The sequence below is a fragment of the Schistocerca nitens genome, chromosome 1 (assembly GCF_023898315.1).
Source record: "Schistocerca nitens isolate TAMUIC-IGC-003100 chromosome 1, iqSchNite1.1, whole genome shotgun sequence".
Classification (NCBI taxonomy): domain Eukaryota; kingdom Metazoa; phylum Arthropoda; class Insecta; order Orthoptera; family Acrididae; genus Schistocerca; species Schistocerca nitens.
In genome coordinates, this window is record NC_064614.1 from 1,024,808,574 (window position 1) to 1,024,952,752 (window position 144,179).

Consider the following 144,179-nt stretch of genomic DNA (forward strand, 5'->3'; position numbering starts at 1 on the left):
CTCTCAATATACCTAAGTCGAGCATTCACCGTCCCTGCCATAGCCCTCACATTCTCGTTCCATCTCATACCACTTTGTAACATTACGCCCCAGATATTTAAACAACTTCACTGTGTCAAGCAGCACAATAGTATTACTGTACCCGAGCATTAGAAGTTTGGCCTTCCTACTCATCCGCATTAACTTACATTCTTCCACATTTAGGGCTAGCAGCCATTCACCACACCAACCGGAAATTTTGTCTAAGTCGTCTTTTATCTTCCTACAGTCACTCAACTTCGACACTTTACCGTACACCACGGCAAACGATAGCAGACTGCTGCCCACCCTGTCCGCCAAATCATTTCTGTATGTAGAGAACCAAAGCGAACCTATCACACTTCTCTAGGGCACTCCTGACGTTACCCTTGTCTCTGATGAACGCTCGCCGTCGAGGACAACATACAGGGTTCTATTATTTAAGAAGTCTTAGAGCCACTGACATATCTGTGAACTGTCACCATGTCAAATGCTTTCCGGAAATCTAGAAATATGGAATTTGTCTGTTGCCCTTCGTCCATAGTTCGCAGTAGATTATATGAGAAAAGGGCAAGCTGAGTTTCGCAAAAACGATGCTTTCTAGAACCATGTTCATTCGCCGACGTAAGCTTATCACTCTCAAGAACATTCTTTATATTCGAACTGACAATATGTTCAAGAAGTCTGCAGCAAACAGTGGTTGTGTTCGACAGTTGCCCTGCCCTTCGGCTGGCCTCTTTTCGTTTGTTCACCTTTAATTATGCAATTGGAGGGGAGCTAAATTCGTTTAAAGGGGCTCGTGATATGACACTGATTGCCTGAGCTAATTTCACTTCCTCTTTTTACCATTTTGTATTGTAACATGGTTCTGGGTACGTCACTTTGCTTTATGGGCTAGCTTTGGAAGTGAGGAGTACTGTGAATGATGTGAGGCAGGGAACGTGTAACGAGATGTTACGGGGAAAGAGGGGGGGGGGGGGGGGGTTGGGGGGAGCTGTCAGCACGTCGGCCGTCGCAGTATCAGTGGAAGAATTGGACATTATGTCGTCGATGTACTGTCAGGGATGAAAGTCGCTTTGCCGAACGAATGCTGAGGTAAAAAAAGCAATCGTTCCAGGAGACGGAATTCTGACAGAGAATGGTAGACGCTTGGAGTTTGTTAAGAGATACGAATATTACAAAACAGCTCTGATCAACGAAAAGTGCAGACACTGGGGAGTCAGCAACTAGCCTCGTTAAAAGTGTGTTAGAAGTGACGTCAGAAGCGATGCGTTTTTTGCTTTTTTTTAATAGAAAAGAGGGGAAGAATTTCAGTTCATTGGCTTGTAGACGTTTCGCCGTTTCTGGGTGCGATATATTGTCAAAGAAACAATTACGTCGTTGGTGGGATGTAGTAACTTTTTAGAAGATTGATGGACGCGTTTTGTTGAAGTGAAGACCGGAGTAAGCAGTTTTTTGAGACATAAAAAATATCACCGTGGGGAAGGTTCGGACTGAGGCAGATGAGGGAAAATCACAGACAGGACACGATGGAAAAAGTCGCGGCTGTTCTCTAAGGCCGTGACGCCATCTGGGATCCAATGTTCCAGTCCTCAGATAACCGATCGCAGCGCTGAATTTCAGCCCACTGAGTCCCTACTCTGCTCACATTGCATTGAAGGTCATGGTAAGCGTCGCTTGGGGCTCCGGCATATTGGGACAAGCAAGAGTACTATAGTTCACTTTAAAGATAGTTTTCACTGTCTCATATTCGTCGGTGCTCTCTCAGATCTTTGAAATTCTTGGGTGTCTGTTCCAGTCAGACAGTCATTGTAATCCTCATAATCAGGTTACAGAACAGTTCATAGAATTAGATGCGAGAGTTTTAAGCAACTCCACCTCAGTTGTCAATTGACAACTCAGAGCTTTGTTTGGAGTTCTCATAGCTCATTGTTAAGTTCGTGTTCACATTACTGTTTTTTTATAGCTTTATAATTCCAATTATCTTTTATAATAAACCATAGTCTACACATAAATCTTGAGTTTAATATCGCATCCATTCCGTTTCAGTGATAAATATTACGTCAATTACCCCACCTTTAGATTCATTGCTATAGCCTAAATAAATTAAAGCATTAATAAGTCTTCTGCGTAAATGAAATTCAGCACTCAGTCTTAAGGGTGTGTCTGATTCATGATTAATTCAGATTCAATTAATTTCACTTTCAGACAGCGGGGTTCTGCGAGATATCTCAACCATCTAAAACACGCTATGGGATGCCGAGAGACTGGAACACCACAGCTCGCCAGCCTCTATGATTAGTGACCCCTAGCACAGTTGAAGCAACATGGAGTCGTGTAGCCATATTTGTCATCCAGGGTCAGCTGGACTCGATGAATAGCTGAGCCATTTTTGCTGCTAGTTGTGTACTAAATTTCGCACAATCTCTCTCTCTCTCTCTCTCTCTCTCTCTCTCTCTCTCTGTGTGTGTGTGTGTGTGTGTGTGTGTGTGTGTGCGTGTGTGAAGGTGACCAGAAATTATATAGTGACCAAGTACTATGTTACAAACCCAACTTTTTTGTGCTAGTTATCGGCTAATTTCGACATCAATCATCTCTACAGATTTTTTTCAATCAATATTATGTTTTATCAAAGAATCAGTTGTCAGACTCAGCGTCTGGAGCTACGTCTGCGTTTATACTCGGCTGTTAACCATTAAACTAGTGGTAAAAGATTTTTTTTTTGTTGTACTATAGACCAAGGAGTATCTCATTGGATTCAAAGACGGAGTCTGCAGTATGGCGTGTTTCGTGAAACTCCTTGCAAACTCGTATTTTATACTCCAGGAAAAACACGTATGAGACATAAGAAAAGAATTAAGATTTCACAGTGACAACGGTTTTTAGGTTTGTTTCAAACATCATTTAGACGTGATATAGGGTATATCTTTTTGACAATATGCATGTTTGGATTTTGCACCGTTTTCATTACTGTTCATGGAGTCGAACAAATCTGTGACTATTCATTAAGTACTTATTGTGTATGCTCAAGGTCCACTGTTAATCGAAATTGAGAGATTAAAACCAAAGAGGTGTAACAAAATCACAGTTGTGCGGAAAAGAGCTTCAATGTTCTATGTTCATTTGTTATATTGTCTACAGAAACCATCGTATGCAGTAGTTATTAATGAATCTATACATACAGTATCATTGAATTAAATTAAGAATTTTGTGCTCAGTAATGTTTTTACCAATAATCTTCCACCCCATCTACCTCCAAGGACGTCACTTACATCGCTTTGACTCTCATTAATATCAGGCTTGGAATGATTCAGAATATTTTAATATAATATGTTGTCCCGTTTTTACGCTTTACATTGCAGTGAGGTGACGAAAGTCATTAGACACATAATATCGTGTCGGTCCTTTTTTGCCCAGGGTAGTGCAGCAACTCGACATGGCAGGGATTGATTCAACAAGTTGCTGGAAGTCCCTTGCAGAAATACTGAGCCATGTTGCCTTTATAGCCGTCTATAAATGCGGAAGTGTTGCCAACGCAGTATTTTGTGCACGAACTGACCTCTCGATTATGTCTCATAACTGTTCAATGGGATTAATGTCGGAAGGTCTAGGTGGCTAAACCATTCTTGTGAACTGTCCAAATGTCCAAATCAGTCGCGAACGACTGCGACCCGGTGGCATGGCGCATTGTCATCCATAGAAATTCCGTCGATTTTTTGGGAACATGAAGTCCATGAATGACTGCGAATTGTCTCCAAGAAGCCGAATATACAGATGACCCAGTCCATTCCATGTAAACACAGCCCACACCATTATGGAGCCACAACCAACTTGCACAGTGCAATATTGACAACTTGTCCACGGTTTCGTGAAGTCTGCGCCACACTCGAACCCCACCATCAGTTCTAACCGACTGAAATCGGGACAATATGACCAGACCACGGTTTTGCAGTAGTCGTGGGTCCAAACAAGACGGTCACGAGCCCAGGATAGGCACTGCAGGCGATGTCGTGCTGTTAACAAAGGCACTCGCGTCGGTCGTCAGCTGCCGTTGCCCATTAACGCCAGTCTCGCCGCACTGTGCTAGCGAATACGCTCGTCGGACGTCCCACATTGATTCTTGTTGTTACACGCGGTATTACTTAACTTTAAGCACTGACAACTCTACGCAATCGCCTCTGGTCTCGGACGTTAAAAGAAGGCCGTCGCGACTGCGTTGCCCTTGCTGACATGTACAGGGTGATCAAAAAGTCAGTATAAATTTTAAAACAATAAATCACGGAATAATGTAGATAGAGAGGTACAAACTGACACACATGCTTGGAATAACATGGGGTTTTATTAGAACCAAAAAAATACATAAGTTCAAAAAACGTCCGACAGATGGCGCTTCATCTGATCAGAATAGCAATAATTAGCATAACAAAGTAAGACACAGCCAAGATGATGTTCTTTACAGGAAATGCTCAGTACGTCCACCATCATTACTCAACAATAGCTGCAGTCGAGGAATAATGTTGTGAACAGCACTGTAAAGCATGTCCGGAGTTATCGCGAGGCATTGGCGTCGGATGTTGTCTTTCAGCATCGCTAGAGATGTCGGTCGATCACGATACACTTGCGACTTCAGGTAACCTCAAAGCCAATAATCGCACGGACTGAGGTATGGGGACCTGGGAGGCCAAGCACGACGAAAGTGGCGGCTGAGAACACGATCATCACCAAACGACGTGCGCAAGAGATCTTTCACGCGCCATCTGTCGGACATTTTGTGAACTTTGTTTTTTTTTTTTTTCCTAATAAAACCCCATGGCATTCCAAGCATGTGTGTCAATTTTTACCTCTCAATCTACATTATTCCGTGGTTTATTAAGTTTTCAAGTTTATACTGACTTTTTGATCACCCTGTAATGCCTGAAATTGGGTATTCTCGGCACACTCTTGACGTAATGGATCTCGGAATGTTCAATTCCCTAACGATTTCCGAAATGGAATATCTCAGTGCGTGGAGCTCCAACTACCGTTCTTCATTCAAGGTCGGCGGCCATAATCATGTCGGAAATTTTTCGCATCAATCCCTTAAATACAAATTACAGCTCCACTAACGCACTGCCCTTTTATACTTTCCCTGCGGGATACTACCGCCATCTGTATATGTGGATAACGCTATCCCCTCACTTTCGTCATCTCACTGTAATCCACACACAGAACTTATTGATTATTCAAACTGGTTCAGATGGCTCTAAGCACTATGGGACTTAACATCTGAGGTCATCAGTCCCTTAGACTTAAAACTACTTAAACCAAACTAACCTAAGGACATCACACACATCCATGCCCGAGGCAGGATTCGAACCTGCGACCGTAGCAGAAGCGCGGTCATGGACTGTGCGGCTGGTCCTGGCGGAGGTTCGAGTCCTCCCTCGGGCATGGGTGTGTGTGTTAGTCCATCGGATAATTTAGGTTAAGTAGTGTGTACGCTTAGGGACTGATGACCTTAGGAGTTTAAGTCCCATAAGATTTCACACACATTTGAACATTTTTTGAACAGAAGCGCGGTTCCGGACTGAAGCGCCTAGAACCGCTCGAAAACAACTATTGATCATTCATTTGCCTTATGCACTCCATTATACGCATAAACAATGTTACCTACCGAAACAAACTTTCAAGCCATCTCTTTACAACTACATGCACAAATACTCCCATTTCTTTTTATTACGAGAAATCTCTATTCCATATTCCACATAGTATCATCAGCAGGAACCACATCACTAGCAAAATGTGTGTTTGGCCCTCCCACTTGCCGATGATGTCATGTATTGTTTACAAACATGTTTTTGATTTGTATAGAATGAATGGTAAATTTGAGGCATAAATAGATGCAACCGCTACAGATTCTGGAAGCAGCGGAGTAAGCTACATACTGCGCAGGCAAATGTCTAATCCCTGCCAGCTCATCTCGACCAGTTCAGCCATATAATTCAAGACATAGAGATCCATAAGGCTTCTGTCGGAGACCTGGCTCAAACCATGTATTCCCACAGGTTCGGTAAATGCAGAAGACCATATGTGTGTAAGACATGAGAGATGTAACAGACGAGGGGGTGCGGTGGTCTAACGGTTCTAGGCGCGCAGTCCGGAACCGCGCGACTGCTACGGTCGCAGGTTCGAATCCTGCCTCGGGCATGGATGTGTGTGATGTCCTTAGGTTAGTTAGGTTTAAGTAGTTCTAAGTTCTAGGGGACTGATGACCACAGATGTTAAGTCCCATAGTGCTGTCATTTGAACCATACGCTCTAATTTATCATCAACTGTGCTCATAGCTCTTAAGATAAGCATTTAAGTTCATCAGACTATTTTTCTTGTCTTGATCCATACTATCATCTCTGCTACAAAGATGTGTACCCTACAATCACAACAAGAACAGTGCCGTTATAAGTATTCCACTGTCAGAGGTATGAGAACTGTTTTTCCTTATAGCTTTTGACTCGTCTTTCCCGGACTATGATCTCTTACCTCAGATTAATACATTTACCCTTCTTTATTGTCTTTAAAACTTCGTCATCATCCCGGAATCAGCCTGTATTTTATTCAAATGTGAGTGAATTCCTAAGGGACCAAACTGCTGAGGTCATCGGTTCCTAGACCTACACACTACTTAAACTCACTTATGCTAAGAACAATGCCCGAGGGAGGACTCGAACCTCCGGCGGGAGGGGCTGCGTAATCCGTGACATGACGCCTCGAACCATGCGGACACACCGTGCGGCGCTGTATTTTGATATCTGCTTTAACGGAATATTCCCTTAAAGGGAATCTTTTATAAGTTTATCCTAAAATGTACTAACTGCGTCTGGATTATAACCAGGGGTAGTTATAGATTTTTTTGTATCTACGAATTTTGTTAAACCTCTCCTATACTAAATTAAATGTAACGAAGATTAATATCCAATATTAGCAGAATTTTTTCTTTTGCCTAATTTTTTACAAATTATAAGAGCACTCTAGGAAATTAATGTTTCTATATTCGGTGGAAATTCTGCAGTGAACGTACAACATATTTCATAAACAGTTACGTATGTTAATGGAGTGTTAGTTACCTGAAGTTGACAAGGTCTTCTCAGACGGGGTGATGCTTATGTCGAAGAGTGAGGGTAGCGGAGATGTCTTTTCCTTGTCTTCCTTCTTCAGATCGTCCACAATGCGCCTCAGAGTTCCAACCATAACTTGCAGGACGTCTCGTAATTCACTCTCCACTCCAGTTTTGTCAGCTATGGAACAAAAACGGGGTAGTTACCGTTACAAAAGTAATTGTTTTATTTTTCTATTTAATGGGACAAATTTTTAAATAATTGTTTCAATCATAATCAAACGAGATAGCGTTTTTTATGTTTAAGGTTTATCTCGGACAGACGTTATAAGTGTAACACCTGTTTTGGGAAAGAATAAAAGTGTGCTAATACATAGACGATGTAGATTATTTGTACGTTGGGAATTAACTAAGCACTGTTATGAGTAGTATAAAATATTGCCCAGGATTAACATTTTTTGTAAATATATAAACTACAGAAGTGAGTTGTGCGTCATTCGCAAATAACAAGAAAGTAAGATGAAGCTAATCGGGATGAGATTTCTTACCGTTATACCAGAGCAGACAGATTAAGAAAAAGCGACATGGGGAAGAAACTAAACATATTTGAAGTAAGAAACAAAACCGAAGACAATAGAACAGACTAGGATGAACATCTCAACAGAATGTATGCGGCAGATTAGCATCCAAAGTAAGAAACTGTAATCCGGTAGGCACGAAGAAGTCAGGGAATTTAAAGGAAGAAACGGGAACTGTAAAACGCAAATACCTAATTCTTGAAGTGCAGGGGATGAAGTGTAATAATGTGACAGAAGCTTCTCATATATCAAAAATTTATACGTAAGATGCGTTGCCTTTCGGTCGGTTTTTCTTTGCATAATGTGCAAGTTCGAAACACAATAATAAACAAATGACTTGTGTATCATGAAAGTGAGTTGTTACAAAATGTGACAGTACTGTCTTATGCTCATCTACGTAAGTATGCAAACAAATATCCTGATTATCAGGCAGTGTTAAGGGAAAGCTGAGAGATGTAACACATACAACACTGGCTGACGTAAAAGGATGTAAGTGTTGCGTTCGGTAGTAAGAAGATATAACAGAAACTCTTTGCTTAGTTTTAACCCTCGGCGTACAACAACTGGAAAATGCAGCGTCCATCAAAAACGGTAACATAGTGTTGACAAACAGTGGCAATTCAAAATGAATATAGCGATTACAATCGACTATATTTAATACATAGAGACACATCGATAATAATTTAAAAGAAAATTCAATTTTTACAGACTTTATGGATGTTATATGTGACTCTCCTCGGTCACACGGACAACATCTAAGCGATAATTCATTTCACGACATACATTCTGTAACATGTGTGGAGTTAACGAGAAGATCGCATCATAAATCCGCGTTTTGAGTTCTGCAGTTGTTTTCGCCAGTGAAGGAACATACACGAGATCTTTCACGTATGGCCATAAAAAGAATCCATGGGTGTCAGGATCGGAAACCTAGGTGGAAAAGAGCAGAACGCAACACCATTTCAATACGGACGATCCAACGGTTTGGAAGACATTAACTTACAAATGTGCGCACAGCCCTACCGTAATGTGCATGTGCTCCACCTTGCTGAAAGCTGCAATCGGCTTAATCCGTATCAAATGGTTCAAATGGCTCTGAGCACTATGGGACTTAACATCGGAGGTCATCAGTCCCCTAGAACTTAGAACTACTTAAACCTAACTAACCTAAGGACATCAAACACATCCATGCCCAAGGCAGGATTCGAACATGCGACCGTAGCGGTCGCTCGGCTCCAGACTGTAGCGCCCAGAACCGCACGGCCACTCCGTAATCAGTATCAAGACGTGACATCAACCAAAGCTCATGTGTATCCAAGTATGACGACAAATGCCCTGTACAATCATTTTTGCTGAACGCATTCACTTTCGTTGAGCAGCGCTGATGTTCAATTATACACGAAGTCTTTTTCGTAACCCATATTCGAATACTGTATCGACCTGCCAGGTTAGCCGAGAGCGCTAATCCGCTGCTTCCTGGACTCGGGTGGCGCGCCGGCCCCAGATCGAATCCGCCTGGCGGCTTAACGACGGAGGCCGGTGTGCCGGCCAGCCTGGATGTGGTTTTGTTGTGTACAGTGTGTAAACTTTTAGATGGCAGACCTCTCCCTAGTCCTGAATCGGAAGAAGTCGGTAAACGTCGGGAGGCTTCGGTAGGCACGCAGTTTCGACTGCTGCCAACATTACGTAGCTGACTGTGTTGTACAAGGTAGCCATTGTCGTCTGCTTCGTTATTGTTTTGCGCTGTACTGTTCTGCGTGTTTTATCGTCCAGTTGTGCTAAACATTATCAAAATGAGTGAAGAGGTAGTTGCTGGCCTATCTCGGGAGTCGCCAACAACCCCTACCGGTAGGGCTACGGTTAGAAGGAAACCAGTATTACGTAGCGATGCTCGCAAAATTATATTGCGTATGATTGAAAGCTGCAAAAGGGAAAGGGAGCAGAAAAAATTGCTGCCATTACTCTTTTCGGGCGTTCGGAGAACAACTCACCAAAGTTTCATTGCAATCGGATGAATGGTTTGTGAGCGCATAGTAGATATATAGATTTTAATATACATGACGATTTCAGTTACGTTTACGAACAACATTTAAAGCGAGTTTTACTTCCAAGCCTTTCGTCTGCTTTCGTGTAAGCATGACGCGCAATTTGTAGTGCCAGCACTGCAACTGGTAGGCGTGCCTGTTCCCTTCCCAACGGCTCCTCTCCCCTCGCCAGCCAATGCTTGCTTCCTCCTCGCCTCGCACTCTCCTCACAACTCTGCCGTCTTACAGTTAACACACTGTACATTGTTCCGCGTAGTCAGCGCGTACACAACTTTCCCACTAGAACGCACCCCGCTAAGCACAACAGCGCAGGCGCAGCGCTCGTCCATCTCCGCATTACGAGATGGCGCTGCCTTAGAGACGGACCAAATTCTGCTTCCGCCGATCCGCGTATTAATATGTAACGCAGCCAATGAGATTGCTGCTAACATAGAACCTTTTCTCCTCAAGGATCAAACTCGCGCAGTGATACATGAACGCGCGAGGTATTATAACGAGTGTACAGACCTCTGATTAGTCAGTCTGCATTTATCTGCACCTGTCTGTACCAGTCTAGATTTGTCTGTACAAGTCTATAGTCAAGTTTCTGTCTGCACCTAATAAGATTACCATATTCCTGTACATAGCCATGAAGATAAATGTATAGACACTTTGTCAAGTATCAGAGATATGTGAGAATAAGATTAACGTACCAAGACCAAGGGAACTTCAGATTGTCAATTGTAAACAGCATCCAGAATCAAGTTACGTAAAGTCTATGCTTTTTATTATTTTAATAAATGTGTGTGAAAATTAATCAAGTTCTGTTTAAAGTTGGTCACCGTCAATCTGCTACTCTAAGCGTGCAAGTAGCATTTCTATCATCTGACCTAATGGCAGAAGATAAACACGCCACGATAAGACCATGAGACATATTGCTGACACTCGCCTACTTCATTAGAGCGACAAGTCAAATAATCTGATGGTGTGTGTACCGAAGGTCTTACAGTACGCATACCACAGGTTTTTAGGTGGTTTCCACATCCCACTAGGTGAACACCAGGCTGGTCCCCACGTCCCGCCTCAGTTACATGGCTCGCAGACATCTGAGCACATTCGCACTATTCCATTGATTACACTAGACACAGACGGTTGGGGTATACTAGTTCCGTCCTGGGGGGGGGGGGTATACAGGGTGGTGGCAGGAAGGGCATCCGGCCACCCCTTAACCTAACCTTGCCGAATCCGATTAACCATGCCGACCCTGCACCCTGCGTCATTGCAGGAACACAGCACAAGCAAAAAGAAAATTCGAATATTGTAGCGGTTGACCTTTTGACTTATGTGCAGTCCAATCACATTGTTGTGCCCATCTCCTATGTTCGACGCCAACGAGCAATAACCACCCACAGACAGCTGGTGGCAGCACTAGCAGTAGAGAGTATATAAAGCATGTCAGGGGGATGCGGAAAACAGTACAGTCGTCATCGTAAAGCGGAAACGGAGCGATTTATCTGATGTCCAAAAGGGCATATCATTGGCCTGAGGGCCAAGGGTGGAAGCATTTCCGAAACGGCTAAGTTTGTAATCTGTTCACCAGCCGCCGTGGTTAAAATATATCTTACGGCAAAATGGCGCTATCCAAACCGGCGCCGAGGCAACTGTGATGCACCACGAACCACAATGACAGGGATGAACGATGGGCGCGGAGATGTGTACGGGCGAGTAGACGTGCAACTGTTGAGCAGCCGACCGCCCATATGAACCATGAGTCCACCAACAGCGTCTCCTCAATGACCGTTCAGCGTTGCTGCGTGTAGGCCACCGCAGCAGGCGCCTGGTTCATACACCCATGCTGACTGTTGTTTATCGTAGACGAAGACAGGGATTTGCTGGCCAATATCGCAACTGGACGTCCCAGTGAGTGGCGACAGGTGGGCTTTCAGATGAATGACGTTTTATGCTCCATTGGAAGGATGGCCGTTGGCGTGTACGGCGTGAAACGTCGGACCAATCGTCGGAAGGATCCAGGCTGAAGGACATTCCCTGGGTGATCTCATCATTCTGGAAAGCACAATGGTTCAATCCTTGGGTACCGTGTTCAGCCCTACAAGCAGTTTGTTTTTCCACGACACTGTGGCATTTACCAGCAGGACAATGCAACGTGTCTCAGCTCGCAGATTAAGTGCGTGGTTCGAAGACCACCAGTATGAATTTGTCATACTGCTTGGCCATCAAACTCCCCGGATTTAAGTCCAATCAAGAATATGTGGACCACCTCTGTCGGGCTGTTCGTGCCATGATTCCTCAACCGAAAAACCTAGCGCTCCTGGATACGGCATCGGAATCGGCATGTCTCCACATCCCTGTCGGTACCTTCCATATCCTCATCGATTCCCTTCCTGCATGTCTCGCACCGGTCCACACTGCAAAACGTGTTTATTCAGACTTTTGACAGGTGACCACATTAATGTAACTGGACACAGTATGATAAAGATGAGACCTGGGCGAAGCAGTGGTAAAAGGGTAGTGATCTTATTAAGTTTAGCCGTTTAGATAGAAAACCATTTCGTCAAATACTCTGTAGGACTATGCCTCACAGCGAAATGTCGCGACACAATGGTTGGGAAAGCGGTGATGTGCTTTGTTGATGTCGGTGGACAACATGACAGCGCGAGAGGACTTCAGTGGCTTAAACATTAAAGGATGCACGAACACTTTCAAGAAATGCTTTGGAACTGCAATGGGCAACATAGAGATGAACTTTTCAAGCGGCCAATATAAAATGTTTGCGGAAGTCATGGGAAGGGCTGTCCCATTTGAAGATGTGTTGTGGCACGTATGAGACGTACGGCGTGTGTGTACACGTGATGTCTGAGCAGTCTGTGTGTGGTGAATACGGCAGCATGTCGCGAGTTAATCGATTTTGGAAGTGCGATAAAATCTCAGAAAGACGCCATGAGTTATGGCGTATGGAAGATTACACAAAAATTCTAATTTCCCAGGTTAACAGATGGACCCTCAGTTTCGGCGTGATAATGTTTCTACGCGCCGAATCCGCAGCGCAGGAAAACCACAAGTGTCTGACAAACCGACTTCACCCACGCAAGGCCCAATTAATCTTTCATCGGTCTGCTGTTACGCAAGTCACCGCCAATTTCAGAGTTCCAGGGCCCCACGGAACCCCTATCAGAAACTGACTTTGTGAATGAGGTAGCCCTCTTTTAACTACGATTGGCGTCCAGGATGTACGTTTCCCAATTTTGTATAAAAATTACACACAGTTTATCGCGTAGATATAATTTTATTGGCACTGTGCAATGCGCCTGTTACTTATCTACATAGTCGCCATGTTTTTCCAAGCACTATTGGTAGCTTGACACAACTTTGTCCAAATCAGTGTTTTACCAAGTGGTGTCCTATGCTCATAATCAGCTGTTTACTGTTGATGTGACTTCATAATCGTTGTTGAAGTGCATAACTCAAAGACGGTCTCTGAACTGAGAGAACATGTGAAAATCACTTGAGGACAAGATCTGGTGAATATGGAAGATGTGGGAACGCTTCCCAGTTGAATCTTCGTAGCTCCATCCGAATTGCATGAGGTCGAGCATCATCATAAATTAAGAGAGCTTTACGAGACAAAATCCAGAACGTTTTGTTTTTGATGGCAGATCACAGATTCCTCTCTGCATTAATTGTGGTGTTGCTAGTTAGGTAGTCAACCGGTAACAATCCCCTGATAGTTGCTATAACTTTCCCTGCGGAATGTGTGACCTTTGCCTTTTTTTTTGGCACTATCAGCCTGTTTCTTTCACACCATGCTCTGGCATTTTGTCTCAAAGGACGAATGATCGATCCAGGTCCCATCCTCATTTGAATTCTCATAGAGCCTTCTGCATAGACAGATGTTAACCCCTGATGCATATCGACAGCGGATAGTAGGTTTATTTGCGAAAAAACGAATGACAGAGCAGCTCACAAGCAGACACACTTTGTGGTGGTAACTCCGTGCTAATTAGGAGCATACTAGCAAGGTACTGCAGTATACATCATGAGCATTGTCAACACACAACTGTCGAACTCACCAGCCCTCACACGTCACGGACACAGTTTATTTTACAGGGAAATAAAATAGCGAAACTAACTTACTGGATAAGCCTCGTATAATCTATCGTGGACCCCTCGAACAAAAAGCTGTATCTACTAACTGAAGGAAAGAACGGATCACATCCACTTAGCCAGCCGTTGTGACCGAGCGGTTTTGGCGCTTCAGTCTGGAACCGCACTACCGCTACGGTCGCAGTTCGAATCCTGCCTCGGGCATGGATGTGTGTGATGTCCTTAGGTTAGTTAGAAGTAGTTCTGAGTTCTAGGGGACTGATGACCTCAGATGTTAAGTTCCATAGTGCTCAGAGCCATTTGAACCATTTGAACATCCACTTACAAGATATGTAGTAGAAGTCCGTCCAGTATCCTTGACTTCGATTTGTTGTACAATCTTAAAGTTGAAACTTGATGTGGTTATCTTGAACAGAAATGACATCGTCCATGCCAACCAGCACGGATTCCAAAAACATTGATCATGTGAAACCCAATAACGTACTAAAAACCTTGGGTCAAGTAAATGTAGTACATCTTCATTTCCGTAAAGCATTTGACTCAGTACCGCACCTACGCTTAATACCAAGCGAAATTTGTAATGGGATTGCAGATTTTTGTTAGTGAGGAGCAGTGCGGAGAAAGTTATCATGGATAGAAAGACATCGACAGATAACGAAGTAACTTTGGGTGTGCCCCAGGGAAGTCTGTTGGGACCTTTACTGTTCAAGATGCATAGAATGATCGAACATTACAAACAGTAACTTCAGCTATTCTGCACGTGATGCCGCTATCTATAAGGAATTACTGTCCGAAAGTAGATAAACAAATATTCAGCCAGATTTTGATAAGATTTCGAAGTGATGCGAAGATTGCACTTGCTGAAGTATTAAGAAATATAACAATTTGCACAGTACGAAACGAGGAACGTAATATCCCATGACTACAATATCCTTGAGTAAACAGCTGGAATTGATCAACTTATACGAATATCTGAGTGTAATTCATTGTAGAAATATGAAATGGAATGTAGAGATATTAAATAGAACAGTCACAAAATCGGGCATGTCCGAAAGAAGAGACACCACGCAGAATCCGAAGCTGTGAAAAATTATATTTAAATTGAAGGGTGATCAATGCTGTCAGCCGCAGTGGAACATTAAGCGAAATCAACGGTTCCAGATCGGGATTCGAACCCGGGATCTGCTGCTTGTCGCCGCTGATTGTGCTTAATGTCCCCCCCCCCCCCCCCCAGCTGACCAGCTGACATGTCCGAAAGAACAGACACCACACATTCATACAACTGGTAAGCGTAGCTGGGCAATAGATCAACCTTCTTCAGCGTGGATGCACAAATACGTCCGATCTCCTGTGGTAATCTCCGAGTAGCGAACGGGAGTATAATGGACACATTTTCGCCCGTCGCCGCTGATTCCGCTTAGTGTCCCGCTGCAGCTGGCAGCAGTGATCCCCCCTCAATTTATGTGAAATCCTAAAAGCTTTTGGTCTTTTGTTGCATCAATAGACGGCTCGAAGCTGTCTATCCAGAGGTTGTGTGGCCATAAAGGCACTGAAATGGAGGACGACACAGAAAAGGCCGAAATACCAAACATCTTTTTGTTCAAATGTGTGTGAATTCCTAAGGGACCAAACTGCTGAGGTCATCGGTCCCTAGACGTACACACTACTTTAACTTACGCTAAGGACAACACACATACTCATACCCGACGGAGGACTCGAACCTCTGGCGGGAGGAAACGTCTTTTTCCAAAACTGTTTAAAAGAAGATCGCGTTATAGTATTTCCTTTAAATCGTTGCCCGAACGACAAATCGCTGATATCGAATTAAGTGACTTTGGGACAGAAAGTGGCTCAACAGAGTGAAGGCCACTGGACCAGACGGGATCTCAATACGATTCTACATATACTTGACGAAACAACTAGCTCCTCTTCTAGCAGCAATGTACCGTAGGTCTCTGGAGGAGCGAAGTGTTCCGGATGACTGGAAAAAAAGCACAGGACATTCCCGTTTTCGAGAAGGGTTGTCGACCAAACTCATAAAACTATACCTCTATATATTTAACGTGGGTCTGTTATAGAATTCTGGAACATGTTTTGCACTTGCATACTATGAGATTTACAGAGACCGAAAGTCTCCTCCGTAGAAACCAACACTGGTTCTGTAAACACCTATCATGTGAAACCCAGCTTGCTCTGTTCGTCCACGAGACCTAGAAGGCGACAGATACAGGCGCGGGGGTAGATGCCGTGTTTCTTGACTTTCGGTACGTGCTGGATACAGTTGAGCAATTCCGCCTATTGAACAAAAGCGAGAATGCGAAATATCAGACCAACTGTGTAACTCGAATGGGGCGTTTCTAGCAAACAGAACAGTACGCCGTTCTCAACGGAGAGAAATATTGACTTAAAAGTAACTTCGGACGTACCCCAAGGGAGTGTTATAGGTCCTTATCTTTCTCCTTCGCCTATGTATAAATGACATAGTAGACAACAAAAGCTTTTCGCGGTTTGTTGTTTTTTTACACAGAGAAGTCGCAACACTAGAAAATTATAGCGAAAGCAGGAAAAGATCGACGATTGATGCAGGAAGTGTCAATTGATACTCAAACAAATGTGACGTACTGCGTAAACATAGATAGGACATAATTGTGTCATTACACGATTGCAGAACAACCACTACAAACACTTCTATAAACTATTTACGAGTATGCGTACGGAGCGATTTAAAGCAAAACGACCACATAAAACTAGTCACAGGAAAGGCAGATGCCAGACTGAGATTCATTGGAAGTACTATCGGGAAATGTAGTCTGTTTATAAAGAAGGTAGCCTGCAAAACCCTCGTTGTGCCATTACTTGAATATTAATTGTCAGTATGGGATCCGTGCTAGCCAGGATTGATAGAGGGAAAAGAGAAGACCCAAAGAAGCAGCGTGTTTTGTTACAGGTCCGTTTAGACAGCATGAAAGCGCCACGGACATGATCAGTCAACTCATGTGGCAGATACTGCATGACGGTGTGGTCCACTGTTTGAATTTCCAGAGCGTACGCTCCTAGAAAAGTCAACAAGTGTATATTGTTTCCTCCTACGTATTTTTAGCGAAAAGACCATGAGGACAAAATCAGAGAGATTCGAGCCCACACGGAAGCTTACCGGCAACCGCTTTTCTTCGAGCCCACACCGAAGCTTACCGGCAGTCGTTCCGCTACACACGGCACCGTGGCTTGAGGAATACTGGTGTAGACATAGAAGTGGAGCATAACTACAACAATCATAATTTTAGAGGGATTTTTAAGTCCGCTATAATACAGGATACAGTTCCTGTGCTACATTATTGTTGAGGTCGATCTCATTTGTTGTCTCGTGTGAGATTAAATAATTCAAAGTGAAGGGACTGAATGTGGTAAATTTGCAGCTGTCTGTTTTCAATGAAAAACTGTTTTTTAACATTTCAGGAATTTGAACAATAATATGTATACATATGATTAATTCACTCAAGAACAATATGAAAGGCAAGTTGAGTTTCACCTAATTATATGAATTACTTTTAAGTAACAAGTTTGTTTTCAGTCCTTGAGGACTGGTCCTTACTGCAGAGGACATGTCGGAATCTGAATAACATGAGGTTTAGAGTAGACAATTGCTCAAGTTGAGGGAGTGTAAGAAATAATTTATCTAAAAATATAATCTTCTAGACCACTACAATTTACTGGCCTGTGGGTGTTCGCTGACGTGTTAAAATTCCGAAACAGCGGTAAGTATGAAGCGTAACTTTATTTAAAACTCGACTAGACTGTAATTAAATGTCATTATTAGTATTTTGGAACAGTTATTATCTGCACTTTCACTAACATTGCAGTAGCAATACTGGCAAACTCACTCTGAGGTTTGAGAAGATGAAAGTGCTCTGCGAGAGACATATACTACAGGAAGTGAAACTTGTCAAAGCGAAATAAAATAAGAGTGTATAGTACAAAAACGACTGTCATGCAAGTAACGGCATTCCACCCCAATAATGTGGAGTGTAGATTACATTAAAAAGTATTTATAAAAAAAAGAAAATTTATTTTTATTTCCTTCCAGACAGGGAACAAACATTATTTCTATTCACTCTTAATTATTTTGTAAAACTGTCATTTTCTATCAACTACAACATTATGAAATCATTCCGTCGACCGCATGCAGCTGTACAAAATATCACTTATCCCCCCCCCCCCCCCCTCGCCTTAACGTGCACAAAACAAGGGAAATAAATTAGCATTTAACGTGTCACCGAAGAACGTAAATATCTGGAGATGTTATTGTATCACATACGCGTCATATGACACACCAGTCCTGAGTTACACCAACTGTGCTGGAAATATATAGTAAAAAAAAATATTGTAGTTTACGAGCAGTCGTAAAAAAAATTGTGAACCACAAGTCGCGACAGCCTTTATCGCTTACTACATTTTCGTTGTTCGTGCAGCGAGACGGCCGCATCAGATGTGGTGTTTTAATTTATTACATCTATATTACTAAATATATTCACGACATATTTTGCGGACAGTATCCACTTATGCCGCTGAATGTACCTACAAAATTATATCACTCTACGATACATAGTATAGGAGACATGACGTCATAATGATTGAACCGCGTAAAAAAGGAAACTGCAGGGCGAATTTCACTAGAAATACAGGTGAACTATGAGTACAAATATTTGCGCGACGATTTTACGTAATAGTTCGTGCTCGTTTTTGAGGAGCTTCTTGACCATTGTGACCCATACTTTTTAACACCCTGTGCATAGCCATTGTGCTAGCTGGATTTCTGATAGCATTCTGGAACTCACGAGAGATTCCTTCCTCTGATATAGAGTTATTATGTACGTCACACGCCTCAATTCTCGACAGATTCCACTTCAGTTGTCGACAGTTTCTACGTCACAATAACATTACAAACAGGCTGCTTTAGATCCCTGATGGATCTGTAGCTCATGTAACATGCACGTTCCAAGTCACTGAGTTCTTTCGACTGTGACAGATTGCTTCGTGACCAGGGAATGAGAATTACAGAAACGGTGAGGTCAGTCGGGTGTTCAAAGACTGCTATCACTAACATCTATATTAAATGAAACAGTTAAACGATATGAACTTTTAGAACCACACCTCAGCCAATGTATCTGACCTACCCATGAAACTTCGAGCGAACTCAGTCTTAACAGTTTCTTTGAGACAAGCGAGTTACACAAGGCACTTTGGAAGCTACAGATTGCCTCCATATTACTGCTGACCGTCTGCTTCCCTTGACGGCTGCTTTCCCCACGAAACATGGAATACTTCAGCAGGACAATACTCACCTTGCCATCAGGCTGCACTAGTACTTAAGTGATTCCGAGGACGCGGCGAGTTCGGGTAACTTCCTACTCTTACAGCCAGGTATCAGCTGTGTTGGGCAACAGCTAAGTGTATTCAAACTAATTCCTCCGGGAATCATATAATACGCTACGAAACATCTATCCCGACCACTAAGCACAACATCAGTTCTGCTTTGCAGTGACAGTTCAACACCCTATTAATTTGACGGTCACAATGTTTTGGGTGATCTGTCATTATAAATGATAATTTACCTGCATTTTCTTCAGTGTTGCTTTCATTTTGGTCCCCTTTTCCTGTTGAATCAGTTTCATTTCCTGAAATAACGAACAGTTCAGTAAGTCAAAACAGAGAATTGCACAGAATCTTTTATACTTCAAAATAACGAAACTACAAGTGATATAAGTCACCAGCTTATAATAAAATTACGAATGCAGTCACCAGAGAGTTTATGCGATACTACTACTCAAAGAGACCGTTTGCGTCACAAGTGCTTTGGCAGTAACTAAGTTTCCTAAATTCTTTAGTGATAAAATGGTTATTTATTGCAGATTATACTAAGATTAATCAAGGCACACAATGTATTCTTTGATTGTCACTAGTGCATTGGTGTTATATGATTGTTCTATGGTCTGGCATTGACGGTATGATTTATTGGACCCCATATAAGACGGCTGGTATTGAGAAAAATATCTGACACTCTTCTAAACAAATGACTATTTGTTGAACTAAGTACCAGGGCCTGCCACTGGATGAACTGTTTACACGAACCTATTTCATTGTAGAAATATGGTTATGTCGCCATCTGTGCATGTACTACAGTAGAATAGGCTGTGATGTGTTTGATGATCATGTAGTATCATTTCAGGGTTACTTACGGTCGCTACGAAAAAGTGAGAAATTGGTTAAATCGTTAACTTTTTGTGCATCAAGATGAACTAATTTCGCGTTCTTGTATCAGTCTGCGCGCCAACTTTCCATACATGCATGCCTCGGAATGAGATGAAGTCGAGTTAACATTTCTTAAGTAAATAGCACTGCAAGCTGAGTAGAAAATGTGAACCTGCCTTTTATTTTAAAATCATGTCTAGCTTCTAAAAGTAACTAAAGAAAAATCTTAGATGTCCAGCAGCGCTGAGGAATTTTTTATTTGTGTTATTAGTACTATACAAACCGTGAAAACAATTTGCATATTCCAACCAATTGTGATGGTTATATGTATTCCTTGTGGGCAATGAGGATGACCGGTATATTGTCGAACGTAACGTAGGTCTAATTGTAGAAGGCTGAAAAAAAAAAGAGGATGGTTTGCTCCTGTTGTGATTTTGTTGTACAATATGGGAAATTCGAGAAAAATAAGTGTATTTGGTCCAGCCAAAATACAGTCAAACACGTTTTCTGACGCTTCTGGAATGTGATTAAATGGTAATTTGTTTACAAGCTTAACCAAACTAAAAGGATTTAATAAATCGTCATAGACAGACTATGCATTGAAAGACCGGACACATTTATAAGGAAACCAGTGAGTGTTGAAGAAAGTTGATAGCTACTTCAAGATATATCGCAAGTGGCTGCCTCTGGTGTGAATCTTCGCATGTACTATTTCTATATCTTTTTGTATGGGCTTATAATGTCTTTGTACCCAACAAGTTTACAGAGCGCCTTTGGCTTCGCACACATTCAGTGCAGAGGCATTGTTATCAGTAGGATTGATCGTCTAACAGAGAAAGAGAGTTGTGATGTGAACACGGCAAGGATACAAACGAATATTTTCAGACGGTTTGAGCCATTGTTGCTACTTCTGATGACAGTTTGTTTTGTCGTAATGTGAACAATAAAAAACTGGAGTCGAAATTTAAGTTTGTTCTTTTTCACGTCTTGTCTAAGTATTTGAAGAACCGGGATAAAATTGCGAAAGGGAGTAAACTAGCTTTAGTATTAACCGGCTAGCTTACGTTGGCCAACGAAATGTTCTCTTTACATATGAAGTAATGTGCCGTTGTATAACTACAGTTGATGCCAACTGCAATTACACTAGAAATATGTGCAGCTATATACAAACACCTCCAGAAACATAAAAGGATTTATTTGGTTCCGTTTTTGGTCAGTTTTCAGACATTTCTCATTCAACTGCCCTTCAACCAATGAATTTCGAATTTATTTACTTTATAATGTATTTAGAGGTCACAGAAAATGAAATCTGAGTCCGGTATATTCCGTGATCCAAAGGCCTTGCCATAGTGGTAACTCCGGTTCTCGTCAGACCACCGAAGTTAAGCACCAGTCCGTTAACGAAAGAACGAGCATATGGAATAGGTTCACAGATATGTGAGTGGCTCGAAGACTAAATCAGTTCATCATCAGTTATCTGCTATATTAGCAGGTCCTTTGCCTCTCCATTTTCTGCGATCCATTGCTTCCTTCTTAAGGCTGCTGTATGTTGTACCGTCCATCATGTCATCCAGTATCTGGAATCTCTTCCTTCCTCGCTTCCTTTTCCCTTCTACATAACCTTCTAAAACTGTTTTTATCAATCCGTCATTCTTTCTTAATATATGCCCAATCCAATTTCTTTTTCTTCTCTATTACATCTAGTAACTGTCTTTTCTCTCCCACTCTTCTCAGTACCTCTTCATTTTTTACTCTGTCCATCCAACTTATTCTTTCCATTTTCCGCCATGTCCAGATCTCAAAAGCCTCCAGCCTTTCTCTGTCTTTTTTCCTCATAGTCCATGTTTCAGCGCCATATAGAAGAACACTCCATACAAGACATTTTATGAGTCTTTTTCTGAGTTCTCTGTCCAGACCGCTGCAGAAGATTCTCCTTTTCTTATAAAACGCCTCTTTTGCCATTGCTATCCTTGTTTTAATTTCTGTGGTGCACTTCCAGTCGGTGTCTATCCTGCTTCCAAGATACTTAAAATTTAGCACCTGTTCTAGTGTTTCTCCATTCAGCATAATTTTTATTTCCTTATTTCCTCCTAGTGCCAATACTTTTGTTTTATTTGTGTTAATTTTCATTCCACATTTTTTCCGTTAGTTGCAATGATGTCCACCAAATCCTGTAATTCTTTTTCCCCTGTGGCTAGAAGGGCCATGTCATCAGCAAATCTCAAACACCCTACTCTTCTTCCTCCAATTTCTACTCCTTTGTCATCTAATGAGCATTGGTCAATCATATTTTCCAAGTAGAGGTTGAAAAGAGTTGGTGATAAATAGCATCCTTGTCTTACTTCTTTTCCTAGTCTGATCCAGTTTGTACTTCCTTCTCTCACTTTGACTGAAACATTTTGATTAAGATATAATGAGTTTATAAGTCTTCTGGTTTTCCAGTCCGCTCTCTTTTCCCTCATTATAGTCGCCAGCTTGTCCCAAACCACATTGTCAAATGCCTTTTCTAGATCGTTGAAGCACATTTAGAGATCTCTTCCTTTTTCAATAAACCTTTCTCCCAAGATTCGTAGGAGCCCTATTGCATCTCTGGTGCCTGTATTCCGTCTAAAGCGAAACTGCTCGTCGCCAAGATTCTCCTCCATTATTTTGTCAAGTCTTTTATTAATTATTAGTTACAGAACACAGTACGTTGTCCCCGACGGCGAGTCTCCATCAGAGACAAAGGTATCGTCAGGAGTGCCTCTGGGAAGTGTGATAGGACCGCTGTTGTTCTCTATATATAGAAATGATTTGGCGAACAGGGTGAACAGCAGTCTACGGTAAGGTGTCGAAATCGAGTGGATGTGGGAGGATACAAGATGACTTAGACTAAATTTCTAGTTAGAGTGATGAATGGCAGCTAGCTCTAAATGTACAAAAATATAACTTAATGCCGAATTGTAGCAAAAACAAAACCGTAACTTTCGGATACAGCATTAGCAGTGTCCTGCTTGACGTAACGTTGCAAAGTGTATGTGGGTGGATCGAGCATGTGAAAACTGTGGTAGGGGAGGCCAATGGTCGACTTCTGTTTATTGGGAGAATTTTATGAACCAGTGGTTCATCTATAAAGAAGACTGCATATAGAATGATAGTGCGAACTGTCTATGAGCACTGCTCGTGTGTTTGGGATACGTACCGCATCAAATTAAAGGAAGACATACAGGAGAGCTGCAAGATTTGAAACCGAAAGGGTCGAATACGGAGATGCTTCAGGAATTCAAATGGGAATTCCTGGAGGGAACACTATTGAGAAAATTTAGAGAACCGGCATCTGAAGCTAACTGCCGAACGATTCTACTGCCGCCAACATGAGAGAAATAAGGCCTCATGTGGAGGCATACAGACAGTCGTTTTTCTCTCGCTCTATTTGCGATTGGAATAGGAAAGGAAATGACTAATAGTGGTACAGGGTACCCTCCGCTACGCACCGTACGGTGGATTGCGGAGTATCTATGTAGAAGTAGATGGTGTGCTTGGCTAGCAACGTGAATCAGTCACCGTCTGGGTCTGCCGAGCGCTGTTGGCAGACGGGGTGCACTCAGCCCTTGTGAGGCCAATTGAGGAGCTGCTTGACTGTGAAGTAGCGGCCCTGGTCACGAAAAGTGACAACGGCCGGGAGAGCGTTGTGCTTATCACATGCCCCTCCATATCCACATCCAGTGGCGCATATCGGCAGAGGATGACACGGATGTCGACCGGTACCGTTGGGCCTTACGAGGCCTGTTCGGACGGAGTTTAGTTTTAGATATTCAGTGAGTTATGACGTAATATATTTAGGGATCACAAAAACAGTAAAGATACCTTCGCTAGCTACTTCAATGCCTAGATCAGAGCGGTCCAACGTAGATCCCCCGGGCGCCACGGTGCCTGTGTATGTTCTTCTGGGCCCTTAACAAGCAAATATCTATACCGACGATTTCTAATATTAAATCAAATTTCAGAACAAATTTTTTAGACTCAAAGGCGTACTCATTACTTCCCTGAATAAATATCAGGCCTTCATTGTCGGGAATTAGAGACAGTCACTTTAACCACAACAAAACTTTGCCGCAAACACTAAGTTCGCTCTTTTTGAAGATTATTGTTTGTAGGAACAGCTTCAAGTGCAGTGTTTTTCGCACTATCCACTATCCAGTATAACTTCAGAGCTTGTGGGTATAGGTTCAGTTTTGAGTCTTGTGTGTGTTCGATTATTCTTAATACGGCCAAAAGTTTAATTTTAACACTGACTGGGAGAAGCAAAATTATTTTGTCGAATTGAGATTGAAACCTGTTTATTTATTGTATCTATTACCAATAAAAGTAATGTAGAACGTCATTTTTCGACAAATCACACAAACTTTAATAGCGGCTTTCATGTTAATTCTGAATTACGAAAACACAAACTTAAAGACTTAAAATCTAAACTAACAGCTCAGAGTGTTTACAAAGCCAACACATTACTGTTTTGCTGAATTGGCTTTGTAAACACTCTTCGCTGTAATGTTAATTTAGATTTTAAGTTATGTTTTAGCGGAAAGGAAATAAACCTTTTAGTGTCGGGGAAGAAGGTAAACAATCAATGCTCGGTGCTAGCGGAATCTTTACTCGATTCTCACTAAGATAGATCGGCACTTATGTCTTCTATAAAAAGACTTCCTTCGTCTCACCAAACACCTACATCTACATCTACATACATACTCCGCAATCCACCTTACGGTGCGTGGCGGAGGGTACCTCGTACCACAACTAGCATCTTCTCTCCCTGTTCCACTCCCAAACAGAACGAGGGAAAAATGACTGCTTATATGCCTCTGTACGAGCCCTAATCTCTCTTATCTTATCTTTGTGGTCTTTCTGCAAATGTAAGTTGGCGGCAGTAAAATTATACTGCAGTCAGCCTCAAATGCTGGTTCTCTAAATTTCCTCAGTAGCGATTCACGAAAAGAACGCCTCCTTTTCTCTAGAGACTCCCACCCGAGTTCCTGAAGCATTTCCGTAACACTCGCGTGATGATCAAACCTACCACTAACAAATCTAGCAGCCCGCCTCTGAATTGCTTCTATGTCCTCCCTCAATCCGACCTGATAGGGATCCCAAACGCTCGAGCAGTACTCAAGAATAGGTCGTTTTAGTGTTTTATAAGCGGTCTCCTTTACAGATGAACCACATGTTCCCAAAATTCTACCAATGAACCGAAGACGACTATCCGCCTTCCCCACAACTTCCATTACATGCTTGTCCCACTTCATATCGCTCTGCAATGTTACGCCCAAATATTTAATCGACGTGACTGTGTCAAGCGCTACACTACTAATGGAGTATTCAAACATTACGGGATTCTTTTTCCTATTCATCTGCATTAATTTACATTTATCTATATTTAGAGTTAGCTGCCATTCTTTACACAATGAACAGCCAGGTAATTCTCCAAATTTTCTGCAGACGTAGATTGGCGCTGATCAGAAAGATTGTTGTTGTAGGAGGCAAGTGACCTCTCCACATCGCAGGACGTTGATGGTGCAAGTTTTAGGAGATGGAATATTTCTGGAGAGATGTCAGCTGAAACGTCTACTTCTTCCCCATTGAGCATACTGTATGTAGTATCAAGTGTCAAGTACCATGAATTTCTTGCCGAAACAGTATTAAACTTATTCAGTAGTCTCTGCCCAATGTCATCTCTAATGTCAATCAACTTGCATCTGACAAGCTCAACATTTTCTAACGATTTCTGCAGAGACAGCCTGACAGATTCTATTTCTTTGTCGTTGCTGGCTAGGAAGCCAAAGTTGATATGAATGTACTGCAGATCACTTTCGATTTTAGGTTCAGTGTAAGCATTTTGTGCCTCTCTTACTGAAACGCTTGGAAATGATTCTAACACAGATTTCACGGCTTGAAAATGTTAGTTATAAAAACTGACAGTTACAGTCCATGTACTCCACCTTTATGCAGTCTCAAGTGACAACAGTTTCCTATGGAGTGACAGACGATGCGAGTCTTTGAGAAATCGTTCTTGTTGTGTGAAATTATTTTATTTAACAAGTTTGTTTGCTTGGTCATCGCTAGTTCTGGGTAGCTTCCGTGCACCTTCCTCGTCGATACGTTACAGTGCATGGACCAGAACGGTGAAGTAGAGGGAAAACGCGGACACAATATGCAAAGGGCAGTTGCAGCCTGCAGCATGAGGGCTGCTTCGTCCGAATAGATAGCAAGAATTTTCCCTTCTTGAATTCCCTCAGGCCACAGCATATTAAGATTGGCTGTTATAAAACGAGTTACTGTTGAATGATCTATGTGTTCCGACACTTTGCAGAAATCGATAATGGCTTTGAGGTTCCTCACACCTCGAGTTTACCAGCAGTGAGATTGCCAATGAAACGTCCAGATGCATCCGTTGTTTCATCGAGAGATCTCACTATATGTTGGTTACTTATGTACACTTCACAGATCCTGCTGGTGACAAGAAACTAAATAGTTTCACCCTAATATTAATTCATCAGGAATCTACTGTCCGCAGTACTTTTGTAGAAATGAGTGATATTCAGGCACTAAGTTTGTACCGAGGAATGTTCGCAGCAACCATAGACGAGCCCATATGAGCGAAAAATTCGTTTGAGCAGTTTGGAATCTTGTGCATCTGTGAAAATAACATTTGCGTCTTAAACTGTTGTTCTGCTTAGTTCTTTGTGCATCTCTACGTATATGTTGCTGAAGTTAGGACTTCAAAGAGTAACCGATCTTCTAATTGTACCCTATACGTTGAACTCTCACCATTCGTAGTGAAAGTGTCGTCCATTGCAATCAAAAGCTTAATTCAGAAGATTTCTTGCTGCAACAGGAGGCATCATGAACAGAAACTTTACTGAGCTCTTAGGAAGCACTTTTCTTGATGCTCACGCTATAATACTGAATAGGTGGATGTCGCTCGTAGCTGGGAAACTTCGGGCCAATAATCTTTAGCTAGCACCACTGCCAATCTCGAAAGCACACAGTTATCGTATCTGCTTTGTTAAAACAACTAAAAAATGAGATCGCAGAAAAATTAAGCAGAAACACGTCCATCTTAACACAACTCAAAGAGCAATTAACCACGTTTTATTTCAGTACACCGTGCTTTTCAGTCACGCTAGACATAGAATTTTTATGAGGGAATTGATGCAGATATTTTTCTAGGGGACGGCCTACTGAGGGTGAGGTGGAAGAAGCAATAATATGTAATTTCATGTAGCGTTAAGTTAAAATATGTGAAATCTCATAATTATAATGAAATATGTAAAATATATATCGATAAAATGAAATATATCGAGGCTGGCAACGTAATTCGTGAACATTTACATTTCACGTGTGTAGGAAGGAAGGAAAAAATAAAAATCTGGGATCTACTCATAAGTCCCACATTTCTGTAGACAATGCTAAACGACACTTAAAATGGTCCGAAGGGCGACACCACTGGACAGTAGATGACTGGAAACGAGTTTTTGGAGTTATGAACCACGTTGACCTTGTGGTATTCCTAGGGAAGGAAAGCGTTCCCAGCAGATTTCAAGCCGTCGTAAAAGCGCACTACATATTAGTGTCCACTTGTAGGTGTTTGTATGTTTTTGATCAAATAGTAGACAGGGTGAGTCACTAACTATTGCCATCTACAACTGCCTTCATGTGTAGGTCCTACAGTGAAGTATGGAGGATGTGTGTTACGGTATGGGGATTTTTTCGTCGTTACCATGTGGTTTCCTTATTTCACTTAAGAAACCGCTAATACAGAAGGATATGGACACATTTTTCAGCATTGTGTATTGCGTGGAGTAGAGGACCCGTCTGGAGACGATGACTGTATCAACGTCACCCTAACAGTGCACTCTGTCATAAAGCAGCATCTGCGAGACAATGGTTTGTGGACATTAACGTCCCTGAAATGGAGTGTCCTGCCCAGAGTCCCGACCTGAACGCAATAGAAAACCTTAGGGATACATCGCTACCTTCTTTAGATTCGGTTCTTGAGGAAGACTGGGCTTGCCAATCCTCCACAAACATTTAGACATCTCATTGAAAGCGTTCCCAGCAGATTTCAAGCCGTCGTAAAAGCGCACTAAATATTAGTGTCCACTTGTAGGTATTTGTACGTTTTTGACCAAATAGTATACAGGGTGAGTCACTAACTATTGCCACCTACAACAACTCCGAAAGTATGATAGGAGCTGAAAAGTTTGTGGGACAAATGTGTCGCTTCAGCGATATGAGGGTCAACTTTTTTTTTTTTTAATGGGACGCTATAGTGTGGTATTTATTTTCTGATAGCGGCTATCGAGACGAATCCAATGATGTCTAACAGTATGGTTTTTGAAGGTCAACGAAGGTCAGAAAGGTGACATGCACGTCTATTTACAGAAGGTGTTCGAAGTGATGACCATTTGTATCAACGCAGTGCTGCAATCTCCTTATCATGGATTGAGTGGTATTCCTTATCACTTCGCCACTATCGAAGCACATGCTCTGACAATTGTCTCTCGAATATTGTGAAAATAGTAAATATTCGCCGAATACGGCGTATCCATCTAACGTGGCACAGACATGTAAACACCATTCGACGGTTTCGCAACACAACACTAATAGGAACGGTAAGACTAGTATCGTCGAATCAGGCGAATGTGAATGATGGATTCCTTCGAAGAACAAGTCGATATCCTTCCCATTTACGGAGAAAACCAACGGAATTCAGTGGGAGCTAGAGACTTATACGTTGAAAGATATCCTCAACGTACTTACGCTACACGTCGTACATTTAAATATGCGTATGATAAATTGAGAACAAATGGATCCTTAACGATCGGAAACATATCCGGCAAAGAAAAGTTACTAACGAGGAAACGGAAATTAGTACTCTTGCCACTGGGCCGGCCGCGGTGGTCTCGCGGTTCTAGGCGCGCAGTCCGGAACCGTGCGACTGCTACGGTCGCAGGTTCGAATCCTGCCTCGGGCATGGATGTGTGTGATGTCCTTAGGTTAGTTAGGTTTAAGTAGTTCTAAGTTCTAGGGGACTGATGACCACAGCAGTTGAGTCCCATAGCGCTCAGAGCCATTTGCACTATTTTTTTTCTTGCCACTGAGGTTCGAGATCCGGTGTTGGTTCGCGTCAAATCGCAAGGGAATCTGGCATGAGCCAGAGTAGTGTTGTTCGTGTTCTGCATCGCCATAAATATCATCCTTACCATTGCAGTCTCCATCAAGAGTTAACTGGTACGGATTGTATGCGTCGCATTGAATTCTGCCGACGGGCTCAACTTCAGATCCAGAGGGATGACACATTTATTAATTATATTTTATTTACTGACGAGGCTACATTCACAAACTATGGAAAGGTTAATTTGCATAACATGCATTATTGGGCAATTGAAAATCCATGTTGGGTGCGGGAGGTTGCACACCAAAAACCGTGGTCGGTGAACGTGTGCTGTGGGATTCTGGAGGACAGAATTATAGACCCCTATTTCATCGAAGGAAAACTTAATGGTAGTAAGTACACCACATTCCTGTAAGAGGCATTAGATCTGTTATTGGAAGAAATACCTTTAGAAACAAGGAACAGAATGCGGTATCAGCACGGTGGGTGTCCGGCACATTTTTCACTGATGGCTGGAAATTAGTTGCAGAGTCAATTCCCAAATCGTTGGATTGGACATGGAGTAGATGCGCGGTGGCCGGCTTAATCGCCCGACTTGACGCCTCTCGATTTTTTTTCTTGTGAGACTTCGTAAAAGACATTGTTTATAAAGACGTTCCAACTACACCTGAAGATATGCGAGAGAGAATTGTCGGAGCATGTCCTTCAATAAGTGATACGGAGTACCACTCAATCCATGATAAGAAGATTGCAGCACTGCATTGATACCAGTGGTCATCACTTCGAACACCATCTGCAAAGGGACGTTCGTGCCACCTTTATGACCTTCACTGATCTTCAAAGACCTTACTGTTACACATCACTAGGTTTGTCTCGATAGCCGCTATCAGGAAATGGGTACCAAACTATAGCATCCCATTTAAAAAAAACAAAATGACCTTCATATCTCTGAAGCGGCTCCACCTAGCAACAAAGAACCAACGTCATATTATGGCCCCCGTTGTCCCATGCAACTTTTGTTCCACAAACTTTTCAGCTCCTATCATACTTTCGGAGCTATTCCTGGTGGCAATAGTTAGTGACTCACCGTATATATGTCGAGCAGATATGGGAACTTCTCAACAGATGAATCATTACCCACAGTAATTGACGAACAGGATTTTCTGAAAATTGAGGAGCAGCTCAGTTATCTTATGTGTATATGAAATGTCAATTGATATGTATTTTGCTAAGTACAAAATGGATTCTCAGAAAGCGATAAACAATGTAGCCCTGCCTCTCCAGTAAATCTGCCCGTGGAATATAAACACTGTTGAATGTCTTACGATATCTTTTCTACGCAGTGAACATTACTCTGATACTTTTGGTTCCGTCGAGCTAAATCTGTTTCTAAAACGGTCAGCCGCGCTAATATCAGATATAAGCCAAAAATATGTGAAGTTCTGATATGTATACCACTCAAACATCGCATCCTGGTGGATATTTCCGGTGGAGAAGGAATTTATGCTTCAAGTGGCATGCCATATTCTACCATTTGTCAATACAGACACATCAAAGTGATAACAAATAGTAATGCTACGGCCGTACAGTTAAGTTTTTGTTCTTTAAGGCTTCATTTGAAAAGTAAAGCAATTAATTCGTTCTTCTGAATTACAGTAGACTGCCTAAATTCTTCTAGTGTGTCTTGCCATTGTACTATTCTGCGCTGAAATCATCTTTTGGATAATAAGTACCGTGAATCTCCAGAGTACTCTATGGCAGAGAGATTTCGCTAGTCCTTAATTTCTTTTACAGTGAACCAAAACATCTACTGTGATTTCTGCAGGGTGAAGTTATGTAAGGGAGTTTGTTTTCTAATGAAAGCAAAAATGAAGAACACAGTTTAGTACACCGGATCACATCTGTGGATCTAAGTTCAGTACAAACTGCTTCTGCGTAATACTGCCATGTAAAAGAAGTCATTGCAATTAGCAAAGAGGAGACGACATGAATGTGGTGTACTTGCCCGTAGTATTGGTGGCCGTGTCTTTGGTCTGCATGGCGTCGGTACGCACGCAGCGCTCTAACAGTTCCAGGAGCCTGCGTACGCAGCGCAGCACGCCCACAGCAAGCTCGTCCAGGTTAGTCTGTTCAGAAGTGCAAACCTCACCTCATCACGTATATCTTTCACAAACAGAAAAAAAACAAGCCTCTCCTCATCATCTACGTATGTATTTCAGAAGCAGAAAAAAACTGAGTCACAAAACTGCAAAGAACAGACCGCTAAAATTACAAATCATAGAATACGTTTTTGAATCATGTCAAATACTCCTACCACATTCCGCTAACAGAAGTCTCAGTGTACAGTAAGAACTTACGATAAGGACACAGAATGTTAGAGATAGAGCAGTTCTGTATAGCTCCAAACGTATAGACATTATTTCATTAATCATTCCAGAACCACTCGGAACTACCTCCCACCCACCCCCCCACCCCACCCTCACGGAGATGTGTGCGTTAAAATGCTGCTTCCGTGATTCGGGGAGGCTCGTCGGTCCCAACCTGTGTCCAGGCAAGCCTGATGTGTTTTTTTCGTGTTCTCCCATCCGACAGGGTGAATATCGCGCTGGTATACACGCCCACCTCAGTTACCCAACTCGCCAAAATTTCTAGCACTTTCTCACTCTATCACATGAGATAACACTAAATACAGACGGATGAGGCACGTAAATTCCGTCCCCGCCGGCGAGAGGGATGGTGACAGGAGGGACACACGGCCACCATCTGTCACTAACGTTGCCGAATCACAAGATGCCACCCCGTGCAGATACCGAAAAAGCCAGGAAAGAAGTTTCCAGGACGACTCAGGCAATGGTCCGATAACGAACGCGGACATATTAGATACTAGTCACCAATAACTCAGATTGTTAGTGCATCTGATACGGAAATATGAAGAAACAATAAATGACGTACGACTTTTAATAGCTTCTAAGGCAATAACAGTCAAATTCTCACGGAAGTTCTTTAATGGCTACGTCTGTTCCAGCTGCATGCAGGCTCTTCTGTTAGGAGTCTGACGTAAATGTTGATTCATCACATGCTCTGATGCAGCAATCTGCCAAGAAATATTTAGAGATATTGAAAGTAACTGAATAATCGAACCAGGATAGCCATTAAAGAAATTGCGAGCTTCGACCGAAATACCATTAGCAAAAATATTTTTGCCAGCTGCTGCACCCTACAAATAAAATGGCTACCAATATGAATAATTTATTACCGCCATTCACAACTAAGGAAAAACTATTGTTTAGAAAACTAAATAGTTCATTTTTGTCCCCTTTGTCGAAAAAATTGTTAACCCGTTGAGGTGGTATACAGTAACGTGTCAAAGACTGATAGATTGCCGTGGCGAGTGGTGTCTCGATTCGACTCCAGGTCTTTCCGAGTCGGTACTGTTGATCATCCTCAGTATGGTTTCCAGGCGGTCACGTAGACTCATCTAAGCACTGATGAGCTGGATATGAAATTCCGTCTCATTTACAATTTACCCATATTTGAAAAAAACGCGTCTTTATTAGAATACTAATGAAGAAACAGATTTCAACACTTATGCTTGCATCCACCTGTAGATTTAACCTTCTGTTTAGGCAGAACACGCACAAAACGACGTTTATGCTTAAAAATGGAGAGAAGAATATGTTAGGCACAACATCAGCACATATATGAAAAAACTCGTCTATATTACAAAACTAATAAAAAGATAGATTTCAACACTCATACATCCACCTGTAGATTCAACCACTGGTCATTCTAGCGAAACACACAGAAAACTACCTTTATGTTTAAAAAATAAGAGAGCATAATATGTTAGTCTCTGCATTTCACCAATTTTTGCCACGTGTCTCAGTAGAGATTAGTCACACCCCCACACGAAATAAGACATTCTACCGCTGCTCCTCCAAAATCCTTTCTTGAAGTTTACGTTTAAAAGTTCAAAGCCATGTGTTGAACAACCTTCCGCATAGTCATGATAGTAAATGTGAGCCAGTGGTAGCGAACCTGGTCCCTACGGCCGGCTTTCATGATGGTAGATAGGCAGCTTGAGGTTAAAGATTTTTCATTACGTTTCCATAAAATTATGACAAAGTATTGGGTAAGTAATTTTTATTCTTTGCTTTCTAACTTGCTGCTGTTTCGATTTGCAAATTTTATAAAATAAATTAACTTCACTATTTTATAAATCTCACCGTTGCTGTGAAAATGGTGGGCAGTTGGAAAATTTTACTACTAACAAGATAAAAAAGTGGATGGTAGGTAAAAAAGCTTGACTATCCCTGGTGTAAACTAATGATGGTGACTCAAACAGTAGATTGTTAAACATTTGAGTTTGCACTAAAATGAAATGATCGTATGGCATTACTGGCCGGGAGACTGTCTGGCGTTGTTAGGCGGCCAGGTGCAATTCGTCCTACAAGGGCGCGGAGGGAGGGCTGGAGGGGGGGGGGAAGGGAGAAAAGTTATAGCTCCACATGGTTTAGCTAGCATCATGGAGTGGACGAAGATGGAAGGCACGCTTCGCTGTTGAGGCATATTTTTCTGACAATATTGTGCCGCTTGGTGATGTTCCTGGCCGTCGGTCGATTGTTTGATGTACGAGGTGCAGTCAAGTTCTAAGGCCTCCGATTTTTTTTCTAATTAACTACTCACCCGAAATCGATGAAACTGGCGTTACTTCTCGACGTAATCGCCCTACAGACGTACACATTTTTCACAACGCTGACGCCATGATTCCATGGCAGCGGCTAAGGCTTCTTTAGGAGTCTGTTTTGACCACTGGAAAACCGCTGAGGCAATAGCAGCACGGCTGGTGAATGTGCGGCCACGGGGAGTGTCTTTCATTGTTGGAAAAAGCCAAAAGTCACTAGGAGCCAGGTCAGGTGAGTAGGGAGCATGAGGAATCACTTCAAAGTTGTTATCACGAAGAAACTGTTGCGTAACGTAAGCTCGATGTGCGGGTGCGTTGTCTTGGTGAAACAGCACACGCGCAGCCCTTCCCGGACGTTTTTGTTGCAGTGCAGGAAGGAATTTGTTCTTCAAAACATTTTCGTAGGATGCACCTGTTACCGTAGTGCCCTTTGGAACGCAATAGGTAAGGATTACGCCCTCGCTGTCCCAGAACATGGACACCATCATTTTTTCAGCACTGGCGGTTACCTGAAATTTTTTTGGTGGTGGTGAATCTGTGTGCTTTCATTGAGCTGACTGGCGCTTTATTTCTGGATTGAAAAATGGTATCCACATCTCATCCATTGTCACAACCGACGAAAAGAAAGTCCCATTCATGCTGTCATTGCGCGTCAACATTGCTTGGCAACATGCCACACGGGCAGCCATGTGGTCGTCCGTCAGCATTCGTGGCACCCACCTGGATGACACTTTTCGCATTTTCAGGTCGTCATGCAGGATTGTGTGCACAGAACCCACAGAAATGCCAACTCTGGAGGCGATCTGTTCAACAGTCATTCGGCGATCCCCCAAAACAATTCTCTCCACTTTCTCGATCATGTCGTCAGACCGGCTTGTGCAAGCCCGAGGTTGTTTCGGTTTGTTGTCACAAGATGTTCTGCCTTCATTAAACTGTCGCACTCACGAACGCACTTTCAACACATCCATAACTCCATCACCACATGTCTCCTCCAACTGTCGATGAATTTCAATTGGTTTCACACCACGCAAATTCAGAAAACGAATGATTGCATGCTGTTCAAGTAAGGAAAACGTCGCCATTTTAAGTATTTAAAACAGTTCTCATTCTCGCCGCTGGCGGTAAAATTCCATCTGCCGTACGGTGCTGCCATCTCTGGGACGTATTGACAATGAATGCGGCCTCATTTTAAAACAATGCGCATGTTTCTATCTCTTTCCTGTCCAGAGAAAAAAATCGGAGGCCTTAGAACTTGAATGCACCTCGTACAAACAACTTCAGGGAAACTGGGAAAGGCAAAAAACTGGATTTTCTCGAGCATCAAGGTCACCTCAAAACACTGACATGGTAAGATGTCAAAGCATAAGATGCACCATTAGAGTCCTGAATCCCAGCCGATATCATCATTCACAACGGGCAACTGTTTGGTGTAAACTACTAACAGTTGCAGTAACTGGTCCACTTTTTTCTTTTAAGAAAGCGAATGGGCAGTTTCGGTGACTTCTGACCGTTATGAGCACATGATTTTTTTCTGTCAGCACTCACCGAGATGGATGTGGATGTATGGTTCCAGCAGGAAAGTGCAACAGCACACACAGCGCGTGTCTCAATGACTGTTTCGCGGCAACACTTCTCAGGACGCCTCATCTCCTTCAGGGGCGTTGTGCACTGGCCAGCACGTCGCCTATTTTAGGCCCCTGTGACTATTATCTAAAATCACATTTTTACAACGATCGTCGTAGGCCCGTGGTTCATCTGAAGAACAACCTTCGTCAAGTTGTTGCCAACGTACATATAGATACGCTGGAAAGAGTTGAACGAAACTTCTGAGTTCGATTAACGCAATGTTTTGGAAACAATGGACCCCACCTGGCTGATATCTTTAAAATTGTGTAAACGTACATATAACTCCGCATTACTTTTTTTAATTGAATTTCTAAATAAGCAAACTGCTCTGCCCCACCCTATACAGAATATACGTATTACAAAGTTAAATATCTTCAACATTTCGCGGCCCTGTCAGCAACTGTATAAATATTAATTCTAATTTTAATTATCAACAGCCTCAGTTGCACCGTTTACCTAGAATTTACCTAGGTTTCAGTCTGAATAACCCAACCTCCTTCAGAATAAGAGTAATTACCGTTTGTCCATAGTGGACATCGTCAAACTAAAACTACGAATCCATAAATTATCGTCAGACGGCAAAAACTTATCTGAAACTGCCTGGACCCCACTTCGCGACAGCGATGCGGCAGACACGAGTGCGGCTCATAGGAACTATCCATGATATTACACTACAACTCAGCTCATTTTTTTGTTTTCGTTTCTAAAAGAAAATTGGCAAAATGAATACCAGCGCAAGGCCGGGTTTGTCAGATGGTATTTGAGAAACAATGTAATGAAATTTATCAATAAATTCGGAACATGTATGTACAAATAGTTATTCTTAAACACAAGATCATTGACACCTGATCGGTAGCGATAGTGTCAGCCTATATAGGTCAACTGAAGCATGGGGTATAAATTTTATGTATGTCGATTTTTTTCGCCTTCGTGTAGATCAACTGAGATACAGGACGCCAGCGTTACGTACGTCGATACTAGGACTAAAAGAATCGATATGCATAACATTATGTTCGAAATATGAATGTATGTTATTTATGTATACCATCTGTTTTCTCTCTCCTAGTGCTAGCAAAGACCAAAAACGCGACATAAATAACAGTGGCATCCTGTACCTCAGATGAACTACAAAGATAATATCCCGTACTTGAGTTGACCTATATAGGCCCACTAAAGTAAGGGATACAAACGTTATATATGTCGCTATTTTTCGCCTTCACTAACACTAGTATCCTTTCAGTTGACCTATATAGGTCGACACAAATTTTAGGTGTGTCGTTTTTCGCCTTCGCTAACACTAGTATCTGTTCTTCAGCTGACGTACTAAGATCAATTGAAGTACGCAATACAAATTTTACTGGTCTAGGTTTTTTCGCTGTCGCTAGTATACAAGATAATTTCGAGTCAATACTATTAGTACCGAAGGCGAAAAAAATTTGTATCCCATACTTTAGTTGGCCTATATAGATCAACTGAGATACAGGAGGCCAACGTTACGTACGTAGATTTTTTCGTCTTCGCTAGCATTAGCATCCTATTCTTGACCTATAAAGGTCAACTGAAGTATGGGATACAAATTTTTACGTTAAATTTTTATCCCGTACAGTAGTTAACCTATACAGATCAGCTGAAATTTGTGATACAACTAACATATGCCAATTGAGGTATCTCATGAATGTTATTTCTTGCCTTTTTTTTGCACTGTTATCCCTTTCTTCAGTTGAGCTATATAGGTCAACTGAAGTTGAGCTATATATAGGTCAACTGACGAATAGTATACTGGGAAAGAACCGGTATACATAACATTATGTTCGAAATATGAATATATGTTATATATGCATACCATTCGTTCTCTCTGTCCTGTATTCCTTTGGTTCGCAATATTCGACTTTGCTGTTAAATCTGTGATTACTTCGGACATCGTTAGTCAAAGCTTACAGGTTGTATCCCATTCTTCAGTAATAACCATAGATACGTATGTACATGCATTTTTATAATATGATTATTGATGAACGGGATACAACCAGTCGGCTTTGACCAATAATGCCAAAAGTTTCAAAAGATGATGTATTGCACAGATTTAACAGCAAAGATGAAAGTTGAAAAACAAAGGAATGCAGGACACAGAAAACAGATGATAGTCATATATCACGTACATCAATATTTCTAACATAGTGTTAGGTCTATCGCTTATTTGAGTCCTTGTATTGTATTGTTCAGTTGACGTATAGCTCATCTGAAGAATGGGACACTAGTGCAACAAAGAAAGAAAAAAAAAAGGGACAGACGTAACGTTAACATCGACTGCCTCAGTTGACAGATATGAGTTGTATCACCAACTTCAGGTGATCCGTATTGGTTAACTGCAGTACGGGATACAAACTTAATATATGTCGACTTTTTCTCTTTAGCTAGCACTAGTGTACCATTCATCAGTTGACTTTTGTTGGTCAACTGAAGTACAGGATACAAATTTTACAGTTGTTGCTTTTTTCGCCTCCGCTACTACTGGCATCCTATTCTGGAGTTGATACTAGTAATAGCAAAAGGGAAATGTCCGAAATACGTAAAATTTGTATCCCATACTTCAGAGGAACTGTATACCTCAATTCAACTGAAGAATTGGATACTAATGCTAGCGAAGACGAAAAAATCGACATACATTGGCATACGTACGACATAGTACGTATGACATCCGCATCCTCTACCTCATTTGAAATAAGCAAAGGCGAAAAAAGCGACGTACATAAAATCTGTATTCCATACTTCAGTTGACTTACATAGGTCAACTGAAGTATGGGATAGGAATTTTACGTATGTCGAGTTTCTCGCCTTCGCTAGCACTGGCATCCTACATAGGTCTATCGGAATGTGGGATGCAATTTTTTTCACCTTCGATAGTAATAGTACAGACTGAAAAAGTTTCATAGTAGTACTAGCGACGGCGAAAAAACCTACGCAAAGGCGGAAAAAGGCGACATACATAAAATCTGTATTCCATGCTTCAGTTGACCTACATAAGGCAACTGAAGTACAGGATACAAATTTTGCCTATGTCGAGTTTTTCGCCTTCGCTAGCATTGGCAAGTCTATTGAAATGCGGGATGCAATTTTTTTCGCCTTCGATGGTAATAACATCGACTGAAAAGTATCATAGCAGTTCTAGCGACTGCGAAAAAGCCTAGAACAGTAAAATTTATATCCCGTATATAGGTCAACTTCAAAGAGAAGGCGAAAAATAGCGACATACATAACATTAGTGAAGATGAAAAATAGCGACATAGATAACATTGAATCTCGTAACAGAGGAAAAATAGAAAACTACACAACAAAATGTACAAATCCTTTCTCTGTTCTTTTATCAATCTAACTGTAAAGAAATTCGTTACCCACCAAGTTCAATCTGTCAAAAGTATAGTTTCGTTTTCTCTGAAACGGCATTTAGCTCAAGTGTAGCTTAGTTTGTACAAAAATCCATGATTAGTGTCACTGAATAAGATATGCTTTTATCAGAGATTTAGCAGTCACGAAACTGAGAGGAAAACTTCAATAGATGAGTGGGATGTAAATATTTTTATAAGTCAGTAGCTAAATGTAGTTAATTTGTAATAATAATCAATGCAGGAAGCTCATGTGTGTGTTGATCCTCATATACAGAACTTGATGTATGACGAACGATTGTTCTTATAGCTGGCTCACTTCAAAAGTTCGCTTAGCAATCACTATTTATCGTACTGGGTTATAAAACTCTAATAAAAACACGTATCTGGTGTAAAAAAATGAGACGTGACAGATAAAAGCGCATTTCATTTATATCAGCTCAAAAGAAATTTTACATGTGTTTTTGAGAATACGTCTGAAAACGAAATGCTCCCTGTTAAAGTGGTAACAGTTTTCCAATCCACTGATATCGGTTGAAGAGGAATTCACTGAAGATCCAATACGTGTTCCGCTTATTAAAAGCGAGACGAAGAGATACACCTTCACTTTTTATATTGCGCTTAGTAAGTGACTTGGCCTTGTTCCGACTATGACATAACAGATGTTGGTTTCACAGTTCATCTCGGCTTAGATAAGGGCGTGCATGATCTATTTGTATGTATTTTCTAAATGAGCAAAATTCGCTCCATATTTATTACACGACATTAAAACGACTTGTGATTCTGCTTTGGGATTAGTTCAACTCTTTCTAGTTACGGAAAGAACCCGTCGTTGCCAACTTTCGTTCTAAATTTGACATACTTTCCTTTCTGTATCACTAAAATTATGACCTAAATTCAGTAACGTTTCATAATAGAGTAACATCCGAAGAATATTTTGACTCACGTTATGAAAAATACAAAGCACGTGGAGGTGGCAACACGTAACTAAGGCTCTATTCCTACGACAAGCAAGATTCTCGCATGCGAATTGCTTCCGATGAAGGTATGTATTGCTGAAACAGACGAGTTACTTCCCTTTTTCTCGATTGAGGGTGAAATTTACGATTTGGTTTAGAAATGTTGAGGATGGACCATACGCCTTGCTTGCGTTTAGGTAAAACTTCACTTTTTCTCGTCTGAGGGTAAAATTTACGATTTGGTTTAGATATGTTAAGGATGGACCATACGCCTTGCTTGCATTTAAGTAATGCTTTTGGAACAAATTACGTGTTTTAGAGGAAACTAAGCGAGAGAGCAGACTAGTTACACGATATTTTAGTCACATACCTCTTTGGATTTGTCCATGGTTTTGATCTTTTCTGAGTTCATCAAGTAATATGGACCAGATTGTGAGGAGGAAAGCGGCTGGAGATGATAAAAACGGAGTTGTTAGTTGTAATAATTCATGACAGGGATCCGTCCACCAACGATGGATCTAGTGAACAAACGAATACATAAACGTCCTAACAAAGAAATGTAGTCTTTGCTTTGCATGTTCCTTGGAGAATCAAGTCAGAGAATAAAACAAGTTATGGTGATTAATTTTCTCGTACACTAATTAGTAGTGTTCTCATTAGGAAGTCCATTAAAAGGTCCTCATTTGTACAATACTGTTTACAGCCGTTACTAAATTCCTCTTGTATTCCCAGTTTTAGTTAGTAATCCCACGCCACCAGCAAATTTTACACACTTCATCTAAAGTCGCACGATTCTAGATGATGCAACGACTAAAACAGATATCACTGGTTCTGTTAGGCTTGAATCGATTTCCATCTTCCGAAAAACGAGTCACATGTGCCTAGCTTGACAACCTTCTAGCGTATTCCAATATTATAGGTTCTTTAGAATATTTTAGGCATCACGAACATTGCGGCAACAGAGAACGAGTCACCTAAATCCGTTAGATTATCACACGCAAAGGACATACTGATCTAAAGCTGCAGTCGTATCCGAACCAATATGCGAATTCAGGACCATTAGATTACCAGCTTTCACGCAACAGGATTCCCTGTCATTCTACACATTTAATCATTGCTATTGCTCTACTGGCATTGAGAGTGTGTTGTATAATGTTTTAACAAACAAATTTCCTTACACACTGGTTTAGCTAAGATGTGGAATACGTCGCCAGGAAAACGTTACCTGACACGCCTGACAGAGCCAATATTTCAAACGAGTATCCTAAGTCATTCGAATCGATTACTGAGTTAAAATTGATATATTTTCTGGTTTGTTACATCTTAAATATAGATCTAAACTGAAAGTGACGGCGAAGGAACGTCTTGCTGAAGACAAATTGTCAAAACATCTCTAAAATTCTGGTGCAGCAGTTATTTGGTCGAAGAACATCTGACGAAAATGAATGGTGACTGGCCGTTACGACATTTTGTTCTACACATCAGAGCAAACATCATGACGTCTCCTAATTTTAATTGCGAGTGATAAACTAAAAAGAGCCCGCATATAAAGCACCGCTTTACCATGCCCGAAACGATTATTATGTTTTTAATTTTTAAGCTACAGGGAAGAGATTATCCATTAAGTGAGTTAAACGGTGCACATTGTTTTACGTTACTACTACACTGATCAAAAGCAGTGTTTCTGATAAGTTGACGTACAATTTTACGTGAGTCGATGTAATTCACGTTAGCGGCCTGTGAACATGGTACAAAGTTACTGAAAAAAAATAAAAATTTTTACATCGAAAATTAGGCTGCTCAGATACCATTTCTTACAAAAGAACATAACAAGAGGATTTAGATATTCGTGATGCGCAAAAAACGACTACAATAACTTTTATATCTTGTTCGGTTATATCAGCTGAAAAGGGAAAAAGAGGAGAACAGCAATCAGATCTGAGACGACCGTGTTTACGGTTACGGAGTTTGACATGACGAAGGAAACAAAATTGTAGAAATAAGAATAAGAGTTAGAAAGGAAATTCCTTGGACTGAAAAATTAGTTTTTAGCTAAGGAAAATGTAAGTTAATGAAATGTTTTGTCGACGCTTTATGAGACTTGCAAATACGGCCATTACGAAAAGTGATGTTTTCGAAGCGTTATTCTGGAGGAAGATAAAATGATTCAGAAGGAAAGATAAAATAAAGAAAAGATGAAATGATATCAAAATGATTAATATAGAGAGAAAGAAAAAAAGAAATAACTATCAGAGGAAAGAACTGAGAGGAAAGAATGAATATAAAGATGAAGGGACTACGAGCACACAAGTGACAGAAAGAAAAGACGCCTGCTAATATGTGATGTAAATGTAAATTCAGCGTATACAAAAACATAAGTGGTGACGGGACGTAAGAAAAAATGCAGTCTGCTGAGTTGGCGGTTCGAGTTATCCTTGCAGTGCGCCAAAGAAATGCAAAAATGGTTTACCTCATTCCTAACTGGCACACCTTGCCTGTGGTATACTTTTCGGATGGTAACTGAGCTTGTACTTCCGTGAGTTTCACGACGCTGAAGAGACCTTTAAAAAAGCCCTGGAAAAATGCGGTATGGGACATTCATATTTTCAGTCATAGTAAATGTGTTACACATAGGATTTTTTTGTGGAGAAGTTAGTAATTATTGTCGGAGGAAGTGTACACAGCTTTGCAAAATCGTTACTATTTTAAATCTGGCTTATCGAATCATGTCAGTGAATTCTTCAGTGAACTCTCGTCCTGGAAATCCAGAGGGAATTATTTACGAGAGCCTGTTATGCGGTCAGAGCGACTCGTCCCTGTAAACAGCTGCAGGCACGTTTCTCCTATCTGTGCATATGGGAACGGTTCCCAAGCAGTCGACACAATTGACGAAGACAGAATTTCACAGCAGTCAGGTACGTCTTTAGTATACTGACGTGGTTTCCGAGTCGATCCATTGTGCGTTTACACGGCGTGGATTATGGGCAATGATGCAGGTCAGTGTTTGCTGGTATATTGGCCTCAATCAACTGATCTGTACGATACGGATCTTGAAAAGGATGTAGAGCACAAAACATGTTGACGATTGGAGGGAGGTATCCTTCGTTGGTAATTAAAGAAAATGTTGTAGAAATCTAGATGTATAATTGTAAATGTTCATTTCTGGTACAATGAGAGTAACGAATGGATAGGTTGTTCTGGCATTTGCAACCTAGGCGGCTGTGAAATACTTACATGTGCATGAATATGATTGTAGCCTTGAGGAATATCCTTGCTCCATTCTTTTGATCCATGAGTACTTGGATTTCAAAATGAGAACGTTTTCTTTGTCATATTACTTTGGTCAGTATAAATACATTTATCCAATTAATCTGTTATTCCAGTTTGAAACGTAAATGTATTTAACATAATGTCTAATTTCAACTCATTCATGTTTCATGTATTCTGGACAAGCATGGGAAGTACTCTTTACTGTTAAGAAATATAAATATACATTTACATAGAGATGAGCTCTTGTATGGAAGATATTAATATTGAAGCTTGATGTCCACTTCTGCTTCATTCAATGCTGTCTGCTGGAGAAACTATCTTATCTTTTGTCCTCTCTGAGTCTGCCCTTACCTACGCTACAGTTATTTCGTTGGAATCTTCGGCCTGTCAGTGGAGGGAGAAACTGGTCACTTTACTTGTTTCTGAGTCTTCCCTTGGTCTATAAATATTTATCTTCCTCCACAATTGTGATTATATAAAGGAATTAATAGCATATCCTCTTTAAAAACAATGTGAGCTGTATGTGACACTTGCGATTACTTAAACATTCCACCTCTCAGTGCATGTCGTTGTCCTATTTGTATTTCATCTCTTACTTTAGTAAGACACCTTAACTGTTTCTAAAGATATCAAACATTTTACTGTCAATAGTTGTGGGTTATTCAGAGTATTTCTTTGTCCGAGATGTATGATAACTTATTGTCATTCTGGACAAACATGGGAAGCGCTCTTTACTGCAGAGATACGTGCCTGCGTATTAAACTAAGAGAAGCTTTTGTATGGAACGTATTAATATTGAATCTTGATGTCCTCTTCTGCTTCATTCATTGGAGAACAAGAGACGCTTAGTTGGGCACCATGTCAAGTGCCCCGTTATGCAAACATTAGCAGAATGTGAGATCATTACTCGGTCTCACTGCCTGCCTTTTCAACTAAAATAGACTAGATGCGTGGCAGCTGTCTTGTAAGACTTGTCCCTCTTGATGTTCACCTTGCAATGTTGAAACAAGCATTACGTGCTGGGTGACATTTTTAATGTTCGTTCATACAACAGTGCTTCTATTTACTATTTGTGAACGAATTTCTTGAATGTTACTCGTTATAAGAGGAGTATACATCATGAGAAATGACAGTGTATTTGAAAAGTTTGACACTTTGAGCGCCTTTGGATGCTTAAACACATGAGTCATCCGTATTCTTTGGCTACCAAAGGTTGTATTATTAATAGAACGCCAGTGAGTGAGTGAATGAGTCGGCTGCAGATAGAGAGAGAGAGAGAGGGAAAGAGATTTTGTTTGCTGCAAGAGCTAGCTGAGTAATTATTGTAGAGTAAAGATTGCATTGCTTTTAACAATATTTGCACTTTTGGTATCCATGGCGAATTACCAGTCACGTGTTCAGAATCTAAACTCCTATTTTTCACCCTCAACCTTTAGTTAAAAGCGTATTTCATTAGGAAAGCAAAGAGTAAATTTTACGTAATTTAAATGTTATTTGTTTGAGTTAATTTTTACAGTGTACGAGAACGTTACAAAAAAATCATAGTTCATGTTGTGTTACTAAAAGGACTCAAAATACTCTGTCGTTCATCTGCAAATATTTCATTAAAATTTATCTTCACAGTTTGATCGCAATCATAACTTTACTGTACTGCCATGACTTACGCTACTGTGTGGACTGCTAGCTGCGGTTGGTTTGCAAAAGCAATCTAAAGTAAGATACAGCAAATAGCTGTGTAGTGATTCATTTCAGGTTCATGCACTTCGGTACTTCATATTCATGCAATACGTAGACCGAGCAGAACTGAGTTATTACTTACAAGGTAATAAACAATTGTAGAGCGTAAACGAACCTTTGCTGATGAAATTAGCAAATACTTTCATTTGCAAAACTTTCATATAGTTCAGTAGATGTGTTTTCCTAGTAGGGCATAATTTCAGTACACAACAGTTAGCCATTTTGTGAGACTGTTTCATCAGGAAGCCATTCTGTATATTACTGATGATCATTCTTTGTTTTCGGTTTCAGTTACAGACAGATTTGTTTTAATGTAATTGGTATCACGTATATAAAAGTAATTTACACAGCCAGTGTTGTTATGCAAATATAGGGTAGCTAAGGCTGTTCTAAATCAGAATACATGGACGACACTGTAATCCGAATTTAAAACTGCTTGCTTTCACATTGTTAGCTAGAGGTTTTGGCACACACAGTTTACTATTGCCAAGTTTAGGCCTTCAAAGTTTCCCTATGAATATTTACCAGTGGTCTGTGAGGTACTCGCCTTCAGAGCTAGTTTTGTGTTCGGCTGGCATTTCTCGTCTGTGGATTTAAACTTCTGACATCTTCTGATACGAAAAATGGTATGTGTAATTCACACTAACATTTCCTACATTATAGATTATAAAATAATTACTGGAGTTGTGTGCATACATATTTACAGCTAGATTTATTCCATGCCGTAGATGGAAGCAAGTGAATGTTTTGAATCAGTTTATAGTTACTTCCAGTTCCTGATTATATGCTGTGAAACGCTGCTTCTAATGAAGAATGAAGTTTAAAAATAATATTGTTTCATAAATTATATCGAAAAAGTTAGCCACTGAGATAATATAAATTGTATATCATGACATTGTACATGTAGAATGTTTTCTGAAACATGGTGAAAATAGTTTATGCATCACATGAATGTAATAGGCACATTATGCACTCATTTTTGGGTAATTTTTATGGTTAGAAGGCTCATACTGGCATTCGGGAATATTTCTTTTAGATCTATAATAATGACGTGATGGAGATGGCACAGATCCGTGGCAGATGAAGTGTTGGCTGGTCCTTCAATAAACTGTTGGAAAGAGGTTACAGACGTACAGAGGAAATTCAGAATTTGGAGGAGACTCTGATGCAGATGATTTAGCTAGTATCTGCAAGCAGACAGTAGAAGGCCGAAATCCCTCCGTGGCTGGCTGTATACCAGCTCTCCGCATCGGTGAGATTTTCTCAAGTCCAGCAGCCGCCAAGCCACAGATATGGCGCTCCTCGTCCCTGAATTCGATGAGTCAGTTAGCCACCAGGTTACCAGCCGATGTTCACCACCCAGTGACAGCCGTAGTTTATCCGAAACACAAAAGCCCGTCATTCTCTCCAGTTCAAAATACGGACAGAATGGCGCAACGACTGAAGGTATTGAGCCTCTATACTCGAACTTTGATACCATTATAGCTATGCTTCTGACGTAGTCCTACTGAAGTGGTATGGGTAGGTTCTGAGCTTACTCCGATCCCAGAATGGGGTGCTAGGCTGAGCTAAGTTTGCAACGTTTCAGTTTCTCGGTAGCACGTAAGTGCCCTGAGTTACAAAATGTTACTTCATCCTTGGTGACATTGTGTTGCGGCATTCGCAGTTCTACGAGCCTCGGCAGTGACCGATGTAGCATCCCCGTCTGGCCATAGTGTTTAGATGTAATGTCGACAATACTGTCCAGTGCTTACTCGATTACGACATCGATCGAGATGGCCTCTACTGTCTTGCTGCGGCTGGAATTAAACTTCAAAAATTTACAATTCGTGCGCCGAACTCTTTTGGATTGCAGCACATTGTTATGCTGGCTAAGCCATTTTGACACTTAAATGGTCAACTGTATGACATCACGTTCACCGACAGGTTTTCTATTGTGCCAAACATCTTTTTTCTGCAACTGTTTTAATGGCTGCATTATGTGGGGTGCTTGTGGGAGGAAGTTGAAATAATAATTCACCTTCACCAAAAAAAGCTTACACCTTTTGTTTTGGGAGCGGAGCCGATAGCTACTATGTCTGCAATCACTGTGATGGATCCCTTCTTTGTCTGGCATGTGTCCGAGATACTCCATTTTCTCCTGGAACAGCTTTGTTCAAGCGGCACTTTAGCCCTGGCAATGTAGTAAATAATGGGCAAAGATTTCGCTGGTGTTCCTGATACCTAGCATCCATGACAATTAAGCCATCTAAATGATTAGTGCAAGTGGGGACAGAATGTGTATAACTATTCAAGCTATGTCTCGAAGATTGGAGGAGCGGAAGATATCCCAAATGGCGAGCACTTGTGTTAATACTTTCTTTTTTCATTTTACAGTTGTAGAACTGTCAATTTATTAGTATTTTTTTCTGTTCCTACATCTACTCAATGTAACATGCAACATGTTGTAATAACCGGTAACACTGAATGCCTCAAGCAGCAGCAGCTATATTTTGGCTTTGGTGTGTTCCTCATAAGAAACATTTACGATTGGGTTCTCTCTGATATGTCTACATTTTGCTAATTATCAGTTATAACTGTGATTTCAAATTGGACATACAGGATACCTGTTTAGTGCTGTAAATGTTCAGCAGTTGTATGCATTGTCGTGTTGATTTGATGTGCTGTGACATGTGATTAATACTTGATCTTCTGTAAGAATTAATTGATGCTAGCTGTGTACAACTCACTGGAGTTTGTACCCTTCTGCTTGCTTCACGCTATGTTTTAATATGGACAGATTCCATGATGATGGTTTAAACAGAAACTGTAGTTACAATAACGGATAATCAAAAAGTTATGCTTCATGCATTTAAAAAATATTGAACTGCTGTTAACAATCGCTATAAAAACGTTCAGTAGTGTTGGTAGTAGTTTGTATCTTATCAATGACAGTATTTGGCGGTTCTGATACATTAACACTATTTCACTTTCTCCTCCTCGAAGTGATCAGTAATCTTTTTTTCCTTTCCATTATGAATAAAAGTCCTTTCCCTACCACACTATTTGTAAACGACACTATACATCTATATGTTTTCTTACAGGTAATCGAACAGTTATTTCTTCATTATCAAAATGGAGGAGATTTCCATTTTGATTTATGACTGGTGTACTTAATTCTAAAACATACCTTGCCACTACCGGCGCGTAAACTGGTTAATTTGGTGAGTCTGCAGTCTTATATCCGGGCGGAACTGCATGGCAGAACTGATGCCATGAATGTACAGGCTAGCCTTTATGGAATGGACATCCGCGAACGAGTCAATTGCAAACATAAATTCTGCTCCTGATTCCTTTCCGGAAACAAATCATACGTCTTCAAACAGCAGAGAAAGCAGCATCAATTTAGCTTGTTTGGGGCTACATGGCATTTTCTGTCGTGTTTCTGTTATGTTAATGTACAGTGACAAACATTCGATGCATTTTGACATTTATACGAGTATATCATTCCATTCAATGTACTTTCCAGAAAATATACACACATAAAAAAATTGTTGCATCACGCCGGTTCCGAAAACTCCTGAAAATGGACGTTGACTGTGGACATTGTATCACAGAACAGTCTCTTTGACTGCTCAGAAATGTCACTAAACCCGCCCAAAGATGTAAACAACCATGTATGAGCAGCGCCTTTTAGACGGAGGAGGTGCGACAACCGACTTCCAGTCATTCACCAGTAAGGAGGTACACGGCTCGTGTTGTCTGTAGTTCAACAATGCCCAGGCGATCAATACTGCGATTCGATCGCGTCCGCATCGTTACTTTGTACCAGGAAGGGCTCTCAATAAGGGAAGTGTCCAGGCATCTCGGTGTGAACCAAAGCGATGTTGTTCGTACATTGAGGAGATACAGAGAGACAGGAACTGTCGATGACTTGCTTTGCTCAGTCCGCCCAAAGACTACTACTGCAGTGGACGACTGCTACCTAGGCATTATGGGTCGGAGGAACCCTGACAGCTACGCCAACATGTTGAAAAATGCTTTTTGTGCAGCCACAGGACATCGTGCTACGACTCAAACTGTGCGCAATAGGATGCATGATGCACAACTTCACTCCCGACGCCCATGGCGAGGTCCATCTTTGCAACCACACCATGCAGCGCGGTACAGTTGGGCCCAACAACACGCCCAATGGAACGCTCAGGATTGGCATCACGTTCTCTTCACCGATGATTGTCGCATATGCCTTCCACCACACAATCATCGGAAAAGTGTTTGGAGGCAACCCGGTCAGGCTGAACGCCTTAGACGCACTGACCAGCGATGCAGCAAGGTAAAGGTTCCCTGCTGTTTTGGGGTGGCATTATGTGGGGCCGAGGTACGCCACTGGTGGTCGTGGAAGGCGTCGTAGCGGCTGTAAGATACGTTAATGCCATCCTCCGACCGATAGTGCAACCATATCGGCAGCATATTGGAGAGGTATTCGTCTTCATGGACGACAATTCGCGCCCCCATCGTGCACATCTTGTGAATGACTTCCTTCGGGATAATGACATCGCTCACCTAGAGTGGCCACATGTTCTCCAGACATGAACCCTATCGGACATGCCTGAGATAGATTGAAAAAGGCTGTTTATGGACAACGTGACCCACCAACCACTCTGAGGGATGTACACCGAATCGCCGTTGAGGAGTGGGACAATCTGGACCAACAGTGCCTTGATGAACTTGTGGATAGTATGCCACGACGAATACAGGCATGCATCAATGCAAGAGGACGTGCTACTGGGTATTAGAGGTACCGGTGTGTACAGCAATCTGGACCATTACCTCTGAAGGTCTCGCTGTATGGTGGTACAACATGCAATGTGTGGTTTTCATGAACAATAAAAAGGCGGAAATGACGTTTAGTTGATCTCTATTCCAATTTTCTGTGCAGGTTCCGGAACTCTAGGAAGCGAGGTGATTGAATACTTTTTTTGATTTGTGTAGTTAGACGTCCCCTTCAATATCTGTCGCATTCTGGAACCGAAACTACGCACGTACGTAACTGCTGCTGGTCGTTGTGATTTCAGAGCGCGCCCAGACGCAGCCCGCAGTGGGGGCTTACGGATGGAGCCGTGGGCACCTGCACGTTCTGAGCCCGGCAGCAAGGGCCGCCCCCACTGGCCGCAGCGAGGTGACGCCTCCGCACCCTGCCTCTGGGTACTCTGCTCCGCAGAACACTCTTCACTGCAGTGCTGAGGCCACACGTTTTCCCAGCGGTAGTTATGGCCTCCCAACCAGAAGAAAGAGTAACACATGTTCATTAGAACAGTGTGATTACAAAACATTTTGTAATCGTGAAACACGCAGAAAATGGTGAAGTTGCTCTGTCGTCTTCAGTCCGAATACTGGTTTCATGCATCTCTTTAATCTGGTCTATCTTATACAAGCATCCTCTGCATAACCACTGCAACCCGAATCAATGTATACCTGCTTCCTTCTTTTAGGCTTTGGTCTCCTTTCACATGTTTTACTCTCCAAATTTTCCTCCATTGCCAAACTGAAAATTTATTGATACCTCAGGATGTTCCCTCCCAATCGATCCATTCCTTTAGCGAAGTTGTGCCATAAATTTCTTTTTATTTTGGATTAACCACCTCCTCATCTGTTACTTGATCTACCCATCTAATCTTCAACATTCTTCTATCTAACCTCATTTCCTAAGTTTATATTCTCTTTTTGTGTGAACTGCTTATGTCCACGTTTCATTTATTTACATGGCTGGACCCCAGACAAATACTTTCAGAAAAAAACTTCCTATCATTTCAGTTAGTATTTGACTAGCGACCGGCCCTGACTTCTCATGGGTAGCACAATGTATCTACAACAGGAAGACTTGTTGGGCTTGGCAGTAAATTTGTTTGCGGGCACTGTGTAGAGTCTTGTATAAAATTCGGAGAAAAACAGCTATGTTAGGTACTTTGATATCATCCTTTTCATATAACTTAACTGATTTAAGCAGCACATGCCAGGAAAGTTTGCAAGGGTCATGAATGTTATCTGTTACACAATTGGCGTTTGGAGTGACGTCACGTGCCAGTGAGGGGAGCCCATTGTGATTTAATTAATACAGCACCGCTTCAGTTGGGAACCGCGTGACCGCTACGGTCGCATGTTCGAATCCTGCCTCAGGCATGGATGTGTGTGATGTCCTTAGGTTAGTTAGGTTTAAGTAGTTCTAAGTTCTAGGGGACTGATGACCTCAGATGTTAAGTCCCATAGTGCTCAGAGCCATTTGAACCATTTTAATACACCACCAAAACGATGATCCTCAACAATATTTCTGGGTGCATTACGTCCTTCATATGACGAAAGGTGGGAACACACAATGAACCGAGGAACATTCTCGAAAACTATCCTTTTGGTGGTCTAGGCGTTTAGGTGTGGGGAGGCATAATATTGCATGGACATACTGACCTCCAAATCTGTGAACACTTACACTCATTGGTCAACGTTATTATGACACAGTACTCCTTCTACATCTTTTCAGGGTTGCATTCGGCTGTGACCTCGCTTTTATGAATGACAATGCCCTACTGCATCGAACTGCGCAGGTGGAAGAGATTCTGGAACGAGAGGATATTCGGCAAACGGACTGGCCTGCTCATTCCCCTGACTTAAACCACACTGCGAACGTGCTGGATGCGTTGGGGAGATTACTGCAACATGTCCACATGCACCATCAGCCGTCCAGCAGTTGGCAACCGCGCTGGTGGAGGAACAGAACGCCCAATCACAAGAACTTCTTACCGGCCTTGTGGCCAGAATGGGAGCACATTGCACAGCTTGCGTTGCTGTTCGTCGTGATCATAATCCCTATTAATGACAATGTCCTACCTCTTGTTTTGCCCACGATGACAGTTTAATTAAATGATAATTAAATGGACAGCATAGCTGCAAACAGGCGTAGATATACTTAATTGGGGACATGTTGAAAATGTGTGCCCCGACTGGGACTCGAACCCGGGATCTCCTGCTTACATGGCAGACGCCCTCGGTGGCTCAGATAGATAGAGCACATTTTCAACATGTCCCCAATGAAGTATGTCAACGCCTGTTTGCAGCTAGGGTGTCCATTTAATTATCATTTCATTGTAGCAAAGCTGCATGGTCATCAACGGTAACTGTTCTTTCGGGAACAGATACTACCGTCATATATAATTAGTTTAATTATTGTCTCTGAATAAAAGCTCAATTTCTGTTCGTCTCATTGCGTATTTCTTAGTTATCTACTATACTATCCAGTAGCAGATCTTACGATGTGTATTTCATTTTTCATCGAGCTATGTTTGAAACGAATTCGTAATTATTTTAAAAGATGTATGGAAACATATGTGTGACGATCCGTCTCTGATAGTAACGAAACTCTGATTGAAAACAAAAAGAAAACCGAAATAAGTAATTACTCCTCCTACGAATTATGAAGAAATCAGTTCTCACCTATGTGCCTGCGACTTTTAAAATATTCTCTAAAGTCTCCTAGCAACTGTTTTGCGATACCCCTGCACGCAACAGACAACTTACCACGTCTTGCGGCTGGAACTGCGTGATCAGCAACATGCTAAAATATTTCAAAAGCAATACTGCGATCCATGCAGGGTACAACACATGGACTAATTGCAACAATTACTGCTATATTTTTATACACAGAAACTGAATGATCAGGAAACAGTTTGGTTAACTGAACTTAAACGGTGAAAAAAATGAAAGAAACCAATAAAGTCTATAGTATATTATATTTGCAATATATTATTTAAACACGGACAAACTTTACACAGACTTTTAATACCCAATAAACACGAACTGGCCACAACAAAGAAACGAATATGACTGAGTGTATTCATACATAAATCCGACAAAATCCAGCCAGTGCTCAAACAACCAACAACTACGTGCAGCGTAAAGAGAAATTACCAAAAATCCTCAATTAATGCCAAAGTCTCGTCCGGTGCTATTAGCACTGTCACGGCAGGCTGCGACCTCTCACGACGCGCGGCTTCTCTACATCACACGCTGCGTCTGACCACTTCCGACTCCCCTCGACAATTGCACGCTCGCTACTACTTGCGATAATATCAGACTCAGAGCATATATATCAGACACACAGCAGAATCATAGGCGTCCAACTTTCATAAAGCCCACCCTCACTTTTAAGAATTTTGAGGACTGAATCTTGCCTAACATGTTGGCAAGGAGCAAACGCAAAATATGCATATAAAAAATTTGAGAAGAATAGCGTCAGATTTTTTAGAATACATAAATATATCCATAATAGGAAACTGATAAGCTGTACAACATAGTCAAGAAAAAACGTACAAGTATAATCTTCTACATGTAAGCACTCATCTCCAGCAGACATTGATAGTATTTAATTTGACTGGATAACAGATTGTTATTTGTAGTTATCCAAGAAGGTAAAAAAATGTCTTTCAGTCCTGTAGATACAAATACTACACAGAATTGCAAATAGTGTAAAGAGAGAAAAAATATATACACCAGTATCATTGCGCTAGTGAGCACTCAAATCTGCCTGACGTTGGTGGTAGCTCACGTGACAAGACAAGTGTTATTTACAGATCTTTGACAGAGTAAAAATCATCTAGTAACAAAAAACCAGGTGAAGAAACACATTTTAGGTGCTGCAGACTCAGGGACAACTCACACTATGTCCACTGACAACCACACCAAAAATGTTAATATTTTCATTAGGCAACGCGCAAGTTTGTTTGTGTAAGCAGACTCAGGGACTCATTACATACATTATGTGCACTGACAACCACCCTAAAATGTTTTAGTGTGTCACTCCTTTTCATATTCAGATCAAGATACTGTGCAGAATCAGTAGTAATAGTATAAGGCACAAGTATACCTTGTTGAATACAAAAAAAATCATGATGGTCATAAAAGGAATGACGTCGTATTTCTTTGACAAACAGTTTCTCATAATTGACAGTTTCTCATAATTAACATAGGAGATCAAAAGTCTCGTATATGACACAGTAACAGCAACAGAAAGTGAATAAATGAATAATAGCAAGTTACATGCACGTCAATATAAAAATCAAAATTATTTGAATAGGCACGGAAGTTCAGTGCTCAGTAAATGACTCAAAATATGTATGACTACACGTAATTACACGAGTGTGGCAAGTTCCTTGAAATACAGTTGTAAATATGAAGTTTAGGCCAATCACATAGCGGCAAACTTGTTCTATAAAAATTCATTTTCTGAAGGTACAGTGCATAACGTAGCGCAAAATACGTGTCTTGATCCAGAACGTACAAAATATGTGATTATCGCATCGCTGAGTGAAATACAATTTGTCTGAAGACATTAATGGTGACATATCTAAAAAAATGTTACAATTAATTGTAGATCTCAGAGCTGATTATATATAGTAGTTACAAGTCATTTAAATTACCACACCATAGAAAAATAGCATTGCCCGAAGATACATTTACATACACAGTAAGAGTTACAGATAAACAATCAAAATTTGAAGTTCATATAATCCAATTTCTGCGGGAGATAATTAAGAACAAATATATGTAGGTATACATGCAATTCCTTCTTATACAGTGTAAGTGACTTGAGCTCAAGTCAACGAAGTTAGGAAAGAATGTCATTTCTTATCACTGAATATTCAGTTTAGTTCTCGTAACTTATTACACATTCAGTCATTGAGTAATAGGTCTATGATTATCACAAGTACTTCCTTATTATTACAATATAATTATTTTATTTCTCAAAAATCATACTAACGTTTACATGATGATCAGCGAACAGAAAATAGCAAGGAGCAATGCAAAGTCAGTATCTTCAGCTATCAAATGTCAACTTGTCTGTGTGTGGAGTCAGAATTGTATGGCCATATGCAGTTTGTCACAATAGCAAAATAAATACGACATTCAAAAGACAAATTTTATAAAGCAAGTAATAATTACATAACTTATTCTAAGCAGTACAAAAAAATATTCATCCGTGAACTGTTCAGTAGTAGCTGAAAGAAATGATTTGCTAGCCGAAAATGAAGCAAATAACTTCTCTTCAGCTTCAGTATTGCTTAGTGAGATGAGAAAAAAGTTATCGTCTTACTGTCATTAACTTAACCTCACAGAATCGGCATTGCATCACTGTTGTGGAAGAACCATAAGATAAAGACTGAAATAAAATTGTTTAAATAGAAAGACACTAAAGTACTGAAGTAACTTATTGTTGGACATGCATAAAAATATTGCTGATCAACTTGCATAAATGAGTAAAAATGCCACACGCAGAAAATAAAAGATTGTCAAAATGATCAACATATTTATGCACAAGTCATGGATCAATGTATTTTGCTCGATTGGGTACTTTTGGAATGTCTAGTTCTCCGTAACAGACCACTGCAACACTCGTATTGTTAGAATGTAGCTCGCTCGCTACTTACTTTATACTCCGATTTGAAAAATATTGTTAATTCCTACAAATGCTTAGATCTCTTTGTTCTTCTACTACTTGTGCAATAGAGAAAAATTCAATTATGATCGTAAGATACACATAAAGCACAAATTTTTTCTTTACTGAGGCTATTTCATTCCACAATTTCTCAAAGCCAGAAAATTCATTTCACACTTACCCTACATAATTAAAGAGAAGAGAAAAAATCTTTGTAAAACTATCCACGCTCATTACTCGACAGATACACATATGCACCCTCATCTCCAAATAGGTGAAAAGAAAATGTCTCATATGCAAGCGCTGCTGTTTCATACAGATAAAAGTTTTGTGTTTTCTAGAATCTACGATGTTCGTAGCAGGAAAGATTGATATTTCAAAATGTAATTCGTTTTATTTGTATAGTTGATAGCTCTTAACGTCATAGTACATCTCGTCAGTAGCAACAGAACTTCAATCTTACTGCCCTCTCAGAAATCGTTTCATGACAAAATAAATCTCTTTTAAAGATATCACTGTGATTCTACCTTCGAACAAAGTATGCACGAACAGAAGCTCCGTGTATCCAGTACAGCTGTGGGTTGCTTCGTTTAAAGAGTGTACATTCGTTACATTGTCTCGATCAATAAATAGCTACAAAAAATGCTTCCTCAGTAATGGTATGTAACGCCTCGTCTGTCTTCCTCAGAAAAACATATTTCATTAACCTCCAGCAATAATATCGTGCGAATCATAAACCACTTCACATAATATGCCATAATTCCACCATAATATACAATAATTGCACCATAATAATCCATAATAGCATCATAAGCCGCACATGGCAAACCTAAAGCAAAATTCCTCATCATATTCCACACTACAGTGAAGAACCAAGGAAAGCGATACACCTACATAATACCATGTAAGGCCCCCGCGACCACGCAAAAGTGCAGCAACATGACGTGGCATGGACTCGACTAATGTCTGAAGTAATGCTGGAGGGAATTCACTCTACGAATCCTGCAGGGCTGTCCATAAATCTGTAAGAGTACGAGGGATTGGAGATCTCTTCTGAAAAGCGCGTTGCAAGGCATCCTAGATATGCCCAGTAATGTTCATGTCTGGTGACCAGTGGAAGTGTTCAGACTCTGGAGGGTGTTCCTGGAGCCACTCTGTAGCAATGCTGACGTGTGGGGTGTCGCATTGTCCTGCTGGAATTGCGCAAGCCCGTCGGAATTTACAATGGACATGAATGGATGCAGGTGATCAGACAGGATGCTTACGTACGTGTCACCTGTCAGAGTCGTATCCTGACACATCAGGGGTCCCCACATCACTCCAACTGCACACGTCCCACACCACTACAGAGCCTCCACCAACTTTTAACAGTTCCCTGCTGACTGCAGGGTTCATGGGTTCATGAAGCTGTCCCCATACCTCTACACGTCTATCCGCTCGATACAATTTGAAACGAGACTCGTCAGATCAGGCAAAATGTTTCCAGTCATCATCAGTATAATGTCGGTGTTGACAATTCCAAGCGAGGCGTAAAGCTACGTGTCATGCAGTCACCAAGGGTACACGATTGGGTTTTGGCTCCGAAAGCCCAAATCGATGTTGTTTCGCATACTGACACTTGTTGATGGCCCAGCACTGAAATCTGAGGCAGTTTTCGGAAGGGTTGTACTTCCGTCACGTTGAACTTCAAATGGTTCAGATGGCTCTGAGCACTATGGGACTCAACTGCTGTGGTTATCAGTCCCCTAGAACTTAGAACTACTTAAACCTAACTAACCTAAGGACATCACACACATCCATGCCCGAGGCAGGATTCGAACCTGCGACCGTAGCAGTCCCACGGTTCCGGACTGCGCGCCTAGAACCGCGAGACCACCGCGGCCGGCACACGTTGAACTATTCTCTTCAGTCATCATTGGTCCCCTTCTTCCAGGATCTTTTTCCGGCCGCCGCGATGTCGGAGGTTTGATGTTTTATCGGATTCATGACATTCACGGTTCACTCGTGAAATAGTAGTACAGAAAAGTACCCTCTTCATGGCTATCTCGATGATGCAGTGTCCCATCGCTCCTGCGCCGATTATAATACGACGTAAAAACTCATTTAAATCTTGATAACCTCTCATTGCAGCAGCAGCATCCGATCTAACAACTGCGCCAGACACTTGTTGCTTTATTTAGGAGTTGCCGACCGCAGCGCCGTAGTCTGCTGTTTACATATCTCTGAATTTGAATACGCATGCCTATACCAGTTTCTTTGACTCTTCTGTATATATCGCACAGTATTTCCTAGATTCATCATGTGCACGCATACAATTCTGAAATTATCACTCTTCAAAATACTTCAGAAATAGCAGAACAAGCATCAGTAGGAAATGTTCTTAGGTAAACTACTGCTCACCAGAAAGACCTTTCTCAATACAGAACAGTCCCTCATTCAAAATTAAGTCAGTTATACCTCTACAACTCATAACCTACTTCACAAAATATGTATCTACAGAAAAAGTCATCTCATGCACCTATCTCAAAAATAACACAATATTCTGTCTCGTAAAGGTAAAGCAAAATATACATCACAAGTTACCACAAGACAGAAGAAATTTTATTATATTTGCAAACTATCTTCCTGAAAGTAATGAGTATCTTAGAACCTCAAAACCAAGTCTACCCTGCTATACCAACATCTCAAGAGAAAGAATTCCAAACTCATGAAATGAGATCACAATATTACATTTCAATCAGATACTTCATCGGTAAACTCACAATAATACCAGCTGAACTCAAATAGTTCACAGATGGCTTATTTTGAATTGTGAGTTGTGGTTTATTTGTCTAATAACGTACATAATCTAAACCATTTGATTCAAGTACAGGAGACACGACACATTTTGGTAAAATTTCACCATGAACAGAGCACAGCTGTTGTTAAAAAACAGCATAATAATAATAATAATAATAATAATAATAATAATGATAATACACTTTTCTTATCTATACAGACAATAAAATATAACACTTAATTACCCCGTTCTCAAATTATCATTTCATCCTCTATGAACTCATATTACAGCAGCGTATCTCCCACAGAATCTGCTGTAGCCTCGTTTTTAAAATTTCTGGCTTCATATTATATACACTCCTGGAAATTGAAATAAGAACACCGTGAATTCATTGTCCCAGGAAGGGGAAACTTTATTGACACATTCCTGGGGTCAGATACATCACATGATCACACTGACAGAACCACAGGCACATAGACACAGGCAACAGAGCATGCACAATGTCGGCACTAGTACAGTGTATATCCACCTTTCGCAGCAATGCAGGCTGCTATTCTCCCATGGAGACGATCGTAGAGATGCTGGGTGTAGTCCTGTGGAACGGCTTGCCATGCCATTTCCACCTGGCGCCTCAGTTGGAGCAGCGTTCGTGTTGGACGTGCAGACCGCGTGAGACGACGCTTCATCCAGTCCCAAACATGCTCAATGGGGGACAGATCCGGAGATCTTGCTGGCCAGGGTAGTTGACTTACACCTTCTAGAGCACGTTGGGTGGCACGGGATACATGCGGACGTGCATTGTCCTGTTGGAACAGCAAGTTCCCTTGCCGGTCTAGGAATGGTAGAACGATGGGTTCGATGACGGTTTGGATGTACCGTGCACTATTCAGTGTCCCCTCGACGATCACCAGTGGTGTACGGCCAGTGTAGGAGATCGCTCCCCACACCATGATGCCGGGTGTTGGCCCTGTGTGCCTCGGTCGTATGCAGTCCTGATTGTGGCGCTCACCTGCACGGCGCCAAACACGCATACGACCATCATTGGCACCAAGGCAGAAGCGACTCTCACCGCTGAAGACGACGCGTCTCCATTCGTCCCTCCATTCACGCCTGTCGCGACACCACTGGAGGCGGGCTGCACGATGTTGGGGCGTGAGCGGAAGACGGCCTAACGGTGTGCGGGACCGTAGCCCAGCTTCATGGAGACGGTTGCGAATGGTCCTCGCCGATACCCCAGGAGCAACAGTGTCCCTAATTTGCTGGGAAGTGGCGGTGCGGTCCCCTACGGCACTGCGTAGGATCCTACGGTCTTGGCGTGCATCCGTGCGTCGCTGCGGTCCGGTCCCAGGTCGACGGGCACGTGCACCTTCCGCCGACCACTGGCGACAACATCGATGTACTGTGGAGACCTCACGCCCCACGTGTTGAGTAATTCGGCGGTACGTCCACCCGGCCTCCCGCATGCCCACTATACGCCCTCGCTCAAAGTCCGTCAACTGCACATACGGTTCACGTCCACGCTGTCGCGGCATGCTACCAGTGTTAAAGACTGCGATGGAGCTCCGTATGCCACGGCAAACTGGCTGACACTGACGGCGGCGGTGCACAAATGCTGCGCAGCTAGCGTCATTCGACGGCCAACACCGCGGTTCCTGGTGTGTCCGCTGTGCCGTGCGTGTGATCATTGCTTGTACAGCCCTCTCGCAGTGTCCGGAGCAAGTATGGTGGGTCTGACACACCGGTGTCAATGTGTTCTTTTTTCCATTTCCAGGAGTGTATGTTTTTGCTCCTTGTTATATATTGTCATCCCCATATACTGGGGAGTCCGTGCACATAATTTCAAATGGTGTGTGGATAGCATAAAATGATTTTTATTTCTTGTGTTATATGTATACTTAAAATGATTCTCCTCAAATAATTTTTTTCTTCTGTGTGGGAAGATAATTTCATAAATGTATATGGAGGGAAGAGTTAGGATTTGTAGTTTCCGAAATAATGGGTGACAAGACGCTATTTTCTGTGTAGTACACATGTATCACACAGTTTTCTTTTGCAGTTTCAGTATTCGAGACACACTACGAGATCCTCTGCTATACCCGCAGGTCAGGACACACAGTTTAACCTGTTGAAAGCGGTCAAAGTGAGTGGCTGTCAGTTTCACTCGAACATACTACTTTATTCATTTGACAAACATTACAAGAGTAAAGAAAACATTAAAAACAGAGCAAGCCAAACATTAATTTTTAGAATTTAATTCCCGGCTAAATGCGCCATTCAATCTCACGCCTTCATGGCAAAACAACTTTAATTTAAAACCGGCTGAAGGCCAATCACATAAGTCTCGAAAACAAGAATTTGAATTTTAAAAGGCAAAAGGCCTTATCTTAAAACATTTGTCTAAATTAGGCTGAAAGAACAAACAATCTCACGCCTTAAGGGCAAAACAGCTTTAATTTAAAATCGGCTAGAAGCCATACATAAACAACAGGGACCAATAAGAAAAGGCAATACTTCAAACGGCGCTCAAAAGTTTCCAAGGGTCGGCTTGGAATTGAAACACTAACGCTCGCTTAGGTGAGACAGGCAGTCGGCCCAACAATTCTCAATTCGATGGCAACCCAGCCGACAGACAGTCAACAGACGAAGCGACAGGGTAACTTACGCTCCACCCGACCAGCATACAACAGGGAGTTCAATGGAACAACGCAGAAGGTATTGGCGGCCACAACGAATTACACATTCAGCTGTCAAACTACACGCCATGCTGGACAGCCACGACACGACGAGGAAAACACACTGCCTGAATTTACGTCAACGGGCAGGGCAGGTCGTTAGCGGCCACAAGGCAGAAGATTCTGCTGGTGCACTTCAATTCAAAAATAATCAAGTCAAGTTAAACTTCACAGGAGGGCGGCTAGAATTTCGGCAACTTGAAAACACACGTTCTTGCTAGCGGGAATGTCCCAACAACCCACAACGAAATTCATACGACACAATGTGAATAGTTGGGGCTGGCTGGTAGACTACGTAAAGACTCAACTTACGTGTCCGGGATCGGTGGGCCACAGACCTCGTAGCAATGGGAACAGCCCCTCACATCCGACCGCGCATGGACGCCGCCAGCGGCCTCGGCCAGACACGCGCCACGGAGACCTCCTCGCTGCTCCACGCCAACCGACCGACTGCCCAGGCCCGGAAACGGTGAAAGGACCAAATATACGTCGTCCAATGAGACGACCAACCAACGGTCGTCCCGCTCCAATCTCCCTCCGTCGGACACTTCATGTGTGTCGCCAGCGGTCGGCGAGCACTGGCTGGCCGCGCCTCACCGGCGCTCCGTCCCCGACTTCACTGCTGCTGCGTCCCGACTGCACTGCTGGTCTGTCCCGAACTGACTGCCAGACACACGACGAAAATGTGTCATCGGTCGCTCCAGAGATGGTACGACAGTGCACCTATCGATACGCGCTGCTGCTGCCGCTCACGGGCAAGTAAGGCAGGAAGTTAGTGACGCCAGTAAATGGAATAAGATAACGAGGCGGCAGTACCGTAATAGAAGATCAACGTGGGATAAACGCGAGCCGTGCACGGCTCACACTACTTCCCCAGAAAATTATCCCATCTCTAAAGACAAATGCAAAACAACTATGATAAACAATTTTTCGTGTACTCAAGTCAGTGGAATTTGTTAGTATTTGCATTGCAAACGCAAAATTGCTTAGTTTATTTGATAGGAAGTCAAGTTCTTGTCCACATTTAGTCCCAGGAATCTGACTGCGTCAACTTCTTTCATAGATTAATTGTTACGTTGTATTTTAAGTTCCATACAATTTGAATGTTTGGTTTTGAAATATACCATACAGGTTTTCGCAATGTTCAGTTTCAATCCAATTAACTGGAGGCTGTTTTGTAAGGTATTCAGTGAGCTTACGATGGAGCTCGGAATTTTTTCTGCATCGTCATCTTCAATTAAAACCGAATTATCGGCTGCAAGCAGAACGGATGGGGAATTTGTATTGATGGGTAAGTCATTTACGTAGAACAGGAACACGACTGTCCCCAAAATGAATCCTTGAGGCACACCTAGTGACACTGTACTCCATTTAGAATAATAATTCACTGCATCTGAGGTGATAGTTACCATTCCATATTGTCATAGTGCAAAAAAAAAACCTGTCTGTTTTAACGGTATTATCAACTTGTCAGACTACGCTTTACAAATTCAAAATACTTTTCTTCACACAAAACAAATTATAGATCATCACTATTCTTTAAAATTCTGTAATAAGTAGATTGACAGTAAGAGATAAACTAACAGATACACAGATTAGTTGAAGAGTATAAAACAGTGCTCAAAACAAAAGTAAGAAAATTCTCTTCAACAGCTGGGGCACCTATGCTCGCCACCGCATATGTTTACCAAAGTACAGTAAACCCCCTAGGGCACTATTCTTTGTACACTTTAATGTTCGATACATGATGAAGACCTCGTGATTTCTGTGTGGGTGCGGTTTCCAGTTCCACAGTATTTGCATGTGCTGTTCGCTGTATGCGAAAATGACCTTCATAAACCAAGAAAAACTTGCTACTTAAAGACTTTTCCTTACGAGGTAAACGATGCGATCTGAGCAACACTTTCTGACCTACCTGTAAACTCTTGATGTTCACTCGTGGATTCTGTAGCTTCTTCCTTTTCTGTGTGCCTTTCTTGATGTTTTCCAGTGTTAAATTAATTAATTCACGATATCTTAAACGTTGTTGTGTCGGGAAGGCTACTAACTGTTTTATACGACCTGGTTGGTGGTTTATTCTTTAGTATAAGGAGTGTAGGTAAAGTTGTAGAATCATTCGGTAGTCCGGTAATGATATTTCGAAAATCCGATAGGTGTGTTGACGACAGCAATATAATCTGCAAAGCTGACCCAGTCCATTCATAACGCTTTCTGAACCGTTACAAGATGGCATAAAATGTGGTCTAATTATTCTACGTTTCAAAGCTTTTAGCCATTTACCAGAAATTACTTTGTCAACATGCCTCACTTCTTTCAGAATTTTTTTTACGAATGCTATAGAAACAGATTCTGCAGTAGCTTCTACAAAGGTGCAAATGACCCAAATTTAGAGGTAACCTCAACAACTACAACATGTTCAGAGCTCGTAACAGGACCGAAAATGTCAGCAGCAGCTAATTCTCTTAGTTTCACAGGAACGACCGGAAATAGTGGTGTTCTGTGCGTAACGGTAAGTGGGTTGCCTTTTGGCACAGTTTGCATTTTTCCAAGTCGGTACGAATTCGCTTTTCCATATTGTTGAATTAACATGTATCCCGTAATTTCTGAAAATATTTCTTAGTACCAAAGTGTGCATGACTAAGATGTGTGTAACATATGAGTTTGTTAACGAGTTCGTCTGGAATGCACAGTACCCAAATAGGACTGTTAGGAAATCAACGTGTGGATAAAATGTTGTTACGTACAAGGTAAAACTGTCTTACAGCACTATTTGATTTGTTTTGCCATTTCTCTTTTTACCTCTTTCCAGATTGGACCTTTCTCCTGTACATGAGCAGTTCACATAACGAGGATGAAATAAAGTTTTCAAAAGCTACTTTTGACATATATAACAAACTAAAATTATTTTATTTGCAATCTTCTTCATTACTTTGGACTAAACCAACAGGTGCACGTGAAATGCATCGGCAATAATGTTTTCTGAACCCGGAATGTAAATCACAGTGAAATTGAATTCCTGAACAAACAAAACCCAACGCCTTAAACCATCATGATTCAGTTGTACTGTGATAAGAAACTGAAGTGCCCGATGATTGGTATGTACCTTAGTGCGTTTACCATGTAGAGAGTAACTAAATTTATCAAAGGCCCAAACTACGGCTAATGTTTCGAGCTGAGTGACAGGAGAGTTACGTTCGGCTTTGGTTAACATTCGACCGGCAAAAGTTATACTTTCCGGTGTAAGAATTCCATTTTCTACAATTACTTGAAACAAGTGTATAAAAAGACCAGATTTTGAACTATCCGTCGAGAGGCAACAATCAAGAGATTCATTGGGATATGATAGTAGGGGTGCATTAAGCAGTGCAGTTTGCAGATCATCATATTGGTTCTGGGTGACGTCATCTCAGTCTCAAACTTTATTCTTTTCTGTGAGTTGATGTAGTCTAGGTGTACATAAGCTCTCTAAACTGATGAAACGTCGATAAAAATTCGCAAGACCTAAGAATCATCTAAGTTGTTATTTGTTTATAGGTGCAGGCATTCCTTCAATTGCTTTCAGTTTTTCTGGATCGGGTGATCTATCCTTTGTAGAGACAATGTGACCAAGAAATTTAATTTGCGTTTTACCAAATTCTGATATTTCTAAATTGACTGTAATGCCATCCTCAAGAAATGTCTATAATAGTTCGTTCAGTACTTGGTTGTGTTCTGTTCACGAATTTTCCGCAGCCAAAATGTCGTCAACATAGTTGATAATCCTGTTTTTTAAATGCTTAGGTACGATAGTAATCAGACCTCGGATAAATGAAGCAGATGAAACATTGAAACGAAATGGTAGTTTTAGACATTGGTAGCAGGTTTCATAACAGAGAAAGGCAGTCTATTTCCCACATTCAGGGTGTAATTCTAAGTGCCGAAAACTGGATCGTAAATAAAGAGAAGACATTACCTTTACATCAAGAAATTTCTGCAATAATTGAAAAATTTCTGAAATTTGCGGTAAGAGCCTAAGGGACCAAACTGCTGAGGTCATCGGTCCCTAAGCTTACACACTACGTAACATAACTAACGGTAAGGACAACACACACACTCATGCCCAATGGAGCACACGAACCTCCGACGGGGGGAGCCGCACGAACCGTGACAAGGTGCCTCACACCACGCGGTTTGTAAAAATTCGTCTAGTGTTTGTGGTCGATCTGTTTCTGGTTGTATTATAATGTTGATCTGTGTGGAATCGAGAACAAGTCTAATAGAATCGTCTTTCTTCTTAACAATGTGTATCAGGTTTTTGTATGAACCCACAGAAAGCTCATTAATTCCCTGATCTAGCATAGATTGTATTTCCGGCTTTATCTTTTCTCTGTATGCCAATGTAATAACATAATGTGGTTCAAAAAATTTATTATGTTCCTTAACCTATAATTCGTTAAGAAAATTTCTTATAGTTCCTGTCATGTGAGAAAAAGCTTCAGAATGTGACTAAAATTTCTAATAATTCACGCGTGTCTACATCAGAATCTTCTTCATCTATGAGTACTTTCTTTTTAATTAACTGTTCTGTGGTGATAGATTTTTCAGCTTCACAATGTAATGTTGTTACGTCGTCCATGCAGTTGTCAGACAAATTCAGCGAGTGTTGTGCCTCGAGCGGAAAGAGAAAATGCAGACAGTTCACATCTTCTTCTTCCTTAGTTAATCAACCTTGAAATTTAAGCGTTAAAGGCACCTTAGTTACTTGTAATATTACTTCAGCATCGAAAAAGCTTAACGTCGCTTTTCATTCACTTAGAAATTCTACACCCAAAATTACTTCTGTTGACAAAAGAGGAACTTTCGGAAAATTCGCAGAAAGCTTGTTGACACATGGAAATTAACGAAGTTTGATTAAGTACACCTACATTCTTTCCTTGAATCACTCCCTTCAAATTGGTTCTTAATAGAGACAGAATTCAACAAACAGATGACTGAGCACATGTACTAAACAGTTCCACTAATCACATTAAGTGGACTACCAGAATCAAGTATAGGAGAAAGTGAAGAGTTTCCTATGGAAAGGTTTATAATAGGATGTACAAATGTATTTTCACAGTCCTCGTTTTCGTGTAACAATGTGTCCCTAATGTCATCAAAACCTACAAAATTAATATGATTCATGTGCAGACTGTCGGCAACACCAAACGGTTCGTTTGCAGGCGTGGCTGCTATAGTTCAATTCTTTTATCTTGGCGGTTCGCGCATTCCCGCCCAGACGAGGGAGATTGCTGCGTTGCCAGTTGCACGCGCCAAGAGAAGCAGCGCCATAGTATAGTTTAGTTCGCAAACTTACGTTTAGGGAGGAGCGCGCAGTTTATGAAGTAAAGCCACCACGGCCGCATTAACCCTTTCGCTGCTACAGAGGCGTGCTCCCCGCATTCCGCGCTGTGCGAGATTTGGTCATCACTGTTAACAAATCTTTCACAATACTGAAACAAGGTTTTTTTGCAAATGATAGCATGCAAATATGTACATATGTTGTGTGATAAATAATCAAAACTTTTTTATTCACTGCGATATGCCTGTTTCTTTCTGCTCGCCTGTGCAGACACATGGTGTTTCGACTGCTTTGACACACTTTATCATTCGATTTCACAAAAACTATTAGGCCCAAAAAATTGATTTTTACACATCTTCCCTTTCACTCACCTTCACCCATAACTGCCATCTGCTTTCTGTACAAGTGCTATGAAATGAAACGTCGTGTGACCAGGGCCTCCCGTCAGGTATGACATGATGTAACATGACATGCTTGTCATTAAATTTTGAGGAAACTACTACATGAAAAAATTTGATTCTTGTGCATCTTACATCAACAACCATATGATTCACGATGGGCAGGGACAGAAATGGGAGCATTGCACATGACCATCCTTTGGATATAAAAATCAATAACTCAAGAACAAAATGAGGTATCATTTTGCTCTAAATTTTAAATAAAATTTTGATATCTTATCTACATTTCATACACTGCAATTATATAAGCTAAAATCAGCCATACCTGAAGTTTATGCCCGCATCTCGTGGTCGTGTGGTAGCGTTCTTGCTTCCCACGCCCGGGTTCCCGGATTCGATTCCCGGCGGGGTCAGGGATTTTCTCTGCCTCGTGATGGCTGGGTGTTGTGTGTGATGTCCTTACGTTAGTTAGGTTTAAGTAGTTCTAAGTTCTAGGGGACTGATGACCATAGATGTTAAGTCCCATAGTGCTCAGAGCCATTTTTGAACCGAAGTTTATGCAATGCAAACTCTTTCGTGCAAGGTTTTATTTAATTTGATGCAGTGCAGTAACTGTGACACAACATGAAAAGAAATTCAGTCCTTTGTCGAGCAAAGGTGACACATCTGATACATTACCCCCCATAAATGACTTAATTTTGTTTCGATGTTCAACGCAGTTATTGTGCAGCATTAGATGTAGTAAACCATTGCACGAAATTTTGAAGAGTTTTCAGAGGTAAAAGTCCATAGTGTATACTTTCCGTATGGTCCATTTTAGTTGACACTAGAAATTTCAAAAAATTACATTCAAACGAATAAAATTCATGAAGTAAGACACTTCGATATTGTTTTTAAATAAAGAAAATATTAAGCACTGAACAAGATTTGAACTCTGAACCTTTCATTTAGCAGTCATATGCTTTAAACATTACGCTAACGCAGCTCACCATCGAATAGATTTACTGGAGGACTTTAAAATAGCACGCAAAATACCGACAATCACTGTTGGTATGACTATGAATTATTCATGTTTCGTTGAAGTACAATAGGAAATAAACAATTACCGCTGTTCTTTATTGCGAAAAAGCGGTTAGTGAGAATGATACAAACACCTTTCCTTGCTATCGCCTGAATTAGGAGGCTTATTGCTTGTTTGGTTTAATTAATTAATGGAATATGAAGCAACTGGTATAAAGAATGCTTTTTCCAAACTTTCTATAAAAGAAAGTCTGCTATCAAGATATTGCTTTTGTTCAATTACTTTATTTATGACTGAATGTTTCTAAAACTGAAGACACTCGTCCGTGCTCTGCACTGCAGTCGAGCTCTGGCAACGTCGTTCTCTGTTCATTGGCTGAGTGTGTTTTGTGACGTCAGATGCGCAGAACGAACCTAAACTCGGCCGCCGTCGTAAATGACGCGCACTTTAGTCATTGTCGTGTCGGCTCGTTTTGCCTAGAGTTGTTGCGTGGGTTGGGCGGTCTGATTTCTACAGTTGCTCCACGCTCAGAATTTGAATTTCTACCATCACGTCTATTTTGATTTGATCTGTCATCATAATTATTTCGTCTTGCGTAACTGTAATTAATATTATTGTCCCGTGCACTCGATGTCCTTATGCTGAGCACCGCGTTCGGATTCAAAGTTTGTCCGGTCACACCAATCTATTTACTATTTCATTACCATTGCGTCTAAATTTGTCTTCATTGCCATAACGTCTCTGTTCATGCGATCCTCTATCTCTGTTCCTGTACTGAAAATTCCTATGGTCGCCGGAATCGTTTCTCGAGCGCCTGTAGCCTAGGGCTGATGTCTCGTATCATGCCTTTTTTCGTCGCGTCTCTCATCATATCATTCAAGCGAATTCCATCTGCGTTTTCGGTTACGCTGCTGACGGTAATTTTCCCAATACTGATTATTGTTATTTCTTTGTGTTTCACCATTATTATTAGATTCAAGTTCTTGCAAAAGAGCTTGAAAAGCTTCTAAGTCGTCCTTACAACGTCCTGCTAAAAGTATATGGCGTACTCCGATAGGTAATTTAGTCAGACAAATGAGGATTAATTCCGACGGACTGTACGAAAAAAAATATGTTTTCGAAGTACCGCACAGGAGTTGGAAAATTCGGTTGTTCATAATTTTGCATTCTGAGAATGTTATGTTTCACGCGATCTTGAGTTGTTCCGGACCAAGAATGTGTGATAAAAAATCACCGCACGTGTGACAATCACGTGCAATCGATCTCATTCTTGTCGCAGGTTCTCCTTCGAGGTAACTGTAAATGAATTATAGTTTGTGGACAATTGGCGATGTTGGCGGTAAAGGACAGTCAAAGTGTTGTAACCACTCCGTTGGGTGAATTTCATTGCTAGCATTGCGAAAAATTTTAAATTTCTTAACTGTGGGAAAATGTTTGTAATCAAAACCCTCATTTTTCTGAACAGATGAGTGCTCTCTCATAGCGTAACTCGCATTCCACTCATTGTGTCCTGCAAACACACCACGTTCACGAGAGAAGTTATTAGCATTGCCAAAATTGGTGAGTTCACCGTGATTTACAATGTGATGATCATTGAACCTACTGGTATCGTTATCACGACCGATCCTTTCTTCGGTATTGGCAAGCTGTTTCTGTACCTTACGTCACGTTTATTTTGCTGATTAATCGTCATCTCTCCCCTTCTTTAAAATGTTGCAGAAACTGAAATTCTTCGGTATCATTTAACGGAGCCGGCTGAGTATCGTGTGACCTTTCGTCTGAATTACTGTTCGTTTGCCTCACTCTCTCGAATAATTCTTTGACATATTTTGCCAGTCATCAACTGATTTTGAGACTTTGAATTTCAGCTTTAGTTTGTAACTGTAATAACTCGAACTTTTGTGCTAATTCCTCTACTTGCAATTATTGTGACGTCTGTTGTCTCAATTTAACAATATCAACAGATTATAATGATCAAGTCTGGACTCAAGATTAGTAACATTTGACTTAAGTTCCTCATGTACTTGAACTTTCAACCGTTCTGACATTTTCTCAGATTTACGATTTAAAATGTAATAATCTCATCCCGAAAAAGCTTGAAATTTTGTTCCATTTGGTTATAATAAATTTGAACTCTGAGCTTTATTATTGTGGTTTAGCTGAAGGATGAGTAATTTAGCGAAGACAAACATGATTGCACCTCAATGGTTATCATTACAAGTGATCGCCAATGTAAGCTGATATGAACAGCGGTCGGCCGTAGTGGCCGAGCGGTTCTAGGCGCTACAGTCTGGAACTGCGCGACCACTACGGTCGCAGATTCTAATCCTGCCTCGGGCACGGATGTGTGTGATATCCTTAGGTTAGTTAGGTTTAAGTAGTTCTAAGTTCTAGGAGGCTGATGACCTAAGAAGTTAAGTCCCATAGTGCTCAGAGCCATTTGTACATTTATTTATTTTTTTTTTTTGAACAGCGAAATTGGTACGTATGGATCTTCCTCATAGCTTATTGTGCCATCGTGGTAATAGTACCATGAACTGCAAGGTACTTAATCAATCAGTATAGTTCTCCTCTCCCAGGAACGAGCTTTGAATGATTGTAGCAAATGGTATTGTGTGCAAGAGAAATTAGATTATGTTATCACCTTGTCACTTATACAAATCTTTTCATAGCTCTAAAAGAAATTTAACACTGTTATCTCCTTTTTCCAGCAAGGAGCACAAGGAGGCGATGCAGACAATGCAGCACAGGAAAGCAACACATAAGAACTAATTTCATACGTAGCTACTGCAAAGTAGGACTAATGTATTCATCCATGTTTTGAAAAATTTCATGAAAAAAAAAAACTTGGAGTGTATGTCCCACAGAACTTAAGGGAGAATAAATTTAGGGAACCGTTTACTCTTCTTTGAGTCCAACAGGACGTATACGTCTCACTTAAAATAACTATAAGTAACAATCGATGTTTAGAAACGTGGAATTACTCATTATCCATCCCAAAAGCAGAGAATTAATTTTTACAGTAACATGCAACATTTTAATTAATTCTGTCACGAAAGGGTTAAATTACGTCGCTGCTGTAAACGTGATCACCTAGCTTTTTAGTTGAAAAAGGACAAAGTAGAATTATAATTTAACGCTCCGCCTATGACAAGTTGATTATAGACAGAGCATTATCTCTGTTTGGGTAGGATACTCTATTAATCTGGAGCTCTGTGTAATTGATTTAGGGAAACTATGATAAAACCAAATGTGAACGACCAGAGGGGATTTGAACTCTGGCCGTCTCGAATGTGAATCCAGTGCCTCAACTAGTAAGTCACTTCTACCGGTTGCTTGGTCGAGAAAATCTGTATTAATCTGAGCAGTTTCATTTCTAATTACTAAAAGTCGATGAGTATTGTTGAAGAAGAATGGTGCTGCATTTTTAAATTACATTTTAGTGGCATTGTAACATCCTTTAATGTAAAATAACTACTGTATGTCATGTGTCAGAAAATAATACAATGAAAGAGAAACTAGAATAATTTGAATGTTATCCAATAAATCCTGCAAACAACTGCAATCATAATATTGTTTTGTTATTGCGTGGTGCGATACAATTTGTGATTACTTCGGGTGACTTGGAGCAGGAATTTCTTGCAGTAGACCTGACCTGCTTTCCTTACGCAACATCCTGGGAGCCGTCTCCAGACGTCAGGTTAGCCAACAAGTCGATGCGTGGACAAAGCATGTGCATTATTTAGCGCTGTACTTAGAGGCGGTGTCAGCATAAAGAATAAGGCGAGAGAAGACGCGCACGCACAGCCTTCTTTTCATTAGCGGCTGTTTAAGTCAAATTATCGTGCAGGCTTGTATTTCGTCTCTAATTGTGTAAAGCCGTTTTGCAGACATAAAGGGCGGATCACGAAAGACATTCTACTCACAAGAGCACGAATAGTATTCCAAAAGAAACGAGGCGGCTTCATGTATTTCAAAACAGCCTATCTTTTGTACAGCAGCCGGTGGGAACATAGTTTACTGCGACCATCATTTTGTTATTTACTGCTGTTTGTTAGAAATGTTCCACATCTATGATAAGATCGGATATGTCCAGCATCTTGGCTGTATTTTTACTTAACACTAATTTTTTCTCCATATCCTTCCCACTTTCATCCTTGCGATTCTGGAACAGGCTACCTTGTAACATTCACCTTATCCAAAGCGACGTTGCATGCAAAGGAAGATTGAAGCTTCGGCCGATAACATTGGCGTTGGTTCCCTCCCGGCGTATCTCTGCTGTTTTCCTTCAGTCTTACAGTGACTTCCAACCGCATATAAGCGCACAGCATCACCCGTACAAAAGGGTGTGAAAAAATAGAGATGGTAAGACCTCAGCTATATCAGGCACTGCATCCATGGCGGAGTACACAGCTGTAAAGAGACTGGTTCGACCAGCAGAGAAGAAGATATGCTATTGGCAGTAGATCACTCAGGTGGGGGCATTATCTTTTTTGTTTTGTACGTTGCGATAGTAAACAATTTCATCATGAGGAACTATAATAATGGAGGAAAAGTTGACCATCTTTTTTTCTACCTTGTTCTTGTAAGGCAGGTTTCAACTGGGAGGGACATGAGGGCGAAGGAAAGGAAAGCGATAATCACAAAAAACGAACGAGGACTTTGTGGAGCTTTCCGTTTCGTTTAAAACCAAGGGAAATAAAATAAGATTACAGCGCCGAATAAAATATGTAAATGTAAAATGTTAGACACAAATATGAACAAAAGGCACAAAGAGAAATTTTCTACATACACTGGCCATAAAGGAAACCTATACCTTTTCTGAAATGACCTATTGAAGGCAAGGAAAAAAAGTTACATACCATCGCAAAACACAAGGCACACGATGCACAACTAAAACAATTAAGTAATATTTCGCTCATTAGATACCAAACATGGCACTGGTCGCTCCAAACAGTTGATACATTCAATAATATATCGCAACACCATACCTGTGTATATTATGGAACGCCGGTCACGAAGGGGTTAAATAATAAACTTAAGTAATTCACTTTCCTGTGTGCAGAAGGCGAAAATGTTAACTTCTAATAAAAGCTGGCTTTGCAGGACGGCGCATAGAAGCGCTTCACACGGCACCGGACTTGCCCAGTGAATACAGGTGCAGATTTTGTCGCTGTGAGCAGCTTCGATGCCGCCGCTACCGCTATGCTGATCGCTGCGCCGCCGTGTTTGTCTCGTCGTGGGGTCTGATGAGGAGGACATTCTGCGTGCATCCATTTCTAGAAGGAAAAAGCGTTAAATGTTTGCTTCACACACTGTATGAAATTCAACAGGATGACGAATAGTTTCTTCCGCATTTCGAAATGTCATGTGGATCCCTCAATGACCTTTTTTCTCTACTATAGAGTGAACAAGTATCAACATGAGAGAAATGAGACGCTTACTCTTGGATTAAGGTAAGAACAATTTGTACTCATATCCAAATCAAACATTTTCTTGCAAATTACACATCTACTTATTATACAAATTATTCTAAATTTATTTCTGATGATATACACTCCTGGAAATTGAAATAAGAACACCGTGAATTCATTGTCCCAGGAAGAGGAAACTTTATTGACACATTCCTGGGGTCAGATACATCACATGATCACACTGACAGAACCACAGGCACATAGACACAGGCAACAGAGCATGCACAATGTCGGCACTAGTACAGTGTATATCCACCTTTCGCAGCAATGCAGGCTGCTATTCTCCCATGGAGACGATCGTAGAGATGCTGGATGTAGTCCTGTGGAACGGCTTGCCATGCCATTTCCACCTGGCGCCTCAGTTGGACCAGCGTTCGTGCTGGACGTGCAGACCGCGTGAGACGACGCTTCATCCAGTCCCAAACATGCTCAATGGGGGACAGATCCGGATATCTTGCTGGCCAGGGTAGTTGACTTACACCTTCTAGAGCACGTTGGGTGGCACGGGATACATGCGGACGTGCATTGTCCTGTTGGAACAGCAAGTTCCCTTGCCGGTCTAGGAATGGTAGAACGATGGGTTCGTTGACGGTTTGGATGTACCGTGCACTATTCAGTGTCCCCTCGACGATCACCAGTGGTGTACGGCCAGTGTAGGAGACCGCTCCCCACACCATGATGCCGGGTGTTGGCCCTGTGTGCCTCGGTCGTATGCAGTCCTGATTGTGGCGCTCACCTGCACGGCGCCAAACACGCATACGACCATCATTGGCACCAAGGCAGAAGCGACTCTCATCGCTGAAGACGACACGTCTCCATTCGTCCCTCCATTCACGCCTGTCGCGACACCACTGGAGGCGGGCTGCACGATGTTGGGGCGTGAGCGGAAGACGGCCTAACGGTGTGCGGGACCGTAGCCCAGCTTCATGGAGACGGTTGCGAATGGTCCTCGCCGATACCCCAGGAGCAACAGTGTCCCTAATTTGCTGGGAAGTGGCGGTGCGGTCCCCTACGGCACTGCGTAGGATCCTACGGTCTTGGCGTGCATCCGTGCGTCGCTGCGGTCCGGTCCCAGGTCGACGGGCACGTGCACCTTCCGCCGACCACTGGCGACAACATCGATGTACTGTGGAGACCTCACGCCCCACGTGTTGAGCAATTCGGCGGTACGTCCACCCGGCCTCCCGCATGCCCACTATACGCCCTCGCTCAAAGTCCGTCAACTGCACATACGGTTCACGTCCACGCTGTCGCGGCGTGCTACCAGTGTTAAAGACTGCGATGGAGCTCCGTATGCCACGGCAAACTGGCTGACACTGACGGCGGCGGTGCACAAATGCTGCGCAGCTAGCGCCATTCGACGGCCAACACCGCGGTTCCTGGTGTGTCCGCTGTGCCGTGCGTGTGATCATTGCTTGTACAGCCCTCTCGCAGTGTCCGGAGCAAGTATGGTGGGTCTGACACACCGGTGTCAATGTGTTCTTTTTTCCATTTCCAGGAGTGTACTTGAAGCAAATCTATTAGATGTCAGTTTGTAATGATGCTGACTTCCAGTGCGCTGTGAAGAGCGACTGAATTCGTATGAAGATAGAGTGGGAAATTTCGATGTCGTGCATGACGTTCTATGTGATATGTTTTAGGCTGAAAATATGGAACTGGGCAATGTGTTTGACGTAGATCAGAGGTCACCAACATTTTTCACAACGAGCCGTGTAACTGACAAAATGGCGAAAGCTGGCCCCACCATCATTCTATACTATCTTTAGATACAATAATTTAAAACTGAAAATGGCGTGCTTAAGGAACATAGAGCCAGGAGGTCTCCTACTATTCTAAAAATAAGATTTAAGATCTCCTAAAAATAATATTTAAGATCTCCTTTTCTTCAGAAAATAATATTTAAATTTAAGTTGTATCACAACGTCTCGTGTTCTACTCGTTTTACGAATCACATTTAAATAAAGTCGGCGGACCGGATGAACTGACGTCGCAGGCGGGATACTGCCAGCAGGCCGTAGTTTGGCGACCCCTGAATTGTAGAGCTACAGATTACTGTGACACTTTTGGGTCCGTGACTTTCCTAAAACATTCAAAATTTCCACCTTTATATATAATTTCACAAATTCACTTTTTTAAGTTTAGTCACTGAAGGTAACGTGAAGAGTTTATCTTCGTCTTTGTGTTCATTCGATGTTTGACGGTTGAAGAATATAGCTTTAAGAGTTTCAATAAGGTCGTCTGTTTCCTTCGTGACTTTCTTCTTTTTACTCCGTGTAGGACCCACATGCTCTTCGATCCCATAGACTCGTGATGCATAGTGGTGGAAGTTATACTGAATATCTCCTACAGTACTGTCAGATGTAGCCTGAACTGACATTTCAAGAAATCGTAAATTGTCAAAGGATTTTTTTACCCAGAAGCTGCCGAACCAGACTTCTTTTTCTTCTTTTGGTGTGAGAATCCCTTAAAGTTTTCCACTTTCATTGAAATGTGTGTAAGGTTTCTGACAGGTTTTAAATGCGGATTATCTACGTAAGTCTCGATATGCCATGAACTGAAGAGAAATGCCTTATTAAATGTAATGTATAGACCCATGAATCAAGTTAGTAACATGGACTGACAGAAAAGAGTTTGTTGCAAATTTTCTACGCAGTGAACACTTATTTTTTTGTGCAGCGATTTAGAATGTGCATAGAAAAAGGAAAACTGAATTTAATTGAGCGTTAGCATTCGCACCAAATATCTCACCTTCCATAAAGATGTGTAAAGGAACGTAGCTTATAGCCCCACGCAGAGCAGTGGCTTGTGGAACCAATGTGCTATAATACCTCACAGATACAAGAATCAAACAAACGCGTTTTATAGAATCAAGTACTGCCCCTTTTCTAGCTGCGTCAAGACCAACACTTATCTTCCCTGCTCAAACATTCACAAAGAAATGCGAAATATAATATTGGTAGAGACTGCAGCTATTAAGATTGACTTCAGTAAGAAATCCTTAAACACTACCAATTGCGGAAGGCAAAGAGCACGTTTCACATCAACTTATAATATACCAACTTCTGAGTGCAAATCGGCATAATTATCGGCATAATAATATACCAAAATGAGTGCCAATGAAAATTAATTTGAACAAATATTTGAATCTAAAACAATATCACTTACTCCTGTACTAGTGCTCAGAAAACACGTCACACAGAACCCCAATACGTAGGAAAATCAAAGTATAATACTTGTACTTACAAGTCGCGAGGCATTGACAAAGGTTCGCTGGTAGGGAGTTTGACAAAATTGACTCTACTACCATCTTGATGAATGAATAGCAAACATTCTGTACCAGCCCTCGAAACGTAGTCTCACAGAAGGACCTAAGGCAAATAATCTGTTTTGGTCGATAACTAAGTACAAAAAAGTATCATTGCAGATAACCTGCGGTAACTAACACACAAAGTAATTGAACGATAAAAGCATTAAACTTAATATTGAGAGCTGCAATGAAAGATCCAGCTTTCAAATGGCTCCTGAAAAGAAGACGAAAAAATTACCAGTATCTCTAAGAACTGTATTCTGAATACGGCAATAGACTTGAGAAAGCAACTAAAATGCTTTTTGCATTTAACTGGCATTCGTCATTTTCAGGTATCGTGGTGCCGGAAATATGACAGACAGACCTTCATCTACAGATCAAACTGGTTCATCAACAATATCTGGTGTAATTCGAGTAGTGTCTCAGACTACATTGCACAACTTGAGACCTGTCTTCCTTCCCCTTCTGACAGTAATCTAACTTCTGGAGTCTGGCACAGTCTTTGAAAAGATAGCCAGTTTCCCCATCTGTCTGGTGACTATAATATGTAAACACGTGTCATCTAGCGAGGGTGAAACATTCCTGTTCCTCAGCTCATATTCTCACAGTATATTTTACCTTTTTTGTTAACCACAATAATTGTTTTGCTATAATCAACGAGATCTTACTGTAACAAGTTACAATGTAATATTTCCAACTCTGTAGCGACCTCTTTGCTAAGTCGCTAAGTCAACGTTTAGTCTTTGACGATTCGGTTTTGTTCTCAGCAAATCCGGATGTGGCAGATGTGTTCTTCCTCCGTTTGAATGTAGTTCGCCGTTGTTCTGACCCTTGTCCATATTTTGTCAGGATTTGGCATCGTATAAACGGAGAGACAGCTCGTGTTGTGTTTCTTAAGATGGGACCGAAGCCGTTTCTGTGTGGCCCCGCTATTAAGCAGATACAGCAACTCAGAAGGATCGATTTTTCTTTAAGGAAGGTTAGTTTCCTTGGTGAATTTAGTTTGGGAGTGCTTACGTGTGTTACTCCTCCCACAGGCAGCCGATTCCTCTTAGAGCAATAGGCGCACAAATGTTTGGAAGCTGGTTATTGCATCACTAATTACTTCATTTAATTATGTGCTGTTCTGAATTCATCGATGTTATCTGTTGATAGGGCGTGAGGTTAATTTGTGTTGATGATACTGGATTAAGTATCCCAGCGATGCTGTTTTGGTTTTTAAAATTTGGCACAGATTGGAATTACTCCTAGGGGGTTGTAAAATTCTACCTTGTCTTTAAAGTCTCCATAGATTGTTTGTTATACCCACAAACCCACGTACTACGAACTTACATGCCAAAGACATATTGTTCCTCGTGTTTGATCTATTCAAATGTGCCATAGTGGTGGGCTGCCATCTTGTGTTACGAAAGTTAATTATGCTAGTCACAGTCAATCTAACGCAGGGTTCCGCGGGATGTAGATAAACGCTCGGCGAAACACTGTTAATAACATGGCGGCATTTTTCGACATTTTGCGAAATCCAGTTATTTCTTCAGTAGTTTATTATGTTTCATTAGTTAGATTTAAAATGGTATTAACCACTGAATAAAACACGTTTTTTTCATTTTAAAATTTTTTTAACCTTCAGGATAAAGGTGTTCCATCAAAGTATCAGGATTCTCAAAGTCTTCCGTCAGAAGAAAAGTTTGAAAACACTGCTCTAATGAATTGACACAACTGCGGAGCAGGCAATAATTAAATAGGTTGACCGTCGTATGTACTGCTGGCTGCTGCAGTGAGGCATTGTGTTCTGTCCCCGCATTCATTGAATACTGCGTTACGTACAAAACGAATTATGATTCAATGATTCAAGTGATCATACTGATAACTATTATAATAATTTTCTGCGCTCTGAATTTATGTACACACACAAAAGGAGAGTGTCCCGCAGCGTAGCTGGTCTACACTCCTGGAAATGGAAAAAAGAATACATTGACACCGGTGTGTCAGACCCACCATACTTGCTCCGGACACTGCGAGAGGGCTGTACAAGCAATGATCACACGCACGGCACAGTGGACACACCAGGAACCGCGGTGTTGGCCGTCGAATGGCGCTAGCTGCGCAGCATTTGTGCACCGCCGCCGTCAGTGTCAGCCAGTTTGCCGTGGCATACGGAGCTCCATCGCAGTCTTTAACACTGGTAGCATGCCGCGACAGCGTGGACGTGAACCGTATGTGCAGTTGACGGACTTTGAGCGAGGGCGTATAGTGGGCATGCGGGAGGCCGGGTGGACGTACCGCCGAATTGTTCAACACGTGGGGCGTGAGGTCTCCACAGTACATCGATGTTGTCGCCAGTGGTCGGCGGAAGGTGCACGTGCCTGTCGACCTGGGACCGGACCGCAGCGACGCACGGATGCACGCCAAGACCGTAGGATCCTACGCAGTGCCGTAGGGGACCGCACCGCCACTTCCCAGCAAATTAGGGACACTGTTGCTCCTGGGGTATCGGCGAGGACCATTCGCAACCGTCTCCATGAAGCTGGGCTACGGTCCCGCACACCGTTAGGCCGTCTTCCGCTCACGCCCCAACATCGTGCAGCCCGCCTCCAGTGGTGTCGCGACAGGCGTGAATGGAGGGACGAATGGAGACGTGTCGTCTTCAGCGATGAGAGTCGCTTCTGCCTTGGTGCCAATGATGGTCGTATGCGTGTTTGGCGCCGTGCAGACGAGCGCCACAATCAGGACTGCATACGACCGAGGCACACAGGGCCAACACCCGGCATCATGGTGTGGGGAGCGATCTCCTACACTGGCCGTACACCACTGGTGATCGTCGAGGGGACACTGAATAGTGCACGGTACATCCAAACCGTCATCGAACCCATCGTTCTACCATTCCTAGACCGGAAAGGGAACTTGCTGTTCCAACAGGTCAATGCACGTCCGCATGTATCCCGTGCCACCCAACGTGCTCTAGAAGGTGTAAGTCAACTACCCTGGCCAGCAAGATATCCGGATCTGTCCCCCATTGAGCATGTTTGGGACTGGATGAAGCGTCGTCTCACGCGGTCTGCACGTCCAGCACGAACGCTGGTCCAACTGAGGCGCCAGGTGGAAATGGCATGGCAAGCTGTTCCACAGGACTACATCCAGCATCTCTACAATCGTCTCCATGGGAGAATAGCAGCCTGCATTGCTGCGAAAGGTGGATATACACTGTACTAGTGCCGACATTGTGCATGCTCTGTTGCCTGTGTCTATGTGCCTGTGGTTCTGTCAGTGTGATCATGTGATGTATCTGACCCCAGGAATGTGTCAATAAAGTTTCCCCTTCCTGGGACAATGAATTCACGGTGTTCTTATTTCAATTTCCAGGAGTTTGTATATTGACTGGAAAGCTAGCACGTATTTGAAGTAATGTTGCTTTTACGAACCTATTATTTACGTACTGAAATTTCCACGTCTCATTTCTTTTCATTGCGCTGAAGTTAAGGAAGCGTCTGATAAACTGTTGTACAGTTTTTGTGTCACATCGCTTTGCTAACTTTATTCTCTTGGGCATTACATACTTACATCTGCAGATCTTCGAAAGCATCAGGGCTTATTGGTGACTACCCATGAGAGTAGTCAATGCCTTTTTAGCCATAGACTACTAAACCATCGTAAAATCTACGACTGCAGTTGGTACGACTTCGCTGTTCACGCCACGTCAGTGTAGGGTGTCGAACAGGACATTATTGTACTTGTGTGTGACATACCACTGGATACCTTACAACTGTAGTTAACTAGTGCATAAACTATAAATTATGACTTCATTCGAAAATAATACGGAGTAGTAAGATTCACAATGGTTTAGTAGCGAAGTAAAGTCCCCCACCCCCCGTCCACCCCACTCCACCTTTTAGTGTTCTAGAGTTAAACGCAAACATAAACAACTTTCAAGTGGGTCGCTTTATTACTACTAAAAACGTTTTTTCTCCATTTTCGTGCGAGATTCCCGCTACAGATTGATATTTACTGACGTTTGTGCGTAGAGATTTAGCAGTGTTCAAGAGTTCATTGCTTCATAAGAAATTAATTTAGGCTGAAGTGAAATTTCCTCAAAGCAAGCAGTTGTATCAAGGCTCTGATTACTTTCCGCTCGTAATGGTTAGTGATCATGGTTTCGGTAGATCATCATTCTTACTGCGTCCAGGTGGAAACAATTTCTTATTAGTTAAAAAGAGAGTTTTCAATTACCGCCTCTGTAGGGCTAGAAAATAAATTGAGTGTGCGTTCAGTATTCTTGCTAACAAGTGGAGAATTTTTCTTAAACCTATGAATGTATCTTTAGGACTTGCTGTTGTGTATTGCACTGAGAGACAACTGCCATGACAGTCTGAAAAAATGTGAGGTCACCTTGCTTAGTATCTTACTGTAAATGTAGAATGTTTTGTATGCTTAACCGTATAATAAAAATGAAAACATGATACGTATCCAGTTTGTTAATAATTACTTTTATGACATCCACCAATCTTCTTATATGAAACACTTTTGCCTCTAATGCTCTATTAAGACTTAAAATGACTGCCTCTCATGCTTCAATCTTCTTCAGTTCATTTGAATATTCTTCGCACTCCACTTTCCATATTGACGGAAGTTTTTCCAACTTCAGAGATGAAATCTTCTATCTTGACTTCGTTCTCTAACCAACAACGAGAACTACACTATCATACTACAAAATAACAATGAACAGCGATTCCACTACATCACATGCCGGCTGTTAATATGCGGCAAACTGCGCGTCGTGCGAAGGCCGCTATGGGAAGCTTTTTTCCGTTATAAGGCACAGGGGGAGCTTCTCCGCTGCCGGTGGCTGTAGTCAGCTACTGAGTGCCACAAAAGCGCGGTGACCCGGCTCATTTGAAGGTGCCCATTCAATCCAAGTTACAAAAGGGAAATTCTGAAGTTTAGGTAGTTTTCTTCGTCACAGATATGCAGTGCTGAAGCTGAATGCATCACTGATGACTTCAAGGATTTTCTTCATCGTGTAGTTTATTTCAGTATTTGAAACCGCCAAACATGCAACAGAAGGAAATGCAGCTGTGTCTTCTAAATTTAACACTGTGAGCAGTTTTATTAACATAATTACGATACGAATGGTGACGTCACATGGGCTGGACTGCTGTTCAAATCGCTCGCCAACATTTTATGAAGTTTTAGACTTCAGATACTTATTTTAAAGCTTATTGGTGTTAATATTTGCTGTAAAAGTAACTTATTAGTGGATTTTCATTCATCTAAATCTTAATTTTCATGTTACTGATTCGAGTGGCCTGTTATTTGTGAACGTGCTGACGTCGTACATCGAAGTCACAGCAGTGCGTTTACATTTCGCGGCGTGTCATTGTTGGTGTAGCAGTTCTAAAGCTAAGTAGTGACAAAGTTGTTTGTGTACTGTACTCAGATATCAAATTTAGTAGTTTTCAATCGTTTATCCAAATATTAGCAGTGTGCTTACATTTCGCGGCGTGCAGCAGTTCTCAAGTTCACAAGGTTGTTGGTGCACTGTTATGCAGTTATTAAATTTAGTAGTTTTCAGCTGTGCCTCGTGCTGTTTCTGGTGAAATAACTGTTTAATAATCTTTCGGAAACTCTCACCCACTGTGTTTTATAGAGTTGTTTGTGCCTCAAAGTCATTTATTAAATTTTTCAGCTGACGCTTCTTATTGTTTGTGGTGAAATATTTCAGTAAACTTTCGTTCACTGTGTTTAATTTCATTGAATGTTTCAGTGGTCACTTGCTGTTTTGGTTTTAGATAATAAATTGTGTGTTTCTGTGGTATTGGTATTATTTATGGCTTAATAATATTAATAAAAGTAGTTGCTTTCTTAGCAGAGAGCGAAATCGAAGTTGTTTAAATAGTTCTACTGTTGTAATTGAACGTAGGTAGCGGAAAACGTTTAGTTTTTTCAGTAACTATAACATTTTGAACGAATGAGAGGTATGAGCTTTGTCATAGGTTTGTGAGTATTGGGTTACAGTGTGAGATTTGTTCAAAGTATTTTCATTGCCGGGGAAATACAGTGGGGAAGCCAGTCGGCATTCTAGCGAGATCGTCTCCTGGAAATGCGGAATTTGCAGCAGAAATAAGTTGAGTGTAAGAGTGTAAGATCTATGCCATTTAGGTGCAGTTACAAAATGGAAAGGAGGAACTAGATAGGTTGAGGAGGGTGAAGGGCTCTGGGGAAAGGGACCTGGTAGTTGGTAAGAAGACAGCTAGGAGGAGGAGACATGCAGACACTTGTACTTTGCGCGTGACCAGTGGAGTTCACCAACTGTCAAAGTTTAGTGGAGAGGAGCCTCTTGTAGCTGCAGGTGTAGGAAACATGCAACAGTCCTCAGCAGTTAGGGAGCATAAGTCAGGTGCAAATTCTAACTGAAAAAAGGTTCTGGTGCTAGGTAGTTCATATGGCAGAGTTGTAAAATTAGACCGCTACGGTATGATGTAACTTCCATGCACTGGTTCCTGTTGATACCTGTAATGTTTAAAATTGGTTTGCAATGCCTCGTTTGCTCTTGTCTGTAATTGGATCACTTCTTCCTGGATCGAGCAAATCTGTTTTCGTTTCCAACTCGTGGCTGCCGTGGCCTGTTAGCCGTCTAGTGTGACGGCAGCGGTTGTTTGATGCAGGCCTTGGCCCTAAGCGACCTCGCGGCTGCCATTGTACTTCGATGGAATATTTTATTCCAGTTGACAAACATGTTTCATTTTTACATTTTCATTTTTATTCTTGTGACAATTTCTACTTGACGAGAGCATTTTTGCTAAGATGTTTCTCACCTATGGTGTGATCACATGTAGTACTATGTAATTTCTATTCTGATGAAGACCGCCTTAGTGCTGTCGAAACAATGGCCAATTTGACAATAATTTTGTGCAAGCGAGGTGGCTATACGTACATCCCGTACCATGTAGAAAAGCTAATCCAACGGCAATAGCGAGTTTTTTAAACCAGCGTCATTAAGGAACAAGAGTGGGAGGATGTTTATAGCGCTAATAACATAGATGACAAATATGATGCCTTCCCTGACACATTGCTGATGCTCTTTGAATGTTGCTTTCCATTAGAACATTCTAAACAGGGCACTAGCAGTAAAAGGCAGCCTGGGCGCCTGACTGATGGAATAAAGATATCGTGTAGAATAAAGTGGGGAATGATACCGAAGAGTATGGGGTATGCAAATATAATTGCTAATTCACAGGATAAAATTAAAACCCAAAGTCATTCGTGAAGGAAGTGTCTGGTCAGCAGCGCAAGGTCAGCGATATAAAGTCAGTTGGTAGTAAAAATATTTGTTACTGATATGTCAGATATATGTGCAGTATTTAACAATCAGTTTCTGAGCATTTCTGATGAATTAAATAAAAACTTAGTTTCTACAGGGAATTATTCAACTCCCTTGCAAAATGCCTCTCCGATACTGACGTCTGAAGTGATACTGACAAGGGGGAGATTGAGTCAGTAATCAAATCACTGGAGACTAAGGACTTTCATGGATACGATGGAGTTCCTAGCAGAATATTAAAAGACTGTGCTGCACATGTTAGTCCTGTATTTAGCCATATTTGTAATTTCTTCTTTAAGAATGGACAGCTTCTTGAACCATTTAAGTACTCAGTAGTAAAGCCGCTTTATAAAAAGGGAGAAAGGGATAATGTAGATAATTTTAGATCTGTTTCTATGACATCAGTGTTCGCTAAAGTTATTGAAAAGGCTGTGTATGTAAGGATAACTGATCATTTTAATTCACGTAGTTTGCTGTCAGATGTGTAGTTCGGTTTTAGAAGTGTTTTAACAACTGAAAATACTATAATATCTTTCCTCTGTGACGTAATGGATGGATTAGACAAAAGGTTTCGAACGCAAAGTTTCTTTTTTTATTTAAATAAGGCATTTGATTGTGTTGATCGCAAAATATTGCTCCAGAAGTTGGAACATTGTGGAATACGGGGGTAGCTCACAATTGGTTCATCTTTAGTTAAACGAGAGACAGCAAAAGGTCATTACTCACAATGTTGAGAATGGCCGTGACGTGGGACACGATCAAGTTGGGGTGAGGAGGGGTGAGGGGGCCGAGGTGCCCTACGGATCAGTGCTGGGGCCACTCCTGTTCCTTATTTATAAAAATAAGTTCTCTAGTTTTACAGGTGGTTCTAAAATATCTCTGTTTGCTGGTGACACTAGCTTGGTAGTGTTGTGTGCAACTCTGGCACTTTCAAATAGTGCAGTTCATAAGTTCATGACTTCTAGAAAATAAACTAACGCTCAATCACAGTAAGACTCAATTTTTACAGTTTGTAACACACAATTCAACAAAACCCGACGTTTTAATGTCACAGAATTGGCGTATGATTATTGAAACTGAACATTTCAAGTTCCTAGGTGTTCAGATAGATAGTAAGCTGTCGTGGAAAGCCCACTTTCAGGACCCTTTTCAAGGACTTAATGCTGTCATTTTTAATATTCGTACAATATCTGAATTAAGCAATTGTTCGATACGAAAAGTAGTCTACTTTGCTTATTTTCATTCGTTTATGACGTGTGGTATTATATTTTGGGATAACTCTTCCCATTCTTAAACGATATTTTTGGCTCAGAAGCGTTCGGTCCGGGCAATAAGTGGTGTACGTTTGCGAACCTCTTGCTGACCCTTGTTCATGAGTCTGGATATTCTGACATTGGCCTTTCAATACTTATATTCTCTACTGACGTTCCTTGTCAACAATATCAGCTTAGTGCCAAGATTTAGCAGCTTTCACTCAGTTAATACTAGGCAGAAATCCAATCTGCGTTTGGATCTGTTGTGCCAGAAGGTGTGCAGTATACTGCTACATACATTTTCAGAAAGCTACCACAAGAATTCAAAAATCTTAGCAGTAATCAACACGCTTTCAAATCGAAACTGAAGAGTTTCATCATGGGCCACTCTTTCTATTCCGTCGAGAAATTCCTTTGTTATATTGTTGATTGTGTTTACATAAACTTCTTACGGCTTGTCTTATTTTGGGCTCACAATCACTTTATGTTATCTGTTATTACTTTTATGTTGTAATTTCATTCAATGACACATTCCATGACCTTGGAGATTTTCTCTTCTCTTTGGTCCTACAGAACTATACGCGTAAAACAAAATAAAAAAGTATTTGTAGACAGTGGAATGAAATTTTGCACTATGCAGCGGAATGTGCGCTGATATGAAACTTTCTGGTAGATTACAACTGTGTGCCGGACCGAGATAAGTTGTCTTTTTCGTGGATAATGCCTAGAGAGTATTAAATGTAGTGTTACAAAAGAATGCAGATCAGAAGGATCAATCAGATAATTAAAGAAGAGATTTTGAATCTAATCGGGTAAAAATGAGTTTTTATGACTGAAGTTGACTAAATGAAGGTGTAATTCCAGTAAACAGGTTCAGATGCTTAGATGCATGTAGGTTGTAAGAGTTACTCAGAGATTAAGAGACTTGCCCAGGGTAGACTCGATTGGAGAGTTGCATTAAAACATTGAGAGATAAAGAGAAAGCTTTACTGAGGCCGCGTCGGGATAACAGAAGTGTCCGATTCCACCTGCCTGCTTTGACCCATGATGTCATCAGTTTGCGGGAAATAGCTACTCTAAGTGTCTCCAATATGGCGCCCATGGCGTCACTACATACGCATGGTAACAAACACGAAAATACATATAAATAAGACAGTAACATCTACCTCCAAATATACAATCAAACTAACGGGACAACTGTGGGAAACTGGGGGTTTTATGGTCAGGAAAAGCTAAATATAACTGTAAAAAAATACACCACGATCCCAAAACATACAAAATGACGAACCAAAAAAAAAAAACACAGCATTCTGCAACACTAACAAAAATCTATTGGAATCAGACACTTCCCTTGACCTATATTGGTCAGTCACAGCTGACGATAACAAAACACCAACATCTACAACTAAAACGACCAAAATTGGAATAGGACATTTCCCTTGACTTGTATAGGTCAACCACAGCTGACGATACCAAAACACCTACAAATAAATCTACGAAAATTGGAATCGGACATTTCGCTTGACCTATATATGTCAACCACAGCTGACGATACCTAAACACCAATACCTACAATTAAAACTACGAAAACTGGAGTCGGTCATTTCCCTTGACCGATACAGGTCAACCACAACTATTGATACCAAAAACCGAACATCTACAACTACGAAAAACAAAACCAAAACCACAACACCTCAAAAATCCAAAAATTAAACCTCCGTACATAAATTAAAACACATTCAATATACCATAAATACACAAAACATCACAACTCGAGAAGAATAGACCCAAAAAAAAAACCAATTATTTACCACCAACATATTCCGGCGTTGCAAACGAGGCTGGCCACCCCAAACACACACACACACACACACACACACACACACACCGCCATATGTACCCGCCCCAGGTCCGAGACGACGGAACTCTGCTCAACCTCATGTTCTAGCGATAAGTGCTGCACTTCACAGTCTCAGCTATCAGTCCAAGTAACTGGCGGAATTTAATAACGGACAACATGTCCTCTCCCATCTCCGACGGCAACATAGCACTGTTACATTCCGTCGTCATATCCATACTTAACAACAGAAGCAACGCAATAAATTAAACGTCTTACCGCATCACAAACAGCAAGCCCATAACGCATAACGAAAACGCCAAACCCACAAACAAAAAAATTAATTAATAACTCACTGAAAAAACTTCCAAACATTACGTCCCGAAGTACAGACACTGCCAACCTCTTCACACATCCAAGACCAAGGCTTTAATGAACCCAGTACAACACATTACACTCAGCACAGACTCACACACACACACACACACACACACACACACACACACACACACATACACCACCACCACCACCAGAGGGCACCATCAAACACAACAATACGACATTTACAAACACAACCAACTCAAACTCCGCGCCATAATGACGTACACACCACAACACCCGTACGTCACGGGTCAAAGCAGACGGTTGGAATCGAACGTTTCCACTGATCCAACCTCATAAAGCAATCCCGCTTGACCGCGAGTAACATGATTTAGTTTCAGGCAGCATCAAAGATAGGCTGCATAGTGGACTTAACAGAGGAAACTGGTTCCGCCATCGCTAAATCAAACGAACAATCTCCACTGAAGTCCATCCTTCCACTTTGTTTTAAATTAAGTGCTTGTCTATCCTGTTCCCCTCCTATGCTGGAGGGTTGATGGAAACTGTTGACAGTGTAAATTTAGTAATGTTGTGTGTGTCGGTTTTTTTCATTATTATTTACAAGTCTGCTATGATCTTATACTGTCTGGCTCCTCTAAGGCAGCCTTATAGTGTCGTCTTTATTTTTAAAACATTAGTAATGCACGAATACATTCCTTGCGAACTTGGTACGTAGCAGTGAAACATTTGTTAAGTGTGTTAGTCATAACATGGAATATTTGTGTATTTTTTAAATAAAGCACTTTTACACATTAAAAGTTCATCGATAAAATTGCAAAACATTACTCCAAATTTGTTAATAACAATGGGAGGTGGTCATACCTAGTAGCACTTACGGGAAATGACATAAGATCATTAAATTATAGTAACTGAGCCGTAATGTCAAAGTGTTTTATGTCACAAATTATGTTAATATATCTCACGATTTTTCAGAGTATACCTTGAACTCACTGAATTATAATAATTCAGCCACACCCCAGACACACAGGTGTGAGGTCAAAGTGTCTTACGTTACAAATTGCCTTAATATCTCCAACCATTTTACAGAATAACCTTCACTCCATTATACACATATCAAAAAAAGTTTTGCATCACCCCAGTTCACAGAACTCCTCAAGACAGACGTTGACTGTGGATATTGTACGAGGTGCATTCAAGTTCTAAGGCCTCCGATTTTTTTTCTAATTATCTACTCACCCGAAATCGATGAAACTGGCGTTACTTCTCGACGTAATCGCCCTGCAGACGTACACATTTTTCACAACGCTGACGCCATGATTCCATGGCAGCGGCGAAGGCTTCTTTAGGAGTCTGTTTTGACCACTGGAAAATCGCTGAGGCAATAGCAGCACGGCTGGTGAATGTGCGGCCACGGAGAGTGTCTTTCATTGTTGGAAAAAGCCAAAAGTCACTAGGAGCCAGGTCAGGTGAGTAGGGAGCATGAGGAATCACTTCAAATTTGTTATCACGAAGAAACTGTTGCGTAACGTTAGCTCGATGTGCGGGTGCGTTGTCTTGGTGAAACAGCACACGCGCAGCCCTTCCCGGACGTTTTTGTTGCAGTGCAGGAAGGAATTTGTTCTTCAAAACATTTTCGTAGGATGCACCTGGTACCGTAGTGCCCTTTGGAACGCAATGGGTAAGGATTACGCCATCGCTGTCCCAGAACATGGACACCATCAATTTTTCAGCACTGGCGGTTACCCGAAATTTTTTTGGTGGTGGTGAATCTGTGTGCTTCCATTGAGCTGACTGGCGCTTTGTTTCTGGATTGAAAAATGGCATCCACATCTCATCCATTGTCACAACCGATGAAAAGAAAATCCCATTCATGCTGTTGTTGTGCGTCAACATTGCTTGGCAACATGCCACACGGGCAGCCATGTGGTCGTCCGTGAGTATTCGTGGCACCCACCTGGATGACACTTTTCGCATTTTCATGTCATCATGCAGGATTGTGTGCACAGAACCCACAGAAATGCCAACTGTGGAGGCGATCTGTTCAACAGTCATTCGGCGATACTGCAAAACAATTCTCTCCACTTTCTCGATCATGTCGTCAGACCGGCTTTTGCGAGCCCGAGGTTGTTTCAGTTTGTTGTCACACGATGTTCTGCCATCATTAAACTGTCGCACCCACGAACGCACTTTCGACATATCCATAACTCCATCACCACATGTCTCCTTCAAATGTCGATGAATTTCAATTGGTTTCACACCACGCAAATTCAGAAAACGAATGATTGCACGCTGTTCAAGTAAGGAAAACGTCGCCATTTTAAGTATTTAAAACAGTTCTCATTCTCGCCGCTGGCGGTAAAATTCCATCTGCCATACGGTGCTGCCATCTCTGGGACATATTGACAATGAACGCGGCCTCATTTTAAAACAATGCGCATGTTTCTATCTCTTTCCAGTCCAGAGAAAAAAAATCGGAGGCCTTAGAACTTGAATGCACCTCGTATCACAGATACAATCCCTATGACTGTTCAGGAATGTCACTAAACCTGCCCGAAGATGTGAACAACCATACATGAGCAGCGCATATTAGACGGACGGGGTACGACAGCCGAACAGTTCCATTCATTCCATCAGGAAGGAGGCAACACGGCTCGTGTTGTCCTTAGTTCAACCATGCCTAGATGGTCAATACTGCGGTTAGATCACGTCCGAATTGTTATTTTGTCCCAGGAAGGGCTCTCAACAAGGGAAGTGTTCAGACGTCTCGGAGTGAACCAAAGTGATGTTGATCGGACATGGAGGAGATACAGACAGACAGGAACTGTCGATGACATGCCTCGCTCAGCCACCCAAGGGCTACTAGGGATTATGGCTCAGAGGAACCATGACAGCAACGCAACCATATTGAATAATGCTTTTCATGCAGCCACAGGACGTCGTGTTACGACTCAAACTATGCGCAATAGGCTGCATGATGCGCAACTTCACTCCTGACGTCCGTGGCGAGGTCCGTCTTTGCAACCACGACACCATGCAGAGCGGTACAGATGGGCCCAACCCAACAACATGCCGAATGGACCGCTCAGGATTGGCATCACGTTCTCTTCACCGATGAGTGTGGCATATGCCTTCAACCAGACAATTGTCGGAGACTAGTTTCGAGGCAACCCGGTCAGGCTGAACGCCTTAGACACACTGTCAAGCGAGTGCAGCAAGGTGGAGGTCCGCTGCTGTTTTGGGGTGGCATCATGTGGGGCCGACGTACGCCGATGGTGGTCATGGAAGGCGACGTAACGGCTGTCCAATACCTGAATGCCATCCGCCGACCGATAGTCCTACCATACCGGCAGCATATAGGCGAGGCAGTCGTCTTCATGGACGACAATTCTCGCAGCCATCGTGCACATCTTGTGCATGACCTCCTTCAGGATAACGACATCGCTCGACTAGAGTGGCCAGCATGTTCCCCAAAAATGAACCCTACCGAACAGGCCTGAGATAGATTGAAAAAGGCTGTTTATGGACAACGTGACCCACCAACCACTCTGAGGGATATACACCGAATCGCCATTGAGGAGTGGGACAATCTGGACCAACAGTGCCTTGATGAACTTGTGAATAGTATGCTACGACGAATACAGGCATGCATCAATGCGAGAGGACGTGCTACTGGGTATTAGAGGTACCGGTGTGTACAGCAATCTGGACCACCTCTTCTGAAGTTCTCGGTGTAAGGTGGTACAATATGCAATGTTTGGTTTTCATGAGCAATAAAAGGGAGGAAATGATTTTTAAGTTGATCTCTATTCCAATTTTCTCTACAGATTCTGGAACTCTCGGAACCGAGGTGATGCAAAACTTTTCTTGATGTGTGTGGTATTCAGCTGTGCACCAGTCGCAATCTCAGTGTGTCTTCCCCAGTGGCGAATACATATGGGGGGTGGGGGCTGCCCCCTCTGCCCTTTCGGGGCCGCCGTCGTTGTCACTCGCGCCGCCTCCGCGCGTCAGACCGTACGCTATTTGTTCGTTACTTTCGTCAGTCGACTCGACTGAATCGAGTTATCGAGTAGTTTCACTTTCCTATGTAGCATCGTATTTTATGTTTCTGTCTGGCACATAGATAGCTAACACATACCTACGAGAAAAGTCGCGGCCATTCTAGTGATATCTATACGTTATTCTGTCTGCCATTTGTTCGAGAAAACCATAATTGTAACTTTTTTACATCATAAGATGGCATTGTCTTATATATGTGTATAATCAGTTTAAATAAAACTTTCTTAAACTTTGCATGAGACTTAATTATTTTTTATTACGGTAAAAGTAAAGGTAGCTCAAGATATCTTTAGCGCCCCCTCCTCGAGATTTTTCTGTATCCGCCACTGGTCTTCTGTAATAAATTATGGTAATATTTACTGCCATTTTTACGTAGGATAACTCTGCTGCCGATGATGTTTTCACTACAGTGCAAAAACCTCAAATGACGAATTGGCAAAGTGGATGGGTGACCTTCATTTTACCGCCATTTTTATGTCACCCTACTGACGAGGTGCATGGTGGTGGAAAGGGGGCTCATCTGGACTCATGGCAGGTATTACGTTATATCCCTACCTTGATTGTATCAAATACAAGAGCCCCAGAGGCGGTGTGGGTGGCGTGTCAGGTCACACAGTGACTTTGAGATAAGGCAGTTATGTGGCCTCGTACCTGCTAACCAATCAGTAATTGTACTGATACATAACAATGTCGTACCCACCGTTTGCTAACGTATCGGCAATGGCTCGAATCCTCGATGATACTTGCAAACTCGTGTAATTACTCTCCTTTCTAGGCTGGTAGTCCCCTTGCACCCAACGAGATTCAAGCGACGAGTTTACGGTCATAGACTAACAGTGGGAGAGAGTGGAGACTTGAGTATTGAGGATATGGAGATGGCGAGTTCGGGGATGACGTCACAGGACCCTCTGTCGAGTTGTCAAGCGACTATACGGAGCACATTTCTGATCTCTATATGTGATATTAGCCATACAAAAAATATTTGTTTGCCCGTAATAGACTTCACTGTCAGCCTCGTTGTATTTCGTTGTTCGCCGTTTATAATATCACTGTTTCTCTTATTTTTTAACTTAAAGCGCCAGTGCCTAAGCGGAAAATACTCTTGAAGCGTGCAAGCGGACGTGAAAATCAACTTAAAAGCAATTCAGAGACGAAAAATTCTTCCATTGGCGATGTTTAAACGGAAGGAAACGTACTTGTATTCTGATGAAAAAGCGAATTTCAATAGATGTATTCACAATGGCGGTATTAATACCATGTATAAAAAAATAAATAGTTTGATCGATATTATTTCGGACGTATCAGTGCACAGAAGAGGTCAGACTATTTAATTTGTTTGCGTCGTTCTAACGTCTCCATGTAGGTCACTACATTGACGTTACCTCGTTCATGAAAATGTTTTCAGGACAACGCAATCTGTTCCGCCTAGATAATGTAATTCCATTCTCAGTCGCTCTCCTGCGCGCGTTCTTGTCAGCTGCAGATCCACGTTGTGCTCTTTGGTGGAAACCGAACACAATAACAGGCGAGGAAGAATCAGTACTCAGGTATAGATGGGAAACAGAGCAAAGCAACATACAGGGAGGAAGAGTCAGCACCCTGGCGAGTATGAATGGAAACGTAACGCAGCAACATAACAGCGAGAGAGATTAAGCACTTTGGCGTTTCTGAATGGGCCAACATTGAAATACCCCACGAAAAATTTGTTGCAGTTTGCTGAAACTTGGTAGACAAACACACCAAGAAACAAAATTAGTGAAACGAACATAAACCTGGGCCGGCCGTGGTGGCCGAGTGGTTCTAGGCGCTACAGTCTGGAACCGCGCGACCACTACGGTCGCAGGTTCGACTCCTGCCTCGGGCATGGATGTGTATGATGTCCTTAGGTTAGTTAGGTTTAACTAGTTCTAAGTTCTAGGGCACTGATGACCTCAACAGTTAAGTCCCATAGTGCTCAGAGCCATTTGAAGCATAAACCTGGGTCGTAAAAACAACAGTAAGTCAACTAGATTACCGCAACTGTAATTCAAACGGCTAGCTATGAGCTTTTAGAGTATTATGGTTGTCAGAAAGTTTCGCTGAGCGGCTTACGTCGTTTGGTGCAATGATGTATCGACAACGGCTTCTAGGCGAGCTTTATTAAAAATGTGAAGCAAATAATCTCTGTCGCTAATATTGTGGCGCTATTCTATAACAGTGCACAGAAGAACATGTAAGTAAGACTCATGTTTCAGTTTGTAATTCGTAAAATGAGTAATTAAAGGTGTCAAACTTTGCTTCCATCGTTTTTCCTCAATAATTGAGGCTGTAATGAAACTAATATGTTACACACGTATCATTCAAAGTATTTTCCATCGCTGGCCACTGCTTTCTCCCATCTTTCGGGCAGTGTACGAATCCCGCGTCGAAAAAATTATTCATCTTTTGAAGCGATCCACGAATCGATCCAATTTGTGATTTCTTCATGAGATCGGAAGTGTTGGTCAACCAGGCCATGCGCCATTGATCAAAATAGGTGATAGTCAGAGGAAGCAATGTCTGGAGAATACGACGGGTGGGGTAGGACTTTCCATTTTAACGTTTCCAAGTACGTTTTGACCTCTTTTGCAATGTGGGGTCGAGCGTTGTCGTGCTTCAAAATCACTTTATCGTGCCTCTCGCTGTATTGCGGCCGTTTGTCTTTTAATGCTCTGCTCAAACGCATTAATTTCGTTCGGTAACGAGCACCTGTGATTGTTTCACTCTGTTTTAACACCTCATAGTACACGACGCCGAGCTGGTCCCACCAAATGCAGAGCATGATCTCGGAGCCGTGAATATTCAGTTAGGCCGTCGACGTGGAAGCATGGCCGGGTAATCCCCATGATTTTTTGCGTTTAGGGTTTGAAAGGTGGCTACACTGAGCCACAGCGCCAGAGATCGCGCCAAAGAGTATTATTCAGCCGCCTCCACTGGCAGTTCTTGTCGAGAAGTCGTGGTGGAGAGTGCTTATCGAGATGTGGTGGTAGTGAGTCGGTGTTGAGATGTTGTAGTAGGGAGTGCTTGTTCCATGTTTTGTGCAGTTGTTTGATGGGCTAGACCGCAAATGTTCGAATGGAGATATTGTAATGATTAGAGTGCTTTTCGACAATATATATGAAGGTAAAAAAAATTCCTTGTTTTTCATTATTTCAATGTCTTAAATAATGCGTCATCACAGGTTCAGTCAACAAAGCATCTGGCTCGTGTTGTTGTATTAGAGTGTAATTCTGGTTTCCTTACGCAATTATAGTATTTCTATTTTTTTTAAATTACTTCAGTATAAATGGTATTTAAAATTTCTTGTCTTATTGAAGAAGAACCGTGCCAGATGTGTACGTTGAATCACACTTCCACACACAGAACAGTTACACTTGTGCTTTGGTTTCGTACGTTTTATAGTTGATGGGGACTTAATTAATTAATTGTGTTAACGGAAATTTTCTTTCATTCTTTGTTGTTATTCTATGCAGTCAGATTGCGTACAAATACTAGTCAGGGCCAACCGTGTACGAGACTGCGTAACCGGACAGACAGCGACAAAAATTAAAATTATTTGCATTCATTTATATAATTAAGCCCCCATGCACGTGGCGACCGCTGCTTCGGATCGTCCCTTGGAATTCTTCTGATTGTAAAAATAGCAGACAGTAGTATTGTTGTAGTAATTTGTAGTTTAGTAATTGTAGTATATATTGCATGTGTAGATTTGGTAATTGTCATTCTTCTAATGGTATTTTTTTTTTTTTTGCAAAATTTAATATTTGTTGTCTTGTCTACGGGTTTGACAATTTAGTGCAAGTATTTCAATTGTTCGTTAATCGTGTTTGAGGGGAACATTTCGTGTGAATGGTATTGTTGGAGATAAAGTGTCATTGTGTGTAATTTTCGTACAGTGACGAGTTTTGTATGTTTTGTAAATGATTACGCGATCGATGAAAAAGGCAAAAATGATGGATAGTCAGAATGACGAAATTGTTGACATGGCGATCTCGCCAACACAGGAGAACAGTATGATGAATAATGAAGTGGAAAACAATTTAATAAGTCGGGAAAATAATCCGGAACCATTTCAAAATTTTTCTCAATCAGAAAATTCACAGAATACGAGATTAACGATAGAAGATTCTGAAATAGTATCGAACACAGATAGCTTTATGGCTATGCAGAAGGAAGTTAGTTTTGCGGGAAATGTTAGGGGCGAAAAGAATTTCGAACCGGCTAATATGGAGCAGTTGATGGGTGCTATATTAAATTTGGGAGCACGAATGGAAACACAGTTTAGATCTGAATTAAAAACACGGTTGGACTCACAAATAGGAACAATTAGAACTGAGATAGGAACAATGGAAACACGCTTAGACTCACTGGGATCACAGTTAGGATCTGAATTAAAAACAGAGATAGGAACAATTAAAACTGAGATGGGAACAATGGAAACACGGTTAGACTCACGAGTAGGGACATGTTTCAAAAATATGAAAGAAGAGTTAAAGAAAGAAATCAGAGAAGAGGTACAACCGATTTTGAATGCTCACAATAATAGATTAATTTCGATAGAAATTAGACAAAAGGAACGGGATAGAGAACAGGAAGAAAGAGATCGCGTGATGGTACAAAAATTTTCAGAGTTAAATTTACAACGTGCACACGATAAGGAGGAAATATTTGAGAGAATCGAGGAATCCGTACCAAATGACAGAATAAATAATCTAACACAACAATATGAACAGTTAACTATTAAATGTGTCAATACTGAAACCCGAGTCGCGACATTTACAGAAGACGTAAATAAACAGAAAGAACAAATAGGTGATTTATCGGAAAGAGTTGAGGAGATTTCAGACAAATTGACAAGTCTTAGTTTAAATGGGGACAGAGATTCAGATGATACAGCACCATTGCCATTTGCAGAAACCGAAGAGTATCAGAACATAAATAAACATGTTGAAAATCAGGGAAAATTTAATGAACGCGTTAAAAGGGAAGTTGAGGCATTACGAAAGCAAGTCAAACAAATCGAAGGCGAAATTGTAGGAAAATACAGTAGAAGAAATTTAGAATCACAGATAGCAGAGGGGTTTGAAGAAAGTAATTTATTTCATTTACGAGAAGCAACAAGAGAGCGCCAGGCGCGCGAACTTGACAATAATCGACATTGGGACAGGGACAGACGCGGTAGGTCTTTGTCGCCACGAGGCGAAGACTTTGACTGTTCGGAAATTTAAGATCTTTCGTAATTCTAAGAATGACATACATCCATGTTCATGGCTAGATCAATTTATGTACGCACTTCCACCAAATTGGCCACTAAGTCACAAACTGGAATTTATGTGTGGATATTTAGAAAACGAACCGGCGACGCGGATGCGTGCACTCATTAGAGATTGTAATAATCTAAATGATTTTTATCATGCATTTCTATCGGCATGTTGGTCCGAAAACACGCAAGACAGAGTCAAACACAGTCTTATTATGCAGCGTAATTTTAAACAGTCTGAGTTCCGCACGCCGGCAGAATACTTTGAAGACATGATTCGAAAGAATCAGTTACCAACACTAGGTTTAGACCATTAACAATTATTACACTGCATTCTTCGTGAGCAATTGAAATAGTAAGTGACACTTGACACAAGAAATACTCCACATGTTTGCTTCTGTTTTGCCATAATTTTTGAAGTGGTGTACACACTGTGAAATATTAAGATCATTAACACTACGTATTCGTACTTACTTACTGAGAGTTATTCGAACTAAAGGCTGTTAGAGGTCATGTATGCATTTCTTTTATTTTGTGATGGACAAGGTAACCAAAATGTATTTTATAATTCATAATGAGTAGAAGATTTGGCTCAGGTGGACTACACAGAGATTGTGTGTGAACATTGTGTCTTCGGATTGCATGGGATGATGAATTGAAGTTTGCACTAGGATTTTATTTGTACTTGTTCGAGGAGACTGACTAGAGGAAAGAGTTGTTATGGAAGTGAAATGATATTGGTAATAAGGTTTATATGTGTCGACGTATTGAAGAGGTATTATTGAGGTATTGAGATTGTGTGAAGCTGATGATTATTGGAGTTTTGGTGGACAAGAGGTAAGGTAAATGATACTGATGATAAGGTTTATATGTATCGACGTGAGAGGTATTATTGAAGTATTAAGATTATGTGATGCTGATGATTATTGGATTGTGTGAAGTTGATGATTATTGGAGTTTTGGTGGATAAGAGGTAAAGTAAGTGAGGAGCATATTTTTTTGTTGGTTTATGTGGAATAAAGAGGATGAAGATGGCAGACTAGAACACTCAAATGGAAGGAAGGTTGTCTACACACACACTTTGTTAAATCAATAAGCAGTATATACTTTTTTTTTTTTTTTTTTTTTTGGAGAGAGGAACTAATTGCATATCTTGGCACACTGACAGTTGTTCAGCAACCGTACATTTTGATCTGGCATGGCAAACATTGGTCTTGACATGATGACTATGACGTTGACTAACTATTATTGACTGTTATACATTGCTGCCACTACTACTTGATACACATGTTGAACATTAAATTTTGACAGACTTGCATTTACACAGTTACCACTATTCAATTACACAGTAGCACTTAATGTGGATGAAAGATGAGTGAGTGTGTTTCCCCTTCCTAATCCCAGATAATTGGTACCGACCTATCTCCTAAATATTATTTTACTTGTTTGTTGTGGCTTGCACTGACACCCATAAATATTATAGGTTTACTGATATTTGTGTATTTGTAATAGTTAATATGACAATTATCTGATATCATTTGTGTGTTTATTATAATTTGTATGTTTAGTGTAAGAGCATTGATAATAATTTTGTAAAAGCAATTGTGTGTGCATTCAAACTATTGTTCATGCCTGAACTGTCTGATTAGTGATAGTGAATATTATGGACTGTTACTTGCACTTTTTCTACATGACTGGTGCCACTAGGACATGTTTAATTTCTGCTTATAAACTCTGATGAACAGTGTGATTAGTGATAGTGAATATTATGGACTGCTGTCTGGACCTGCTCATCATTGCTAGGTGCCACTGATGAACTGCTTCTACTGACATAATGTCACTTGATGGTGTCTGCACCTGCTCAACATTGCTGGGTGCCACTGATGAACTGCTTCTACTGAAATAATGTCACTTATTGGTGTCTGCACCTACTTAACATTACTGGGTGCCACTGATGGACTGCTTGTATTGAAATAATGTCACTTGTTGCTGTCTGCACCTGTTCAACATTGCTGGGTGCCACTAATGGAACTGCTTATACTGAAATGTCACTTGTTGGTGTCTGCACCTGCTCAACATTGCTGGGTGCCACTGATGGAACTGTATCTACAGAAAAGATGTCACCTGTTGGTGTCTGCACTTGCTCAACATTGCTGGGTGCCACAGATGGAACTGCTTCTATTGAAATAATGTCACTTGTTGGTGTCTGCACTTGTTCAACATTGCTGGGTGCCACTAATGAAACTGTTTCTACTGAGATAATGTGACTTGTTGGTATCTGCACGTGTTCAACATTGCTAGGTGCAATTGATGGAACTGCTTCTATTAAAATGATGTCACTTGTTTGTATTTGCATCTGTTGACCATTTCTGGGTGCTACTGCTGGAACTGTCAACTACTTGTTTCTTGAACTATGGAAAGCATGTTATGTGAACATTTGTATAAACAGATTTTTTGTGTATTGTGTAAACTATTATGTAAAGTCACATGTATGAAAGAATTTGTATTGCTTACTGTATTTTATATATTAGGTTATTGAAAGGTAAGTGCAAAGCCAAAATTTTATCTAATTATGTGATATTTATGTATTAACATTATTTTTTTGTCTGTATTTTTGTGGACGAATTTGGTGGTATTTTCACCACCAATGCTGGCAAAAATACCATCAAATTCTAGCCCGTGGAGGAGGGGCATATGAAAGGTGTCTACACTGAGCCACAGCGCCAGAGATCGCGCCAAAGAGTATTATTCAGCCGCCTCCACTGGCAGTTCTTGTCGAGAAGTCGTGGTGGAGAGTGCTTATCGAGACGTGGTGGTAGAGAGTCGGTGTTGAGATGTTGTAGTGGGGAGTGCTTGTTCCATGTTTTGTGCAGTTGTTTGATGGGCTAGACAGCAGATGTTGTTCGAATGGAGATACTGTAATGATTTGAGTGCTTTTCGACAATATATATGAAGGTAAAAAAAAATTCCTTTTTTTTTCATTATTTCAATGTCTTAAATAATGCGTCATCACAGGTTCAGTCAACAAAGCATCTGGCTCGTGTTGTTGTATTAGAGTGTAATTCTGGTTTCCTTACGCAATTATAGTATTTCTATTTTTTTTAATTACTTCAGTATAAATGGTATTTAAAAGTTCTTGTCTTATTGAAGAAGAACCGTGCCAGATGTGTACGTTGAATCACACTTCCACACACAGAACAGTTACACTTGTGCTTTGGTTTCGTACGTTTTATAGTTGCTGGGGACTCAATTAATTAATTGTGTTAACGGAAATTTTCTTTCATTCTTTGTTGTTATTCTATGCAGTCAGATTGCGTACAAATACTAGTCAGGGCCAATAGTTGACGAGACTGCGTAACCGGACAGACAGCGACAAAAATTAAAATTATTTGCATTCATTTATATAATTAAGCCCCCATGCAGGTTATCGTAATGAACCCATTTTTCGTCCCCGGTCACAATTAGATGCAGAAATCACTTCCGTTTTTGCCTCTGAAGCAACTGTTCACAAACACACAAATCCGGTTAAACGTCTTTTGGTTTCAGCTCACACGGGACCCAAGTTCCTTCTTTCTGAATCATGCGCAAAGCCTTGAGAAATTTTGAAATGGCTTGCTGTGTCACTCCCACTAATCGTACCAATTCTCCTTGAGTTTGACGCAAGTCTTCACTTAGCAATGTCTCTAATTCTGCATCTTCGAAAACATTCTCTCTTCCACCACTATGCCGGTCTACGACGTTAAAATCATCGGTCTTGAAGCGTTGAAACCACTCACGACACGTTTTTTCACTAATAGCGTCCTTACCATAAGTACTTGAGAGCATTCGATGAGACTCAGCCGCTTTTTCTTCATATTGAAACAGTAACACCTCCCGCAAATGGCGAGAATTAGGCTCGTAAACTGATATTTTCAGTAAAGACCAACTTTATGATGGAGACACAAATCGACTAATGTTTGAATGAGTTTATGATTACCGATGTCCAAGCTAACGCCTGAACGTCTGTGATCTGTTTCTTTCTACTGCTACTTACTGTTGTCGCTACCTAGTGGCAAATGGCGGAAGCAAAGTTGTCCACCTTGTATAATACAGTTACGTGGAATATAGTACACATTTTTATAGCAATGATCTCTTATTTTTGTGCTCGGATATAAACAGAACAATCATGCATACATAATCCTAAACAGTATTATATTTTCAATACAACACTGCTCGTACTTTTTTGAAAAACTTATTTCCAGACTGGAGTACTTCCATCTGATGCCAATAGCCTGTAGTTCCAGAACGTTGTCTACACATTTTCCATTATGCCACTTGCTTTTGATTTTTGGCGAGGCACTTGTTTTTCTGAAAATTGTATCGGGAAATTAGTGTTGTGTATTAAGTGGTGTAACTCCCTCCTTTGTTTCTTTCCAAGCTGTCGCATTTTTGCGCAGCCATTAGAAACAATTGATAACGATCATTTTCAGTTCCATGTCAGTCTTTTTTACTTGCGATGTGTTAGCCCACAATCTTGAAACGAGACATAAAAATGGTAATATTTTGCAGTTCATGCACAGTGATCTGGCAGAAGCCTTAGTCAGCAACAGTTTGATGAAGTGAATGAGCTGTTAAGTAAGTCAGAGACATATATTACGTCGTCAGAATGAAATTTTCGCTCTGCAGCGGAGTGTGCACCGATATGAAACTACCTGGCAGATTTAAACTGTGTGCCTGACCGAGACTCGAACTCGTGAGCTTTGTCTTGCGCGGACAAAAGTGCTTTACCGATCGAGCTACCGCAGCACAACTCATGACCCTTCCTCACAGCTTTACTTCCACCAGCAACTCATTTCCTACCTTCCAAACTTCAAAGAAGCTCCCCTGCTTCCAGAACTAGCACTCCCGGAACAAAGGGTATCGCGGAGACATGGCTTAGCCGCATCCTGGGGATGACTTATTTCTTCTGACATTCATTAATTGAAATAGTATTAGATTTTTTAATTTAAATTAATGAAAATTGAAATTACACTTGTTTTTGACGCCAGTATACAGAAAATTCAATGATTGTCCTTCCCGCACTCAAAGGGTATTAATTATCTAGCACTTACTAACTACCAGGATTTTTCTTTTGATTTTGTCTGTATTTAGAACATAAAAAGTGTAGACATGTGCCATACGCTAAGCTTCAGGAATGAAAATGATGTAGATTATAAAGAATTTGTGTTTCCTAAGATTTTTTATTTCTTGGAGAAAAGTCACTTTGGAAAAATCCTCTTCAATTTTTCCCAAAAATGGTCAGGGTGGTGCGGGCCACTGACAGAGCGGGACGCGTAACATGTGGTGCGTTATTGTGCCGCATGGACACACTACCTGTGCGTGCTGTTATTCTCTGAAATGGGTAGAGTCTGTTCTGTCGATTTATGTCTCTGGGAACTCAACTTTGCCAACTTCCTATTGGGACAAATTTCAATACTGTCAAGATCAGTGGTGATCTATTAGTAATTTCTCTTTCTGTGCACTCCGAACCTTAACTGTCCGTTAGCTCTTGGCTTACTTCGTATCTAAGCTCCTAGACTTAAATTGATCACATGAAAGGCAGTAACTGCCTCTCCTTCCCGAAAGGTAAGAAGCGTATATCACAGGAAGCTCATTTGCCACGTGTTATCGAAAGAGGCAACATACTCCTGCCTTTCTTGTGTAGGAAATTATTCCACTGGGTCAGCAGAAACTCTGTTTTATCTGTTTATCACTGCAAGTGTGTGATACGTTTCCCGACAGCCACTAAACTAAGCGTACAGAATTTTAAACAGTGCTTTTATCGCTGCAGGCGTAAGAGATCTTTGTTATCAGCGAATGCTTTTTGTTTCAGTTGTGGAAATGATAGGAAGCCACATGGTCGGTAGTTAACGTACGTAAATCATTTGCCTGACTTTGTCACCATGCGTCATATGTAGCTGCAGAGACCTTGTATAGATAGCAGCTGCTGTACGAACAAGTGACTCCAGTGGGTAAACTATGGGACACAATTTCAGTGGAGTAGGTAGCACAGCTTAATGGTCATCCATCTATGAGATTGTTGCACGCAGTTTCCTATACTGGACGTCCTTCGGGTAATCACAGAAGTCGTTCAGGGTTGGGTGAAACCGCGAGTGTGAAAGCACAAAATGAATACTAGCAGCAACCGAAGGAAGCATACGTGATGTCGTGGCACCGATGTGAACCGATAAGAAGGTAGCTAATTAGAACTATGTTTATGACATCAAAGAAAAAAAAACATTTAGCCATTACTATCCAGCTCATCTGTCAACGCTCACACATTTGCAGTTGTCATCAGCAGTAGAAGGCTTTCGACGTTTCATTCTGCATAAAGGCTTCAAAGCTTCCAGACTTCTGCACGCGTTAGAATTTTCATTTGCATGTACCTAGGTTGTTCCTGCATCTTTGCTATTGTCCTCTACATACTATCCTTTATGTCATCTCCTCACTCTTTTCTTTGATGATGATCTGTATTTCTATGAGGACATTAACAGCATTCTTACTATTGAAGAGAAGCAGGCTATGTAACGGACTGAGTTTCTTTTGCCCTATGTGATCAACTCTCAGACGGCGTAACATTTGGCGCTCACGCGCCGTGATCATCGGTACTAAACAGGTACTCCAAAATCACAGTAATCACTAATCGTGTAGAACAAATGTCATGTGGCTGGAGCTAGAAAGCTTCTTCCAAATAGTGGCTGAATATCATCTTGAGGTCTGACTACCGGTGCTATCGAGTATCATCTTGAGGTCTCATTACCAGTGCTATATTACTGACTCCCACTTTGAAGAAATCTAAATGAAACTGACCGTGCAGGTTCACACTAGAAATATTTTACTACTGGTTTTGATAACTATAAGTGACTCACAGGTGCTCCGACATGTGATGGAGCTGCCCTATTGCGACGAATTCAAATGTGTGTGAATTCCTAAGCGACCAAACCGCTAAGATCATCGGTCCCTAGTCCTACACACTACTTAAACTAACATAGACTAACTTATGCTAAGAACAACATACACACCCATGCCTGAGGGAGGGCTCGAACCTCCGACGGGGGGAGTCGCACGAACCGTGGCAAGGTGCCGCAGACCACGCGGCTACCTCGCGCGGCCATATTGCGACAGAAGTGACTTAATTTGCTGGAGTTGGAAACCAGCAAAAATTGTTTAAGTTGCATACTAAATTGCGGTCAACAGATGACAAACTGAGATGACAAATAATATTGCTGACAGGGAATCGACACTAGTGTACCCTTAAATAAAAACGTCTGCATTAAGCTTTTGTTCATTATTATAATAGAAGGTGGAATAAAATATATTTACAATTTAAGAAATTAATAACTTTAAAACTGTATTCCATATTAACAAATGCTTTTCAACATTGATAACTCATGAGCTTTTTTTACATTCCAGGTGACACTATTTCTACCCAAAATCGAAGTTGAAAACTTGATAAGGCTAAGGAGGAAGCTGTGTGTGCCCTGGTTTATAAAGACGACGTCTGATATCTAAGTGCAATGAATCTTTCGAATGCGGCATGCAACGCAACCACCGTCCCCACCAGCTATTCGGGCTTGGCATATGTCATTTATGGACACAGGTAGAATTCTCTATAAAAAGGAGGCGGGCCGCCATCTGTTTCGGACGCCATCGTTCACAAGATTCGGCAAGCGTTTCCAAGGAGTCCGACACAATTGCTGCGGACGGCGGCCATGGAGTTAGAAATGGGAGGAACAGTGCACAATGTCTTGCGTAAGAGGTTACGGCTATATTGCTTTAGGCATTAAAGTCTACAGGCAAACCTCAACGCGAACAGTTTGCAGTAGATATGCTAGGCAAGATTAACGCAAACAGTGACTTTATTGAAAACATTTGTTCCTCCGATGAGGCAACGTTTCATGTATCCAGCAAATTGAAGCGTCAAACATTCGTATGTGGGGTTCACAGTATCCTCACACGTGAAATGGAAAGAGACAGTCTGATACTCAATGTTTGGTGCGGACTGATGCATAATTGCGTCACTGGTCCACCCTTTTTCATCGAGTCTGCCGTTTACCTGGACACGATGGAAGAGTTTGCGGTGCCACAACTGCAACACCTGTGATCTGATGTCATATTGCGGCAGAATGGTGTACCAAGTCACTGGTCCCTAAATGTCGATCAATCCATAAATGTCCAGAAGTTTCTCGACGGGTGGATTGGACGAGATGGATCAATTCAATGGCGTCTATGGTCCACTAACAGCACTAGACTTCTTTCTGTAGGTTTTTTAATGGATCTAGTGTGCCGAACCTAGGTTAGAGAGCCACAGGACTTGAAGGCATGAACATGTCACCGTAGAGATCTTGAATCGCACATGGAAAGAAATGGAATTCCGACTACACACTATCCGCACCACCAAGGGTGCACGCAATGATTATTATGAATGACGAAACAAAAATTTGAGGTATCAGATGTTGAAAACCCTTTGTTAATATTTAATGTAGTTTTAGAGATATTAAAGTCTTAAGTTGTTAAGATAATTTATGGACACACATGTACTGCATTTTATTATAATATGGCAACACAAAGGCATGGATATACCTATATGTAGAGACGTGGGCACATTTAAATAAACATGCAATAATTTAATGAATTTTGCACTAACAACGTCGGAAGGTAACAGAAATAGTAGAATAATACCGCGAGTCTGAAACGCGAAACGAGCTCGAAGACCTCTCACACAATGGTGAAAAAGAAAACGTAGCATGGACATCAACGTAAAAAAATAAAATGATATGATCATCTTTTTCTTCTTTTATAGACTGTCACTGCTATAGATATGCGTCCCTATTTTGTGTCGCTCTCGTCGTATCTTAACTCATTCTAGCTTTCAGCTGTTTCTATTATTTCTTTCGCGATAATCTATTTTAGACGAAATCTGACCCCCATACATATTTGTTAAGAGGCAGTTATGCGTCAATAAATGTCTAGCAGTTCTGATTTCTCTATTGAAAAGTAATCAGGAGACTGGTTTTCTCCTAACGAGCGACGCAGCGCAGTGGTCAGCACGCTGGACTCGTATTCGGCAAGTGCCATGATGGTTCCTTCAAAAAAGGGCACGATTTCGTTCCCCATTCTTTAGTAGCCTAATTCTTACTTGTGTTTCTTGTCTAATGACCTCAATCTCGACACTCTAATCTTCCTTCCTTTTTTATTCCTTTGTTTGTTATAAAACTTCCCCATTTTGAAACTTCTTAGCAGATTAAAACTTTGTGACGGACCGAGACTCGAACTCGGGACCTTTGCCTTTCGCGGGTAAGTGCTCTACCATCTGAGCTACCCACGCAAGTTTTAATCTGCCAGGAAGCTTCATATCAGCGCACACTCCGCTGCAGAGTGGAAATCTCATTCTGGAAACATACCCCAGGTTGTGGCTAAGCCATGTCTCCGCAATATCCTTTCTTCCAGAAGTGCCAGTTCTGCAAGGTTCGCAGAAGAGCTTCTGTGAAGTTTGGAAGGTAGGAGACGAGGTATTTGCAGAATTGAAGCTGTGAGGACGGGTCGTGAGTCGTGCTTGGGTAGCTCAGATGATGCCGGCACGGTAGCTCAGCGTGTTCGGCCAGAGAACTAGTTGGCCCCTGTAATAAAAAAACTGAGTGGAAGGATCAACAAACGAACTTTAACGGATACCATGTAACGTCCGCAACGACCAAACCCAACTATATAAAAAAAAGTAAGAAAGATGGATAGAGCACTAGCCCGCAAAAGGCAAAGGTCCAGAGTTCGAGTCTCAGTCCGGCACACAGTTTTAATCTGCCAGGCAGTTACATATCAGTGCATACTCCGCTGCAGAGTGGAAATCTCATTCTGGCCTCCCCATTTCGTTTCTTATCTGTCCAATTGCTTTACGTCGATCTTCTTCTCAATGATAAGTCCATCGTCTCGTGTCAGTTTTCAGCAGCATACAGCTTTCATCATCATATACCACAGCACTCCAAATGAACCGTCTTGATAAATTGTTCTTTTTCTTCTTTCATTCAGTATATTGAATTACTTTTTTCATAATATTAGGATCATTGAATAAAAAATTAGTTTTTGTAAGAAGTTTATCTCATATTTCCGTACAAGCTTTGTCTTCTGCAATATCGGTGGCTCAATTACACAAAGTGTCTGTATCTTACACTTGATTTCAGCCCGTGCTGACGCCGATACTTCCTATTCACTTTGCCTTACTAATAGCTTCTTTTTAATTGTGTTGATTTTAATCCCGTAACTGTGTCCAACAGTCTGTAAATTCCATTAATTCATTTGGTACCTTTTTCAAAGTCAGTAATGACATTTGAAATTCCTATACATCAGGTGGTGATACCGCGTACTTTAATAATCGTCGTTTTTTCTTTGAAGATTTCCAATAGTTTTTCAAAGAAAAGCAACTTTGTATTACCTCTTACCTGATTTTCAGTGTTTGACGAGAAATATCAACAAAAATACGTTGTACGATTCATGCGATAAATTGTTGCGAAATTGTGGAGAAAAACCCAAGATTCTAATACAACTGTGAGCAACAGCTCGTGGCGATGACGTCGGTGATGCGATGGGTGAGACTTTTGATATCAGGCTATTGTAGTGCTGCTTCATCAGAATTGATACAGCATGTCCACATGTTATCCTCGTCAGTGCACACTGTTCCATTCCATTGTGTTTTAATTGATTCATTGAAACTACATCTGATGTGAGTTTTCCACGGGTTTTTGTGTTTCCTAGTCTAAACTGTCAAACGCCTCAGAACCGCTGATTAAATAAAATTTTCTGTGAACCGTAACTTGTAATGTTCTGAGAAACAGGATATACTTTACAAATGTACATTCGAAACTATATAAATTATAAGAAATGAATGGGGCCTGTGTTATTCTCATTTTAATAATAATGCGCTAATTTACCCCAATGGGAAATCAGTCTTACCTGATGGTCGTCCAGTACTGATCATTTGCACTTCTTATTTTGTTTACTATGTGAGCATTCTTCCCCCCATGAACCATGGACCTTGCCGTTGGTGGGGAGGCTTGCGTGCCTCAGCGATACAGATAGCCGTACCGTAGGTACAACCACAACGGAGGGGTATCTGTTGAGAGGCCAGACAAACGTGTGGTTCCTGAAGAGGGGCAGCAGCCTTTTCAGTAGTTACAAGGGCAACAGTCTGGATGATTGACTGATCTGGCCTTGTAACAATAACCAAAACGGCCTTGCTGTGCTGGTACTGCGAACGGCCGTAATTTTTCCCGAGGGCATGCAGCTTTACTGTGTGATTAAATGATGATGGCGTCCTCTTGGGTAAAATATTCCGGAGGTAAAATAGTCCCCCATTCGGATCTCCGGGCGGGGACTACTCAAGAGGATGTCGTTATCAGGAGAAAGAAAACTGGCGTTCTACGGATCGGAGCGTGGAATGTCAGATCCCTTAATCGGGCAGGTAGGTTAGAAAATTTGAAAAGGGAAATGGATAGGTTAAAGTTAGATATAGTGGGAATTAGTGAAGTTCGGTGGCAGGAGGAACAAGACTTCTGGTCAGGTGACCACAGGGTTATAAACACAAAGTCAAATAGGGGTAATGCAGGAGTAGGTTTAATAATGAATAGGAAAATAGGAACGCGGGTAAGCTACTACAAACAGCTTAGTGAACGCATTATTGTGGCCAAGATAGATACGAAGCCCACACCTACTACAGTATTACAAGTTTATATGCCAACTAGCTCTGCAGATGACGAAGAAATTGAAGAAATGTATGATGAAATAAAAGAAATTATTCAGATAGTGAAGGGAGACGAAAATTTAATAGTCATGGGTGACTGGAATTCGAGTGTAGGAAAAGGGAGAGAAGGAAACGTAGTAGGTGAATATGGATTGGGGCTAAGAAATGATAGAGGAAGCCGCCTGGTAGAATTTTGCACAGAGCACAACTTAATCATAGCTAACACTTGGTTTAAGAATCATGATAGAAGGTTGTATACATGGAAGAACCGTGGAGATACTAAATGGTATCAGATAGATTATATAATGGTAAGACAGAGATTTAGGAACCAGGTTTTAAATTGTAAGACATTTCCAGGGGCAGATGTGGACTCTGACCACCATCTATTGGTTATGACCTGTAGATTAAAACTGAAGAAACTGCAAAAAGGTGGGAATTTAAGGAGATGGGACCTGGATAAACTGAAAGAACCAGAGGTTGTACAGAGTTTCAGGGAGAGCATAAGGGAACAATTGACAGGAATGGGGGAAAGAAATACAATAGAAGAAGTATGGGTAGCTTTGAGGGATGAAGTAGTGAAGGCAGCAGAGGATCAAGTAGGTAAAAAGACGAGGGCTAGTAGAAATCCTTGGGTAACAGAAGAAATATTGAATTTAATTGATGAAAGGAGAAAATATAAAAATGCAGTAAATGAAGCAGGCAAAAAGGAATACAAACGTCTCAAAAATGAGATCGACAGGAAGTGCAAAATGGCTAAGCAGGGATGGCTAGAGGACAAATGTAAGGATGTAGAGGCTTGTCTCACTAGGGGTAAGATAGATACTGCCTACAGGAAAATTAGAGAGACCTTTGGAGATAAGAGAACCACTTGTATGAACATCAAGAGCTCAGATGGCAACCCAGTTCTAAGCAAAGAAGGGAAGGCAGAAAGGTGGAAGGAGTATATAGAGGGTCTATACAAGGGCGATGTACTTGAGGACAATATTATGGAAATGGAAGAGGATGTAGATGAAGATGAAATGGGAGATACGATACTGCGTGAAGAGTTTGACAGAGCACTGAAAGACCTGAGTCGAAACAAGGCCCCCGGAGTAGACAACATTCCATTGGAACTACTGACGGCCTTGGGAGAGCCAGTCATGACAAAACTCTACCATCTGGTGAGCAAGATGTACGAAACAGGCGAAATACTCTCAGACTTCAAGAAGAATATAATAATTCCAATCCCAAAGAAAGCAGGTGTTGACAGATGTGAGAATTACCGAACAATCAGTTTAATAAGACACAGCTGCAAAATACTAACACGAATTCTTTACAGACGAATGGAAAAACTAGTAGAAGCCGACCTCGGGGAAGATCAGTTTGGATTCCGTAGAAATACTGGAACACGTGAGGCAATACTGACCTTACGACTTATCATAGAAGAAAGATTAAGGAAAGGCAAACCTACGTTTCTAGCATTTGTAGACTTAGAGAAAGCTTTTGACAATGTTGACTGGAATACTCTCTTTCAAATTCTAAAGGTGGCAGGGGTAAAATACAGGGAGCGGAAGGCTATTTACAATTTGTACAGAAACCAGATGGCAGTTATAAGAGTCGAGGGGCATGAAAGGGAAGAAGTGGTTGGGAAGGGAGTAAGACAGGGTTGTAGCCTCTCCCCGATGTTATTCAATCTGTATATTGAGCAAGCAGTAAAGGAAACAAAAGAAAAATTCGGAGTAGGTATTAAAATCCACGGAGAAGAAATAAAAACTTTGAGGTTCGCCGATGACATTGTAATTCTGTCAGAGACAGCAATGGACTTGGAAGAGCAGTTGAACGGAATGGATGGTGTCTTGAAGGGAGGATATAAGATGAACATCAACAAAAGCAAAACGAGGATAATGGAATGTAGTCGAATTAAGTCGGGTGATGTTGAGGGTATTAGATTAGGAAATGAGACACTTAAAGTAGTAAAGGAGTTTTGCTATTTGGGGAGCAAAATAACTGATGATGGTCGAAGTAGAGAGGATATAAAATGTAGACTGGCAATGGCAAGGAAAGCGTTTCTGAAGAAGAGAAATTTGTTAACATCGAGTATAGATTTAAGTGTCAGGAAGTAATTTCTGAAAGTATTTGTATGGAGTGTAGCCATGTATGGAAGTGAAACATGGACGGTAAATAGTTTGGACAAGAAGAGATTAGAAGCTTTCGAAATGTGGTGCTACAGAAGAATGCTGAAGATTAGATGGGTAGATAACATAACTAATGAGGAGGTACTGAATAAGATTGGGGAGAAGAGGAGTTTGTGGCACAACTTGACCAGAAGAAGGGATCGGTTGGTAGGACATGTTCTGAGGCATCAAGGGATCACCAATTTAGTATTGGAGGGCAGCGTGGAGGGTAAAAATCGTAGGGGGAGACCAAGAGATGAATACACTAAGCAGATTCAGAAGGATGTAGATTGCAGTAGGTACTGGGAGATGAAGAAGCTTGCACAGGATAGAGTAGCATGGAGAGCTGCATCAAACCAGTCTCAGGACTGAAGACCACAACAACAACATGTGAGCATTATAATTTAAACTTTACATATCCGTTTCGGACTCTGCTACATAATATTCAAAAGTCTGAAGAAACATGAGGTAAAATATTAATATAATCTGTCAAGACGCTTTTGGTGCATAGCTAATGAAACTTGTGTATGAAATCTTGAACCACTTTGCACACTTAGCTGTGAAGCGTTGCGTATGTACACTCCACATTTGGAGCAAGTCAACTACTTCACCGAGTTTCACACGTAAAAAGTTCTTCAAATGTGCACTAGGTCTTCATATTTTTGTCCAAAAACAAATTTAAAAAAGTTCCGTTCCCCTGGTTCCATCCAAGGTTTCGGAGAGACTGTCATTAGTTGTGAGGAAATCATCGGACCTGGAAGTCTCCTCTCAAATTTGGGATCCAGTCTGCTCCATAGTCAGGTCACCTCGTATGGATTTCATGTAGAGCGATCTACCTTTCGGGATACAGAACAAAAAGTAAGAAAAAAATGCTGTAAGAATTCTTACGTGTGTGTTGCGTTTTAGATCCCTCTGCATACCTATATACGTTATAATTTCACATCCTCAGCCATTATTAAACGTTTGTTGTTTATTTTCAAGGGGGCGGTAATTACGTTGGTATGGTGGTATGCGTGAAAATTTCTGTTTTTATTATCAGTTCCCTTTTTTGAACCCATTTCTCTGTTTTATCCACTGCAAGAAAAGAGCTGGTCTACCTCTCTATGGTTTGTCAGCAATGTCAAATAAACTGATTGTTTCGTCACTTTACTTCAGTGTGTACTGATAGGCTGTCTAGAAGACGAATACTTAAGATAGCTTGCAATTTTTAAATTTGTCTTCATGTACTGCAGTGCACGTTGTTTCTGTTGAACTCAGAGCTTTATGCAGAATAAAGAATTTCATTCATTACTGTAATTTTATGCTGTTTTTTGATTCCTATACAAAAATTAAATACACTGAAGCGCCAAAGAAACTGGTATAGGCATGCGTATTCAAATACAGAGATAGGTAAACTGGCAGAATACGGATCTGCGGCCGGCAACGCCTATATAAGACAAGTGTCTGGCGCAGTTGTTAGATCGGTTACTGCTTCTACAATGGCACGTTATCAAGATTTAAGTGAGTCTGAACGTGGTGTTATCGTAGGCGCGCGAGTGTTGGGACACAGCATTTCCGTGGTAGCAATGAAGTGGGGATTTACCCGTACGACCATTTCACGAGTATATCGTGAGCATCAGGGATCCGGTAAAACATCAACTCTCCGACATCGCTGCACCCGGAAAAAGATCCTGCAGGATGGGAGCAACGACGACTGAAGAGAATCGTTCAAGTGCAACCCTTCCGCAAATTGCAGATTTCAATGCTGGGCAATCAGCAAGTGTGAGCGTGCAAACCATTCATTCACCGATACATCATCGATATGGGCTTTCGGAGCAGAAGGCCCATTCGTGTACCCTTGCTGACTGCACGACACGAAGCTTTACGCCTTGTCTGGGCCCGTCAACACCGACATTGGACTGTTGATAACGGGGAACATGTTGCCTGGTCGGACGAGTCTCGTTTCAAATTGTATGGAGCGGATGGACGTGTACGGGTATGGAGACAACCTCATGAATCCATGGACCCTGAATGTCAGAAGGGGACTGTTCAAACTGGTGGAGGCTCTGTAATAATGTGGGGCGTGTGCAGTTGCAATGGTATGGGACCCTTGAGACGTGTAGGTACGACCCTGACACGTTGCACGTACGTAAGCATCCTGTCTGATCACCAACATCCATTTCTGGTCATTGTGCATTCTGACGGACTTGGGAAATTCCAGTAGGTCAATGCGACAACCCAGACGTCCACAATTGTTACAGAGCGGTTCCAGCAACACTCTTTTGTGTTTAAACACTTCCGTTGGCCACCAGACTTCCCAGGCATGAACAATTATTGACCATGTGATTCTTGAGTTTCTCCCGGCGTATTTGATAATCAAAATATCCACGGGTGTACTGCCGGTCTACAGTGTCCAACGGGCACAATATTTCGGCGATCATACATGTCGCCATCATCAGGTGAACTGACGGACTGAGCTCCTGTGAACGTGCCGGCACGGAGATCCGTACACTATGGCTGCTCAGGGGGAACTGGGTTCGGTCGCGGCGGCGGCCGATTTAATATCTGGGATGTCTTGCAACGTGCTGTTCAGAAGATATCTCCATCCCCTCGTACTATTACAGTATGGACAGTCCTGCAGGATTCGTGGTTGAATTCTCTTCAGCACTACTTCAGACATTAGTCGAGTATGCCACGTCGTGTTGCGGCACTTCTGCGTGCTCGCGGGGTCCCTACATGATATTAGGCAGATATACCAGATTCTTCGGCTCTTCAGTGTTCAGTTCTTTTTTCTATTTGCCAGATGCAAAATTAAGAAACAAAAAAAAAAAACGCTTCAGGGAATTTCCGTCATTTGTTTCCGTAAAAACTGTAGCATTTTCTTACTTCATGTAGGAGCAAAATTCATTTTCACTTTGTGTTCTTTTCATCGTTCGGTCCTCATTTAGCATATTGGTAGGCGTTAGTTAAAATAAAAAGAACTTGTCCTCTCCCTTTCTGTCACTAATAATTGTAATTATATCTATACACTCGAGTGTTTTGAGGCTGAAGTGACACTGTAATTGCAACGTCTCCGAAGAAAACGTCGATAAGATATGACCAGTGGTTACGTGTGGAGACAGATAAATATTTTTCCCGTGACCAAGGTGGAGTACAAGTAAGTACAACCAACGCATAAAACTTGCAATATTGTTGTGTTCGTGGAATGAACGACGTGTTTGCGAACAATTGAAGTAATCTATATGTAAATCCCAGTGGCCTCGACGTCGACACAGCAATAATTTCTTCTCAGTGAATTCTTTAACGGAAACAGAAGAAGGATTGAAATCAGACAATCTGTGGGCATTAGTGCTAAATAAAGCCAAGCGGTCCAACTCTTCCGCACTAAAAGCTCCATAACACACGCGGGCGCCATTCTGTGATCCTTGGCAGTGACAGGATTCCTTCGCAACTCGACTATTGCGCGGTTAAATATAAACCGTCTAGCTTCCAACACATTTTATTTTTACAGTTTCGTTAGTTTTTTTCTGAAACGAAATTCACTTGATTTATAACTTCATTTCAGAGAAACTAATAAAAAAGTAAAATTCAACAGAAGACCGTGCACTCCAGTTGTATTTAGTAAATAGACTAGTCGGATGGTTACCACTTGCACGCTGTTTGCTTATATTGCCTAACGTGATGTGTGGATGGAGTACCTCAATTTGTATCTTTACTTAAATATCATAATTTGACCCAGTATATCAGCAAACATATACAGAAACGAGTCATCACCCAAGAAAAGAACGATAAAAGAAGTCATTCGAGTAGACAAACACCTCAATAAGCTCAGTTTATTACTCGTAAGTAGTACACTTCATAAGAAATGTTTTAACAATCATTGAAAGCAATAAACTATTGTCTTTGCAAACCTGGATAGGAGATATGGAAATATACTTCAACTAAACGTATAGCAGGACAAGACAGTTACATTAGTGGAAACTGCACCGTGACTGGCAGAAGGTTAGTGCACCTCTAAATTTGGTCAACCTCTAACTTCAAACGAAGTCTTAACCAGGCATAAAACTTGTTAGTCTTGGCACTCCTGAATGCGTCCGATTTATTTCCTCTCCCTGTCTGCTCTCGTACAATGGCCAATACAGAAGGATCTCTGTAAGCAGTCACACTTCTTACTCCCATTTCTAAGTTATTTGGGTGAACCAGTGGTAGTTGCGTTTAAATTTTCTTAAACATTCGGTTTTGGAGCCACGTGGGCAAGGTGTTGGTATATCACCATCTTCAAAGGAGCCCTAAACTTTTTGTTCCTGGTCCACTTTCTTCTGTTGTCCGGCACATCCTGCAGATGGAACCCGTATTGTATGGCTTCATGCGCTCGGCGCCAGGGCGTCTTTATTTCAGAAAACAGCCCGGATCGACACTGTAACTTCCTCGAAATTAGAAGTACATTAATACCTTCAGCTGCTAAAGGGCATTGATATATATCAACGAGGACAGGTGAAAACGTGTGCCCCGACCGGGACTCGAACCTGCGATCTCCTGCTTACATGGCAGACGCTCTATCCATCTGAGCCACCGAGGGCACAGAGGACAGCGCGACTGCAGGGACTATCTCGCTAACGCCTCCCGCGAGACCCACATTCTCACCTTGTATGTCCACACACTACATTCGTAGTGTCCCACCCCAACACACTCATTACATTTTTACTAAGTCCCGTAAGAGTTCGGGGAATATGTGTGCATCCGCACAGAAGAAGAAGGTCATGGCCGGTGTTGCCAGAATTACGAGTATTTACTTATATAAGTATGTATACTTATATGGATATGGTGGCTGTTCTTTCGGACATGTCAGAAAGAACAGACACCATATCCATATAAGTATACTGTAACTTTCTGGCGTTTCCCATAGCACGGGCGCGAGCGGTGATTCTGCAATGGGGTTGCAGACTCATACTCTGTCGACTTTATGACCTTACAGGGCACCCTCATCCATGATGAAGTCGAACCCACTTTTACAGTGGTTTCTCATTTAACTATGCATTCAGTTTCATAGAAAAAAAATCGTAATCTATGTAGTTAAGTATTGACAATCACTGGTACTGATACACATTTCATTATCCGATGGCGATTAATTTATTCCGGCTTCATCTGACTCTCTCTTGTATGTTTTGCATAACGTGTGGGACACTTTGGGAAAAGACGGCCATGTAAAATTACATCTTACTTCTCTTTTTAAACTAATTCAGATACAGTAGTGCTCAAAACTTGTTGTACCGTAAGTGCATCAAAGAAATTTGTCCTAAGTAGACACTGGGATTTTATGCTCACCTTCGGCAACTATTGTTTGGTGTAGGATAGGATTTTGCCAAAGTTACACATCATCATTTATTACATTCCTTATGAATCTAAACCCATCGCACGCTCTCTTTTTCTCACTGACATAAAACGTTAACTTCACTTTTTAAACACCTGGTATTCACATAAGGGGACCAGCTTACGAAATCGTTCATTCCTCTTATAAAATTAATATTACGAATTATATTATTGTCTTCACTCACATTCACGCTTACTGATTGTATAAAAACCTTTTTGCTTTTCTTACCCATTGACTCGCTGAACTGTGCCACTGTGCACAAAAAATGATGTACACATCAGTAAACAGTGATTCAAAATGATGTGTTCTAACATTAAATCATACGTGTGTTGTCGATATAAGATTATAGTTTAAACAACAAGTTAGTACAAAACAAAAAAATATTTACGTTGTGCATTCAAGGTACACATGTTTATAACTCCTGAGTATGTTTATGACTGTCTCAGTGTTCACTAAGTATGAAACTAGTACATTCATCACATGGGTAACACATAATGGTTTGCTGACAGGCTTTACATGCAGACCCCACATGACATCATTTGGCATAGGTACGTAGGGTTGCTGGAGCATGTCTATCTTGTGGCTGTTATGCCTTGGGCAATCAGCTGGGCGTTTGCTCGCAGCGAGGAGGTGACAGGTTCCCAAAAAGTCCATCAGACCTGCAGGCTGTGTAAGGGGGTCAGTCAGTGGCGAGAAGGTAGCAAGCGTTGTCCTGGAAGAAGGCTATCCCGGTGAGCTGACAGCGACTGGTGCCTTGGCACGTGCCGCAGCTTAACGACCTGCTGGACTGGTTTCCTACGCCACAGTGAGTGCGTCAGACCAAAACTGATAGGCAATAACGTATCTGTTGCTTGTTCCTCGTACCCTCTGTCTTGTTCTATCTGCAGCTCTCTCTCATGACTCCCACCAGTGTGTGACTGGCGTGTGCTCAAACAATTTGACAATGTACACATTAATATTACAGTCTAAAAAAAAAGTAACACAACCATATTTCTGCTATTATTACGCTTCCGTATAACTCCTAAGACAGATTTCTCAATACATATTCCTATAGGGTGTAGTCAAGGAATCACTAAAACAGGATATAAAATCAGCAGACTGTATAGTCTTAATGCTTGATGAAACTTCTGAAATACTGTCTAAGTTGCTAATGTCACTGATTCTGCGTCATATTCATGAAGGTAACGTCAACGAAAGATTCGTTGGTTTTACTGATGTCAGTGCAGACAGAACCACGAACGCTTTGTTTGCTTATGTTGAACATCTATTTGATGACTCTATCACTGCAGAGACGTTGGTTGGCCGGATGTATGTTGGAGCATCAGTAATGATTGGTCGGTCATATTAAAGGTGAGCAGAGTAAAGTTTTGTCAAAATATCTGTTTACTCGCTGCTACGCCCATGTATTAAATATGGTTTTACAACAAAGCGTATCTAATAATGTAAAATAGTTTTGCAAACTTGTAATTTTTCATTTTTTCCTTGTTATAAAAGAAACTGCGCATTACAGGAATTTGTTCGCACACATTTACCATCAGTTGCTCCAAGTAGGTGGAACTACTCATCCAGATTGGTCCATACACCTAAGCGATACTGAGTAGAATTGCTACAGTTGTTTGACAGAGTTCTGGATAACAATGATAACTGGTTCGTCGACGCAGTGTTGAAGTCTCGGGGTAGTTTGGTTTTGTGAACGATTTTCAATCAGTTTTCTTGCTGGAAATATCTTCTAAGTTGTTGAGTTACGGAGATGTCTTATCCGTATAACACACCGCAAATGCAATATTGCAGCAAGAAGACTAAGGTTTCGGAACAGCTGCAGTTTGACGGGGAACGCCCTTTCGACATTTTTTGTAGATAGTCTGTGAGTCAAAACCGTGTAAACAGAGAGTGAAGAACCTGCGTTCGGATGAAACAGAAAGGGACATTTATCGTCGTCTGTATTTGAAATATTTGATCACAGTTGTGACACAGAACAAAGATTATCTATTCTTTCGATAAGCTCCTGTCTTACTTGCGAAATTTATAAACTAAAATCTCCTAACCATCTTTGACTGAAACTATCGTCAATTCATTGACAACTCTTTTGACTATGTTGCTTTGAAAAATGAACTCATCGTACTGTACAAATCACCCAAGTTCTGTTCAAAGAATATGTATGAGGTACCTTCATTAATGGACGAGCATGGCCCGATTTCAGAGTTCACGGAAGTGTGGAAATTACCAACTTTGATACCGATTATTCCATGATCTACACTTTCAGTGGAACGATCTTTCCCCGCCTTTAAAAGAATCAGCACATACTCGTATCTAAGAAGCATGCAGTCGCGGAACGACTGATCTACTCAGGTTTACATTCCACAGAGGAGCAAACCTTTATCACTCTTATTTAGTTCAACGTCACAGAGAAAATCTTGCGCTTGTCCCAGGAAAGAAGAACTGCTGCGCAGATTAGTTTTTTGTACTTTAATCTGTCCACTTATAATTTTTTCTCAAAATTAATTCTGCAGTGTAAACTTTTACCATAACGAGACTGAAAAAAGCGTCATTTCTGTGAAGAATATTTAAAAAAATCGATGTTATGGTTCACAACTCCTGTAGCATTCAGCATTGTGTGTGGGTTCCTTAGCAATGGGATTATTATTTTCAGTTTCAGGCTCTGCTTGCGACCATTCATCCACTGTAGACAGATTAGAGTAGCTGACAACTACTCTGGTGAACAATTTCTATTTCCGGTAACTGCAACAAGTTTTAAAGGTAGAAGCATGGCTGCCCAAACCGTGCCGAGATTAGAAACGCTTAAGGGGAGTTGGAACGCCCTATCTCGACAATGTTAAATTCAGTGACTTGGCTTCCCTGTATTTCAGGAACCACTGTAGCCATTGACACGAAACTTTTGCAGGACATGTTCTGAGTCTACTGAACTACAATTATTGCATTTCAGCCACTGCTTTCGGAAATACAATTTCTTAATCACACGGTGAAAATTTTGTGTAAAGTTTTTTGTTCGTTATCGTAAATAATTTTAATTATACATAACATTATGTTCTTCTTTTAGTTCAGTAAACTCAGGATGTGTATGTTATCACTCCCAGAAAATTTGAATACTCTACTCGAAGTGGTTTCTGAGATTTAGGGAAAAATTGGACAGAAAATGTAAATTTTCAGGAACGGCTTCTAAAATTTCAAAAGACTGTGAGCTTTATCAGTGCGAACCTAGTCCATCCGTTCAAGTTCTGTGATGCAATTTGCTCTAGGATTAATTCCCATATGCTTTAGCACTTTCACTCTACCAATGTTGCCATCATTAAAAGCAATAACAGCATCACTGACACCCCCACTTTAGTGTCTTCGTTCCAACAAAAACATTTACTGGTAAGCGAGTCCATATAAGATTTTTGAAAGGCTCATTGGGATTTTGAGTCTGACCATGAAGACACTCCTTCAGTAATTTAGGATTTTCCAGGCCTCTGTAAACAGGTTTTATGATATCCATGACTGCTGCTGGGATGGAATTTTAGTGGCTGTATGAACTGTTTGAGCGCTGGGCATTGCGATAATTGCACCATGAATCAGGTCCAGGAGGGCAAAGGTGGTGTACTGGTTTTTCATCAATTGACAGTCTGTGGAAGAAGGTAGCCCATACTACATGCTTCATTTTCAACAAATCTTCAGTATTATTTCTTATAGCCGTCCCATAATACTGCTGTAGTTCAACAATCATTTTGCCTGTCAGCCTGCCTCTTACGGTTTTACCATCAGAAAGTTTCTTGTCTCTCAAACTTTGATTCAACCTCCTTAACCTGGTGCCCACCCTCTTCTGGACATGACGAATACAAACAAGCAATTTAACCTTTATAACACAGCAATCCGCAGCCTTCTATATAAAAATTACCGATTTTATTAGATCTTGAAGTAATGCACGTAAATTTTTTTACATTTTCAACCGATATATATATATATATATATATATATATATATATATATATATATATATATATATATATATATATATATACTATTTTTTAAATATAATCAACATCGGTTGAAAATGTTAAAATTTATAATGAGATAACAATCCGGAAATGTGAAAAAAAATATCTGTTTGTGATTTTCAGAAAGTCATGTTCTTCAGCTACTAAATGTTCAAAAATTCCACCTATCTCAACCATTTGAATTGCTTCGTAGGGCGTGTCACTCTCTCCATATTTGGTTATTCTGTTCCTGGTTTTTCAGGTGGAAATTGAGGCTGTATGAATTGCACAGGTTCCCCTATGATTGTATCTTAACTCTTCCAGTAGGTGTTGGAACCCTCGCACATCTTGCATCTTTCTACAAGCTACTGTAATTTCCCTCAGTATTTGATGTGATAGTTTTATTAAACAATTTCGGGTTGACTGCACTGGGTCATAACGCAAGTCTAAGAATTGAAGTTGGTCTACCGTCTCCTTGAAATACTGTATAGGGTCCTGCCACCTCGATTTTGCATTTGTTTCATCATGAGTGTTCCCAGTTTAACTTGATGTTGCTATATTTTTTGATCATATTCATGTAGGAAAGCGCATTTGAACTCTTCTTACGTCTTACACTCTCCTGCAAACACTCCCATTCTCACTGCTGCCTCAGCTTTGAAGTATGCTCAGACAAAGTTAATCATAAAAATGGCCATGATCTAGGTAAAGCCTCTTGGAACTACTGACCCAAATCTTTGGGAATAAGAAGTTTGGTGTATCCAGAAACAATGAATATTTTTGCAGCGACATGAACTGTTTTCTGATCTCTTCTTGCTTACATGGCACTAAGAAAGTAAGTGAACAGAACTGACTTATGTCCAGGACATTTTATGTTTGACTCAAGGAACGATCTCCATCTATATCAACATCTGTACACGGCAAACCACTGTGAAGTGCATCTTGGAGGGATACTACTTGAGAATCTGAGAAGAACAAATGAGCGTCCAAAACAAACAATTCTAGGAAAAAAACCGCAATATAAAATATGTGGAAAGGAGCAAAGAAACAATGATAAGGTAGAGCTTCTCCCAACCCGAAGGGTAGTTTAAACAAAATGGCTCTAAGCACTATGGGACTTAACATCTGAGGTCATCAGTCCCTTAGAACAACTTAAACCTAACTAACCTAAGGACATCACAAACATCCATGCCCGAGGCAGGATTCGAACCTGCGACCGTAGCAGCAGCGCGGTTCCGGATTGAAGCACCTAGAAGGTAGTTTGAACACCAGACCGCTTTATTCTTCATGATTCTGCTGGAAGTGGTATGTGCAGTATTCGACACCGGGCTTGGCGAATACTCTGATTCATCACACACTGGAATAAAAGCCACAGTACCAAATGGCTCAAATGGCTCTGAATACTATGGGACTTAACATATGAGGTCATCAGTCCCCTAGAACTTAAAACTACTTAAACCTAACGAACCTAAGGACATCACACACATCCATGCCCGAGGCAGGATTCGAACCTGCGACCGTAGCGGTCGCGCTGTTCCAGACTGAAGCGCCTAGAATCACAGTACCAGTGCCAGTTTGTAATATGTCCGTGCTGAGTTGAGTTTCATTAGAAAACAGAACACGATAGTTGAAACGAAATGTCCAGGAATTCAAAGCCAAGTCATCGAACGTAGCTGAAAATTCTTCCAGTGTAGTATTCCGCTACTTATAAAAGTCCACAGGCAATCGGTTCTGCTACGTCACTAGCTCCTTTGTAATCACAAATGCTCTTGTGAGTGTTTTTTTTATTATTGTTTTTTCAGTTTCCCACGTAGGGTCGGGCTGACAGCAGCTAAGAGCGCTATTCAGCCAAATGTTACACAGCTTGGAAAGATGTTTTAAAATGTACAGGGTGATCAAAAAGTCAGTATAAATTTGAAAACTTAAAAAACCACGGAATAATGTAGATGGAGAGGTAAAAATTGACACACATGCTTGGAATGACATGGGGTTTTATTAGAACAAAAAAAAAAAAAAAACAAATTTCACAAAATGTCCGACAGATGACGCTGGACAGCAAAACTGCTACCGTGACGGGTGAGAGGCACGCCGATAAGTTACAGAATTGCATCATCCCCAGCCTGGCTGATAAACACCTGCTGGAACGTACGATGTTTATGCAGGATGGTGCTCCAACCCATATTGCTAGACGCGTGAAAGATCTCTTGTGCGCGTCGTTTGGTGATGATCGTTTGCTCAGCCGCCACTTTCGTCATGCTTGGCCTCCCAGGTCCCCAGACGTCAGTCCGTGCGATTATTGGCTTTTGGGTTACCTGAAGTCGGACATGCTTTACAGTGCTGTTCACAACATTATTCCTCGACTACAGCTATTGTTGAGGAATGATAGTGGACATATTGAGCATTTCCTGTAAAGAACGTCATCTTTGCTTTGTCTTACTTTGTTATGCTAATTATTCCTATTATGATCAGATGAAGTGCCATCTGTCGGACATTTTTTGAACGTTTGTATTTTTTTTTGGTTGTAATAAAACCCCCATGTCATTCCAAGCATGTGTGTCAATTTGTACCTTTCTATCTACATTATTCCGTGATTTATTCAGTTTACAAATTTATACTGACTTTCTGATCGCCCAGTATATAAAGAGATGACAATAAATGATGTTTTTTAATAAAATACATTGGCGAACAATGCTGATGATTTTATATCTTGATTTTATATTACAGTTAAAACGTGATGACTAATGATAATATGAATGATGCCATGGTGTAATGGTGCCACAGATGACGTATGAAAATGACCGTAGTCATGTTGGAGATGAAATGATGAGTATGACTATGGGACCTTGTGGAACCGAAAGTGGCGACTAAAAGTCAGAAAGGCGTAGGAAGGATGAGGGAGAAAAATGGTAGGATGTCGTCACGTAGAGCGTTCTTAGTAGGGCTCAGATTAGTGGCAGATCTTGAGAATTTCATCGTTGGGGAGTGGGAGTTGGTTGAAATTCCAGTAAGAGAGGATGGATAAGACAAGAAGGTGCACAGAAGATGGAATATAAATATAGTGGTGCAGCAGGATACCTGCTTTGGTGATTGCTGCAACGGATATCGGGTGCCGCGTTTGGATATTGTGACTGATGTTTTGGATATGAAGCTGCTCTAGGGAAAAGACAGTGTGGACAGTGGACAAGCTGATCCGGATGCGAGTTGAGGATGGTAGGCATATGCAAAAGGTAAAGCGGGCTGCATGTCTTTACAACGTTTCAAGGGATTTTTAGGGGAGGTGTGAATGTAGGCGACGTCGGCATAGGTGAAAAAATGTTTCAAATGGCTCTGAGCACTATGGGACTTAACATCTGAGGTCATCAGTCCCCTAGGACTTAGAACTACTTAAACCTAACTAACCTAAGGACATCACACATATCCATGCCCGAGGCAGGATTCGAACCTGCGACCGTAGCGGTCGCGCGGTTCCAGATTGAAGCGCCTAGAACCGCATGGCCACTCCGGCCGGCAGGCATAGGTGAGAATGAGGCGGATGAGAGGTTATAGGTTAGGTTAGGTTAGTGGTGTTTAACGTCCAGTCGACAACGAGGCCATTAGAGACGGAGCGCAAGCTCGGGTTAGGGAAGGATGGGGAAGGAAATCGGCCGTGCCCTTTCAAAGGAACCATCCCGGCATTTGCTTGAAACGATTTAGGGAAATCACGGAAAACCGAAATCAGGATGGCCGGAGTCGGGATTGAACCGTCGTCCTCCCGAATGTGAGTCCAGTGTGCTAACCACTGCGCCACCTCGCTCGAGAGGTTATAGGCGAGGACATGAGAATGATTTAGACCTCAGGTGCAGCCTGTTAGTAGTTTTAGTCTCTTTTGGACTTTGTGCTGGATGGCGAGGCGATGAGCATTCCACGCTAGTCTTCTGTCAGGGGTTGGTTCTAAGATACTGTAATATGTTAATGAGAGGGTTGTGTTGATTGAAGATGGTGAGATGGAAATCTGCTCCACAGACGCCGAATAGCGCAATCAGAGGTGATGCTTGCCTTTTCTGTGGATTTATTTCAAGTTTCGACGTATTACTCCACGTGACCAGGTGATTCAAGTGGCGGCGTGAGGAGGCATGAGAGAGTTGAACGGTGTGAGCAATAGCTATGTACCGATGTCGTCAGCTTATTGTAGCAGGTAGATGGGTAATGATAGTCTGGAAATGTAAGCGTGTACAGAATACACAGAGCCAAGACAGGACAGAACCTTTAGGTACATTTGCAATGGGATAGGAGATATTGTTGGAAACGACATATGTAGGACGGTGGTGAAGGAGGTATGCTATAAGACGGACGTAAGCTAAGTGGAAGTGCACAGGTTTGTAGCTTGAAAAGCAGTCCAGAGTGTCATACTAGATCAAAGGCTTTTGGATGTTAACGGTGACAAATATTACGATTTCCGATTATTATTTTATTCAAGGCAGGTAAGGCAAATCAGTTGGTCGCCGATGGAATAATTAGGAAGAAAGCCACATTGGGTTTTGGGGATGGGTAGGTGCGTCGCAAGGAGCTGATGAATTCGTTGGGAAACGACGGTTTCAAGAATTTCGCTGAAAACTAACGTAAGGGTCATAGGTCGATATAGTGAAGTCAGGGAGGGTGAATTATTAGATTCCAGAAATCTTGCTGGCTGAAGCAGTAGCTGACGTGTTGTCAGCGCCTCCTAGTGCAGGCTGAGGTCGTAGTGTATGTTAGAGATTGCGCTGTGGTCGATACTAATGTCTAAGACTGAGCCTGAGTCGCTGTTACATCGGGATCTTTGAAATGGCATACCTAGCCAGTGATAGTGGTACCTAAACTGAAGCTTGGGCTGCGATCTAAGGTGCAACTAGGAAGACTAAAAGATATCGCTGGAAGTGAATGAAGAAAGAAGTGGCACAAAATATCTTAGGATCGCCTGAGGCTAAATGCCAGATCTTTGAGTCTGTAGTGTAGCATCTACTTAGCCATGTGGCCGCACAGTTGAGCATGAAGTGGATTATACTGTGACGAACAATGTAGAATCAGAGCAAGATGTGTCAGTGACCATACGATACAAACATACAGGATAAAACTCGACAGGAAGACAGCTAAAGTCATGAAACACAGTTTAGGACTCGCAGTCGGCGGCGGTTCAAATCCTCGTCTAGCCACTCAGATTCAGGTCTTCCGTGATCATGCTCTTTCAAAATGACCTTGTCGTCGAGGGGACATTGAGCCATAATCACCTATCCATCTTATTCATCATGATTAACGATATCATATAATTTAATAATGCACCAAGTGAGTTACAGTAGAGTTAGCAAACAGAGTCAAGACACTATAAAATGAAGCAACTATGTATAATACTAAATACAAGAAATGACAATAAAGCGGACATTAAAATTTTTGAGGCTCTTACGATCAATTCTTGGTGTTTTGGCTCCTCGTGTCGGGATATTCGGCCAACCGTCAGTTACTGTTTTTTCTGACGTTTTCGTCAGCACGGGTGGATAGCATTGTTAAAAACTCACCTCCGTTGCTACACAGAGTCGTATTAAAGACGTCTGCTATGAAGTCCCCTGCCCCTTTACCTGAAACAGGCATTCGCTGCAGATAACCATAAGAGAAGCGCAGCTGTAATGACCAGAGGCCCTCGGACGTCGGCGTGGCAAGTACACGTAGCCTTAGGTCACGGGCCATGGGGGATGAACCTTTGGCAATGTTAGCCATTCGTGCTGTCGAAAAGTCAAAAAAACACTATCGGCCGAAGATCCTTTTTGAAAACCGTTGTAGACGTCACACATAGTAAAGTCAGATGATATAAAATTTCAGATATACAGTGATAACTGATAAAGAGAAGGATTAAAAACACTTGATAACAGAAGTTCGATAATTTTTAAGGAACTGAACAGCACAGTTCAGTTATCATTGAGCCGTGCTGCGGCTCGCGTTGGTGCTGTTTGTAGGTTTGCACCCTCTACTGGAGACCAGACCGTAGCCTTTAGTTGGAGTGGTTGCGGTAGTTTGCATTCTTTTCGTCTTGACTGGCGCCACTCGTTTCGAAAGCGTTGCCTGTCCGCTAGTGGCAGCAGTGGCGGTTATCGGTATGTAGTAACTGTTGCCCTATCTTTGCGGTGACGTCGTCGTTTTTCCATGTCGTGTGCATAAGGCATTTCGGTTGGGGACTCAGGAGGAGCCAGGTCCGCGCAGTGCAAGCACATGCTGGGACCGTTGGCGGCACGCATGGACTGCCGGTTGGAAGGGCTATGGTCACGAGAGTTCACGACCTCTTCGTAAGCAGGATCCAACAAGCTTTAAGATGAGTGCATTTCGATCCACGTAGAGAAACCTCCACCATTGTGGTATCTCGCGTTTCTCCAGTGACTTGGGTTTGTGTTGCTGCTCTTGGTGTCGCCAAGGCGAAGGGCACCGAGTGAAGTGCTTGGGGAAGGCGGATGTGATTAAGTTTCCTCAACTTCTTATTACTATTTACTGCGTTCAACTTCTTACAATTTGTTAAGTTCAACCAGCGGTAATTTTTCTTGGCTGGTGGCTGCTAACGCCCCAGTTACCTTCCCTGGGGGTTAGTGTACGTAACGGCAATGTACGTTTCCTCGCCTTGCCGCTGCTGTCCGGTAAGGCATGCAGTTTTGACAGCTTTCTTGATTGTTCGGCGGTTGGTGATTCTTCTACTCTAGTGGTAGTCGTTCCTTACTCGTTCCGGGCGCTCTAAACACAGTGTTCCGGTGGCGTAGTGCAGACAGCTGGTTCGAGCTTTGGCGTATTGTTCCATCGTTGCATTTGGTTTATCGGACGTCAGATAGCTTCAGCAAGATTATCATTAGTCATAAGTTAGACTGCCACTTGTCTGAGTTACCATCTTGTGAAGTGAATGCAACTCTTGGCTGCCTATCTCATAGCTCGTGTGTTTTATTATTGTATTATTTATTACCATACCTTTTAATGTCTACATTAAAGGTTATGTATGTCTAATTAGTGGTTATGGTCGCCTTCTGGAATAAATCTAGCAGTGTAAGGGCTGTGTTGCAAGGGGTATCATTATCTTATTTCACCCATTTGGTGGGCAGTTGCTTGTTTCTTTTAATTAACCTTTGCTTGTATTTGCTGTTTTACAGCAGGTTTCTAAATTTTTTATATAATTGCCGTTCCTGGCGTGTAAGGCCTTCAGCCGTAATTGTGGTCAACTGCTTTAAAAAAAAATTGATATTTGTCTTTTAAAACCTTATTTATTGCCATTTCTGGCGTCTGATACCTTCTACTGTGTTTGTGGCCACTTACCTTTTAATATTTCAGTACCTGTAAGCTGTAAATTGCAGCGAGTTCTTAAACATTCTTAATTTATTGCCATTCTTGGCGTGTATGGCCTTCAGCCGTTGTCACAGCGGCTTCTGTTTTCTTTAAACATTATTTGTATCTGTATTTTATGGTGATTTGCTACATTGTAACGCACTGTAAACACTATTATTTACACAGTTGTTTATTCCTTTATTAATAACGTTTGGTATTTTTTATTTATTGTTGAGTCTGGAATTACTGTTTTAAAAATAAATGTAACTGTAAAAGGCAACCAATACTAACTGATTTCGGCCCTGTCCACAATCGGAACCGAATCCTGCCTTCCCTTGACTACCACCAGGTTTTAAACATATTAAAATAAGAGGATCATAAGAGAATTAGTGGCTAAAAACAATCACGAATAATCGTAAGAGTTATGTCTAGTGCTGATGTCTAATTGCACCGTTACGACTCTCACTGTTACCTTACGAGCCCTCCTGAAGATTTCTTTGACACTCAGTACATGTCGTCCAGGTAAACTGAAACGCAAATGATAGATATTGGCAGTGAACTTGTTCCTGAGATATTGGCTTTCTAAACATGCAAAAATGAGAAACAACTGGGAACGAGTAAATAGCGAGGAAACGACAAAACTGAGTAAATAGAGGTAAGTGGATCGAGTGGAATTATTTACAGAACGAATACTTAACAATCCCATTCACAATATCTGAAATAATGCTATACCAAAAAGAAAATCCTGTTTGACATTAGATCGCGTTATTCTGTACCGCTGTTATATAGTTCCTATTTAACTTTCCAGAATGATGCGCTGAAGGACGAAAATGATTTTATTAAAATTATCTCTGACCGCTGAAGCCTGGGCACCTAGTTCTACAATAGCTTTATTCACTTCAGGAGTATGGAAACAGTGACGATGTATTTTAGTCTGTGGACAGTGTTATGATATATTTCATTAAAAGTCCTCAGTAACCTCCTAGATGAGAAGCAGCCATTACACAAGAGTAGCGCGAATTTTGGGTTACCATAATACGAAATACTACCTAAAATGTTGTCAAGGAAGTTATAGAAACTGGCTTCGCTCTCGTTCTCTCTCTGTCTCTCTCTAGGATATAACAACTTCGAGAAAGTTTTTGACTCTGTTTCGGCAAACTCTGCAAGACAATCCAGAACCAAGGAATCGAATCGGTCCGTGTGAGTTTCCGAAGTAAATCTACAGTAAAGTTACAGCTCTATTGATACCACACAAAGAAAGATAAAAATTAGTAATAGAATAAGGAATTAAAGAACATAGAGATATATAACTAAAAAGTTCTATTCTCTTCACACATGCATTGAATTATGGGTGAGGAAAGAATATGAAACGAACCATTGAAGGCTGCATCATTTTCACTCAATTCGCTCGAGCTGCATAAGAAAGTACAGTCCAGAAATAGCAAATTTTTGGTCTCCCCCCCCCCCCCCCCCTCTCAGTTTTAAAGAACGCATATGCGTCAAGAAGTACACGTCCGAATGTCGTCGAAATGGACACCGACATAATAATGTGTCTGTTAAATACATCTCCTACAGAGCAACTATTCACACGATTGATTTGCAATATTGATATCCACTTTTGGCAGTACAATATAAGTAATAAAACTTACTTTGCCTCAGAGAATTGAAACTGATAGCAAACCAGATGAAAATCACGGAATAATTACTACACGTGACTCCTAAGAGAAACAGAAAATTTTTGATAATTACCTGCATCAATCGCCTGTGGTGATCTCTTAACGAACGCGAATTTCGGAAACACACTGGGTCATCAAAGAAAAAAGTTTAATAAGCTGCAAATGACACGTCGTTGAGAAGTAGATAGCGTGACCCGAGTTTCCTGCGACTGTCGCAACCTACGTGATGCAAGGCCAGCTAGACTCTCTCGCCTTGCTGATTCCGCGAGCCAGACGGGAGAAGAGGCTTACGGCGCAGCGCCTGCAGGTACGTCCCACCCTGTACACTTCAAAAATATTGATTAAGCTTTGTGGAACCGCTAGTAGCTTTTTCATCCTAGAAGACCACCTCACTACGTCTAGGAGCCACATGCATGGCTGCAACAACGTAAGACCTACAATGTTCAGCCACCGAAGCTAAATTCCTTGTATTAGAGTCAAAAGTATGATTATAAAGTGAAATTGTATTATTTAACAATGTCTCATCACACCTTTCTCTGTTACTCGTACCTTAAATATGTATGAAATTTCATCTTCTCACCATAAGTCCTTTGGGTGTAGCCCTCTAATTTATACTCAGTACGACTTTAATAAATCACCAGCGGTAGCTATTTTCATCTTGCCTCTGTCAGAGTGCATTTCCACACAAGTTGCTTTTCCTACTGTTAACCGCAGTTACTTGTATTGTCTCAAATCGTTACGATCTTTTAGCGCTGTTCATGTCTGTGATTATAACACTTATGAGAATAGTCCCTGTTAACAAGTTGTTGTCTGCTATTTAGTGTAGCGTATTATGAAAAATTCATTGTCAAACAAACCAAAGTCCGATTGGGAACAATGGTTTAACTCAGCCTTTGGAAACATGCTTTTCACTAGCTCTAGTTAGTTTTTACATCCATTATGGCATGTCACTTTAATGTACGTTACGACAATAAAAATAGGATGACTAACATATTACGCCACAACCATGACCTTACGTTTTTTCATTCTTATCTTGCTCATGTAAAACGGTGATCAAGTCCCAGTCTGGCGTAGTCAACTTTCATGAATTATCCTGTTCTTTTTAACTATTATGCACGTTTCACGTCTTTTATACTCAGAACCGATAGATAACACAATTGAGTTCTCTATCAGGATGAACATACCAGTAAAAAGTCTGACTGACTTTTACGTAAAGTAACTACAACCTGTAATAATAATCGTTGTGCGTTGATGAAACAAATATTTCAACACGCTAAAGTCAACAACCTATCTTTGCAATTTTACCAGAAAACCTGGTTGGTTCTGTCTGTGTATTGCACCCAGTTTAGCTCAGAACTTTAACTTAAAATTTTCTGATTTTTTGAATGCTTCCTGCGACATAACACATTGTGTGTCTCACAAAGCTTCTTCGAAACGTTCATGGGTCTGTGGACTCTCTACTGTTAAGACTAAAGGTCCATTACATAAACTCGACTAAAGTGCTACATATTTATGCGTCATATCCATCTGCTGCGTAAATCACACAAAAGAATTACACATCAGGTAAATGTTGCCATGAATGGAGAATATTTTTGATCAGTAAGCACTGGAAAGATTATGCCTGCGTGTGTGTACACTTCACAGATAAGTTGCAAACCGTCTCTATAGTAATTCTAATCGGTGTACAATCTTTCGCTATAAATAGAAGAAATTAATGAACTTTATGAAATATGAATGAACGTAACATTTACGTTAAAAATTATCATAAAATACAAGCTGTTTCATTTAAGTATTACACTTCTTTATAAGCTTTCTTGAAAAAGTGTTAGTTATAAGGCAAATAATATGTTTTAATTTTATGTTTATACTGAGCAGGGCACAATGATATTTTCTGAATTTCCTTTCGAATATATTTGTACAACTCTTCTGCGATTCATTCAGTCCATTTGATACAATACACCGACGTCACGATCAGTTAGATATCATAACAAACAGAAACATCTGTCTTAATATGGCTTCCTACTTGTTTCGTTCCAGAGTTATTCTTATAGAAAGGTCACTTGTAAAAGAAGATAACTGAGGATCTCATGCACATTTGTAATAATATGTCGTGTAGCACCAGTGCTCATTAGATTGTAGGTGACCTTGTCGTTATTCAGATGTTTGTTCCCTCACTAGCGTCACATTCATAAAAGGACTCTGCGTCAATACCACCAATGGCTAGTGCAGGTAGTTTAGTAATTAACCCATTTTCCATCGCCACCTTGCCCTATTCTAGGGTAGGAAACTATAGTACAGCATTTCTGAGTCTACGTAGTGCACATGGCAAGCTGCTTGCTTTCATTAGTGTCGTGACTGACAATCGAAATGTGACTCCCAGCCTAGATCATTTATTTTCTTGTCTGTAACAGGAAGGTACTGACCATTAAAATCGGTTCTGAACGGCCTGCCTCCTAAATACTTTGTAATAGTAACGGCCGGGCTGACACCTTTTTTTCTAGGTGCTGACCATGGCGGAACCGGCAGACACACCTGTGGCACTACTGGGGCGCAACGCATCAATGCTGCGACTGCTGGGGCTGTATCAACAAAAACACGACGGCAGTAAAGTCAAAGCCGCTCTTCTCTCCGCTTTCTCTCTCATCTTTCTCCTTCACCACCCAGTCTTTGCTGCTATGAAGCTCTACATGGATCCGCCAGAAGACTTAGTAGAGTTTGCATTATGCTCATTCTCTTTCATAATCAGCGACGGTGTTTTTATAAAGGTAAGACTGAAACTTGACTTTTCACCACGTCGGTGTTTCTTTTACTTTCCGCGCAGCCAATATCTGTTACTGTTGAGGTGTCGATAATTACGAGTGGTTATGAAAGAGGACTTAGACCAACTGACAGTTATTCAGTAACAGTTGGGTGGTAGTTGGCTGGTAGCAATGTCATGCCTCTTCTTTCAGACCCGCAACATTTTTCTCTCTTTGGTGCCTTTACTTTATTCATGAGCATGTGTAGGTAGTGAGCATTGTTTATTGTTCTCTTATCTTCCAAGTAATCATAAAATCTAGTAAAGGAGTTGAGATTTCAACTAGCGGCCCAGGACGTTACTTTTCAGTCACTGAGGTTCGACTGTTTTGAACTGTTCTATCCAGTTATAAGACTTTCCATTGTTCATACAACTTTCAGCATACTGTAAAATGATTCGACAGAAGATTCTAGACCGTTTTTCATCTTCAGAAAGCAAAAGAAAAAAAAGGACCAATCGTGCAACTTATGTGAAAACTTCAAGCGGATGAGCTGTCGTTAAACGCATTACTGAGGTTATTATAAACAAACAAGTTTTTATCTATCGGCTGTTCTCATCTCATCTCAGTGATGCCAAGCTCATGTCATTATAGTACAAAACTCATACGAACTGTTTCATTTCAACGTCAATTTATCTCTTTAATTATTGAATGTCCCTCCTACTTATTTCAGTATCATGATTTTGATTGTAGAATCATTTTCAAGTGCACAGTGAGGAAAAATCACTAACTATCACACATGGCAGAATGGCATGACGTCGTCGTTGAGATATCATAAAATGTGGACGTATATGATATTAATATTTTTGATATACATGGACCATTATCACTTTGAAAATGGTTCCACAGCCAAAATCGCGATAGCGAAATAAAAAAAAAAAGGAACTTTGTCATATGCCGCCAAAGATTTCATCTAAAGGTATACCGTGGTTATGGTCCCCAACGTATGGAAAAATCGTTATAACATTCGGGTGGTTTTCAAAGAAGATCGTTGTGACATATGGGAGCGTTGGATCATATACGCATGCCTTGTGCATGGTCATCTGTGGCACTCTCTGGGTAACCACTGATGTTGTTTCATCCACTACCCATTGTCCGCGGTGGCCGTGCGGTTCTAGCGCTGCAGTCCGGAACCGCGGGGCTGCTACGGTCGCAGGTTCGAATCCTGCCTCGGGCATGGATGTGTGTGATGTCCTTAGGTTAGTTAGGTTTAAGTAGTTCTGAGTTCTAGGGCAGACAAAATGTGACGGGGCTGTACGAGCTGAGCCAAATAAATCGAACGGATAAATGCCAACCGCTTTACGTGGCTGATTGTGTGTGCGAATGATCAGCGTTGTTATAATTATTAGCCACATCCATAGATTCAGACAATCAGAGTGAAAATAAACGAATAATAGGAATAACAGGTAAGAAAGATTACATATTAATCTCCTTGGTGTATCTAAGAGAATGAAATTTTGAAAGAAAATTTTTGCCAGAACGCTACACTACTAAGAGCCAATTGTACAGTGCCCAGTTAGCAGCCGCGTAAGTTCTACTCTCGGAATAGCGCGGATGTTGTACGAACACGTAACAATGCCTAATCGGAGAATAAAGTGGGGGAGGGGGTAGCTAAACTGTTGATTCTGGCAGGGTTGGTGTAGTTAACCGGAGAATAAGTTTTGAAAATGACAGAAATAGTTACAAAGTTAATGATGACAAGATTGTTTGTTAGAACGAGGAAGGAGAAGAAATGGGGGCATCACACATATTATATGGAAGAATTTAACCATTCCAAATTTATATAAAATTTTCGTACTACTACTTTTAGATCTCATACTTGAGAAACTGGAGCGTATGAATAAAATGTTGATCTATTTCCTAACAAAACTTTTTGCTTGTAGTAGGCCTAATAGGTATTTGATATTGGTACTGAGTGAATTATATTCTTTCGTGTTAATTGTGTCAATGAGGTATATAAAAATGACCGTTTCTGCTTAAACACTTTCGCTTAGTTGCCGTTTGTTACAATTGCTGCAATATTACAAAGGCCTATTTCATTTTATCTAGCAGACAGCGCCAGAACAGACGTAATCAATTCGAGAAAACACACGAGCACTGTCCGTATTAACAGCTTTTTAAGTATTAGACTGTGACATTTTGATTATTCATGTAGTAAAACGTTTGACGAACTTTGAGGCGGTAATAGATTCTTTCGCAGAAAGGAAAGCACGCTGTGTAAAGCTGTAACAAGATTAGAGAGGAAAAAAATGCTGGGACCTAAGGATTGAATAACCGTGTACTGCCTTGCTTGTCTCTTGTCTTTTCTGGTTTCATGTTTCTGATATTTAACTCTATGTCACAGAAAAGAGACACTTATCAGTTAATAGGCAATAAAGAGTCTAAATTTTCTGAAGAGTTCTTACTCTCCCGGTTACAAATAATCCCACCCAGTATTAATTGTGACTTTTTTAACAGGGGTAAGATGTCAAACCGGCCGACTGGGAGCATGAGAGACACCACAGGACATTTTAATTTCCACTGTCCTGAGTATAGGGTTGATAGCTTGAATTACAAAATATACACGTTTGAATTCCGCAGAACGAAATACAGTGACGTGCGATAGAAAAATGCTGTGTGAAGAGACGTGGCACACTAAGGAGCAAATAACATGTCTTAGATTTCCTCGAACATAGTTTTATATATCAAACTCTTCAGAGAAATGTCCGCTATAAAACGAACATATTATTGAAAAACCAATTTCCTTTTCTTTTTTTAATTTTTGACGTCCTGTCTCAAACGCTCGTCGGGTGGGGCGGGGGTGGCGCCACTATCAAGTTTTTTCCACGGTTCGGAAATGTCACATATTCGGGGCTGAGTCTTGGATTAGCTGTGGTCGTTACTTTACGTTTCCACGTCATACTCACGGCACCAACAGTCGGCCTGGGCAGCTTTAGAAGGGTTAAATATCCCAATTGGATTTGTTACTCCTGTGATATCCAGTGACCAGTTCATGTTAGACGTCATTGAGCTCAGTTGACCGACCCACTCTGCTGTTACAGCTTCTCTACCGGCAACACATCACTCCCTGCCCCCTTTTATACTGCCAAATCCATCTGGTAATCAATTCTGCATCACGTAGAGGTATGCGGATACTTTCCATCAGATAATGTAGAACCGTACTTTAAAGCTAACAAGAAAATTCGAGAAAGGTTGTTATGTCCGCCGGATTTGCTTTAATGGGAGCTGTGATAAAAAAAAGTCATCATGAGCGAACGAGAATGGAATACTGCATATGATTTTTACGCAGAAATGAAGCAGCTGAATTAAAATTGCTAACAGTTTATTCAGACACATTTAACTGTGAATACAAGTTGCCAAAGTGATGGTGTGCGAAGAGTATTGACAAGCAAAAATGCCTGTTAAGGCCTCTGTAAAGGATAAAACAACTTGTAAACTCACTTGTTTGTCAAATTATTTAGCAGTGTGCGGTTTTGTTTGGTGACTTTGTTAACCATAGATTGTGTCTGTCGTGTTTGAGAGGAATTTTGACCGATAGCCGATTTGACAAGATGTCTTACCTTGTTTGTGTTGTTCGTACTCATGTTTCGCCTCGCATGTTTCGTAAGAGCACTGGCTGTAACCAAAATGGTAGATTTTCTGCGTCTTTCTCAGCCATATATTACGCAGGGAGACGATTAATATCACAGTTCTACGCACAATGTACAAGCGGAAGTACAATAAATAAAAGCTCATAAATAAAAGTTAATGTAATCATGAGGTTCAGAGTACAATATTCGGGGTATAATATTTAGAGTATGATATGTAGAGTGTGATATGTAGAGTGTGATATGTAGAGTGTGATATGTAGAGTGTGATATGTAGAGTGTGATATGTAGAGTGTGATATGTAGAGTGTGATATGTAGAGTGTGATATTCAGAGTCTAATATTTCTCAATTTCACTCATACACTCATTCAATAATATACAGTGTTAAAGTTATTAAAAGAAATACTTTCTCTGAATGGATAAACATTGCCACTAGTGTCAAAATACTTCGTGACACGAGATGCACAGCGTATAGCTGCTTCAAAAGTCAGGCTAAATTTTACAAATTGCTGACTCGTCCATTATTAAACAAATATTTGATTTTATTTGTGAACTGGTGTCACTTTTTTTACTCAAAGGTGGCACCAAAGGCACCAGTAGCATCAGAAATTTGTTTAGTAATGTACACAAGAAAATAAATTTCACAACTCAATAGCAAAGAAACAATAGCATTAATATTCTAGATTAGTGCACAGAAAACAAATATAACGGACACAGTTTCAAGATATACAGAAAAAGACAACCTCTAGCAACACAATTACTGCCACATCGTGTCACTCAGATGTACACATACAAAACGATGATAAACAGAGCTAATAAAATCCCAATAAACAAAGAGAACAGGGAGAAAGAATTACACACATTATGGAAATTTCTGTGGCCAGTGACGTCCCCAGCTCTATAACAGACAGTGTAACAAAAAAAAAAAGAAATTCCTAGCTCTTTAGAAGGAACCATTAATAAAATCAAATGTATGGCTAGCACACCTTACATAGGTAACATTTCTCAAAAAATAGCAAACCTACTTGAGTCACACAAACCGAAAGTAGCTTTCTCAACAAGCAAAAAGCTACAACAGAAGCTAGTCCACGCCTTAAACAATAAAAAACATAAAATCTAAGACTCATAAATATACAAACTAGCATGTAAAACTTGCTCAAACTACTACATAGGATAAATGTCAGGAATTTCCAAATTTGATGCAATGAACATATCAACTGCTACATACATACGACCAGCAGTAGCAATATACATAAAAAACGCTGGACATCCTTTCGGAAACTTAGAAGAAAGTCTTACAATATTCCACCAGTTCAAAAAATCTCATACAGGCGATTTAATAGAGGAACTTGAAATTTTTCTGTAACGCGTAAAGCAATGAGAAAAAATTCCCAATGACAGACTACATAGAGTATCAGCTAATCTCTTTAAATCTTGCTCCTATGTCGTGTGATAACTGTAACAATTTTCATAAACATATAGTACCTTTCGTCCTAGGTTGCATAATAACTGTAACAATTTTCGTTAACATATAGTACCTTTCGTCACAAGGCAAAATTATTAAACGATGATTAATTATTAAGAGTTTTATAATTTACAACTTATATATGAATGTAACAACTCCTACTGTGCACAAATTCATTGTGGAGCCATGGTGTCGTAATATCTTTGTAGCATATTTTGTAAACAAACACTGTAAATGATGATTCGTATGTGTGTGAGTCATGCTCTGTACAGTGGAGGAGGCACCATGCATGTAATTAGTCAAACAAGAATACCATTTCCAATATAAGCGTTTAAAATCATTGAAAGATTCATTTTCTCCGATTTTCCGGTTACAGTCTAACCTCAAAAAGAAGCAAGAGAGGCAGCAAGCATCACCAAACATATTCATGTAAAAAAAATGAAGGAATGCACTTGAAAATGAGAACAAATTCTCGAAACGGGATGCGGTAAGCGTAAAAAAAATAAGTAACTGGTGCATTTTTCATGACGTAAATCACTAAAACCTTGGTTTCAACACTGTTAAAAATATCGTCTGGAAGCAGCAATATTAAAGGTATTAATATCATACTTTGTTATGTTTAATACAGTTACCGCACCAGGAAATGAGTTTACCCAATATTCAAAGTTCTACAATGGTAGGAGCTTACACTAAACACGGGTTATAACAGTCACTGCCATTAGGTGCGTGGCACATTCAGCTTTCACAGTGCTGCTACCAATGCAATATCCATTCTCTCCACCGGTCGTCTTGCAAAATAAGAGGAAATCTTTGTAGTCATTCCAACCCTTTCCATGTTATTCGTCTTGGCACATACAACGGTCTTCATGAAAAATCTGACACTGCACAATTTTGGCACTTTCAGCGTTTCCCATTTCCAGTCTTCAATTGCCTTAACAATGGAGTCAATGCAGGGAAGAGTCCGGCTTGCCTGAGGTGCGCATGTGAAAGGTTCTATGTTAGATTAGACTTTAGACGTGCTGTCATATTTGGTTATGTTTAAACTGTTAAATTTTCTTATATTTTGTCTTTAGTGTTTTTGTATTTAATGAGCCAGCCTATTTTCCCTTAAGTTCCATACTTGTATAGACCTTTCTCTGTGATTGTTAAATTGACAATTTCGAGCTATTTTTTAGTTTTGACTTGCACCTTAGCTTTTGCATGTTACATCATATCTCACTTCCATTTTATTTAGGACATAGTGCCTTGTGCTAGTGCCCAGCAGCCTTGTTTTATTATTCTTGCGGTAGGTTTTAAAGTTCATTACTAGGAGGCTTGTTGATATATATCATACTCTCCTTTTATAATTCGGCAAACGTATTGCCATCATGAGGTGCGCTACTGAACTGACTGCTTAGGGGTTGACGCAGCACTTTGGTATTCTTTAACGGTACAGTCCCAGAAGTTAGACGTCAGTGTCAGAACCTAACCTTAGTATGGGCGTAATCCATTCCATGCACGAGTAATTTCAATAGGCAAACATCCCAACGTCGATTTCTTAGGCTGTTGTAATCTGTAGTGGCGTTGATTCCTCGGCAGTATACAGCGCCTGTTCTGTACAGCATTTTAAAAAAAGCACCCTATAGTTTGAGATGTGGTAGTAACCACCGAACAAGAACAAAAATGCTATAAGCGTGGGCCCTAACCTTCAAACCTTAACAGCTATGAGCACTTCTTCATCTTCGATACAGAGAAACACGTCTCTTCTACGAGGTCGTCTTTTGCTACTACGAAGCAGAGCACGTGTTATCGCTGGCAGTTGGAAGAATGTCTTCATTTGGTGTTTCTGAATACTTGTTTCCTGTCTTTCTGGTTATTGTGCCACAAAATGGAATAAACTTTGTAAGCTTCCCACCAAACGTTTCTGTATGACACTTAGCCCAAATTTACTTCCCACTCAATTAAAAAAATCTACATATTAGCAAAACTATGTACCCACAAACTGTTACCCAACTTAAACTCGTATGCTAATCTGAGACTAAACAGAACTTAATTCGAACTGAACAGTACCTCGCCTGAATACAACTTGCCTTTATATTAAATGCGCAACTGAAGTAAAACAATTGTCTGGTCCTAATCAAAATTTCCACTTTCCTCGCGTCTTGACAACATTGTTGCAGATTTCTCGAAAGCACAACAGCATGCAGCAAGCAGCCAGCGACTAAGCAAGATTTCTGTTTCTATATAAATATTCAAACAATATTCAAACTGTTGTTTACCATATAGCGCAATCTGGTAATGTGTAATGATAAACCTTCTTTAAACAGTGGGATGGGGAGAGTAACTATTCTTATGAAAAGATATTCCCAGACAATAATTTTAGACTGAAGTATGTATTGAAAAAGACAGACGAAAATTTGGTCTGATCTTCACACATAACATTGGTCTGAACAATATTGTACTTAAAAAAGTGATCAATGATTTTGCACTAGTGAATATGTCCATCATCTAGCACTCTTCAGCTAAGAATGCTTCAGACTGCACAGAGGCAAAGAGTGTTGCACAACAATATCAAAGATTCGTTAAAGTGACATAACTTGCTCTCTCTCTGACGTGCACATCGATAATTTACAAAAGTCGAAATGACATGCCCACATTACATATCCTCCACCTTCCCTGATGATGAGGGTGATGTTTGGTTTAGGGGCGCTCAACTGCGTGGTCATCAGCGCCTGTACAAACTCCCTATTTTTACACAGCAATCTTTTTTACACAGTCCAATCTAGCCACTGCCCCGAATGATGATGATTAGGACAACACAAACACCCAGTCCCCAGGCAGAGAAAATTCCCAAGTCGGTGGGGAATCGTACCCGGTATAAAATAAATAAAATAAAATAGAATAAAATATTAATTATGTATATTAGTGATGTATATGATTGTGATTGGTTGTAATTGACATTTCCTTATCTGGAACGTGGACGTTTAATCATTCAGAATCAGACGCTTGACAATGGCTATTTGGTAAAGGCAATGTTACTCGTAGTTGACCGTGAAATAAAACTGAAATAATCGGACTTCGTAATTAAATCGTTTCCAAAGACTGCTGCGGTAGGTACGGACTCATAATCTAATCTCAATATTACAGTGATTTGCCAGCCATGCCAATACGTCATACAGAGGTGATTGTCTACTGAACATAAAAAAGTTACATAGTTAGTTAAATCAGATATATTCAATGAAATTGCCTACAGTTCATAATCCTACTTACTTTTACAAATACAATTTCTTTTCAGAATCGAGTGCCTAGTGTGGTTGCAACTCGCAGTATTCTTCTATAACATGAAAATATGGCGGTGTGCCAGACAATAAAATAAAATACGTGCTTCTCGCACCACTTCTACCAGAGCTCTCCCCTTCTTAATCAAACATAAGAGTAACGTAATTATGCTTTTGTTTTATCAGCGACACAGCGCTGCAGTTGTGTGCCATAGGCTTTATTTATTTGTCACTGATTATTTATTTAATTAATATTTCGCGTTTCCGCGGAAACTCACGCTCGGCATGTAAATGTGCCTTTATATTGCCCCCTGAATTGCGAGGCGAAAGGACACACCTGCAGGCGAGCAATTCACCTAAAGGCACAAGAAAATCTAAGTTGTCTACAACTATTTACATGACTTACATTACACACATTATACACATTATGTACAAAATTTGAATGACGCGGGTGCGCCGTAAAAGTTCTTATGTTGGCAGATAGAGTGCGTGCATGCGCAGAAGCGTCTGTGTGACTCCGGCACTGCCGTTATATTGTACAGTTAGATCACGCGGCACAGTATTGCAGTTCATATTGTTCGTGTGTGCGCGTTTCTAAATCGTTGCACAAAGAAAATATTCAAGCAAGATTTCATATGAAGACTACATTCTATGACAGGTAACTTAGTTTTAAATTTACAATATTTGTTATAACACAATACAACTTAGATTGTTGAATGTTTCTTAGTTACATAGTATTGTTTTGAAATACTTCAAAGAAAAATGTCCGTATGTTTCAGGTGCGTTGACCTATACACATCGTGACGTTATTTCAGTTCATATTCACCTGCTGCACAATAATTTTTTACAGGTTAGTGTCGTCGTGGTAAAGTTTTTTGATCACAGTAACATCGTTGTATAACAACGTGATTAATACATAAGCGTGTCCATTTCCCATTTCCATTATAGTCGTTGTCCTACAGTTCGTTGTGACAAAAAGCATTGTTTATTACAGATCCGACGTGACCCGTCGAGTAATTGAATTGGTCCACGTGCAGTTCGTTTTTTTTTTTTTTTACATTCCGTGGAAGCTTGGTTGCAGAACCTCGGACAGCACATAGCTGGCGTCGATTCTTGGACAGTCCAGGTAAGAGTGTCCGTCACATTTCGAGAACATTTCATTCCCTGAAGTTCCAACCAAAATTCTTCCACCCATCGTGTTATTTTCTGGACAGGCACTTTGTGGCCATTTAATCCAGCTAACATCTTGAAGTTAGGTACTGTAGTAATGTCACTAGACGATGCACGAATTATGCACTTCACATTTTCAGTTTTTTTTTTTTTTGCTGAATATAGCTCACCTAAATGTTCGTAGTTATTAATCAAAGAAATGGTTCATCGCGTTTACAAAGGTACGATGCATAATGAATGGCATTAACCGTTTCTTTCACATAGGTTTCTGCGTGGTTGCAGAGTTAGTAATGTTCGTTAATGTCCGTGAACAGTGGTTCACTATGCAATGTCTTTTTGGCACTCGTTTTGTTCCAATTTTTTACATAGTAACAGTTACATTATACATCATTGAAAGAAAAATAAACATGAGTAATCGTACATATACACGTCACATATTATCTTAGCATAAACATAATTCAGTTGCACATAAACATGTTTACATCATCATTACATAGCTATGGGTTATTACATTGTGTCACATTTGATTACATGAATTGCAGATATTGACGTCCTCTTTATCGGTTTTGCTGGAATTTTATTGATGTTTATTTTATGATGTCATCTGAAATTAAGATTGGTTAGACACAACATTCATTACATCAGTAGGCAAGGCCAGGCATTTTCACTACTCAATAAATATTCAAAATAATAAGAAACGGAAAACTGTTCGATTCCTCGCGTTTTGTGCGTGTGTGTATAGTGTCTGTGTGGCCTTGACTACTGATAGATGCTTTTCGTGTTGAGAGATGTGCATCTAATCTATTTTTCGAAGTAAAAGATCGCTTCACAGATGACGTTTGTCGGTTCGTCAGGTGTCATACCAAGTCAGTGGTACCTACAGTAACAAATGTTTCGTGAAAAATTAATATATCATTCACTGCTACGTAAACATAAATTTTATTTTAATATTCCGTCTTCCAGGTGGTGGCGCGCGCTGAAAGAAGAGTTCTTCTGCCTTCAACTGCGTCACTGGAACCGCTGAAATGAAAATTTCTATACTACTTATTATCTGTGTTGTAGCAACAGAGTTTTTCGAGTTGCTTAGCAATGTTTTGATGGGTATGACTTTGACATTATTCCGCATGAAATGCTCTAAGATCTCGGTGTGCGTATAGCCCAATAATTTTGTTAGTTCTACGATGTTGTAACAGATACGCACCAGGATGCGGTATGTTAATAATTATATAAGGTCCTTCATATAGCAGACGCCACTTAGCGTTGCGTCGTTTTAGTGCTACAGATTTATGATGAGTACGAAGTAGTACAAGCATTCCTACCTCGAATTTTTGTTTTCTTTTTATTGTGTTTCTGTGATGTTTGTTTCGTATCTGTGCGTGATGTGTCAGCGTAGTCAAAACTTCTTTTATTTTCTGTTCTGGTGTGATTTCCTTGTCTGACAACTTAGGTAATGGTTCTATCCACTGATCGTTCTGTTTGCAATTGAACATGATCTCGTTAGGTGTGTAATTTGTATCGTAAATATTTAAGTTATTGTGTACGTCTTCGAAAAGACTTAGGTAGGACACCCAATTAGTATGTTTTGATGAAATATAGGTCCTCATGAATCGGTTTAATTCTCGGAAAAGTCTCTCAGTCGCGTTACATTGTGGACTAAACCTCGAAATAAATATACTTTTAATGTTATTGTCCTTCAAGAAATTTCTCCATTTGTACCCAGAGTAGTATGCTGCATTATCTGACAGAATTGCTTTAGGTTTTCCCACGTGCGTCAGGTAATCACTTGAGAATCTTCGTATTATAGCACTTGCAGTGGCGGATTTTAAAGCATAAAGTTTTACATGTTTAGAAAATATATCGTAAAAAGCTAAGATATATTTGACGCCTCCAGAGCTTGCTGGATGCGGTCCACTGATGTCAGTACACAGAATTTCCAGGGGTTTACTGGGTAAAATAGAATGTAAATCTGTTTTTGTGGATAAATTCTGAGGTTTTGATTTTTGACATATGACACATGTTTTCAGTTCCCTGTAAATTTTTCTTCTCATATTGCTAAAATAACAGTATGTGCTGATCTTTGCTAAACACTTTTTCGTCCCATAATGACCCCAAACTAAGTGTGTGTGCCAAATCAGATTACGTTCAGACTCTTTGGGAATGCATACACACCAGTTAGTAGCATTTGGATGTCGGCGATAAAATAACACATCATTGTGTAACTTGTAATACTTAGTCAAAGGATGATTGTGTTTTTCTACCAGTAATGTTATTATCTTATACCAGTGAGGATCAGATTTTTGTAATTCAGCCATGTTTCTGCACATATCAATATAATATTGGTGATACTGCTTATCTTGCATTAAGAGAATCCTGTAGTCATTTACATTTTCCAAGTCACTGTTGGTATCATTCATACCTTATGGAAGTCTAGACAAAGCGTCTGCAATGGTGTTGTTCTTACCTCTTATGTATTTAATTTCAAAAGAGTAGTTCTGAAGTGTAACTGCCCATCGTGATAGTCTAGGATGTACAAGTTTACAAGTTAACAAAAATGTCAGGGCCTGGTGGTCAGTGTAAATTACTGTATGTTTTCCAAATAAATAATAATTGAATTTCTTGAATGCCCATACTATGGAAAGTGTTTCTAACTCAGTAGTGGAGTATGTACGCTCACATTCAGATAAAGTACGACTCGCAAACCCAATAATTCTTATCTGTGCCTTTTCTTTATTCTTTACAACTTGAAATAAGCAACATCCCAAGCCAGTACGTGAAGCGTCACAAGTCATACAAAAATCTAAATTGAAATCTGGATGGCTCAATAAGTTTGCATTCACTAAGGCATGTTTAATTGTATTAAAGTCATTCTGGCACTGTTCTGACCAGATCCAAACTTGATTCTTTCTGAGTAGATTTAGCAGATGTTTACTGTTCAAAAGTGGTTGTGGCAAAAAACGTCTGAAAAATGAACATAGCCCAAGGAATGATTTTAACTGCTTTTTAGTTCGAGGGCTAGGAAAGTTTCTGATAGCATCTAATTTACTGGGATCAGGACGTATGCCCTGTGAATTAATGATATGTCCTAAATATTTTATCTCACTACAACCAAACTTTGATTTTCTAAGATTGGCTGTGACTCCAGCTTGTGCAAATTTTTCTAAAATTCTTTGAAGTGTGTCAACGTGTTCATTCCAAGACTGTGTAGCTATCAGTATATCATCTACATAGTGTGTGACTGTCTC